Raw genomic sequence first — 132399 nt, forward strand, 5'->3', positions numbered from 1 at the left:
TGGTCTTTTATGTGTGTACGTCCGCATGGTAAGGCCATGATCAAAAGCAACTTGGAGAGGAAAGAGGTTTATTTTGCTTACACTTTCACATCCCAGTGCATCAAGGGAAATGAAGGCAGGAACTGAAACAAGGACCCAGTGCAATCAGCTTTATTCTACTTTTTTTTTTTGAACTTTATTTATTGTACAAATTTTGGAGTTAATGTATTTATGATTTTCTAAGTCTTTGACTTGTTGGGCTTTTCTTTTGATTTCAGAGCTGAGGAAAGAACCCAGGGCCTTGCGCTTGCTGAGCTAAATACCCAACCTCATCATTGGGCTTTTTTATTTGAAATCTTGTTTTTTAATGTAGGTACCCATTGCTATAAAGTACTTTCTTAGTAAATGTTTTGTTATGTCCTTTTTAAGTTTTGATATGTTGAGTGGTCATGAATTTCCTCAGATTCCCTTGACTTTGAGGGTCTTTCTTTCATTTTAATTTTTGAGGGGTAGCTGTCTTGCTTAAGGTTTCTATTGCTGTGAAGAAACACCATGACCACGATAACTCTTCTAAAGAAAAACATTTAATTGGGGCTAGCTTACAGTTTCAGATGTCTAGTCCATTATTATCACAATGGGACATGCAGGCAGACATGGTGCTGGCGAAGAAGCTAGGGGTTCTACATCTTGATCTATAGGCAACAGGAAGTGAATGTGTTACACTGAACATGGTATGAGCACAGGTGACCTCAAAGCTCACCCCCACAGTGACACACTTCCTTCAACAAAGCAACACCTGCTAATAGTGCCACTCCCTTATGGGGGCCATTTTCTTTCAAACCACCACTGTAGCTTTGCTGGCTATGACAACTTTAGATGGCTGTTACTTTCTTTGGGACTTGTTTCCTATCATCATCTTGTTGCCTTCTTGTCTGGAAGAAGTTTCTGCTAAAGGATCAAGTAGACTCTGTTGGAATTGCCTTTAAGTGTAACCTGGGACTCTTCTCTTGCAGATTTTACATGTCGAACTGTGATTTGACAAGTTTGGTAACAGCATGCTATGGGGAAGATCATTTCTGGCTGTTTGTACTTGGGGTTATATTTACATAAAAGCCTCCTGATTTTGGGTGCCTGAGTCATTCTCAAGAATAGAGAATTTTAGCCGGGCGATGGTGGCGCACGCCTTTAATCCCAGCACTCAGGAGGCAGAGGCAGGCAGATCTCTGTGAGTTCGAGACCAGCCTGGTCTACAGAGTTAGTTCCAGGACAGGCTCCAAAGCCACAGAGAAACCCTGTCTCGAAAAACCAAAAAAAAAAAAAAAAAAAAAGAATAGAGAATTTTCTGCTATTATTTCCTTAAATATGTTTGCTGTTTAACTTTATTTTGTTTTGTTTCTTGAGACAGGTCTGTTATGTAGACCAGTCTGGCCTCAAACTCACGGTCTTTAGTTTTTCAAGTACAGGGATTACAGGTGTGTACCACCACGCCCACCATCATTTATAGGTTTTCTATGTGCTTAATCTCTTCTCCTGAGTATCCTGACAATACAGGTGTTTAACATTTAACCATAAGCCAAAGCCCGTGAATTCTCTCTAGATTCTTTGTTTCCACTTTTTTCTTCTTTTGAAACAGGCTCTCACTATGGAGCCCGAGCTGATATGGGACGCACTTATGTAAACCATGCTGACCTCAAACTCAGAGCTCCATCTGCCTTTGGCTTTTTAGGGCTGAGATTAAAGGGTGTGCCACTATGACCAGCTGTTTCTACTTTTTTTAATTAGTTTTTCAAACACTTCAAAGAATTATAGAATATGGTATTTAAATAACCTTTAGGATTCTGTTCACGCGAGACACGATTGATTGCTCCTGGCAGCACTGATCTATTCCTGAGACAATGTTGATTGTTTTCTCTTTGTCAAAACTGGTCTTTGGGCAAAGAACTGCTTCTGCCTCGACTACTGACAAAATGCATGATATCCAGACTGGACAAGCAAGATACAAGCAAAAAGACTTCCAAACCTTCCCAAGACAGGGTAAGATGTTTTTTTAAAATTTTCTTGCCTCTAAAAATGGTCTGTCAGATACTCCAGGCTTTAGCTAAAGTTGATTGCCTCAACTTTGCAAATGAGGCTTTGAGTGATTGCCCAGATAGCCAGTTGTCTCTGCCGTTTCTTGTACCTTTTGGAAGTTGCTTGATTGCACGTCCTGCTTACTCAAGTAGTAGTATTTCCCTTCTCAGGTCTTTGATGGGGTTAAAGACTAGATAGTCATAGTTACTTTCCTCTCATTACTTTGCCAAGTCATTTTTAATATAAGACTTAGACTCCTTAGGGTAACTATCGAAACATATTTCTTGTTTGATGCTGTTCATGCTGGTTGTAATTCTAATTTTTATATATGTTTTTGCCTCTTCTTTTTCCTTGGACAATACTTGATATCTGTTCTTATTGTATATAGATTTGTATTAGACTTAGAACTCTCTTATTTAGACAAAAGGGGGAGGTGCTGTGAGAACTTCTTCAGCCAATAGCTTTTAAGTTACTGGCCAACTTTGGGCATGGTCTCATGCGTTAAAAATAAGGACAAAAAGCGTGTGCAGCTCTCTTGGCTGCTAGATTTGGTTCCAGTTCCCAGTACATTCAGAGGACTTCAGATTGCTACTATTTCTGTAGGCTTATCCCCTAATAAATAAACCTTTGTTATGTTATACTAAAAAAAAAATCTTTGAGCTGAAGTGTGGAGACATGTGAGCTGAGTATGTCACATCCACTCCCAAGGAAAGTTTCTCACTGGACCGTGTAGTACAAGACAGGGCAGCAGCCCAGAGGTGGGACATTGTTTTAGCTACCTCAACATGCCCTTGTGAGTGTGCATCCATAGAAGCAAAATTTCCCTCTCCTTGTTACTGACACCCACACCCTGAATGAAAAGAGGTTCGAGACCAGCACTAGTGACTGACAGTTCTGAATTTACATGGCTTCTCATCTCAGAGGGGAAGTGTGTTGATCTCGCTATCCTTTTCTTTTCCCTTGATAAAGTCGAGGTCTTTCTTGAGCTTGCATTTCTGGAGGTGCAGAGATAGCAGCAACACCGACTGGGGCTTTTATAAAGGCAGCATTGTAGATAGCATCATGATGGCAAGAGCACAAAGGGGAAACTGTCATCGTTTGGTAAGACAAGAAGCCAGAGAGGATTCCCTCCCTTCCTCCCTCCCTTCTTCCCCCCTTCCTTCCTCTCTCCCTTCTCCCCCCCTTCCCTCCCCCCCAAAAAAACAGGGTTTCTCTGTGTAGCCCTGGCTGTCCTGGAACTCACTAAGTAGACCAGGCTATCCTGAAACTCAGAGATCTGCCTGCCTCTCCCTCCCAAATGATGGGATCAAAGGTGAGTGCCACCGCTGCCCAACAGGGTCTCCCTTTTGACCTTTCCCTTCCCCTGTATTTTGCATCACCTCCCCCTACAGTGTAAGTGCTCAATGACATTTTATCACAGTCACTTCACTGAGCCAAGTGTAGTTCTCAGGGAGACTAAGTACTGAGCTAGTACCATAGAACATGTGTGTGCAACATCCCAGAAATTGTATATGCAGTAGTTTTGATATTCCTTTTCAAGAAGACTCCTCACTACAGCTCATGGTAGTTTTACTGGGGCAATGATATGAAATCCTCTTCCAAAGCAAGGGTACTAAGTAGATTTCAGGTTTATCTAGTTACACAAGCCTACAAGAGTTGCAAAACTTTGCAGTAGCCAGTATTGTAAGCAACCTTGCTGGCAGTTCATTGGAAATATTTTTTTTAACCTCTCTTAATCCACCAGAGGGGCAGCAGATGCCTGGATATTTCTCTTACTATACTGTTGTCCCAAGATCCCAAATCTTTGAAGGTTCCAGCTTCTGTTCTGCTGATTACAGTGATCATCATCACCCATCTCAAAATGGAGCTATATACCTGTTGCTTTTGTTTTTCTTTACAATAGAGCAAGTGAGTGCTTCTACTCAGCTGTTGCATTCAATCTAAGTCATGGATCTGTCATACAAATGTTACCAAGCCAAGGTAACATACAAGGTGAGAGCCAAGTATTTGAAATGGAAGGACGTTTGTGAAAGGGTACCTATCTTTGACTCTTGCTGTAGTCGTGGTATGGGGCTGGATGACTCTAAAGGGTAGATTCCTACTCTTCTTATACTACATACTCAATAAATGGTAAATATATAAAGGAATGTATGAATGCCTCACTAGTGATTAATACTTATTATTATACTCCCATTTTTAAATGTCTAGGAAACATTTTAAGTGATCTCTCTTCAGAACTATGTAACGTAGTTAGCTGGAAGGAAACGTAAAGAGATACCCATGCTTCGACATTGAAAAATTACAGGTTGAAAAACATGATTACTCTAATGTCACACTGAAGTATACAGTGTATACTCCTAGTTACTAGTATATTACCCAATCTAATGCATCATAGGACAAAGAACTTTCTCATCACTACTAACATGGATGATTTTCATATCCTGAATATGACAAGAGTAGTCTTATTTAGTGTTATAACCTAGGGGAGCTTTAAAAGTAAAGCTTATTATAGGCTCTTTCATAGAGGAGAAAAAAACATGAAACATTCAGTGACTTGTCACAGATCTTCAGCTAGAGAATCAACACTCCGAGGACCTGGAGCCCCAAATGCAGGCCACATCCCCTGTTATACTGAAGGACACAGCTGTACTTGAAGCTGATTTGGTTTTAACATATTGACATGGCATATAACCCTCCAACTGGGGGCAACAGGAAATGTTTATTTATGCACAAGTACATGGGGAAATCAATCTCCATTCGGCTTTTAAAAAATTCGTTACAAATAAAAAAATGTTGTTAAATACATTCATCCTTTATGCACAAAATACATTCTTTACACTTTTACTCTCATTATGAATTACTTCTTAATAATAAGAACTTAAACTACAACAGTCAGTAAGTTTGGCAATTTGATCATCTTTTTTCCAAGAAGGAAAATCCAAATGTTGAGATAGTTGATTAATAAAAAACCATACATTTCAGATGCTCCTTCATTGATCGATCCAACAAGGTTTAATGAATGCCCTCTCCAGTATGCTTGGCAGCCGTCTTTAAAGGAAAGCTGAGCACTTTGAAATTCTCAGTGATGACAATGTAATTTTTACAAAGTCTGAAGGAGTCCTCATGAAATTGGTAACCATATCAAAATGACACCCTCTCAGAAAGATTCTTACAAATATACCTGACAGCTAGGCATTTCTCAGGGATCCAGTTGACCAATTTAACAAAGATTGTAACTTTCATCCCCCAAGCAGGGCTTTAAGAGGTTCGATTTAAATAAAGACAAATGGCTTAATTGGTTAGTCTAATTATGCATGAGATCTGTAAGAAACAATATGACCATGTACAAAAATTACATAAATGTTCTAGCAGAATTACTTATACTAAACAGAAAGTAGAAACAATCTAAATGTCCAAAATGTGATTAATTCACAATTAAAATAATAAACACATACATACACGCACATACACACACATATACAAACATACATACAATGGAATACTACTTAGCCATAAAAAGAATATACTGACTATGCTACAACACAGATGAGCCTCGAAAACCTTAACAGAAGTCAGGCACAAGAGGCCACACGTTGTATGGTTACATTATATGCAAGGCAAGTCCATAGAGAAGGAAAGCAGATAGACTGTTGCCAGATGCTGGGGGAGGAGGAGGTTTGGCTGCTATGGGATACAGAAGCTTTTGGAAAGGATGTATTCTGACCTTAGACAGTAGTGACAATGTACATATAGTGAGCACACTGAGAACACTGAATTTTATACTTCACTGTGTGTGAAGTGTGTGAATTTTTAATAGATAGAATTAAACTTTAAAATGTTTTGTTGGGTTCCTGGTTCCTCTTTGTCCCCTTTTTGAAACTTGGATTGAATTTTTTTTATAAACCTTCTTTTTACACAATGTATTTAACTAACTGTACTTGGGTTACCAGTGGCTTATATTTCTAATGGCCTTTTTGTTAAGTAAAAATAATACATGGACACAAAATATATATTGTACTATTAATATCTGCTCATTGACATTTAAAACCAAGAACTATGCTTATGTTAAAGTAGATTATTAGGATTTATATAGTGATATATTTATATATATGGAGTTTACTGAGATCCTATGCATAAAACCAATAACCATATATTAGGAATCAAGTTCATAAAATTCACTGGTCAACCTGTTTGCTGAAACTGTATATGTAAAATATCTGCGTTTTAATGGAGAGATAAGAAAATGGAGAAAATCGAGGATTTTCTAAGCCTTTACAAAGCAGCTCCTGTAACTATTTTAACTAGCTGCTAAGATTCCCCAGAATTAAATATTTTGCATTTTATTTCATCCCTATGCTAAAAGTCATGCAATAAAGTGTGTGCAATAATATACAGGGCATTCTTTTCTCAAATTCTTAGTTCTTTATTGAAATTTTTAGCAGAATTTTTTTCTTTTCTGAAAATAGCAATTTTACTCATGCACTAGTTAAGACAGTTTTGTGTGTCTTGTTTACACACCATCAAGGGAGCTCTAACCATCTGGTATGTCTAGACGGACATTCCAGTGAGTAGAAGTTAGAAACCAGCATTCCAATCATTTGAAATCTTTTATATCGGGAACCTGAAAATCCCAAGCAATCCTTAAAGGATAAAATTACTTTAAAAAACTTCATTTAGTAAATCAACTGACATTCATTGTCAAGTAGTCTACAAGGAAGTTCCGTTAGCATTCTGTAATTGTATAGAACATGAGAATATTTATTCCTAATGATTACATTCCAGAAGCAGTATGCTTAGCAGCTGTTTTTCAGAGGGCTTAATCAAGTTTATTATTATTATTATGTGATACAGGCATAACTGTGTAATCTTAAACAAAAGCTATGTGTCATTCACCACCTAACGAATTATTCTAACCAAATGATTCTTTTCTTACTCTGTATATGAATTTTTGCTCTTTTGGGAGATTAGTACCCCAATTTTTCTTTCAAAATGTAGCACACACATAGAAAGGGGAAAAAAGACATTTTGGAGTATTGGTAACACATTCATTAAGTCATATATGGAATTAAGTTCTAAAAGCAGATCACGTAACTGGGATTTGTGATTTCATTTTTTGTTTGTTTTGTTTTGTTTTATTTTTCAAGACAGGGTTTCTCTGCGTAACAGCACTAGCTGTCCTGGAACTCGCTCTGTAGACCAGGCTGGCCTCAAACTCACAGAGATCCATCTGCCTCTGCCTCACGAGTGCTGGGATTAAAGGTGTGCACCACCACTGCCCAGCTGTGATTCCAGTCTTACCTACAGATGGAAGGAAGAGCCGCACAGCCAGAATTACTCTCACTTGGTCATCCATTATACATTACTATTAAAGGGAGAACTGCAGGGATAATTGAAGAGCTAAGCAACGACATAGTTATCTAAATCTGATCCGAGTAAGAAACTAAGAGTTGATCAACAACTACCCTGATGTTCGCCAAGGGGATGACAACAACCACCTTAACAGGCTTTTATGACTTAGTTTTCAACAATAAACAAAGGCAGGAATAGACAGAATGTGACCCCTTAAAGATAACAACCAGCCGGGATCAAGAGGAGGTTTGCATTGCACTGTGAGGTATTTCAGTTCCAAGAGAGATTTCCTGATAATAAGGAATTTACAACCCTGGAATCGGCTGTTGAGACTGAATGTCTCTCAAGATGTATGTAAAGAAACAAAGTGAATCAGAGATTTCCTTGTAGAGATGGAATTCTTTGTCACAGACTGCCCCAACCCATTTCTTTTTTTTTTTTTAATTTTTTTTTTTTTTTTTTTTTGGGTTTTTAAAGACAGGGTTTCTCTGTGGTTTTGGAGCCTGTCCTGGAAATAGCTCTTGTAGACCAAGTTGGTCTCGAACTCACAGAGATCCGCCTGCCTCTGCCTCCCAAGTGCTGGGATTAAAGGCGTGCGCCACCACCACCTGGCCCCAAACCATTTCTTAAAACCTTGCGATGGAGTCTCCCTTTGTGGCCTTTGCTCCCAACTCAACTTCCCAAGTACCTGGGACTAAGGTCACTGTGTCACTGTCCCTACTTACAAAGTCTAATCTAGGTAGAGAAAAGACAAAACAGAACAAAAACAAACAAACAAAAACCCTAATATTTGAGTTCTTCCTGTTTGCTGAGCAACATATTTTTAATGTCGCTAATCTAATTTCAGAGTATTTCTAACAGGTCCAGCTCATAAATGAGAAAACTCCTGTTCAAGCTTTGCCTACAGCCTCCACTAACCTTACTATTGCAGGGCTGCGCACCGCTAACCTAGAAGTGTTCCACTTCTGTACCTCTCCCTACATCACCCTCTAGAGTTGCCACTGACCAGGAACGCGGCTCAACATCTGCCATTCTGCTTCAAACCAGTGGGAAAGGTTAAAAAAAAAAAAATTAACTTACACACCTGATGAAGCCAAATTCAAGTATGTTTCTCCCCGTACTGATTCACACACAATGGTTTCCTTTTGCAAAGACTAAGGAGGAGGCACCTGTCAGACTGCAAAGGGTGCAAGCTATTTTACAAACAGGATTTTATACATTTTAATCAGCAAAAAACTGCTTTTAGTTTATTTTCCAGTTAAAGGCCTGTTTTGTTAGTTTGCACGTGAAGCAGATTAGCCTTCGCCCTTTCAACCTCACTTTTCCCAGAATCAAGGAAACCTCTCAGATGTCACTGGAGACTTCCTCGAGCAGATCTTAGGGGTGGATTTCTACCAGGGGCCTCCTGCCCTCCTCATGGAGCACTGGTCTACTGGAGGACTCTGGGACGGAAGATCCTCCTCTGCTAGAACACGTACAAAATCCTGAGGAGGATGCACTGTTTATTAAGCCAAATGAGATGGATAGTTCCCATGATTCCACATACCTCCAGCCTAAATGATGATCTGCTTCCATTTTTAACACAGAAACCACTTTGTTCCAACAGTGGCTGATAAGGCATTTCTAGTTTAGGACTTAATGGCAGATCAGTCTCTCGGCCTAAGGACATACAGCCAACTTTTCCCCTAAAGGACAGTGCATTTGTGACAGAAAAAAAAAAAAAAAAAAAAAAAAAAAAAAAAAGCCTTTGCTTTTTTTTAATATTGGTTCAACATATTTGAGCATAAAAAAATTTACAATTTAGATATTTGAGTTAATAAAGCATCTGGGTGAAGCCTCAGTCAACAATGTCGGTCATCTCCACATTTTCTTTACACACTTTGTATCTACCCTTTGCTTGACAGAAAGACAGCCACTACCAGAGGGTTCCAATTTTTTGAGAAATTCTCCCTGACACAGAGCCCAGTCTGTGGCTCTCTGGCTTCTGTGTGGTGGACTTCATTCTTCCTCTTTGAACTGTGAAGTTATAAATTTACTCCTCTCTCTATGCCACAGCCTATTTTAAAAAATCCTTCAAATAATGTCAATTATCTTAAATGTTAAATTCATTTAAACAGCTATCCCTCCATTTGTTTTTAATTTCAAAGATCACCAAGCTAGCCACGGTGGCTCACATCTATACTCCCGTAAGACTGAGGCAAGAGAGTGAGTGCTAAGCCAGCCTTGAACTACATTGTGATTTCTATGCCAGCCTGATTTCTGGAGCTGTAGACTGAGATCTGGTCTTAAAAAAAAAATAGACAAAAGGTAAAAAGCAGTGCCTCCCAGGAGTAATTGTAGCACGAACATCCTGAGATTTAGGAAGGAGATGAAACGCCAGCTCCATTATCCAATATTAATGACTGATTGCCTTGTGTACAGTAAGGAAAGGCAACTGTTCCTTCCAAATAGAGACAGACTCATTCCACAGGAACAGAAAGTCCAGAGAAGAAAATATATCTTCGTTTACTGTTAACAGTAATTGCTGTGTGGAATGCATTTGTCGGAAGGAGGAGATATGAAACGTACCTATCAAGACGGTGGTTTAGGGAAGAAAGCAAAACACGGCATTTAAAAATTCTTAAAACATCCAAACCTACTTCTTCCAGAAGCTAACAGGAAAGTGATCCTTCTGTATGTACGGCCACGTGACGCACAACACTCTGTAGGACTAAGACTTAGAAACTTTCCCCATCTTTAAGGCCACTGGTACGATACATGGTGGGGGGAGGGCTCGTGGACAATATCAACCTGACTTACAAACTGATTTTTTTTTTTCAGAATTAGTCTAACTGAAAGTGGATGCTGTGGATAGCTCCAAGAGTAGACTGGCAAATCCTTGATCTAACACCGGAAGTCACTAGGGTCCTGCCAAGGTCTATTTCATGAAGAGAATATCGAGATTCTGCTTCCTCCCTCCATCAAGTCTCACTGTTTTGAATCACACTAGTCTCAGCATCCTGTCTTGCTCAGTGGTTTCTTAATAATTTCACAACCAGAGCTTGACATACTGTCATGCCAATACATTTATTTCATTTTTGGTTATTGTCTTATCACCTAGGGAAAGATGCTGACATCAAAAATGACAAGAATATGGGGGAGAAATGAAAGCCAGAAAAAAAGCCAATGATGTAAATGTAGACGTCTACACAAAAGATAATTGGCTCTATATAATTAAATATTAATGCCATCTAACAGATCTAATGAAAGAATACAAAGGAGCACAGCTTTGAGTACGGGAGAGAGAAACCACTAAGTTCTTTGAGAATATGGTATATGCAAAGCCGAGCCAGAAAACTGGATGATGCCGTAGATCTTTTCTAAGCTTGGCTCTAGATCCTGAACATGTGTTTTCATTGAAAGCTACGAAATATTGCTGTATATTTAATAATTCTATTAAAAGAAGAAAAAAGATCATATCACAAATGGAAATAAGAGATGGTCTTGTCAGGATAAGACAAACTACATTACAATAAGACAAATCTTGGGTTTTTTTCCACTATTAAATAATTTTGTGTACAAGGGGCTTATCTGAGCAGATATTTCCCTGCCAATAAGAATTATTAGGCAAAATTATATTTATGTCCTGCCCTAGATTAAGATGATTTTTTTTCAGTTACCACTTTAAAGACCTTCATTTAAACAAACAAAAAACATCTTGGCAATGAATCATTTATTCAACTGGTATTTATTGCACCTATAATATTTTCAAGGATTGTTCTCAAATTTGAGATACATCGCTAGACGAATATCCAAAAGGCCTGATCTGAAATTCACAGAACTGTGGAACGTAAGGGCCCAGCTTTTCAGGTGTCCCCACTAATGGGCCAAGAATTGATGACTGTGATCTGCTGAAAGCCTGCTTAACCGGGAGGGCCAGAAGGGGGCGCTGTAAGTCTGAGAAATAAACGAATGAGAATACCATAACTTAAGCGTGACCAGTTCCAGGTCCTCCGGAACTAAATTAGTCCACTCTGACAAAGCCTTAAAGTTCACCAAGCATCGTTACTTTTAACGCTGCTGTGAACCAAGGCTGAGCCATCACATGCTGAGGAGATCAGCGGTAAAGAGAAGTAATAAATCTAAATTTAGGGACATTCTCTCACAGTAGAAAGATAAATTCTTCTGAAAGCTTGATTAGTTTATCTTTTGATGCCTTTGGTTGCTGGCTTCATAGAGAAGTCATGGTAATTAAAAATGATTTTGATTTTTCAATTAAAAGTGATTTTTTTTTCTCTTTCTTGAATCCAGGACAGGCAGTTAGAACTTTTTAGGAAGCCTCTCTCTTTCTTATAGAATCAGGAAACACATAGTGAGCCAATCACGATAGCAAGGACGGGTGGTAACACCCACGGTTCCAGGTGAAGGAGACTGAACATGATGGAGTCGCTAGAGGGACGCCAGAAACGTGTTAACAATATCCTCCTGCGCTGACTACTGCTTTATAAGTCAGCTTCCCAAGAGCGACGCCTCAGGTCCAAGACCGTCACCATCAATACCAACAGCGGAACTACACGTCACATCCTCCCTCAGTGATTCATCCCTCAGCTATGCTATACGGCAAGCCACAGAAACACCTGCCGGCACCCATGGCGTACAGGTTTAATTAAGGTCGCAATCCACATTCATGAGCGTGAACAACTCGGAAGGTACGGAACCATGGCACTGGAGATCAGGACCTCATTCAGCAGCACTTCCTCCAACGTGAGACCTGTCTTGAAGTTGGCTAAGTAAAGGCATTAGACCTCCATCTGAACTGGAGATCTGCAGTGACACGTGCATACCAGGATGGGAAGGAAGGAGAGCAATAAGGTGAGACCAGGGAAAGACAAGACAAAGGGAAAAGAATGAATGGCCATGAATCTGAGATCAGATACATTTATATGATAAATGACACCTCAGCCTGCTTCCTAAGCAGGCCTTTCCTAAGCTCACTGAAGATACAAAAACAGTTTGCAAAACTTTTCATCTGTTGCTATCCTCACTTGTCATACTACAAAGGTCTATAAAATCCCAGGCCTTGGTCTCTCCAAGGATAGTTCCAGAAAGGATAAGGTGGGACTTGTTATCCAGGACTGTGCTCTGTCTGGAAGCCTGCTCTGCAGTCAGTCCATATTCCACAGTATTTTGGTCATGTCTGCTCTGTTTTCTCATCTGCTCAGAATGTCTCATAACTCATCTTTTTTTTTATTACAATGTCATCACCCATTGTGTTTTTCCCCATTTTTTTTTCAGACTCTGATTACCTTCAAGGGCAGGAAAAGTGTGACAGAATATAACAAAGTTAAGAAATTCCCAGGAGAATACGGAAAAATAAACCCATCCTAGCAAACATGGTAACGAGGCTTTGAGAAAGACTGCTGATTCGTGGGTTTTCCCCGTTTTCTTTTTATTTGTAGGTAATACATTTAAGGGTATCAATATAGTAAAACGTTTGGTCTGTGAAATACCATAATGATTAGCACCAAAAGGAGTCATGGAGCTTGTATATGTTATTATAAACAATAATTTTTACTGTTGGCCATGAGATGAGTTTTCGTTTTTACATCCCAAAGGTTTTGAAAGTGCTTGTGGACCGAAGAAACAACACTTTTCAAAATCTCCATGGGGTTATCAGTAAGGACCACAGAGACAGTACTTGGCCTTTCCAGTTTTGGTTTACCTGGTAGACAAGAAAACCATGGGCACCAGATTACCACTGAATCTAAAGAACAGCCCCACATGTACCCGCTGACACACAGGAGGGATTCCCACAGTACGTGATCCCCTGCACTGTGTTCAGGAATGCATTTTTACTTGCTTTTTTAAAAATAAAAGCAACATGCTCTGCAGATCATGGAGCGCTTAGTGCAATTTTCTCCTTGCTCCAATGCCAGACTGCAAAAGGCTGGAACCGTTATGTGTTCTGCTGATGATGCTGGCCTGCAGTCAAGGCCCTTGGCCTGCATGCTTTGTAAGCTCTGGAGCCTACAGGAGTCAGAAGGTCCAAGAGCGGGAGCCACTGTCATTGCCAGACTCCCTAGCAACACACGGCCCACCAAGGCAACTACTGATTCCCTTTGATTCTCCTTGCCTCAGCCTTTAGTTGAAATTACAACAAGTCAAATAGCTGATGCTTTTGCCCTCTCCGGGTAAGGGTGAAGATACATTGTTCACCAGTGTGTTCTGTCTTGCTTCACTGATGAGCCGGCATGCTAAGTCAAGGAAGAGTTTCTCCACGTTATCGGATTCCTTGGCTGAAGTCTCCAGGTAATACATGTCCTGAGCTTCTGAGAATTCCTCTGCCCTCTGCTGGGAGACCTCTCTCCTTTCAGCCAGGTCAATCTTGTTGCCTAGAACGATGGTAAATTAGAGAAAGAATCGTCACTGGACTGTGTAGGCGGAGAAGCATCAAGATTCAATTCCAGACCTGAAGTCAATGGGCAGATTACACAGATGGGCAGGCAAAGAAAAGCAAATGTGTCCATGATCACAGGAATGTTCATTCTAACATACCAGCGCCATTTGTAAGGACGAAGACTGGAAACAACCCACATCACTTGTATGAAGTACAATGTATGCACACAAGTATTCAACCCAGTAAAGAAAAGAAGCCAGGGGCTGGAGAGATGGCTCACAGGTTAAGAGCATTGCCTGCTCTTCCAAAGGTCCTGAGTTCAATTCAATACAATATTCTGTCTGCAGGCCAGAAGAGGGCACCAGACCTCATTACAGATGGTTGTGAGCCACCATGTGGTTGCCGGGAACTGAACTCAGGACCTTTGGAAGGGTAGGCCATGCTCTTAACCACTGAGCCATCTCTCCAGCCCCCTCTTTTCTTATTTTTTAAGAAAATAATAAACCAAGATTGTAATTTAAAAGACAAAGGCTAGGCTACAGCCCGGGTGGTGGTGGCACATGTCTTTAATCCCAGCACTCCAGAGAAGAACAGGAGAGGAGCTCTGTGAGTTCAAGACCAGCCTGGTCTACAAAGCGAGCTCTGAAACAGCCAGAGCTGTTACACAGAGAAACTCTGTCTTAAAAAAACAAAACAAAAAAAGACAATGGTTGCCCAGAAAGACAAAAGGTAAAGAGCATAGGGACAGAAACCAGACCTCTCTGAACATATTCTGCCTTACAGATTTGACTTTAGAAGCTTACATTTTACATAATAAACAATACAATTATGTAATTAGCACAAAATTAAAACTTAAATCAATTTGTAAGTATTAAACATTTTTGTCATATAGAGAGACATGGGTATAGACAATTATTTCAAGTAAATTGAAAACATGACTTAACCCTGCGTCCTTAGGTGTTTAAGGGCAAAAAGGATTTGAAGAACAAAGTCTTGGGTTCATTCAGTAATCATCTTGTAAAGGCAGAGCTGGTATTGAGATGAGGAGGCTCTTGTGTATGTATTACGGGATAAAACAAGTCATTAATTATGCTGACGTCACTTGGCACTGGTATTTTTGACAAGAGAAAGATGAAATAAGGGTATGAGATTAATGATGCTAAGTAAAAAATTTGCAGTTTTAAATTATAGATCTAAGTAGCTGTATGAATAATTCATGGTATATTTTATATTTTTATCTTTTAAAAGTTTCCTACACCGTTTTCTAGGCAGGCTGACAAGAGTCAACTACGCTACCTGGTAACACTGCCTAAAAGAGCCAATTGATAAGTTCCTCTGTGCGTGGATTAAAAGCACCAGTAGAATGCCATAACATTGGAGGTTCCTGACTGTTGATTCCCCATTGAAAAAAAAACTCCCATAAGTTATGTTCTTGGAGCCGCTCCTATGGGACACAGAGGCCAGTGCATCTCTTGTACCTGTGACAGATGGACTTTGTCTCCTCATTCCTGGGTTGTCCAGGCCTGCCAAGAGGACTGTGACACCTAATGCCAACCTGCCACTGAGTCAGATGAGCTGTCCTGAATCTCCCTAAGTGAACATGACTTCATACGTGGTTTAAGATTGTCCTGTGAATCAGAATACAACTTGCTGAACCTAATAAGACAACACAATTCACCATATTCATGCACACATGTCGCTTCCAATGCCGAAAAGTTTAGAAATGGTGACCTACAAGTAAGGAGAACCCAATACTGAGGCTGGGGCTTCTAATTAGACAGACATACCACCTCTTAAAGACACGGTCACTTCTAGGTCTGGGGCATGAAATGATATGCCTGAGAATTTGCCTTATGTCACATCAGAGAGCAGGGAAATTATCTCAGACTCCTGGAGTTACATCAAAAGGATTTGGGAGCTTATTTGAAGATGCCTCCTGTGTCAATGAGGGAACAATGGGAAGCTGGGTGGTAATTTTTTACTTTTACACCAGCAGTATCCACCATCTGGTAACACTTTCACCTACACTGATAGGAAAACGAGCAATATTTTTGTTTATTTTTCTAAATTATCACCATGGGATAGAACTTACTTCATGTCCTCCTTGGTTGTACAACTGAATGATGATTATATAACTCGGGTAACCATATAGCATGTTCTCGGAAGGTACCAGCACATAAGCGTTATGTGAGCATACATTGTATGATGCACTCCAATCAATCCCCTTCCTGATTAGCCTTTACTTACCCACTAGCACAGTGATGACCTTATTGCTAGCATACTGTTCTATCTCTCGCAACCACTCAGGAAGGCAACGGAAGGATTCCTCACAGGTGATGTCATAGGTAAGGATCAAGGCATTGGCGCTTCGGTAATAACTTTGGGTAATTGAACGAAATCTCTCTTGACCTGCAGTGTCCCAGATCTGTAACTGTAGAGGCATAAGACAGGGATCAGCTTGGCAGAGCAGAAAACAAAAGAGCTTTAAAATTGCGTTGCTATAGCTCAGAAATGGGAACATCGCCCAAACAATTTCATCCTTGTGTTCTGCCCTGAAAACATTTATTCTTTTTGCAGTGAAGTGTTTCTGGTCCAGGGAAGGGGCATATTCTCTTTCCTATTTTTGTTTGTTTGTTTAATTTAATGTTAACAGAGGTTTCTGTCCCTCCCAATATTGCAGTCGTTCAGTCCCAAATAAACACACAGAGGTCTACATTAATTATAAACTGATTGGCCTATTAGCTCAGGCTTTCTTATTCACTAATTCTTACATCTTACAGTAACCCATAATTCTTGTCTGTGTTAGCCACATAACTTGGTACGTTTTAGCAGTGAGGCATTCTCATCTTGCATCCTCTGTGTTGGGGTGACAACTGCAGACTGAGCCTTTCTTCCCAGAATTCTCCTATTCTGGTGGCCCCGCCTCTACTTCCTGCCTGGCTACTGGCCAATCAGCATTTTATGAAACCAGTACAACTGACAAACCTTTACAGGGTACATGACCATTGTCCCACAGCACACTTGTGTTACAATAGGGCATGATAAGTCATCTACTATTTCTAAACATAGCAAACTGGTGGTTAATAAGAAAGAAAGGAAAACATTTCCCAAATCTTTTCCCTCAACCTCCCTGCACAGATCACACAACAAATGAGACCTGTTCTCCAGACACAACCCTAGATATAAAGCAGAGTGTTTAGGGAGACAAAATATCACCATCAGCTTCCCTCCTAACTATAAATCCCATGGGTCATAGGTAAATTAACCTCTTTACTATTTCCTCAGGTAAGGCCTTCTAGAACCTTCTGCTATCATCATGTCCCTTGCAATACTTCATATCATTTTTTTTCATAGAACTGACATATCTTCAACAAGTATTTGAAATAGTTTGTCTAATGCCTGTCTGGCCTACTTGATTTACAGCTTCATAATAGGAGGAGGCAGGACCTTTACTCATCAAATACAGTATGCCTGAGACAGAAGGCAGATGCTGTCGTTCTGAACTGATGATCTCGGGTGTTCCTGATCCCTTCCCAGTGAGGTAGGCAGGCTAATAAAAATTGTTTCTTCCACCCAGGTACCCACAAAGCTGGGACTCAGACTCCAGGTCTTCTATTCCCAGTTGAGAACTCAGCTGAGCACACCCTGTTGCTTTTGTCATTGCACACTCATTTAAATGTACATCTGCAACCAGCAGTCCCTTGGTGTCACCCTGGCCCCATAGCAGTTTTGCTGAAGACTCTAAGTAGTGACCGATAGCTCCTGCCGCAAGTGAGTGCACACATTATTCTTTGATTGGAAGCTGCGGCAACTCTTTGATGATATAAACCAAGTCTGTGTGTGCTAAATGCAAACGTACACGTGACTGTTTGCGCTGGAACAAAAGCTATTTCTGTTCTCTGCCTCAGAGTAGGATCATGGTCCCCTTTTACCAAGATGTGCCTTAGCATAGCAGACTATTGTTTTAAAGCCCGATTCAGCCTCTAAATCACTTTTGACCAGATTTAGATACTGTCGATCATGAGAAAACACTGTGTTCATGATAGGAACATCTTGGGAACTGCTTTAAGCATCAAAATATTTACCAAAATAGGGATTACATGGCCTTGCCAAGATACATGCCACCTTCTCATGGAAGACTGCCTGTGCCTCGCCTGACAGCTGATGATTAAGGATGTTTATCTTCCATCGTCTATCGCTCAAATTAGTTTCATCACATTTCTCTATAATCCGCCGTCTCCCTTCATCCTTTGCAGAGCACTAGATATAGCATGACTAAAACACAATCACTGCTCTAAGAGAGATCACGGTCCACAAAGAACCCAAATCCACCACGGATTAGCAGCGTCTTCTCAAAGAGGAACCAGAGTGTCTCCAAATGTCAGCCTACCATCTGTCAGTGTGTCACCCACACGGCACTCACGGGCTTCCTCGCCACGCTCACCTACACAGCACAGGGCTACAACGCTGTTCACCTGTCCTCCCACTGTACCGCTACTGCCTGCCCGTGACAGCAGCGTCCTGTCATGGGGTTGCTAGGCTGTCCTCTTGAGTAGATTATGTTCTTGGAGGATCAACGATATCTCTTTGCCTTCGCATCTTAGTTTTCTTCCTAACGTGGTACATCGTGGGCACAATCGAATGATGGTTAACGAGATGAACACAGGATTGCAGAACCACAAAGGAGGAATTGCTTAGCTATTCTTAGATGATTAGTGGGGTTTGAAAGAGCTGAGACAAAATGTTATTGGAGCTAGATATCAGTAAGTCCCAAGAGTCAGTGATGCTTCTCCTACCAGGCTGCTCCGCACAATGCATCTACTATAACACGAGATGGGCAGACAGATTACCAAAAGAATGAACATTTATACCTAAGTTCATGAATCTCCTATCTGTGTAACCTAGGTGTGGTTCAAGATAAAACAACCTCTTAGGTGGCTGTGGTGCAGTGCAGGCCTTTAGTACCTGCACTCGAGAAGCAGAGGCAGACAGATCTCTGTGAGTTCAAGGACAGCCTGTTCTATAGAGCTAGCCAGGGCTACACAAAGAATTCCTATGTTGGGGGTTGGGGGAGGCTGACCTCTTCTAATCAGTCTAAGGTTAAATACGTTTTTATTTATTACTCATTAGCTTGTGATAGGCTGAAAAATCAAAGCATAAGATTGAATAGCATCATTCTACAGCTTTTTCCTTCTCCACAGTCTTTTATGTTTATATCTTATTTTACATGTTGGGTTACAAATAAATCACAGGCAGCTTAAACTGGATCGGCCAGCTCCCTTTTCCTATGAAATGCTAGAAATCTTAAGAGGTCTTAATGGCAACAACTGAGCTGTGAATATAAAGATGAGTAAGTTGAAAACCCCTGCTCTTTGGGAACCTGTGGTCTTGTGGTGGAATCCAATGCCAAAAAAAAAAAAAAAGTAAATAAATATATGGAACTTTAGCCATGTAATAAGCACTGAAAAATAAGGTCAGGGCTAGCAAAATGGCTCAGTGGGGAAGGGCCAAGTTTGATGCCCACACTCCACACGGTAGAAAGAGAGAACTCTTATGAGGTGTTCTTTGGCCTTCACAAGTAAGCTGTGCTCATGTGCACTCACATACACACAGAGAAACAAAAATAAATATTTAAATTATTGTTTCCAAAAACAGAACAAATGGAATGCCAAAGCGTGGAACGCATGGATGGAAAAGAGCCTATTCTGTAACCACGGGACCATCCCTTTCTTTCTCCTTGCTCTTGGCCCAAGCCTGGTACACGGTAGGCACTAACATTTCAGGTTAAAAAAAAAAAAAAAGACTTCACAAGTACATATGCAGATGGGAACTCCTATGTAGGAGGGAAACACATGCAAAGGTGGCCATCCTTTCCTGACTCCTCAGGCTGGCAACTACCTCCTCTAGAATAAAAGAAAACTATGCCAGTGTCTCTTCAGCCTGCCCCTGTCTCCTTCCAGTCCCCACACCCTTCTCCTCCTCTTCATTTTAAATACTTTCTCTTGCCTTCTGGTTGACATGAATGTAGATTTTTTACAACCAGTGTCCCATATTTCTGATCCCTATTATACTTGATATAGCTGTCTCTATGGTAAGGACCCATTGAAAAGAGTCAAGACATAAGGAGATAAAGGTTCCTGTCTCTCATCAGGAGCCTCATCTCAGCCCTTACTTGCGATGGTATTCATGACCTGATGGAAGAATGCCAGGGAGCTTCTCTGACCCTTCCCAAGGCACTCATAGGATGTGAAGTAACGATCGACTGGGAGAAGGGTGCAAATAACACAAACCAAATGTGGGATGCTTAGGCCGAGACTTAGGTACCAACTCTAGTACCACTACCCATCATGCTGCAGATGACGGGGATCGTCCCATGGGATCTGACTCTGAAGACCTGACCAGGAAGTTTCAACAACTGAATGGCCATATTATACATCAGCAAACTACCTCCTTTCGTGTGTGTGCGTGCGTGCGTGTGTGTGTGTGTGTGTGTGTGTGTAGGCACATGTGCAGGTGAGTATAGGTGCCTGTAAGTGTAAGCTAGAAGAAAGGATCAGACAGTCATGAGCAGCCCTACATGCTGGAGACCAAACTCAGGTCACATACGAAAGCAGTATGCACTCAACCTCTAAGCCTTCTCTGGGACCTTCACTCCACCTTTCTTCCATCACCTCCTTCTCTTGCTGCAAGGTGATGAGCCTACTGCGCCTCCATTCCTCTCTTAGCTCTCAGGAGACCCCATGGAACTAGAAGGGTGCTAGCATGCAAGGCTTAGAGCCTGCTTGTCTCCCATCCAGGCTACAGCCATGGTTAAGTAAATTAATTAACTGGTTCACCAGCTGAGACAGTGTGCCTGAGCTAATGGGAGCTCACCAACTCCATCCAGCTGGACTAGGACTGAACGAGCATGGGATCAAACTGGTGACCCTCTGAATGTGGCTGACAATTGGGGCAGACTGAGGAGCCAATGATAATGGCACTGGGATTTGTCTCTACTGCATGTGCTGGCTTTTGGGAATCCTATTCTCTTTGGATGCACACCTTCCTAAGCCTGGAGAGAGGGGGGAGGGCCTTGGACTTCCCCACAGGGCAGGGTACCCAGCCCTCTCTTAGGACTGGAGGGGTGGAGGAAGAATGTATGGGGGAGCGGGAGGGAAATGGGAGGAGGGGAGGAAGTAGAAATTTTGATTGGCATTATTTATAAAGTAATTTTAAAAAAAAGAAAAAAGTAACCTCTGAAGCTTGTGTACTAAGGACAACATCATCCACTTCCCAGAGATCATACTAAGAATTAAAGTAACAATGGCAACATATGTAAAGGCATCTATCAGAGACACTGACTCAGGATACATACTCAAAGCACATACTGCCTCCTGTTTCTGGACATACTATAGTTCTTCTAAGTACCAAACCATCTAGAAGCCACCAAGTGGAAGACAGAGGTCAAAGGTCCTCTCTTGGACCTCTAGAGACTGGAAGTAAAGACAGAGTGGGAGGAAGGATGACTTTCATAAGCAAGTCATGTGACTGAATCACCTACACTGCTACAAGGAAACGAGGGCGTCAGGAGGCAAACAGAAGAGAACAATATTGATCCAGCTTTGAAATCCAAAAAGAAATTCCTACTCTGTCTTCACATCACTTCTGACACGACAGGAAAACGTGCTTTCCCCACTGTCTGCATCAGGATAAACGTATCCTCCCTAAACTTCTTCAGGGTATTTTCTTTCTTTTCTCTTGAGGTTGGTCCTCAGTAACCTAGGCTGGCCCCCAACTTGCTTGTTAAGAATGACCTTGAAAGTGGTGGTGGTGCACGCCTTTAATCCCAGCACTCGGGAGGCAGAGGCAGGCGGATCTCTGTGAGTTGAGACCAGCCTGGTCTACAAGAGCTAGTTCCAGGACAGGCTCCAAAGCTACAGAGAAACCCTGTCTCGAAAAACCAAAAAAAAAAAAAAAAAAACAAAAAAAAAAACTTGAATTTGCAATGGCCCCACCCACTCCTAGGTGGGCTGACAGGTCTGCCCTACCATGCCTAGACTGGTGGTTCACTCCAAGGCTTCCTGCATGCTAGGGAAGTACTCTTGCCAGCTGAGCTCCACCCCAGTGGATTCATTGCAACCTAGGATTGAATGAAGCGGTTTAATAAATGTCATGAAACTGCCTGTGCTTCCTCCCCTAAACTCTTAGAGAACACGTCAAAGGTTTATTAGAAATTTAGCTTCTTACCTTTACTTTTTCACCATTAATCTCCACTGTTTTAATCATAAAATCGACTCCAATTGTGGCTCCTTGACCTGGGGGGAAAAGACCCTAAGGAAGAAACAACGGCAGTGAAATTTAAGCACAGCTTCCAACTCAGTGGACTCTCCTCACCGCCCACCCCGTCCTCCGACTGAGGTAACTGGTATTAGAGTACTCTGCTTGGTGTCCTGTTTGGAGGGGAAGGAAGGAGGGGACAGGAGGATGGCAGGAGTAACGCTGGCAGGAGCAAACACAGGCTTTGCCAGCTATACGTCTCAAGACCATAAGCACGTCACTGGGTCCCTCTGGATCTGCAGGAGAGGACTGAACTGAATAATTTCTAAGGGACCTTTCAGGAAAACGACACCGTCAAGCAAACTCTAAAAAAAAGCCCTAAGAAACAAACCTTTCTCTGTGGAAAATCTGTGGGCGTGTCCTCCTTACAGAAGCAAGAAAGACTGCTAAAGTTAGGTGGATGTAAAACCAGCTGGAGTTTCCAGTGTCTCTGAGTGACAGCTGTCTGAACTCCAGATGCTGCTTGGCTTTTGACTTTTGATTTCATCAGACCGAGACTTACTGAACACATGGGCTCCTGTCTGAGGTCATTCCGCAAGGGAAAAACCTTGACATTTCCAGCAACTGTGAGCCCTGAAGCGGTCTGGGTTGCCCAATCTGTCACTCCAGTTTTCCACAGACAGACAGATGGCAGTGAAGGGGGGCTGGGAGCTCACCAGCTGGCTACGTGCAATGGGAAGGCCTGGTTAGTGAAGGTAGGCGCGGGGATCGAGACTAGCACCTGGCCACCGCTCTTCCTATGCGGTTACCTTAAGCCTCAGAAGAGCTCATCTCAATGTTCCCAAGGCGCCTGTCACAAAATCATGTCATATACATGAGGATCCAGAAAGGGGCATCCTTTGGATTTTTCAGTGGGGAAGAAAATCAACTTCAGAATGATTTTTTTTTTAATTTTACTAATTTCTATATAAAAACAAACTTGTAAACCTTGACCAGTGATTCTCAAGAGGCCAACCCTGGGGGGACTTGCACTTGGATTCTACGAGAGAGAATCAAATCAGAAAGCATATTCAGTTACGTTCAGGTTCGTCTCTGCCCTCAGCTCATCCCTACTTAAGAGACTTAGACAAGCAGGTCGTTTGGTTATAAACCCAAAGGCTTCACTGTGTTGTCTGGATGAGAATGGGCACAAGCAGGAAAGTTGAGGTTTAATCGGTATTGGACTCAGTTTAATGCCCAGATTCATTCGTTTCCACCTTTAGGTGATTATCAACTACAGATCTACTTTTTCAAACCCAGTCTATTTTTGATACTGCACACTGAAAACAAAACCACCTGTCCCTTTCGTATGAGGAAGCAAGATGAGGTGAGGGAGAAGCCCTGGGCACCATGCTCCCTCGGCCGATTTAGAAAACCTTTGGCTACAAACTTGATGGCGCTTTCGAAGGGTGCCGTGAGAGCCTGCTGCCCAGAGGTCAGCACTGGGCCCAGTCACCCATCCAGAGATGCTCACTGGGAGACAGGTGAGACCAACAAACCCAACCCCGGATTCCAGACTCCCCTACCTGAGTGAATCGTCGGACTAGGCACGTCTTCCCCACTCCAGCGTTGCCAATTAAAACAATCTTGAAGAGGAAATCATAATCTTCCATACTCATTTACACGGCTGCAAGCAAACACAGGAAACAGTGAGCAGGGCCCGGCTGACGTCCCCGGGAACTCAGGCTGCACCAACCCCTAGCGCTCTGACTCATGTGAAGAGCAGCTGAAAGCTCCCCTCTGGTGACGCTGCCAGCGAAAGAGGAACATAGGTGTTTGGTCCCAGGCGGACTTCATTCTCCCGAGGTACCTCCAGCTGCAGGAGGCAGATGACACGCATCGCCCTTCCACCTGGTAACCTTTAACCCTCCAAGCTGTCGGGTTATAGGTCTTCAAGCGATAAACTGTGTGTTTTCTTTTTGTGTGGAAAGCCAGGCTAGCCAGGAGGGCAGACAAGCCGGGAGAGAGGAGAGCCGTCCAGAGATGAAGACAGCTAGTAGGCTGTGCATGAAGAAAACGACAGCTGCCAGGAGACTACATGAAAGGAAGAAATTATAAAAGGCCCCTCACTCTCACACAAGTCCTAGGATCTTGGGGCCAAAACCCTTTCCCGGCTCTCCCATTTCTGTCTCCTACCACCCACACCGGTGCTAAATGACCTCCAACGGCGCCTGTCTTCCAATCTCATCAAGCTGTGCTGAATCCTCTCCGAGTCCCTCAAAGACCAGCACAGCCTCTCGTTTTCTCTGAATCTCGCTGGTCTCCCTCAAGAGGCTGGTGAAAACAAAGTGAGGACTGCTTACCATTCCTCCGTGCCAGAACTTCACCCGCCATGCGTATTCATTTCGTCAAGTGCCTGCCTTATGCTTGAAGAAAGGGACAATGCCTTTCAGCTCTATTTCCTAGCCCTGGAACAGAGTCTCACTTAGTAAATGTCTACTCTGTAGACAGAAAGACTTATTAATGGGCATACCGCTTAGCTGTGGGCATCTGCTTCTCTGATTGTGCTAAGAATATTACCATTGTGTAACTTAGAGGATCACCAAGATTAAAACCAAACACAAAACTAAAAGTCTCGCACAGACCTTGGTACCCACCAAGCCCGATATTATGGAGCCAATCAATCTGAGCTCCTCACGTGCCGTCTGCCCCAAGGCCAACAAGAAAATGTGTAAATACCAACTAGGAAGTAGAGGAACAATCTCACACTCAGGAGGCAGAGGCTAGAGGAGGTTTGAATTTGAAGCCAAACCGGGCTATGTAGGGAGACTGGGTCGCAAGCAACAAACAAAAGTTAAGGAATAACTCTAGCTAACTGCTGAAGATCATTGTGTCTCCGGCAGAACAGGACAAACTGTAGTGGCATTTCACTTGTATTTTAATAAATAAAACTTGCATGAGGATCAGAGAGTAAAACAGCCCCACTGGGATTAAAGGCATGCACCTCCCGGTTTCTATGTCAACTAGTGTGGCTACTGGGATTAAAGGTGTGTTACCACTGCCTGGTCTATAAGGCTGACCAGTGGAGGGAGAAGAGAAAGACAGCGAGTCAAAGAGAGAGGGGTTCTTAGCAGGCTGAGGGGAGGAAGCATCAGGCTTACTCATACCAGGAGACCTCAATCTCAGCGACAAAGGATTGCAGGTGGAGAATCCCACGTGATGAACCTGCCAAGTAGGGGGATTTGTATGTGGATTTCAGCAGTCCTTGAAAGATGCCTGACAAACAAACAGGCAGACAGACTCCCAGGGTTCTGTCTCATATCCCTGGAACTGTGGAGGAAAACCACTTCTCTGTGCAAGAATCTGAGCCCGCGAACAGTGACTCCACCGCCTATATGCCTTGCACTATACTTAACCTTTTTTTCTGTTTCCTCATTTTCAATAGTCCATGAGGCTAATGTCGATTAATGCTGAATGTAACTTGAGCAAGCTGAGGTTGACAGAAACCAAGGTTAGCTCCAATTCCTAACAGCCAGATTTCAAGCTCAAAGGGCATTAGTGATCAAAGAAATTCTAACTGTAAAAACCAAAGAGACCAAGGTTCAAATCCTGGCTGTTGAATTTTCTCAGCCTGTGTCTTTGGGCAAATGATTTGTCTTGCCCACTAACAAAAAGGAGCTCATAGCACTTATATCACCGAATTACGATGGCTGACAAGATCAGAAGTCTTGAGGACAGTATTTGGTCTTGGTAAAGCCCACTCCTTAAGATGGTTCACAAGTCTCCCACAGTCTACTTTCCGTCTCTGTGGCGAGTCACATCTCACCACCTCCTCACAACCCTCACAAGGTGCACTGGTTTTCCCCAGCTCCCAAACACCACAGCTCTGCTTTGCGCCTCACCCCTTTCTGCAGAGAGACCTCCCCTGGCCGAGCTAGCTTTCGCTTCTGCTTTAGAGCTCAGCTAAGCATCACATCCTTTAGAGCGTTTCTCTGACCCGAGAGGGGGCCCACTCCCACAATGCCTTCTTCCTCTTAGACACCATAATTTCCTTAACTCTGTGTATCTGTCCACACTCCACCACCATCCCTCGGCATCACAGTGCAGCTTAAACACAAGAACTCACAACGTGTGTATACTGTGTCTGGCTAAACCACGACCCTGAAGTTAGCACCACCATCACCATCTTCTCCATCATTTTCATCATCTCACCATATTAATTATTGAACCTCACAACAGTCCTATGAGGCACTGTTGACATTTTTAACTTGACAGTTAAAGGTGTGGAGGTACAAGAAAAGCTAAGTAAGAAAAATATCACAACGTATCCCTAGATTTAGTTTTCTATTCAACTGAAACTTGATAAGGGCCTTAAAATATTCCTTTATTGGGGTAGAGAATGGGAAGGAAGGAGGGAAGGGAAACTGGTTGAGATGTAAAATAAGTAAATAAATTTTAAAAATATTCTTTTATCTCCATCTACTGTTCCTGGTGACACCTGTGCTGATATGATGATTTTTTAAGACAAATATAGTATTTCTTTATGAATAATTTTTTCTCTGAAAATATTTGAGAATGTCATTTTTCTTTGATGGCCCTCAGTACGGCAATTTAATGTATTCTTAGTTTGGAAATTTTTTTAATAAAATAGGTTTCCAACTCATAAAAAGAAAGCACTGAGCTCCTACAGTTTATAACTGGAGGATCTGAGAGTCTAATTCCAAGTCGGCTCTGTTGTCAACAGTGACTTTCACCAGGCTGGTGCACGGGAGGGGCTCCAGGAAGATGTGACGGACTGAACAAAGCGGTGTGGGCCCTTTCGACGCGGGTCTTACCTTTTCTATCCCCTCTCTCATTTCAGATTCAAACCTTTCCTTATCACATCGTGCTACCTAGAGCAGACTCGGGGAGATGGTATGCCAGTTCAAAACCTGCTGTGAAGACTGAAAAGAAGGAACCACATCGGTAACCCCAGACCACGGGAGGTGAAGGCAGGAAGACCAGCAAACGCAAGGCCAACCTGCTCTACACTAGGAATCCCAGGCTAGCTAGCCAGGGTGACAAACTCTGCCTCGGACACAGACTTAAAAAGTGAAAAGAAACCTCAGTTCCGAGCACAAGAACCTGTGTGGACCAGGACTCGTCCCTTTCCAGTCAGATGCTGGAATTGTGGGACGGGACTGCATCCTTTTCCTGTGCATAGACGCCTGGCACACTTTTATTCTAACTTATGACAGATATCAAAGAAACAAAACAAGAAATTGTGGGGGAAAAATGTCCAGAGGAAGGTTATCAATGTCTAAATTATACCTTTGATACGAGGGAAAGGGAGAGGACCAATTACAATCAGCCTGGGTTTGTGGGATTACCACCTGGACCAAATTACAAAACAAAAGATATTCTTTCTATAAGAAATTAACTTTAACGTTTTGTTGAATGTTTCTGAGTATCTCTCTTTGGGTCCAGAGAACCTCACATGCGGACTACATGTTCTTCCACTGAGCTACGCTCCAACCCTGAACGTTTTCTTAAGGGAACCTCGGGGATAAACAAGTTTGGTCTCACTCAGTACAGCGGCAGGCCGTGTGTGATTAAGCCAGGCTGTGTGTGGTTAAGCCAGGCTGTGCACTCCAGGTTACAAGCCCAGGTGAGGGCTCCACTTCCAAGAACACATTACATCTCTAGGGAAGTCCTTCTGTTTGGGCCATAAAGTAACCAGCCCAGGGGTTGCCAGTCACTGTGATGATGGATATCCCAGGAGGGGGGACCCCAGAAACAGATTAGCCCCACTCCAGAGTGACGGTAACAATCGTACCTTGTCTACAGAGCAAGTGTGCTGCAGGACGTGCTACTGACCAAGCATATTATAAGAATTCCCATTCTGCTAACAACAATAATAATAGCTGGCACTTGAGGCTTATTGTGTCCTGGGCCTTCTCCTCCATGTACTGACACAGGAGCTTCACAACAACGCTATGATGCGGGTACGCTTATCACCTATGAGCCGTTGTGACTCAAAACAGAATACTGCCACCTCCAGTCTTGTGATTGACAGAGTGGCTGTCTGAAGTTCAGGTCAATGGTCGCCATGCCCTTGAACATAGTGGTTTAGAAAGCCCTTGCCGCTAAAGCATCAAACCCGTACTGATGGTCTGCACATGGACTCCAGGCCTTCCGCTGCTCTTCACCCTGCCCCCCTCCCCCAGCACTCTCTCTCTCTCTCTCTCTCTCTCTCTCTCTCTCTCTCTCTCGGAGCTAGACTTAGATCCCCTCAAATACCACTCCCGTAACTCATTTGCCATCCACCCACATAGCTAAGTACCAGGCATGGGGGTGGGGGGGAGATGATGGGGAATAAACAGGAACACTGAGGTGGACAAGTAAAGTCCCAAACGCTGTGATTAGCACAGTAGTTCTAAGCAAATGGGTACGCCTGTGAGAACCAAAAAGGAAAAGAAAATAGAAGAGGAAAAAGAGGAAGGAACTGTTTAAAGGTATACAGGAAATGAAATTGAGTATGTTCTTAAAGGCTTTAAAAAAGTCATCCAGAGTAACAGACTTGGCAACACGTGCCTTTTTAAAGCATCCTTTAGAACCCTATGTTCACCATTATATCCATAGTTTCCCCGGGCCCTTTGGGGCTCAGTACAACAGATAGGCTCAGAAGCCATGTCCCCTCCTCTCTGTTCCGAACCCCAGCTGTCCCCAGAACTATTGAGAGGACTTGTCTTTGCTCAAAAACTGTGTTCTTCAGACCACCATGGTAGATCCACGTGACCCAGCACTTGAGGTGCTGAGGCAGGAGGTACACCAAGAGTTCCAGGCCAACACAGGCTACACAGTGAGACTCTGTCTCCAAACAAATGGAAGAGGGGGAGGAAGGAATGGAGGGAGAGAGGTTAGAAAAAAGAGAGAAGGAGAGGAAGGGAAGAAGGCGAGAATGTGGGTCACACCTACTAGAACCTAGCACTGGGGGGCGGGTGTCAAGAGCCATCCTGGGCTCCATAGCTTAGGGCTACCCTGAGCTACAGTGTCGCAAAGAAGAGGAGGAGGAAGGGGAAAGAGGAAGAGGAAAGAAGAGAGGAAGGGAGGGAGAGAGGGAGGGAGGGAGGGAGGGAGGGAGGGAGGGAGGGGAAAAAAAAAAGAAAACTGTCTCAGGCCATCTTCTCTTCCCAGGGCCTCCCCTTAGTCTGTAAACCAGGAGGCTGGTGAATACGCACCAAATCCATTTCCAAAAAGCACGTCTCATCCAGGTAATGAAGTTGAGAGCCGTATAAAGTTTCCTAACCCAGAAAATTGAGATGATACTAAATTCCCTATCGTCGAGTTGCAGAGCAGTAAATAAAATATGGCCATGTGCCCCTCTGAATATATAATAATCAAATGTGTTTGTGTCAATTCTCCTGACAAGTGCAGACACTACAGACAAAAAAGGGAAAGGAACTTAGCTATAATCTCTTTCTTCTGGGCACAACTCATTCACATTTTTATACGCACTTTTTGAATCTTTCAATTTGCATAGCCTTATGTGTTTGTTTCATTGTCAAATTGTGGATTTAAAAAGCAAGTGTAGCACAGCATTACTAACGGGCTCTGGGGCTGCTGGTATTTTCTATCTGAACTCATGGTCTACATGGAAATGGCCACCAGACACCTTCCACACCGGCTCAGTGTCCCGGCTACTCAAGACAAGAGACAGTGTGTGCTGAGGTGGCCTCAGTGACGCCATCAAGAAATATTCAGTGGTGTCACCCAACCCAGGAGCTTTAGATATCCTGACATAAGCAAGAAAAAAAGACAATAAACAACCAACATTGTTTAACCTTAGATTTACTAAACATGACATCCTCATATATGTCATCCTCATATAAACCTATAAACATCCCCTGCCACTGGGGTACCACGAAACATTAGGATGGTCAGTGCTGTTCTATAGAATTTGAAATCAGGACTTTCAGGTAGGGTTGCCACATAGAAGAAAAGAGAATGCAGCAGAGAGCCAGGACAGAACTTAAATTTCAATTTCAGATATTAATAAGTATGTTTTATTATTTTCACACATATAATCGAATGTATGCCTCCCAACAAATACTGTGAGACACATAGAAAAACTTCCTTGTGTGTGTGGTGACAGGAATGGGCCCTGCACATACCAAGCAGAGCTACTTATGCATAGGAACAATGTTTTGAATATAAGTGTGGCCTGGATGTTATATGGGACATAGTTACACCAAAAATGTTGTTTATCTGAAACTCAAAAGTGACTGAGTATCCTTTAATTTTACTACCCAGGAAAGTGTGAATGGTCAGGTCATGCTAGAAACAAGCCTGTTTCTCCCACCCAGAAGCTGTGGAAGAGATGAACAGGGCGTGACAGACAAGAAATCTCTGGCAGATCCACAAGAACCAAATACTGAATAGTGACGGCAACCAATAGAATTTCAAACTAGTATTACTAGGTTGGAGTTCTTCAGAATCAGGATGAGAGTCTAGCAGAGATCAAACTGGTTACCCAGCTCTGCAGGTAAGGTCATCTCCCCTCAACAGCCCCTGAGCAGTGAGGATGTTCCTCCAACCCCAGCCCTCTGGTGTCGGTCGGGTGAAGGCTGTGCAGGTTCATCACTCTGCTGCCCTTAGGGACAAGGACGGACAGTGCTTCAACAACTCCCTCTTCTTTGCTCAACCTGCTACTATGCCCAATGAGTGTATATTAAACTGAAAGCTTTTGATCCATCTTTCCCTCCAACAAGGGGCTGTCCCAGGGAGCTCATTATTGCTAATTACAAGGATGCAATTACTAACCATTACTATCATCAGTGCTGCAATCTCGCCTGCTTTACATCAGATGCTAATTTCGTGTTATTGCAAGTTAATGATTCTCCTTGGCCATCCATGTCACACGCCCACCTGGGCTGGGTTACTCCTCTTGCATCAGGATATAAAGCCCAACATTTTGTTACATAGCCCTTTACAGGCTATAAATATCTCAACATGTGATCTAATGGAGCCCTCTGACAACTTCATGATCTAGACTGCATCGCTCATCAGGTTAGGAAACCAGAGGTTAGATAATGGTGTGACTCAAAGTGAGTCACACCAGTGAGTCACAAGGTAACTTCAGCCCTGGAGACTTTGTTTTGCCAAATACAATATGTTTTCTCGGGTTTCTGGGAATTTAGATCATGATCTTCACGCACTGTATCAGGAGCGGGGCTAAATTTTTCCATGCAGAATTTTATTTCATCTTTTCTGCAGCCCATTAGATAGGTATTGCTATTCCCAAAATGAAGATAGGAAACTGAAGCTTCTCGAGGTTAATCTGTTAAAAATCAAAGAGCTGGGAGATGGCCCAGTGGTTAAGATTACTTTCTGCTCTTCAAGAGAACAAAGATAGGTTCTCAGAATCTACCTGCTGGGGTGGCAGGTCAGGGGGAGCCTGGACACAAAGACACAGAACACATACCTATAATTCCAGCTCCAGGGATCCAATGCCCACTTCCGGTCTCTGCAGGCACCTGCACATACTTGGCATACCTTCACACACACACACACACACACACACACACACACACACACATTTTTAACATCTTAAAATCATATAGTTAATGCGTAAAAGGGCACCTACATTCATTCAATCCAGGTCTTAGCTGTGCGTGCTGGTGCATTCTGGTTCCAGCACTCTAGGGGCTAGATAGACAGAGAGTTACAAGTCCAGGGCCAGATTGGTTACATATTATATTTGTGACGGTGGTTATATGAACAAACAAAAAGTCCATTTGCACAGAAATGGTTATATAGTGCACAGCAATCAGACATTAGTGAACCACACAACTTCAGACATCTTTCTGCAAATTTTATTAAATAAAGCAAGGGAAAGAAGAGGAAGCAGTATATGAAAAGGGGGTAGGGGATAGAGTTCTACATCTGTAAATGCCATAAAACATTTCTGGAATGCTATGAAACAAACTGGCAACAGCATTTGGCCCCGGAGAGGCTGTTAGAGTTAGCTTTCTCTAGACAAGAACATAATCGCCAACTCTCAAATTAGATCCTCTTCTCTTCCATGAAGGCTCCAGAGACACAAGGAGAGCGAGATAGCTTTTCTCATACATTGAGAGATGATCCTTTAAAGTAACTGCTTGGAGGCTGGGGCTTTAGCCCAGTTGGTGGAGTGCTTGCCTACATTCAGGAAGTCCTGGGTTCAATCCCTGTCGTGGCTAATCTTGGTTGTCAGCCTGACTGCATGGAATCAACTAGAATACAAGGTGCTGGGCACTCCTTGCTCAGTTATTGGAAACAGGAAGACTCACCCTAATGTCGACAGCCCCTTCTGGTGGCAGCTGAGTTAAGAGGATATGAAAGAGTCTTGCTTTGTGTCTGCTTACCTTGGCTCTCACTGGCAAGTCCGCCTATCCTGCTGGCAGGACACTTCGCTGTTATCAGAACCTACTTCATCGGACTCCGACATCACTGAAAATCAAGAGCTCTCCAGGAATCTTCCAGGCCCTCAGTGCCAGACTGGTACTGCTGATACATCCAGCTAATGGACTAAGCCACTACCAGACCCTCGGGAGTCTACCAGTTCAGCCACTGTTGGACTACCTGGATCACATCCTGTCAGCCAATCTAATAAGTCCCCTTTTGATACTGATAAGGCTAGAGAGGTGTCTCAGTGGTTAAAAGCACCGGATGCTCTTCCAGAGGACCCTAGTTCAATTCCCAGCATCCACATGGTGTCTCACAACCATCCATAACTCCAGGAGAGCCAACACCCTGTTTTAGCTTCCAAGAGCACTGGGCACATGTATGTACTGCTCCTTTGCAGAACCTTGGCTAATATAGTCCCCCAAAACTGCATAAAACTTTTTTTTTGCATAAAACTTTTAATCACAACACTTAAGAGGTGAAAGCAGGAGTATCAGAAGTTCAAGATCATCCTCAGCTAGGATAAGAGTCAGCTGAGGACACATGATTAACTTTCACCAAAAGTGGGGCAGGAGTATCAAGGCAACACAGCTTGTCACCACGTCGGATGACTAGAGTTTGCCCCACGGGGTAAAAGGAGAAAACAAACCTACAAGCTGTCCTCTGGTATCCACATGCATGCTACGGCGTGCACACACATACACATGCATGCCACGGCATGCACACACATACACATGCATGCCACGGCGTGCACACACATACACATGCATGCCACAGCACGCACACACATACAAACGCATGACAACAATCTGAAAAACAACCTGAGAAACAGTTCGCTAAGAATACTTCTCGTACAAACATGAGGACCCGAGTTCATACACCAACACGTGTAAAAAGACAGATCTGCCACACGTGCCTGAAACCACGGCATTGTGGCGGGAGAGACAGGAGGCTTACTGGCCACCAGACTAGCCACCAGTACAATGAGAGACTGTCTCAGAGGAAAGGGCTGGTGGCCCCATGTCTCTCTCTAACATCCACACAGGCAAACACGGACAGGCACACCACAAACACCCAACTCCTTTCTTTGTCTGCCCTGCCCTCTCCCTTCCTGGGACCAGGCTGTAAGGAGGAAATGGTGTCCACCTCACCTCTGGAGCTGCCCTTTCCAGCACGTGGGGCACATCACAGCTGTCTCTGTTAAACCTTGCTAAAGGACAGCAGCCTCTAAAAGAAGGATTTGGGTTTTTTTTTTTTTGGTTTTGTTTTTCTTTTTTTTTAGACTAATATCTCTCGAAAGCAAGCCTCTACTCTCTGAAAGCCAAAGCCAAGAACAAACACGATTTTTGACACTAACAAAAGCAAAGCTCAGCCGGGCAGTGGTGGCGCACGCCTTTAATCCCAGCACTCGGGAGGCAGAGGCAGGCGGATCTCTGTGAGTTCGAGACCAGCCTGGTCTACAAGAGCTAGTTCCAGGACAGGTTCCAAAACCACAGAGAAACCCTGTCTCGAAAAACCAAAAAAANAAAAAAACAAAAAAAAAAAAAAAAAAAAAAAAAAGCAAAGCTCTCACATGTTTGTATAGTTTAGGAATTAATCTGGCCGCACTCTGCCAAGGCATCTTCACCAAGAAGCAGGAGGAACAGCACTGGGCAGCAAGTAATGACTCTCCTCGGGCGAGGCTACACCTAAGGGATGTTACAATGGTCCCCTGACTCTAAACCAGAGCTGCTGCCCTACCAATAAGATCTCCAAATAAAAGTCCCTACCAGGCAAGGCCAGGGCAGCTGGCTGCTGTGGATCCGTGCTTTGGATCTGAAGTGGAATGAGTTCTAATGTAGACCTCAGAACACAGGGCTGGGGATGTAGCTTAGAAGACAGAGTGCTTACCTAACACACACTAAAGAAAACCTGGGTTCGATACCCAGGCATGGTGGCAATCACATCTGTAAACCCAGGACTTAAGGGATGAAGACAGAAGAATCAGAAGTTCAAAAGCAATCTCTTATATATAGCAAGTTTGAAGCCAGCATAGCTTATATGGAGATCCTGCCTTTAAAAAAAAAGAAAAAAATTAAAGCCTAATAAAAAATGAAAATAAAGCAGGCCTAAGGTCTCCACAACAAATTTTCAAAATTCCAGACAAAATATCTTCTTCACATGCTGTATTTTATACTCTTATTTCTTAGAAACAGGAAATAAATTTGAAGTCAAGCAGGTAAGAAAGGTAAAAAATTACTCAAATTACTCCACAAAATTGCATTTGATCGGCATTAAAGCCAGCAAACCTCTGACTGCTTCTCAGTGCGCCTTCCCCTGCACAGTGACAGACTGAAGGGGCACCACACTGGGACTCCATTTCCACCAAGAGAGGGAGCGCTGGGCAGAGCCAGAGTCCTTGAGCCCCCGAGTGGCTAACTCAGGCAGAACTCGTTTCGTGCCATCTGGGGGCAGGTGTTTGAGGAGATTTTTCATACACCTGCAAATCCTAGCATTTTGCTTCCTGGGGAAGAGAGAGAAACAGCCCTCCTGCTCGTTAATCTTCGCTGAGGTGGGAGCTTCTGTCTGCAAAACATGTTTGCTGAACAGCTCTAAAAAAGGTCCTTCCAGCCCCAACTTGCTGCTTCCGGCGTCTGTACAGGCAGGCGCCCTCCTGTCCTCCATTTTCAAGCACAACACTATTGTCAGTCTGGGGTTGGCCCGGCAGTTCTCGGCTTTGGGCTCTCTAAAGTGAGGCCTGCCTCTAATCTTTTCGCTGCAGAAGCCTCCCTGGGCCCGGCTGGACAGGAAGGGCATCCTTATCTACCTCTTCAGTCTCCTACCTCAACCCCCATCTCCCGCTGCCACACCCTCTCTCCCACCCACATCCACCCCCACCTCTGCACAGCTAATCGTACAGCCTTAGGTCAGAGCTGGTCTCCAGAATGGGTTCAAGCACTTCCCTTGGTGTTCCTACATCCCAGAGGCCAGAGACCCACCAAAGACAGATGCGTCTCTTCCCTGCTGGAAGACTGTACGTCAGGCTGACCCCTGTTCTCAGCTGTTTAGATCCCCTTTCTACTGGATGCAGGAGCAGCATTAAAAAAAGAAGTGCTTCCGATGCTCTCAGAGACAAATGGATGAGGACAAACACGGGGATTCCAAGTCTGTCTCCCAAGCACCTCTATTCGCCCAGCACCTAGATGCTTTATACACTGGCCCATTCCATCTGTAGAACAGTCCTCTGGGGAAGGATTTATTAAACACCGTCACTACCAACAAATTTAAGAGCTGGAGTGGATAAAGAAAATATAACGCATGCACAATGCGTAAGCTTTAGTCCAGCATGAAGAAGAATAAAAAGTAATGACATTTGCGGGAAAATGAAGCGAACTGGAGGTGATCGATCATGTTAGGCAAAATAAGCCAGACTCAGACAATACTGCATGCTTCCTCTCATGTGCAGAACCTGCATTACACGTGTGTACACATATGTACACGCATGTGACATGCAGAAGATGGCTAGTGGGAGGGACAGAAGAAGATAGCAGGAGTGAATGTGGTCCAATAAACGTCATCGTCAAGCCCACCACTTCATACAATAAACATATACATTTTTCTATTATTTTGTGTAAGAGAGAGAGAGACAGAATGCACAGGTGGGGGTCAGCCACAACACGTGTGTGGGTCAGAGGACAGCTCCTGGGAGCCAGTTCTTGCCTTCCACCACTGAGGCAGGCGTCCCTCTTGTTTCTGCATTCTGAACTGCATACTTCCGGCTCTCTAGCTGGAGAGCTTGAGGGCATTCCCATCTCTACCTCCCAGCTTTCCACAGGAGTACTGGGGTCATACATGCAAACCACACCTGGCTTTTCACGCAGGTTCCAGGGAACAGAGGCAGGTCGTTGGGCTTGCGACAATAGCACTTTCACCCACGAAGCCATCTCCCTGGTACTGTAGGGGAAAAAAATTAAGTGTCTACATCTGTAGAGCACTTCTACATTGCTAAGTGCTTTTTTTGTGTGCATTAATTTATGTGTATCCTGGCAAATTCCTATGGAAGACGTGGGGTACAAATTCTCCCCTAACACACACACACACAGAGAGAGAGAGAGAGAGAGAGAGAGAGAGAGAGAGAGAGAGAGAGAGAGAGAGAGAGAGAGAGAGCTTGCCCCAAGCCATATGTCACCTGCAGATTTTCTGTCAGAAATCTATCTTGAACACCCCCTCTGCTCCACCCTTGTCCCTCCTACACCATTGTGGCTCAGGCCTTCAATAGCTCGCCTGCAGCAGTCTACAATAGACTTCTAGCCCGGCTCCCTACTGCCTGTCTACCAAGTATTTTTGCTCCAAGGACCTACGAATTCTCAGCCTTACAGACAGGTTGAGTTTAAATTCCTTAGGTGAATACAAGAAGACTCTTAAAGACTCACCCACACGTCCATCTCTCCAACCCCCACAGAACTCAAGCCACCACCACACAGGTTTGCCTTGAATACCTGCTGCGCTTTGCCCATTCATCCTTCCAAGCTTAGCCCAGCCTTCCTCTTGCTGAAGGGCTCCTTCATCTTCCCAGATGAAGCTCCCAAGACCTGTGGATGTGGTCTCTTTCTCCCTCCCCTAGCCATTGTAAGACAGAGCCCTGTCATCCAGCACACTGTAAATAGCATCCATTGTCCTTAGACTCCGAATTTCTCAAACTAGAATTCAGTTCAGGAAATAAGCTCAACTCGGAAGTGCCTTTCCAGGAATTCTAGACTTCAAGACATTAAGTTAATCAAGAAGCCCAGCATAGAGCTGCAGGACACAGTCACAGGTCTGTGTGAAAGACAGTGAGGGATAAAGGTCACCAAGAGATGAAATCTGAGGAAAATCCCGAGTAAAACAAATAAACAAATTCTGGGAATTTTACCCCAGGAACAAGATGTCTAGGAACCAAAGGCAAAAGTCCAAACCTCGTTTAAGATAAATAGCTAAATAATTGACCACTGGCATTTAACCTAGAGATGACAAGGCTGATACCCAAGCATCAACAAATGAGGAACAAGGAACACAGTTCCCCATACCACACTGTCGATATTCATCAAAGGCCTCTGCAAGGTTCCCCCTCCTCTGACCCTGCAATTCTGCTTCTAGGAATGTTGCCAAGAAATGATTCCAAGATATGCACAAGGAAACATTGATAAGAAAGTTCATTCCAGGATCTGTGGGCCTAGGTCCTTATGAAGGAGGGGCGAATAAACTTATCTCCTACGTTACACAAGCAGGTACACTTTCAGGGAGCCCATGACAGGATGTGTGATGCTTAATATTGACAGGGCCTAGAAGCCAAGCCTCTGGCCAGGACTGGGAGCATCTAGAGTCCTTGACTGAGGTGGGAAGACCCACCTCAACGACTTGACCGAATCAAAAGGAAAGCAGAGTACTAGCTTCCGCTGCAGAGGCTACGTGACTGTGGTCTCCAGTGCCTGTCGCTGAGACTCCCCCACTGTGATGGACTGTACCCTCAAACTGTGAGCCAAAATAGATCCTCCATGAGCTTTATGTCACTTCTGTCAAGTGTTACATCAGAACAACAAGACAAGTAGCAATAGGTGAAGGAAATGCATGCTTGGGAAAAACCAAATTTTTAAAATGTTTACCTCAGAGTGGTGGTAATAGGGAGTTAAGCAGGCATTATCAGGCTTGGAGGCCATTGAAGAGAGACTTCCCCTTCACTGTGGGCTTTGGACCCCATCTCCCACCTTCCCGGGGAACTCTAAAAAAGGAACTACCACATCTTTCCCTGTTTAAGATTTAAATTATGATACGAACAGGTAAAGGTTTCAGGGCTTTGCTAAAGTCCACTAAAGGAAAGTCCCAGTCAAAAGAACAGAACATTAAGTTCTGCCTCTGGCCTTTGATGGAAAAATGGGATCCTGATCCGCTCTAGAGATGAAAACATTACATACTATCTTCTCCTCCCTTAAGAGTTAACCTAGTCAGGCTTGTCAATCACCTGCTCAGGAAAGGACTCCCTTGGAAAGCGGATTCATCTGAGGACGAGCTCAGGAGAGGGGAGGAATAATTATCCTCCTAGTGAGGTCATGCACTTCTCCTGCCCACAGCACCCGCCCTCTGAGCAGCCACTCCAGTCTCTCCCTAGCAGCTCCGTGTGAGCCTGTCTGCCTTCTGAGTTCTGACTTCTTTTTCTTCTGGATACTGGCCAGAGCCTTTTGTGGTTTCCCCGACACTCTGGGCTTTCCCCACTTTTTCTGAAGTTCCCTCCCCAGTTCTGTCATGTAGCTGCTTACCACGACCTCCACAGCTGAACAAATGCCATTCTCAAACCCAGACTCAAATTTCTCTCATCTTCTTCTCCATCTCCCTCCTCCCGGCAGCTGCCAAGATTTACAGCTTGCCTACCCTGTTTTTTTTTTTTTCCTCCTTTCAAACTGTAATAAAATTGTCCTTTATCCTTTCTTAGTCCATTTTTTTCCAAGACAAGGTTTTTCTATGTAAACAAGGCTGGCCTCGAGCTCACAGAGATCCCCCTGCCTCAGCCTCCTGAATGAATGCTGAGATTAAAGGCGTGCGCCACCACTGCCCACACTGAGTCTATTTCTAAACTAATTCATTACCAATAAACATTAGGAACCCAGAAGGGAACCCTGGTTTCCCTGGTAACAGTAAGATTAGGAATAACTTACTCTTTTGTTTACGCATTTACATATTCCCCCTGTTTTCTTCAATAGACGACTCTAATAAGCAGGACTTGTTTAGAAAGGGTGGGCAGTTATCAAAGTATCATGGGACTCAACGGTGGTAAAAGAGCCGCAGGTGGGTTCACAAGGACAAAGCTCGCGACCATTCATTCACATCCAGACGGCTCTCTAGGACACTGGCTAACCAAAGCCACAGAAGGCAGGGGGTTCCGTGCCGGGAGTTCACTTTAAGGGAAGAACTGAACAAATGGAAAATGTTAACCGAACAAAACAACGCTCATTCGAGTAAAGAACTGGCAAGCAACACACATGTCCACAGAGGGGGACTCCATGCAGAACACACGCCATACTACGCACGGAGCCGTCAGCAATGCCAGTTATGAAAACTATGCCGAAACATGAAACAATGTGAGCACGAGGAAACAAACGCACAGAGCTGCATTGTCAGGGCCGCAGTTATGCATGTGAGTGAGAGCATTCTGAAATAAACGGGCTCTGTACTAGAATTAGGGGATTCCCGGCATGTTGTGGTTTAAATTTCATCTTCTTATAAACACCAAGGCACGCGTTTCTAATGTTAAGAAACAGGAAAATAAATTGACCACAGGCGTACCATCACTGCCGGCATACAGCACGTCCCTCCATCTCTTTTTCCTCTCTGGTGGCACTCACCTTCGGTACCATCACTTGGGAGGCAAAGGCTGATGAAGTGCTTGCTCTGTGAGTTCGGGGCCAGCCTACTTTACACAAAGAGTTCCATCCAGCCAGGGTTACATAGTGAGACTGTCTGGGAGAATGAATAAATAAATCACAGCAGGGAGCTGGAGAGAGCTCAGCAGTGAAAAGCACACACTGCTCTTGCAGAGGGCCTGACTGGAACTTGACTTGGCTCCCATTACCCACATCAAGTGGCTGACAACTGCCTGTAACTCCAGCTCCTGGAGATACGACACCCTCTTCTGGCCTCCAAAGGCACACATATAGTGTACACATCCATACATATAGATAAAAATAAACTAAATCTCTCAAAATACACATATATAAATAATCCAAAATAATGTCAATTTTTAAAAGATATTACGCAAAATTATTTCAATTGTTAAAAAAACAGGGAACATAACACATATCCTAAATGAAAACATTTCGGTGATTTGTTTCAAGGTCTATAAAGAGACATCAGATAATGTCCGTTTTTAAGCAAAGAACAATAAGTATGCCACTGTGACAGAACAGAGAGATGGCTGCTCAATGTGTCTAGCACCGAAGATGGCCTCTCGTCGATACTGGTAAAGTCAGAGTGAAGACGCACCGGTACTAAGTGTGGGGTATCTGGAGAGCAGAAGGCATTTACAAGACTCTGCAAGCAGAAAGAGTGGCATTCTATGTTCAGATCAGAAAGGGCTTGAAGGGAACAGATCCAATCTGTCGTTTGTCCAGAACATTGAACCTCCTGTACATGGCTCACATCCTTCTTCTGTTCTTCCCCTGCTCCGACCTTCACTGGGGCCAAACTCCTCTGCAGACAGCAGCTGCAGAGGCTTCTCCTCCCCCGCCTCCCCCACCTTTCCTCTGCATACAGTCCATGCTCTGCTCTGGGTCCTAGTGAGAGGGCGCTGGGTGCAGATGCCACAGAGCGGATCTATTTCTGCAGAAGTGTGAACCTTTTGTGCTTCCGAACAATGGGTGCCCACAACAGAAACCTTCCATTCATCAACGGTATTGCCTGTCTGCCTCTGACACTGCCCTCTGCTTTTATGGAAGAAAGCTGTTTCTCTGGACTGGTTGAGATGTAGTATGTCACCAACAGAGCAGCGTCCCTTGTGGTCAAGGAGGCACGGAACTTGGCATTTGCCTTTAGAAACCAGCCCTGTACGAGATGCAATGTGACTCCAGCACAACCTGCTAATGAACCAAGCCAATCCGTCATTGCAACCTGCAAATCTTCCTTAGGGCTCCCCGCTGCCTTCACCAAGTCATCTGGACGGGGAGATGCAGAGCTCTGATTGAGAGAGAATTCAAACTGCTTAAGTCACGAGCCCATCTCTGTCATGAGTTAGGTGGCCTTGGGCAAATTTCCTAACCTCTTGGTGGCTATTCTTTTATTATTCCCCCACTTCCGTGTGTGTGTGTGTGTGTGTGTGTGTGTGTGTGTGTGTGTGTGTGTATACATGTGTGCATGCATGTGTGGGTGGGTACACTCACCTATGCATGCATATATGGAGGTCAGATGTTGAGTTCAGATGTCTTCCTCTGTCATTTTCCACCTTATTTTTTGAGACAAGGACATAAACTGATCAACATCAAAAAAATTATTTACTTATATGTGTTATGTGGACATGATTATGTACCAATATGTTATGTTTCTGCAAATGGGTGCAGGTCCCTGCAGAACACAGTAGACAGCATTCAACTCCCAGTAACTGAAGTTACTGGTGGCTGTGAACCACTCAATGTGGGTGCTAGGAACAGAATTCCAGTCCTCTGAAAGAGCAGCCATCTCTTGCTCAGAGAGATGCTGAGCCATCACTCCAAAACCCCGATTAACACTTGAAAAAGATTTCCTGGGTCCCTAGAAGAGAGGGCATTGTGATAATATGTACAAGTACAAACAATAAGAAAAAAATTAAGGAGGCTACTCATACAGCCCAACAGAAAGATAATGTGGTCTGGAGGAGTAGAGGGGCTAAGCCGAGGGTTTTGAAGACAAGATAGAATTTGCTGGAAGATTGGGTGAGGATGGAAAAGAAAGAAGAACCTTGAAAAGTAAGGCTAGATATTTTGGTTTGAGTGTGTGTGTGGAAGGAGTTAAGTGCGGCCACTTATTGAAGCCAGAAGACTGGAGAACACAAGTCTGACTGATGGGGAGGCAAGTCTCAAGTTCCAACTAGACTGTGAAGCAGAAGGTCATTAGCAAAGGGTCGTTGTTTGTTATTTAGGGTTACTGGATTAGGAGGGGATAACTGTGAAGTAAGGAAGTAGAGAAGACGGGGTTATTTTGGAACAGAAGGGGGTGGGGCAGGCTCAGGATGCACTCTGACAGATCCTCAGAGAGGCGGAATGACGCTCAGAAAAGCAGAGTGGCAAAAGCCACGGTGATTCTTTTCAGAAGCTGGGGAGAGCTTAGTCAGTGAAACGCTTGCCGTGGAACAGCAGGGCCTGGGTCTGAGTCTCAAGAAGCCAGACATGGCGACTACCCGTGCTTTCAATCCCAGCACTGGAGAAGCAGATTCTCAGAGGCTGGTGACCAGACCATCGACTTGGTGGGCTCCCATAAGAGACTCTCTCACAAACTAAGGAGAAGGGGCTGGAGAGATGGCTCAGCAGTTAAGGGTACTTGCTGTCCTTGCGGAGAGGCCCAGCTTCGATTCCCAGCACCCACGTGTTATGCACATGAAGTCATGTAGGCAAACACACATACAAATAAGAAGATAAAAATAAGATGTGACTGAGGAGGACACAGATGTTGACCTCAAACCTTTACAGACATGCATTCATATCGACACAAACACATGTGCACCCATCCACAAAAGGGGCACAAAAATCAATCAATCACTCAATATGTTCTTGCATTCAAACATGCACACATAACTAAAAGAAGTAGCCTGAGATAAGACACGAACGCTACTGGGTAACAGAGACAAGGACGGTTCTGGAGGAAGAGTGGGAGGCGATTAGGATGAGGACAAAGAGTGAAGCCAAACCTACGGCAATTTAGAAGTTGATATTAGAAATGAGATGTAGAACGTTAGAGCTGTGATAGGGCTAGCATATCAACATCCTTTTAATTAAGAAAGGAATTTACTTTGGAAGAGTTTAAGAGATAAAATTAGGCCCAGTGGTGATGGTGCACGCCTTTAATCCTAGAACTCAGGAGGCAGAAACAGGGAGATAATCAAGTTCCAGGATAGCTAGGGGTACACAGAAAAACCCTGTTGCGAAAGAGAGAGAGAGAGAGAGAGAGAGAGAGAGAGAGAGAGAGAGAGAGAGAGAGAGAGAGAATTAGAATCAGAAAAGTGGAAAAGTTCTTAGGAACTCCCAGGAGTTGACTTATTCTTGGCTGAGAAACACAAGAGCGTGGTTACTTAGTACTGAGAATTCTCTGCATCAGAGTAGATTTAATGAGTGGAAAGGAAGGACATGACATAGCGCTAAATTGCAAAGGCCCTTACAGTAAAACTTAAAAGTCAGCAATGTCCCTCAAGGTTAAAAATAAACGAAACTAAACCGGTCTACAGAGGAGCCAGGTTCGTTCTAACCCCCCACGGCATCTTCTTGAGGCCACACCCTCACCATCATCTCCACTACACACAGCGGGTTGGTTCTCTGGAAAGATGCCTAGCCCAGGCTCTGTAGAGAACCACAACAAAGCTAAAGAATCTTCAGCAAAGCTGAGCAGGCCAATGAAAGCATCCGTTCCCTTCTTGCATCCCAGCAAGCAAGCTCTGTTCTTCATTACAGACTGAATTTGCTTCCAAATGTCACTGATGTTTGCAATATAATATGTCAGTGGCTCCACTAACTGTGGGACCCTCAGTGGTTGTTGCCTTTTTATGTTCAGAGTACGGTTGTTAAGACAATGGAAACACAGAAAACTTACGTTTCAAGGTTACCAGGAAAGCCAAGAAATTAACTCTCCAGTGCTTAAGGAAGCATCAGAAAGACTTTTGAAGGCCAGTGTACCTTCCAGAAGACTAGGATGGAAATGAAAGCACGCAACAGCTGGGAATTGGTCTTTGCTAGTTTTCTTAGGTTGCAAGTGGCCACATGTCCTATGAAGTGGCTTTTCAGACCTGACCAGCTTGTCCCATGGCTGCACAATGCCACTCTGCCTAGTTGCATCATTCCATAGCTTACCATTGCCTGTTCCAGTCTATTCCTGATTTCAGGAATGAAGAGTCATCCCCTACAGAGTCCTCCTGGTCTCTCCTTCTCTGAAGTTTCATGAGACCAGGTTATATGAACCACACATCTTTAGCTCTTGATCATATCAAATCTTTTTTTTTTTTTTTTTTTTTTTTTTTGAGACAGGGTTTCTCTGTAGCTTTGGTGCCTGTACTGGAACTAGCTCTTGTAGACCAGGCTCGCCTCGAACTCCCAGAGATCCGCCTGCCTCTGCCTGATCATATCAAATCTTAAAACTGTTCTCTGATTCAAGCATCAAAGTGGGCAGAAGAGTGTTTTAGGAAATCTAAGACACTTACTGGCCACTGTTAACAGGAGTGGGGGCCTGGTAGTTGATTCAGACGGAGTTGGGTTGGAATTGCAGCTCTGTCCCTCTTAGTAGCTGAAGAGTCCTGAGCCAGTCACTCTCCAAGGCTTGGCTCCTCCATCTAGAAGGTGGAAATAGTTACCTATCTCAAGGCCTGCTGTGAAAGTTGAATGGGATGCTGGTAAAACACCCACCATGGTACCTGGTGCATAGCAAGTGCTCCATAAACATTAACTCTCTTGGCCCCAACGACTTGGTAAATGCCAGTTTCTCCTATAAAAAGTTCAGGAAGACGGATCATACTCTATGTGTTGTATTAGGCTGTCCATAGTCGCAAGCACACAGCTTAACACATTTGTAGGACACTAACTAAGCATTTTTTAGTCTGATCTCATGTAAGAATGAGGGTTGTAGATTTGCCTTATATCAAACCAGTTAACGCAGACAGATATAAATAGGGTTGGAGAGTCAAATAGTCTACGTTGAGGCAAGATTGAAAAGAAAATGTAACAGAACTGCATCTAACTTTAAATATTCCCAAAACTGTATAAAAACTCAGGAAAGAATTCTCTTTCTCCCCTCCACTAACAAACCTTGCACACACAGACCCAGAGGACAGAAGAGAACAGGGTCAAAGCCGGGAAGACTGGGAGGAGATGAACAAAGAGCGCTGAGTGGAGACATTTGAATCCCGGGACATCTGCATGGAAAATCAAAGCTCAGCTGTTTTAACGCCAGAATCCTCTGGAAGGACAGGACACAGACCCTTCTCCTCCTAGACAGTGGATAGGATGCCAAGGAAGGACACAAGGGACTGCTGCTCAAGGCCTTGCATCTCCAGCTTCCTCCTCACTGACCAAACTCTGGAGTCCTAGTCACTCGGTAGCATCTCTACAAAGGTCTAGCATTTGCTCCAAGTGACTCTGGGGAAGAGGAGTCAAGGCTAGAGAGGCAACAAAAATGCCCATAACTGATGCTGGGAGCGTCTGAGCAAAGAGAACACGGTGCTACCTCTCTGTTATTCATCAGGATTTCCCTCAGTGGGAAGGCAGCCATGTCTCAGCCTGGAAGTACCCAGAGAGGCAGAGTAGGAAACACAACACTGTGGCTGCTGAAGATGCAAGGTATAGGCTCTCCTACTCCTCCTCTTGTGCACTACACTGCCAGGTAGAATCTCACTCTGCAAAGAGAGTGGCAGCAGCCACGGAAATCCTGAAGACACTGACATCAGTGGGTCCTCACACAGAACCCACAGCAATCTCTCTACAGCTAGACCCTGAGCTAGTAATTTGTACCAATGTTAAGACTTCCCTGGCCACATTTTTAAATAGCTTTATTGAAATAGAATTCATGTACCACACAATTGATCCTCCAAAGCATACAATTCAACATTTTAAAAGTATATTACAGTCAATTTTAGGACACTTTCCTCTCCCTCAAAGAAACTCTATCAACATTTGCAGCCACTCTGCATTCCCCATTCTCCAGTTCTAATCTATTTTCAGTCTGCATCAGTTTGTCTAGTCCACACAGCTTGTAGAAATGAAATCATATTCTATACGGTCTTTACTCTGTTCACTTACTATAATGTCAAGATCTTGACCAGCTTCCTGCCACCCCCCTGACTTTCCCATCCTGTTGACAGAGGCTTCTGTCCCGCCCAGTCCCACAGCCATTCAATCCCAAAGAAACACACAGAGGCCTACATTAATTATAAACTAACTGGTTGGCCTATTAGCTCAGGCTTCTTATTAACTCTTATATCTTACATTAACCCATAATTCTTGTCTGTGTTAGCTACATGGCTTGCTACCTTTTATCAGTAAGGCATTCTCATCTTGCTTCTTCCCCATCTGAGTGACAGCTGCAGACTGAGCCTTTTCTCTTCCCAGAATTCTCCTGTTCTGGTTACCCTGGCTATACTTCCTGTCTGGCTACTGACCAATCAGCCTTTTATTAAACCAATACAATTGACAAATCTTTACAGGGGGATAAGACCCACATCACCACCCTACCACCAAAAACAGCTATTAATCCAGACCAACACATCTAAGGAATCACATTCAGAGTGACAACCTGAGAAAAGTAACCTGAAAAAAATGTATAGCTAGATACTACATGGAAAGCAAGGAAGAATACCACTAATGTCCTTATTAAAATAATTGAATAAAATGGCTTAGAGATGGCTGGAGGGGTGGCTTAGGAGTTAAGAGTGCTTGCTGCTCTTGCAGAGGACCTGGGTTTGGTTCCCAATACCCATACAGTGGCTCACAATTATGCATAACTTTAGTTCTGAGGGATCTAATGCCCTCTTGTGGCCTCTGTGGGCACCAGCCACACACAGGCGCACATACAGACATGCAGGCAAAACACTCACACACATTAAAAGTGTAAAAACCCTGTATCCCTAAAACAAAAACAGTACAGTTTAAGAGAAAAAAAAAACTGAGGGCAAAGAGAGTTCATAGAAATTAACAACATAGTAGCAGAATTTTCCATAACTCAATAAAAGTAATAAAAAATAAACATGAGAAAATCCACAAAGCAAACATCAAAAGCTACAGCTGTGGGAAACAGAAGAGGGGAGTTATGAGCACTCTGGCAGACTGGTATAATAGGCATACAGTTGAATAAAATAAACTCAAGAAAGAGAGAAGAGAAAAGTGAAAGAAATATCATAACAATGTCATTCACTGAAACGGCAAAGAACGAGAGGATTCAGATTGCCATGTTGAAATGTTTCAGCTCACCAACCGCTGTGACGACTATAGGAAATTTCAGAAAACGTCAGACAAAGCAAAGATTCCTTCTGTCAGCTGTCATCCGGGGAAAAAGCAAACAGGCTCTCTACAAAGAATGAGAAATCAGAACCCTCACGCTTCTTTCTCCACAGCAGCAAGAAGACGAAGCAGTACCTTTCAAAGGCAAAGAAAAATGACTTCCAACACACGCTGCAATATCTAGGTGTAATGGTTCATCCTCAGTGTCAGTGTGGCTGGCTTTCGAATCACCATGGAAACACACCTCTGGGATGTCTATAAGGGTATTTCCAGAAAGGTTGAACTGAAGATGGAAGACCCACCCTGAATGTGGGCACCACCATCGACTGAGCTGTGATTCCAGGCTGACTACAAAGAAAGCTGGTGGGCACCAGTATCTGTTTCCCTCTGCCGTCTGACCATGGGCACAGTGGCCGGGCTCCTGGGACCCCGTGCCTTCCCTCTTCATGAGAAACTGTACCCTCAGATTGTAAGCCACAACAAATCCTCTCTACCTTAGGTCACCTTTGTCGGGTTTGTCCCCACAGTGGCTAGAGAAGCAGCTAACACACAAGGCAAAGCATAGGTCCAGTCTAGGAGCAGAACACAAGCACGGTCAAGCACACAGAACTATAGACAGTCCCGTTCCATTTGCTTCTTAAAAAACGCCCCAAGGAGATCCTTCACCAAGTAACATACAGGTTTCAGCACGGGAGGGCCACAGTATGACTACCACACACAGAAGTCAACCCGATAGGAAAACAGTCATGGTCCAGACATGTTGAAGATGGTCATGACCAACTACTCCACTACCGCTAAACATTTTTTGTGTCATGGTTCTGTTTTATAGGTATGACTATTAAATTTCAAACACAAAAGGAGGTCCCTCCTATTCCCACGATCCAGATTCAACAACCGTCAAGAACTCAGCACACTGACTACATGTATCACATTTATTTTTGCTCAAACTTTCTTTAATCCCACTGCACAGCGCTTCATCTTTATGTATCTCAAAGTCCATTTTTATATCGCCTCTTCTCAAAATACTATATCACTCCTAAAGATATCAGTAACTCATATTCATCGCCTAACAGTCCTTGATAAAATTTCCCCCAACATCTTTAAAATAAAAATGCCTTTTTACATATGGTGAGTTGAACTGTGTCCCACCTTCCAAAACTCATATTGAAGGAGGAACCAAATCCTAAACCCTCAGAATATAACTATAATTGGGTCAGGGATTTTTGTTTGTTTGTTTTTCGAGACACAGTTTCTCTGTGTCCTGGCTGTTCTGGAACTCACTTTGTAGACCAAGCTGGCCTCAAACTCATAGAGATCCACCTGTCTCTGCCTCCTGAGTGCTGGGATTAAAGGCGTGCACCACCACCACCTGGCTTGTGCTACCATACCCAGCGGGGTCAGGGATTTTAAAGAATAGTTAAAATAGCCCCACTCTGATTGGTATCGGTACAGGACATAGAAATAGGGGTATTTGCAGAAGAATAGCGCAATGAGAAAGTTTTCTGAGGAAGTTAGCCTATGAGCGCCCTCTCCTTGGTCATCCTACTTTCAGAACTGAGGGGAAAGCCACCCCCAAGCTGTGGTATTTTGTGTATCAGTCCCAGCAAATGAATACATCGTCTATCCCAAACCAAAGCAAGATCCACATCTTCCGTCAGTTACATTTATTCTTTTAGATGGGGTCTCACTATTCAATTCACCATTGCATTCCTCAGTTCAAGTAACCTTTCTGCCTCAGCCTCCCAGGTACCTGGAGTTACAGATGGGAACTACTGGGTCCAGCTCTGGCTATAATTCTAAGTCATCACTGTCTTTTTTATTAATAATGTCATTAACTTGTTCCAGAAGCCAATAGAAAGTCCTATAACAGAATCCCTACCATAGAATGTCCTACAAGACACCCAGCAAAATGTCATATAGTCTGAACTTACGTCTTTGCTTGCTTAGTGTGTCGTGCAACCCGTCATCTTTCCCCTTGTTTCCAGCAAACCTAAGCCCCAGGGCTTGACTGGCTTAGGAGTCAACTGTGAGGTCAGGACAGTCCCTGGGCGCCCCTGCATAGTTTTCTTAACCTAACAAAGACTGCACAGGGAAACTTGGCCCGGTTGTTCTCTGCTCTTTACCCTACTTCCTAGGAGCTGGAGGAAGGCCAGGGAGACTAGGAAGAAACAGAACCAGCCCCTCTGCAGCCACATGAAAACCTTCTGATCCCCAACAGAGGAGAACCCTATATCCCTCTCACAGGCTCTCAGTGTCTCCCACTTTCTTCCTCCTTGGAACCCTTCATAACCCTGGGCAAGATAAAAGCCAGACTGACCCAGGGTTTACATCCATTAGGTTTGTGCTTGCTTCTGTTTTTAAAAAACAAAACCACAGGGCTAGAGAGATGGCTCAGTGGTTAAGAGCACTGGCTGTTCTTCCATAGGATCTGGGTTCAATTCCCAGCACCTACATGGCCGCTTATAACTGCCTGTAACTCTACCTCCAGAGGTAGACATACATGCAGACAAAATATCAATGCACATAAAGTAAAAATAAATAAATTATTTTTAAAAAAACAGCGTAGATTTAAGTAATGCAAAAATGACTGTTTAAAACACAAAGAAAAGTAAGGGAACGGTGAGTACAAAAGTCAGGAGAATCACCGGAGTTGTCTTTGGGAGGAACAGCTGTTTCTAGGGAATCAACAACTTCAATTTAATTAACTGAATTATGGACTTTTAATCTTACAGCTTAAAGCACTCCTTGGTTTGTGCTGTTTCAGGTTCACTGCAGCTAGGACACGGGGCTTCCAGATAGAGTTACAATGAGAAAGGCTAGAAATGGAGTTTACGTGAAGGCAGATGAGCACCTCAGGGATGCTCTTTGGGGGATCTCATGGGGGGTGATATTTATTCCCAACATCAGCTAGGATGGCTTTCTCACAATCTACCCGTCAAGAACGATTAAAGAAAAATCTTTCCTTCTGCTAAGATACCTAGCGGTGAAATATCTGACATCTTAAGCTTCTCCCTGGGAAACCCAATAATACGGCTTGATATATTTTCCCCATAAGAAGACTTCCAGCTCGCCCCAGGGAATTCGTTTGCCTCAGATTTGTAAATGACATAAAGCTGGAAAGGGAGGCAGAACAAATGCCTCAGATGACAGAACCGGGATACAGCTCGGGGAGGGGAGTGACAGGTCAAATCTAGCCCAATTACAACAACATCTACCGTTCGCTGAGAACATAGGATCTGCCAAGAGCTTTATATAATTTGTCCCTTTTAATCCTCAGAAGCACACTGCAAAGTCCAGGCTGGGACTGTAACTGGTACAAGGTCACAGAGCAAGTTAACTGCAGAATCTCAAGTCACCCGGCTTCTCGGGTGCAGGTTTTACTCTCAAGTGAGATTCCCTCAGCAACCAGAAACTAATATTTTAAAAAGACTGTCGCCCTCAAAGAATGGGCCCCACCCTGGCCCAGACCCCCCCCCTCCCCCGGGCACACAAAGGTATTGGCACCTTCAAAGAGTGAGCAGGTCAAGCTGGTTCCGTTAACGAGGACCTCCATTTGCCCTCAAGAGCTGGCTGTAAGCCACCCATCCCCATGTCTGCCTTCTTGTGTGTATCTGAAATTTGGCAGATTCAAGCTTTGCAGTTTAGTGGTCCTCCACAATGAACCCTGAGCAAAAGCCCTCGGCCAGGCTGTTTCCCACCTTCGATTGTCTCTCCTCCTGGGGCCACTGGTATTTGAGGGGTGTGGAGCTAACAGAACAGCACACGCAGCTACAGCCCAGCCATAGCCAGTGGAGCAATCTCCAAAGACAGCCCAAGAATTTTAATGAAAACCAGAAAACCCCTGGCTGCCAAGCAGGACTGCAGTCCAAGCCCAAACGCCCCTCCCTCTGCAGCTAAGAATCCCTGAGCCAGCTTCCTCCCCAAGTGGAGAGAGAGAGAGAGAGAAAAATCCATCCTGCATTCAGGACTGTCCTTCACAGCAGCTGCTTGCTGGGGTTATTTAGGTTAGAGAAAGGCCCACGCTGACTGCAACAGCACCCAGGACCCTGAGACGCACAGGGTGTGGCTGCAGTAGGTCTGTGCGCCAACAGATTATGAAACACTTTTATTTTTTTTTTCAAAAAGGCTCCTCTTTCCTTCTGCCAAAGCTGCCTGCCTGCCTGCCTGCCCACAGCTGCATAGCATACAAAGCTAGTAGAGAATCTTAACAAGCTTAAAGGGAAGGGACCGGATTTTCATCAACTTGAAAAGCAGAGGGAAAAGAAATGAGCTTCCAGAGCGCGTAGGGTTGTCAGGGGCGCCGAGCCGATCGCCGCTTTGTGTTCCCTAGGAGGCGGGAACTGTAAATTGCCCTGTGCTGGAAAAGAAGAGGCTGGGTAACTTCTTCAAGGTACCAGATAGGGACCACGATTGAAGTTCAGTATGAGTAAAACGCACCACAAATACAAACTAAAGGGCTTGCTATGCAACTTGCTTAGTAGACTGCTCGCCTCGGATGCGTTATATCCTGGGGAGGATCCTTAACATCACATAAGCCAGGCATGGTGGCACATGCCTGTAATCCTGTCACTTGGGTAGAGGCCAGCCTACATAACATGAGAGAGAGAGAGAGAGAGAGAGAGAGAGAGAGAGAGAGAGAGAGAGAGAGAGAGAGAGAGAGAGAATACAAACCCCTAGCGTGCTGGTTCACACCTGTAACGCCAACGTTGGAAAGCTGAGGGAGGAAGACTGCCGTGACCTTGAGACCAGCCCGAATTGCAGACCTGGCAGAGCTACGGGTGAGCCCCTGTCTCAAAACAAAATTGTAGTGTATGTGTTGTAGAAGCCATGGGTGTGATCCTCAGCAGTGAGAAGAATCGAACTCAACACCCTGAGCCGCCTCCTAATAGACAGAAGGGGTGGGGCATGTTCACGAGCTTCACACTGGCTATGCGCATGGCACTGAGCTAAACTCTTCTAGAACAACGAGATGAGCTCAGAGTCCCTTCTATCCCTCATTTCACCATGGAGAGACTAAGGCTTTGACGTTAACTGGCACCAGGATTTTAACCCTAGGCTATTTAGTTCCCACCTTAAACACACTAGCAGCCTAGAAATAGCTCGGGCCAGCATGCCAAGCAAGCAAGTCAGTCTCACGGAGACTGCTCCTTCCCCATAGTAAATCCATATTCTAGGCTTGCCTTTAGTACTCGCTGGTACCCTTTAGCCGAACCACAGAGCCACCGGCTCTGGAAAGACTGATCACTAAACCCTTACCTTCTCAAGTACATGGGCTCTGCTGCCTGAGTGTGCAGAAGAGGAGGCTGGCACCATTAGTCAAAGCCCCCCATGCATGAGAAACAGACAGCTCCCTCCTGCACACTGCTCCACCGACCCACACAACCTTACGGCAGCCTCTACCCAACCACACACAGGCTCATTTTGTATTCTTACCAGGAGACCATGTTGCCTCTACCTAGAGCAATGTGATTTCCCAAGAGAAAGGACTGTCTAGACAGAGCATCCCAATCCATCTTGATGAGAACGGAGCTACACGTTGCCCAGTTTGCTCACACAGATCTCAGGGTCTGTGTTCCGTGCTCCAGCCAAAGCTCTGTACTTGATATTTCTGGGTGGTCATACCAAGCATCACTTGGTCCAACAGCTCATGCCCTGAACTAGGACTGTCTTCCAAGCCAGGTAGATGTCTCTTGAGGAGGGGGTATCACAGGAATACGACAAACTCGCTTACGAGCGATGCATACACAGGCACACCACCCACAGTTCCGTGAAGCAGGCTGAAACTTGAAAGAACTCTTCAATGAACAGACAATAAGGCTTCATGATGGCTTTGAGGTAGAGTAAGCACACCTATGCCAAGCAGCTGGTGTCTTAACCTTGTGAATATTCTGTGAGGCAGAAGGGATTGCTATTAGGCAGAGGCAGCAACTGAAGCCCAGGTAATATAATTTACCTTTAGGTAATTTAGGTAATATAATTTACCTAAAGTCATACAGGAAGGGTTAAAGCTCAAATCTGACTTTTATTTTTAGTTTGTTTATTTCATCGGGTTTTGTTATTGTTGTTTTGTCTCAGTTTTTTTTTTTTGTTTTGTTTTGTTTTGTTTTGTTTGGGTTGGTTGGAATTTGGTTTGGGTGGTTTTTTTTGTTTGTTCGTTTGTTTGTTTGGTTTTTGTTTTTATTTGGTTTGGTTTTGCTTTACTTTGGTTTAGGGTTTTTTTTTTTTTTTTTGGTGACAGGATCTTGTGAAGCCTATGCTGTCCTAGAACTTGTTACGTAACCAAGACCAGCCTTGAACTCACAATCATCCTGACTTTACCTCCCAAAAGTTGGGATTACAGGAATGCCACCCCCACTCATTTCTCCTTGTATGATTCAAGCTGGCCTTGAACTCGGGATCTTCTTGCCTCCGTTCCCTGCGTGCTGGAATTACTGACGTGCACTGCCACACCTAGCTTCAACCATGTTTCTAATTTGACTTCAGCACCCTTTTATTCTGGCATGAGAGGAGAATCAAGGCAAGAGAGCTGAAAGATGAGGAGTCAGCCACTTAGGTAGAGGTGGACAGAGGGCTAGGAAATGCATGGACTAACTGCAGGGAGACGCTGAGCACAGAGAAGGTAGATGGGTCAGAGGAGGCGGAGCATGTTAACCATGACAAGTGGTTTGATCGTGTTCTAAGGGCGACAGGAAATAAAAGACAAGCTTACTGGGGGAAATGACGTGGCAGGATTCCTGCTCTAAAAAGATAATGCTGAGCCGAGACACTCAGTAAAACACTTGCTTTGCAAGCACAAGAACCTGAATTTGATCCCCAGCATCGGGGGGGGGGGGGGGGGGTTGGCAGTAAGATCATTGGAGTGCATTGCTGGACTTGATACTGTCTAAAACAAAACCACATATAGGGACTATGGAACACCCTGCTGATCGCATCATTATAAAATCATTATTGTGGATGCTGTCTTTAAAAATAAATTGAAGGACTATCAGGGCAGGGGAACTGGCTCAGCATGTTAAAGTACTTGCCACTAAGCCTGACAACCTGAGTTCTATCCCCAGAGAGCACGGAAGGAGGGAGGGAGGGAGGGAGGGAGGGAGGGAGGGAGGGAGGGAGGGAGGTTGGAGAAGAGCTGGGCATAGTACCTCACACCTGTAATCCCTGTACTTGGGAGGCTGGCAGACAGAGGAGCGTTAGGAGGACCACGCCAGCCTGAGCTACAGGCAAAGACCCTAGACGAAATCAGCAGTGGAGAGAGGACAGTTCGGGATGCTAGACCAAAGCTTGGTTCTGATACATCCTAGTAAGAACCGTGACAGCTAACACCTGTCATATGGACACCATACTCATGCCAGATGCGTGCTGTATGAATTGTAACTGAATTCTTTCTGTCACCAAAGAGTATCCACTATTGTTATCCCTGTTTAAAAAGTAATGAGTTGAAAGGCCACATAACTAGTGATTGTGCAAATCATGAAAAAGCAAATTTTAAAAATGTCAACAGAACCTGAAAAGACAATAAAAAGCTCTATGTAGATAATTTGTGGTGGGGGAAAGCAACCAACTACTGAATTCAATATCTCAATTCACTGGCTAAACATTTAGTTTAATATTTCTTGAACACACAAGTGAATAGTTGACTAAATGATTCTCAACAAATAAATTGAATTCCTGTCAGGCCGAGCATCAAGAAACTAGCATAAAGAGAATTCATGGCCCAGTGAGGTGGCTTAAGGAGTAAATTCACCTGCCTCACAAGCTTGATGACCTCAGTTTCATCCCCAGAACTCACTCCTGAAAGTTGTCAACATGTGCACCATGACACACATGAGCCCCATGTATACTGCATTCCAAAAGTTTTTTTAATAAGGTTTTTGTGTGCTGGGGATTATCTACCACCAAGATATTCTTCAGCTTCAAGACATAAAGATTTCTCTCTCTCTCTCTCTCTCTCTCTCTCTCTCTCTCTCTCTCTCTCTCTCTCTGTGTGTGTGTGTGTGTGTGTGTGTGAGAGAGAGAGAGAGAGAGAGAGAGAGAGAGAGAGAGGGAGATATAGATTATGAGGTATAGACTGTTTGTGAGCTACATCATCTGGGTGCTGGCAATCAAACTCTGACCAAGGTCCTCGAAAAGAGCAATAAGTACTCTTAACATCTCTCCTGCCACTCAACAAACAAAGTCGAGTGGGTGGGGAAGTGGGGATGGGTCTAGGAAGCGCTGGAGGATGAAGACGAACAAAAGACACTGGAAGAAATTCTCAAAGCACTAATAAAATATTGAAACTCTATGTTACCATTGTCAGGTGAGTAACGCATTCCAAGTACATAAGAAGTAGGTGGAAAAAGAAAGACACTGCAGGACCCTGTGCATTTAATGAGCTGGCCGCATTTATCTGTCAGAACTAAAGAAATTATGCTGCAAGACTATTTGTTTTAGGCACTATTTGGCATGGGAAAAAAAATCCATGTCGGATTTTTCTTGCAGAATTCCTTAGTTCTCTGGCACACAGACCCCAGGATGCCTCAGAATAGAGTCTGAAACCACAGCTTGAAAATGACTATGCAAAAGGTAAATCCTCCACCACACGCAGAGAGAACTTTGGCTGCCCACACAAACCTCATCGGGTTCAGAGGCACCAGCCGGTTGTCGTGCCTTCAGGGAACTTTTGATGCACAACAGAGTTCTAGCGCACACACTCGCTTTTCTAAGTGTTCAGAGGGCACGGGGCACAGTGGTGCAGACCTGTCATCCGAGCGGGACGCCTGCAAGTTTAAAGCCAGTCTAGTCTATGGAGTGAGATCTCATCAAAATAAGTAAATGTCAGACACACAGTAAAGACAACGGCAGAGCTTTCCAAACCCGTGTCTACACGCTAACCTTTTTGGCTTCATGAAAAGACTAGACAGCAGAAGACTTGGACATGGGTCTGAGTTCCTACTTCCTTGTCATCAGGAGTATCAGTCATTGGAAGAAATATAAACTTGTTGGCCCGCTTATCTACATATAGCTATTAAGTAAGCTCTACATGTGAAGGGCAGTAGGTGACATGGTCTCTGCCCATGGGGGGCGGGGGGTACAAGGCAACAGAGAAGCAGAGGCAGAGCGCACACAAGTACTTAGCAAAATTGGAGTAAATTTTAGTTTCTAAGCCCAGGCAGCCGTCGGACCTGAGCCTGAATCCCCACTCCACCACTTACCAGGTGCGTTATCTTTGGCAATTTTAACTTAATCTCTTCCGATTTAACTTCCTCAGCTACAATCCAGGAATGGAAAACCACACCAATCATATTGAGATACTGCTGGAATTTAAATAGATAACGTGTATCTCTCTGCAAGCTACAGTGAATGCTAGATAAATCTTGACTGTGGTTATTAATTAAATGATTCTGACCCTGGAGCGCCACACATCATTCCTAAGCCTCACACTCTTCAACTGTCGCACGAACGGTGGCCGCTTAGTGATCCTAAGATTCCATCCACGTCCACGATATCGCAGTCTCGCTCGCGTGGCTTCAAGGTGTCTCCACCTCGCTGCTCAGATAAGCTGGGACTAAAAAGCAACTGTAAACCACTGTTCTCCAGCAACGGCCTTGATCTCTTTTTGTTTTGGTTCCTTTAACCTCATTATCTACACGTGCACACTTGAGACGTACCCTCAAAGAAACAAGCAGCTGCCGGAGAAGCTAAGCACCTATGGAGGAGTGACTTCTCCAACTTAAGTGTGGGAGGAAGGAGTGCTTAAATCCCCACCACTGACTCACAGCTGAGATTTTCTTGTCCTTAATTTTGCATCCTCGATCCTAAACAGAGTACCTGGATGTGGGGTAGACACACAATAAGATACCAGCTAAGAGTCACAGTCTCTCTGGCTATGTTTGCAAAGTTAACTCAGCACAGGCTCCTCTACGGTAAGTCCACAATCCCACTCTGTTAGGAACTAGCTCTGTGACCTTGGGGAAGGATTGGAGGCAGGGACAGTCTTCTCACTCTTTGGTAAAATAGAGAGAGAAATCTATTTGATCAGGGCGCAAACTACAGCTTGTGGGTGGGCCGTAAGTCTCAGCCTCCACACCTAGCTTGGAATGGCATTTTACATTTGCAAAAACTTATAAAGACACCATAGACATTGGACACCATATGTGTCCCCCAGAGCCCATTATATTTACTTTCTGGCCTTTTACAGAAAAAGCTTGCTAAGCCCTGGATTCAATCAACTGAGTCCCCTTAAAACCCTGACAAATCAACACGGTGAATTCTACCATGTTTCCTTACATCACAGTCTGATTCTGACCTTCCACACAGACTGTTGCTGAGTCAGAATGATACTGGAGACACAAGAGAAGTCCAGCTGCTATTTGTTTAATTCGCTGAGTGGTCCCTGAGGCAACAACCCCAAGAATTAAATCCCCCTCCAAGACAGTAAGGTGGGCCAATGTGAACAGAAAGATTCCTGATAAAGGCCTGCGGGGATGCCAAATGAGAGGGACAAACCCAGAGAGCCACTGACATCACAGAAAACAAAGGCAACAGTGAGGACCCAGAGCTCAGACAACCGGGATCAAGACTCAACCTTGTTCCATCAAATAAGAAACATACACAGGCATCCGGGAACAGCCTGCTTCAGGCAAATAACAAAGCTTGCAGGAACACCGATCGAGTGAACAAACCACCCTAACAGGCACGGAGCAGAGGGAATAAATCTTATCTATAACAAAGCACACAAAATAACGGAGCCCACAACATTGCTTCCATCTCCCCCGCTCCCACTGTCGTTAAGAATACATAACGCCAAAGCAAAGAATTCAGCCATTTACGTCAGGGCAGCAAGCCAAGGGAAGCCTAGGATATATGATCCCATTAACACTAATGGAAGTGTGAGCAAGGTAAAAGAGGAAATAAAGCTCCCTGCCCCGCCTCGAACTGCATGCCGCTTTCCAGAATAAACAGCCGGCAATTATTCTTTTAATATGCTGCTCTCTGCGCACTGATAAATCACCGCGCAGCATAAAATTTTTTGCTGGTTTCAAAAAGCGGCTTATTCTCTTTCTCCTCCTCTGTTTGTAAACTTACAAGTTCTGAAGAAGGCGAGGGGTGCTCTTCCCCCCTCCCCCAAATCAAGCTTCTCGTTCTCCAAGTACATTACGCCACCACCACTGTCAAATGGCTTTCTAGTAATCACAGAGTCGGTGATTAGAACACCCTCCTCCATTTCCGCTTTCCTCTACAGAAGCTCCTTGTGTGGCTGGAGAGGCTGCTCAGCGGTTCAAATCCCTAACTGCTCTTGCAGAGGACCAGGGGTTCGATTCTCAACGCTAACATGGTGGTTCACAACCACCCGTAATTCCTGTTCCAGGGGATCCAAGGCCTTCTTATGACTTCTGTAAGCATCAGGCATGCATGTAGTACACACACATACACACACACAAAAAAAAAAAATTAAAGTATTCTTTAAAAAGAAACTCCTCAAAGGGCTCCTCTCAAAGAGGAGCAGAGAAGTCTCATCTCCCTCAAGGGCCCTGTGCCCAAATACAAGGCAGATCCACACGCCTTAACCCTGCCCTCTCTCTCCTAACCACCACAGCTGCCAAGTATCCTATTCTGGACATGCTGGCCTGAAATTTTTAAAAACAAAATCCTGGCTCTCTCAGTGATCCTGTCCAGTCTCTTCCTAAGCCAGAAGAGAGATAGATGAAATTTACTTTTTGTTTCTGACTCATGGGGTAAGCATGTTCTAATAGTCAGAACACAAAGGTCGGACATTGGCCCTCTCTGGGAACCTCTTTCTGACCCTCCATCAAACATCTTATCTCCCAAAGTTTTATTTTTATTTTCTTTGTGGTTTCTGTCAAAGGGGTCCAACCTCATCTGACATTCTTGCTTAGGGAATGAGGATCCTACACTCCGAGCCCTGGAGTCTGGCTCTGTGAGGAGTTGTCGCTGATCCCTGATCTCATTCCAAATAGCATCACTCACATGTTCTCCGAAGAGCATTCCCTACGGCTGCGACAGAGCACACGTGAGTTCTGCACATGGCCCTTCCTGGATGCTCACTCATGCCTTCTGCCTGCTGGCATATGTGATGTACAGACTCATTTGGGGCCAGAAAAAAGAAGCAGTTAAAAACAATCTTGTATGTGCCTGTTTATGTTCATGCATATGTGTATATGAGTATACATACATGTTTGTGTACATGTGTGCCCGAGGTTGCTATTGGGTGTGCCTTCTTCGATTGTTCTCCATCTTATTGTTTGAGAAAGTTTGTGCTAGGTAGTTTTATGTCGACTTGAAACAAGTTAAAGTCATCTGAGAAGAGGAATTCCCAATAATGAATGAAAATGCCTTCATAAGATCCTTAAGGAAAGCCTGTATAGGATTTTCTTAATTAGTGATTGATAGAGACGGGCCCATCGCATTGTGGGTAGTGCTATCCCTTAACTGCAGGTTCTGGGTTTTGTAAGACAGCAAGTAGAGCTAGGGGCTCAAACCTTTAATCCCAGCACTTGGGAGGCAGAGGTAGGTGGATCTCTGAATTTGAGGCCAGCCTAGTCTACAGAGTGAGTTCCAGGGCATCCAGGACTACACAGAGAAAACCCTGTCTCAAAATGAATGAATGAATATAAAAAATAAAAGAAAGCAGCAGGCTGAGCAAGGCAGAAGGAGAAAGACAATCAACAGCACTCATCCAAGGCCTCTGCATCAGCTCCTGACTCCAGGTCCTTGCCCTGTTTGAGTTCCTATCCCAACTTCCTTCATGATGAGTAAAATGTGGAAATATAAGTCAAATCAACATTTTCTCCCCAACTTGCTTTTTGTCATCACAGCAATCGAAGCTCTAACTAGGTGAGGGTCTCTCACTGAACTTGGATCATACCACTTAAGCTAGACTGGCAGGCCAGAAAGACCCAGGGATCCTCTTGCCTCTGTCTCCCCAGTACCCAGATTACCTTTTTGTTTGTTTGTTTTTTGTTATTGTTGTTTTTCAAGACAGGGTTTTCTGTAGCTTTCAAGCCAGTCCTGGAAATAGCTCTTGTAGGCCAGGCTGGCCTCGAACTCACAGAGATCCACCTGCCTCTGCCTCCCGAGTGCTGGGATTAAAGGCATGTGCCACCATCGGCTGCCTCAAGTCGCCTTCTTACGTGGGTACAGGGGATATGGATTCAGGGGCTTATGTCTGTTTGGCAAACACTCAACCTTCTTTTTTCCCCCCACATTTTAATACAGCTTCATTGACATATAATTCAAAAATACCAATTTTTGATATATTCACAAGATAACACTTAACCTTCTAAGCCATCTTGCCAGCCACACAAAATCCTTTTAATGGAATTAAATATTTCTTCTATTCAAATGCGGACTGCCTCCACAATAAGATAAATCTGATTCTTTATCTCTATAAAAGAGTCACTAGCATTCGTACAAAGAAAGGAGGCACGTGCGCCTCTTGAACATGGAAGTCAACAGGAAGACTGGGGGGATTCAAACAAGCTTTGGAGAACACTGCAACCTCCTTAGCACTATCTCTGGAAATAATTCCATAGTAACAGTCAGAGCAGACTTCCTCGTCTCATCTTCATGAGGCACAACCATGCTAACAGTAAACATCATGCAACCACCCTCCCTCTTCCATTCCTGACTGGCCTGGCCTGCTTGGAAGGCTCCGGCTCTCTGTAGGCAAACAGTAGGAACTATCACCTTCTTCAGCTCATTTCTTTATGGATTGGTGCCTGCACAGGCAACCTGATTACCTCAGGACTGTCCCTGGGGGATAAGGACCCATCTTATTCCTTCTGGGGTCCTTAATGACCAACAGACAGCCTGACACACGGCTGGAGCTTCGAATAGTCAGGTGAAAGTGGGGGAGAGAAGATTAGTGAATGCTACAACTTTGAATGAATGAATGTAATTTATGCCCAGGCAATGCTGAAGCATGCATGGGCAGCCCGTATATGGTGGTTCTGTTTAACTTGTCCATATTGGGTCTCATGGTCTAAGTTGATGAGAATGACTGAGCAGGTCCCTTCCTCAAGAGAGCGCCAGATCTCATTACAGATGGTTCTGAGCCACTATGTGGTTACTGGAAATTGAACTCAGGGCCTTTGGATGAGCACGCCGTGCTCTTAAACGCTGAGCCATCTCTCCAGCCCTATGGTTTAGATGCCATCACTCTAAAGTCCACATATCAGATCCTTAGTCCCAGGCTAAGAGGGGACCACACAGCCAGATACAGCTTTCCGTGAGTTCTGGCCTGCATAGTGACTTCCAGGACAGCCAGAGCTACATAGTGAGACCCAGTCATGAAAAACAAAAACAAAAGAGCTTGACCCTGATGCCAGTGTCTCCTTTGCCCTCTGCTCACCATGTGCTCCCTCCTTGCTCTCTCATCTGTCATCGGCCTTGGGACCCTAGCAAGAGCAAGAGTCCGGGCCCTGCTTTTGGGCTTTCACTCTCTAGAACGCCAACCGGCACGAAGCTTTTCCTTTATCATTCACCCAGCACAAGTTTTTGTTAACCAGGAACAAACAAACAAACAAGAAACTAACACTGTCAAGCTAAGAAGAAGAGAAACACGGGGACGGGAGAGATGACTCAGTGGTTAAAAGCACAGGCTGTTCTTCCAGATGACTCGGGTGTGAATGTCTAGCCCTCAGTGCCTCACAACTATTTGTAACTCCAGTTCCAGAGGACCTGACACCTCTTCCCAGGCTCCACAGCCTCCATCCTATATGATGCATGCACACCAATATGCAGGCCAGACACCCATACGCATAACATGCAAAGAAAAAGTTTATTTAAAAGATGAGAAAGAGTAAGAGTGCGCCTAGGCAGTTGAACGCTAACAGACTGTTACCTGGTGCACAAACACTTTGTGCAGACAGACCAATGGGAAAACATGAACTGAGCAGCGGTACCAAGGGCTGAGAGTATAGAGCTTTGTTGTAGGGTAAATGCCATCTTCTACCATCTTCTTACATTTTGACAACTTGGAAATGATACATTCCACAATTGATGGCATCTTCACTTGGTGCCACCCTGCATTCAAACCTGCTTTTGTCTTTTCTTCTCAGGTAAATATAAAACAGGAGTTCATGTTGGAAGCCACGGTGTCCACAGACTCAGTGAAGTAAACTCCCTTGGCGTGGCTTTGGTAAGGGAGGTTGGAAAGGCGACTAGAACGTTGCACTTACTTTTTCACAAGAATAGAAGAATAGGGAGAAAACGGACCTGATTCGTGGTTTGCTTATTTATCTTTTCTCATGATGATTCTCTCTAAAAGCAAAGTGGGGTTCCCACCCGATAAATGGATGCTAAATTACCTCATCTTTCTAGTGGCCGAGGATCGGCCAATCGATGGTCACATGATCCAAACTAGACCAATCATTACTCTTTGAGATATTCTACCAAGTCACAATCATTCTTTTCTCACAACAACAGTGAGACTTAAAGGAACTGGAAAGATAAATTGCACCCAATTTTCTCCAGGTCCATACATAAAGAGGGGAAGTCAGTGACGGTGACTCCTGCCACACAAGAGAGAAACAAAGGCAAGGGACAGAATCTTGACAATCTGGAGAGCCCAGTGTAGCTTAGGGGCACAACCAACTAATTTTTTTCCCTTCCTAGACAAAGAAAACATGTGTTTGAGCATTCTTTCCTGTTCACTGGGACCACATACTGATTATAGTTGGAATGATGAAAACACAAGAATGATAACTCTCCCACCCCATTGCTCATTTCCACAAGGGATCATCCCAAATCTGCATTCAAAATAGAAAACTCAAAATTTGGAGAGGACACAAGAAAGAAGGAGCCTGGCCTCCTGGAACTTCTAAGGCAGCCTAATCAGAACAACTGGGTTGACCTAGTTAACAGAAAGCACTACATTTGGGGGCCATCCAGCAGCTGACTGCCCTAATACCTCCTGGTCTCAGCTGATGTCTGATAGTTGTGTAATGCCTCAGCTTCCTTCCTAAAGGTTCCCTCTTTGCTCAAGTGAGAGTTGGGTTTCTTTTGCTTATAATTTAAGAGTTTTAACAGCCAGGACGAATATAAAGAGCAACCATCTAAAACACCAGGGAGATAAAAATATGTGACAACCCCCAGGTGTCTAGGTAACACCTAAACATTTCCTCAGAACACAGATTTCCTCAGAATGTTCTCAAATGCTTGAAAGAGCTCAAAATCATTTCTTCACTTAAGATGTAACTTTTCACAGTAAAACCAATCATGAAACAGCAGCTGATTTATGCACACATCATAAGAAAGGCATTAAATAAGTTAAGTGGAGTGACATTTCCAACAAACTGAAGACAACGTACAAAGACCCTTATTCCTACTGCCAGGGACTACTAGATTTAAGTTCACACGCCATAGCAAACTGTTCTTTTCTTTACCCCCTTCATCCTAGAAATGCATATGAAGTTGGAACAGCCCTGACTTGGGGTTTCCCTATTGCTATGCCCTCAGGAACTATCATCTAGAATTCTAGCATGCATGGTAACGCTCACTAACCATAAGTAACTTCTGCTGCTGTTCCAGAACTTACTAGGAGAGAGAGCAAGACACAACTCCAAGAATTTGACTCATGAGGCTGGGGTAAACAATATCGTTTGGGTGAGTCTAGGAACCCAAGCAGTGCTTGCAAAGATGCGTATTCAAGAGTCACCAAAGCATTATAAACCAGTAAATGAGGTGACAAATATACAGGACAGTGATGCTAGAAAGCCACATTGGCCAATGACAGTTGTCAGGACTTGGGCCAGTGATGATGAAATTAAGTATGTATGCTGTGCAGTTTCTGTAAGTAAATCTGTACTGGAGCCAGTAGAGGCCAGAAGAGGGTACTGGATCCCTTGGGACTTGAGTTACAAATAGTTTTGAGCTGCCTGATGTGGGTGCTAGGAACTGAACCTGGGTCCTTGGCAAGAGCAGCAAGTGCTCTTACCGGCTGAGCCAGCTCTCCAGCCCCCGTGTTATACTCTTCTTTCACATCCACGGGTTTAGTTTCTTTTCCCCACAGTCCTATAAGGTAGGTGTTGATCCTCTCACTTTACAGATGGAGAAACTGAGGCTCACAGAGGTTATGGCTTGATCAAGGCCATAACAGCTAGCGAGAGACTGTGCAGCAATTCAAGGCCAAATTGTCAAAATTTGTTTGTCTTCTACTCAATGATTCTTCAGGGTCTTAAATGTCGTGTTTCTCGAGGAAGTGTGCTGACACACGAGCTCCCTTTCATCCAGAGCCTAGGAGAGCAATGATAGTCACGTGGTCTCAACTGTTACACATCACCCTCCTGGTCTGTGGGGTTATTTCTTCAAAACATTCTGCTATCCAAAACTGGGTCTAGTGTCCCTCCTGTGTTCCCAGGTCCTGCATATGCACCAATGTTGGCACTCTGACCAAACTGTCCATGTGTCTCTTTTGCTAGCCTAAAACCGCCTTCCAGGAAAAGTCCCGCCAAATCTCCACTGCTAGTATCTACTGTAGCTGGTAGGATAGTCAATATTAGTGTTTGGTTAAGGAATTAGTGGTGATGGGGCACAAACATAGCATCCTTCACCATATGACAGACATGGATCAGTGATACCAAGAGAAACTATAAACAATCTGGCCCAATACAGATCATCTGTTCATTGATGTGGGACCCGAGTCTCAAAGATGTCAATTAACTCATCCAAGGTACCCTCAAAAGTATCAAGAAGATGACAAGTGATGGCCGTGACCTGCCGTTGTGACTGAGTTCAAAGACAGCCATTGCCTCACATTTAGCTCAGAGAGGGGCCGTGTGATTTACCGGATCCATGGGCTCCAGGTATCATTTTGTTTCTGCCACCTACCAGTCATATGATTTCCAGCAGGTTCCTTCATCTGAGTCATAATTTCTGCATCGTTATCTGGGCTATTAATAACTCCCAAGTTGTTGGGGTTATTAAATCTGCCAACATACATAGAGTGCCTAGCAAAGCACAGCACTATGTGCTAAACAAGCGTTTACTGAATGAATCATGAGTCCCTGTTCAGCACAACACAACTTCACAAGCCTGGTTCAGGCTTTGCTGCTAAGTCTCTGCCAACATGGAAGGTGGCAAGGTTACCTGTAATTATAGAGTCATATTAACTGGAGACTGGGTCCTTGGTAGAATCAGATCTTAAAGCTGTTCTTTAACTTCACCTCTTGCAACCCTACTCACAGTTCCCTTCATCCAAGTTGCCCTCCCCACTGTCCTCATGTCACACAGAAATTATCCATCCTCTATTGCCTAGCCAGACTTACCCTGTCATCGAGTATAATGGCTTGAATGAGAAATGTCCCCCAAATATTTGACCGCATAGTCCCCAGCTGGAGGTATTGTTTGGAGACATTTAGGAGGTACAGCCTTCAGGAGGAACTACATCACAGGGGTGGGCCTTGAGAGTTTAAAACCTCACACCACTCATAGTTCACTCTCTGCTTCAAGCTTGTAGTAAGGAATGTGTGCTCCCAGCTTTTTGTTCCAGCTGCCCATTGATATCCTGTCCCTGCCATTAGGGCTATAACCTTCTGCTACCCTAAGCCAAATGAAACTCTTTCTTCTGTAAGTTGCCTTGGTTATGGTGTTCTAGCACAGGAGCAGAAAAAAATAACTAATACATATGGAGTAGGACGGAATCTCTAATGCTTGTGACCTCATCAGTCCGTCCTTGTCTCAAGGGTCACTCTCCACTACAGTAAAGAGTCCTACAGTCTGAACGTCTATGTCCCCACCAAAATTCACATTGAAACTGCAGGTTAAACACAGACAGTGTTAAGAGTCTTAATGACTGATTAGACCACGCGTCCTATGCTCTCATAAATGCATTAGTGACCTAGAAAAGTACTTACATGGCCTGGAGAGATAGCACGGTAATTAGGAGCTCTTAATTGCTCTTGCAGAGGACCTGAATTCAGTCTCCAGCACCCATGCCAGGCAGCTCACTATCTCCTGTGACTCCAGCTCTAGGGGATCTGACACTGTCTTCTGGCATCTTTGAAATACTGACACATAGAAGCCCAACAGGCAAACACACACTCACACACACACGCGCACACGCACACAACTTAAAAAAAAATATATTTTTTTTTTACCCGAAGAGTAAGTTCACCCTCTTGGCATATGAAAACACAGAAATATGTATCATCTGGGAGATAGAAGAAGCTACCAGCAGACGCCTTCCAGCACCTTACGTTGCTCCCAACCTGAAGTGCCCTTAGAAATAAACTTGTATTGGCGGGTGTGGTGGCACACGTGTGTAATCCCAGCACTTGGAGGCTGAGAGGGAAGGAATGCCACAAGTTCAGAACAATATGGGTTACATAGTGAGTTCTAGGCCATCCTGAGCAAGACCCTTTCCCAAAAAACAAATAATAATGATAACTTTTTTTTTTTTTTTTTTTTTTTTTGTAGACAGGGTTTCGGCATCTCCTCCTGGCTGTCCTGGAACTAGCTCTTGTAGACCAGGCTGGCCTCAACTCACAGAGATCCGCCTGCCTCTACCTCTCCAGTGCTGGGATTAAAGGTGTGTGCTACCACCATCAGGCTAGTAGCCAGTACTCTTAACTTTTGAGTCATCTCTCCATTCCCTTTATAAATATTTTAATCAGGTTTATTTGAGGGTCTTTGTTTTTGTTTGGGCGCATGAACCAAATCTGTTTTAAATTTATTATGTGTATTTATTAAATATAATTGACTGTTTGGTGTGTGGTGTGTGTGTGTGTGTGTGTGTGTGTGTGTGTGTGCGTGCGCGGATGTATTACATACATTTATGCCATGGTGCACATTTTGAGATTAGAGGGCAATTTGTGGGAGTAGGTTCTCTTCTACCACATAGTACCTGGGGATGAGTGGCTGAGCAGCAGCAAGTTCACTTACCCTCTGAGCCAGCTCACCAAAATCTAATCATTCATGTATTGAGACTTGAAGAAGAAAGATGAAAATGAAACAATTATTTCAGATAGACATATTTCTTTCAGGCTTTCTCGAAAGCTTTGTTCCTTAACCCCCCCCCCCCCCCAATTCATCTAGGAAAGAGGAATTTCTTCTGAGCTTTACTACCTGAATTTTCTGGACTAGTGGCATCCTTCCCAAAGTTAACTCTTAGAAAGCAAAATTATTGAATCTTGACCAGAAAAGCTTATTCAGCTTTCTTTAGTCTGCCAAAACAACTAAAATTTGGCATAGCTAATTAAAATTGCTCTCTAAGACAAAATCAGAAACCTATGTGTTTGGGGGGGAAAGAGCAAAGGAAGAGAGAAGATTCAGAAATGCTAGGGCTGGCCCCAAAGTGGCCCAAATGGCAAAGGGGACATTACCCACAACTTTCCTGGGACAATCAGAGTGCCACATAAAACGAACACTAGTCTAAGACGACTTCGTCTTACAGTGGCCACTAATGTGACTTGGTGCATGTACTTTCCTAAGACTCCAAGTCCATGGCTTTATAAATAAAGGCGGATTTCTGTCAGACCATGAGTCCATATTTATTTATTTATTTATTTATTTATTTATTTATTTATTTATTAATGATTGAGTGAATAAATTTTATTTGACACTGGATCTCACTATATAGCCCTAGCTAGCCTGGACCTTGATATGTAGACCAGGCTGGCATCAAATTCAGAGCCCCAGGATGCCTCTGCCCCCCGAGTGCTAGGATTAAAGGTGTGCACCACTATTCTTGACATGAGTTCCAACTCTGGTTCAAAACAATACTGTTACCATATACCATAGGTAAACTTCTTTCAAGATTTATTTTTAATTATGTGTGTGTGTGTTTGTGTAAGAATGTATATATATATATATATGTGTGTGTGTGTGTGTATATATATATACATATACATATATATCAGAGTGCATGCAGAGGTCAGAGGCATTAGAGCCTCCAGAGCCAAAGACTGTTGTTGTCTAGCACATGTCTTGGGACCAAACATGGATCCTTTTCTTTTAACTGCTGACCCATCCCTCCAGACCCAAACTCATGTTCACTTTAATCTGACTCCCAAATCAAGTCTAAGAACTACCACTAGCCTTGTTTACTGGAGGATGCCCAAACCTACCTGGTCCCAGGCGCCATCCTGAGACTTGAGCCCGGTTTAGTCCTCCCAACCACAGTAAACTCTAAGGAGTTATGGCATATCCCTTCCCTCCAATTTTATCCTTTTATCGCAAATTAATTACAATCTTACCAAAAAACTTAAAGTCAGTTTCTAAGAATTTACATATTAGCCTTCACCCAAATTACTCAAATACTAATAATGTTTTACCACGTTTTCCTTATCATTCTCTCTGCTATAGATACCGCTTTATCTCTAGATATGCAGTATTTCATATTCCCATGGTATAGTTATCAAAATCAGGAAATTAATATTGACCCTAAATCTAATCCAGTTTCAACCCTTGATTGAGTTTACTCGCTGTACAAATAGCACTCGTGATGGCGATATGAATTATATCAATAGACAAAAGAGAAAATTTTCTTTGATGCAGGAACTAATCCAGGACCATGTGCGGATTTAGTTTCTATTTGTCCCTCAGTATCTTTTAATGTAGATGTGTCCCTGCCTTTCACGCTCCGCCTCATTCTGTGAGGCGGGCCTTTCGCTGACCCCGAAGCCTAGTCGATAATAAAAAGTGCTGCAGCACGGATGCAGGCTGTGACCTATGAACTCTGAAAATGCCATGTTAATGGGATAAGTTGTTCATACAAGAGCACACATGGTATAAGTCCATGCATGTTAAATGACTGAAATAGGTAAGCTTATACAGACAGGAAGTAGAATGGGCGTTGCCTTAAGCTGGGCGGTCGGGTGTGAAAAACAGCAAATGACTGCCAACAGGCATGAAGCTTCTTTTGGAGGAGACTAAAAAAATGCTAAAGTTGACTGTGGTAAAGATTAAACAACTTGATCGACATACTAAGAAACATTAAGTTGTAATGTTACATGGGCAACGCGTGTGCCATATGTGAAGTACATATCAACAGAGCTCCTTTTCAAATCAATACTGTACGCCTGGTATGGTAGCACCAGCCTGCAAAATCCCAGCACTTCCTACCAGTAACCATAGTACTTTTTCATAGTCTTCCAGAGTTCCTTTGTGCAAATTCAAAATATCCTTAAGCCTCACAAAATATATTTCACACTTCCTTCTGCCACTTAATACATATTCTCGGGGAACACCTAACTCTCGTTTGTAGCTTCATCGCTTTTCCCTCATCTAAACTTGTCCAGTCCCCTGCTGTTGCACACTTCCCGGCATTTTCTGCCACCGAGATGCTGCAATGACTGCACTCTCTTCTTTATGTTGGTTTCAACACGTGACATTCGGATCCCAGCCAGGATGAGTGGAGTACTAGGGACCACGGTGGAGTCAGAAGAGTATCTACAACCCGACTCTCCTGGTAACTGGCTCTGACCAGGATCACACGGCAAGTTACTTGTGGCTTCTCAGACTTAGTTTCCCTGCTTTTATGAGAACCTTATCTACTTTATCACAAGCTTTTGAGAATAAATAAGATAGGCTCTCACAAGTTACATCTGAGACAATTTGAGTATCAGAAAGCACAGGACTGGAGAAAGAGACTGATAATGGATACAATACATTGGAGGGAAAGAAGCTGAGTATGAGTGATGTTTTTTTTTTTAAATGGCAGGGAGGGGTTGGAAGCTAACTGAACATATGATAAATATAGAATGAGGGAATTCAGAAAATATCAGATGAAAGTTGTTGAGAAACAGGATACCCACATACCCTCAAGATATCCGCCACATACAGGTCACCTAAATATGATGCCCTTTCGGTGAGAAGGCCTGGCCTTTCCTCCTTAACCACAGGCTCAAACCTCACATTACCAGTGATCTGACAAACTGACCTGCACGTCCCTAAGATGCAAGGGGGTGGGAATGCAGTGTCACTGATGGAAAATTCCAACCACAAATCCTTAGCCCAAGCTTAATAATGAAAAACATGATCAGGAGATCCCAATGCCAGCCAACAGAATAACAAACTTAAGACTTTCAAAGATAACACCAGGACAAGAAGACATATTATGCTACACTAAAAATAAACAACCAAAGTATAGGATTATTTTGTATGAATCATACCTGATTCAATTTCGGCTCAAACATGTTTTTTTTTTTTTAAAGAAAAAAACTTTTATTGGGAATGGCTCTGCTGCTGCTGCTGCTGCTGCTGCTGCTGCTGCTGCTGCTGCTGCTGCTGCTGCTGCTGCTGCTGCGCAAGCGTGAGGACACAAGTTCAAATCCTCAGCACTCACGTGTTTAAAAGCTGGGCTTAGCCAGGTGTATCGGTGCATGCCTTTAATCCTAGCTTTTGGTGGGCAGAGGCAGGTGGATCTCTGAGTTTGAGACCAGCCTGATCTACAGAGCAAATTCCAGGATAGCCAAGGCCACACAAAGAAACCCTGTCGCAATAGATTGGATGGATAGATAGATAGATAGATAGATAGATAGATAGATAGATAGATAAAACAAATAAATGAAAATAAAAAGAGTGGGTCAGAGACACATGCAGAAAGGCCGGGTGATGGTGACACTCGCCTTTAATCCCAGCATTCGGGAGGCAGAGACACATGAATCTCTGGGAGTTCGAGGCCAGCCTGGTCTACAGATCCAGTTCCAGGACGGCCAAGGTAAAACCCTGTCTTAGGGAAGAAAAAGTCATCATGAACACCAGTTGTATAAGGCTTAGTGCTAGATAATTAAAATATATTCTCTGGGCTAGAGAGCTGGCCCGGTGGCCAAGAGTATTGTTATTCTCACAGAAGACTCAGGTTAAGTTCCTGGAATCTACATGTGGTTCATAACCCTCTGTAACTTGTTACAGGAAACCGGATGTCCTCTGCCAGCGTCTGAGGGCACTAAACACACACACACACTTATACACATAAAATAAAATAAATCAATAAATATCAAAACCCTCTCATTTAACTCTCACAACAATCTTACTACGGAACAGGCTTAAAGACGAGAAGTCCTCTAAAGGAGAACACACACGATAAGAGAAAATGCAGAGATGTACATATGAACTCTAGCACACGAACACACACATTAACATGTGATATCACAGGTCCTGTCTTCCTGATGACCCCCAAGGGACGCTTGTGTTATAAATTTAGTCCCCAACACTGAAAAAATAATCCCAAGGAACTTTTTGATAGAATAATCTTGAGGAAGCCTCTAGTTTTCAAAGCTTCTAGTTTCAAAATTTTCCATGGGAAAGAACCTGAAAACAAGTCATCTGTGGGTCACATAAAAATCTCTCTTCACAACTGGGCGGTGATGGCACACACCTTTAATCCCAGCACTTTGGAGGCAGAGGCAGGCAGATATCTGTGAGTTCGAAACCAGCCTAGTCTATAAGAACTAGTTCCAGAACAGGCTCCAAAGCAACACAGAGAAATCCTGTCTCAAAATCAAAACAAAAAAAAAAATCCCTCTTCATTTGGCAATGTTCATTTGGAGAACAGCCACAATTCCACCACAAACAAGAAGATACAGAAATTATTTCCTAGGTAGTTATAACATTGTGGTGTTTATTTGTCTTTTCCCCTTCTGTGCAATAAAATAAGAAGGGGAAGATACATCACAGAAATTTTCATGCAGTTAAATACAGAAAAATATTGCCAATAGTTCACTCAATTGTATTTATTTTGTGCATATGTAACTTTGCTTATTTGTAAAATTCAAAAAGCCCATTGATTTAGGGACTATTATGGCCATTAGAATGATTTTTGAGAAATTAACTTGAATTTGGGAAGTTGAGTCCTGAAAGAAACCAGAACTGAAATACTTCTGAATTTCCCTAAAACTTAGCCACAAAACATCTCAAAAGCTATATAGGTCTCAGAAAATGGTCTGCTAACAGCATTTACATTTGGCATCTCATTATTCCTGATTGCATCTTTCAATATGCTGAAATCTTTCTTTATTTAGAAAGCATCCTCAGGGACCCAGTTTGGTCCATCCAGTTAATGAACGTGCAGAGCCCATGCTAATGCAAGACCTGGGAACCTTCTCCCTAGAGTTGTTCCTTGCCTTCATCTCTAGAGCCAAAGGCTGTGTGAGCCACACTGTTATTTCCCCAGTGCCCAAGAATGATGCCTCCTGGTGGGGGGGGGGGGGCTGTGCTGTCCTAGCCCTCCAGATACCCATGTGTCTTTTCCTCTTCAATGAAATTCTTTTTTTTTTAAGATTTATTTATTTATTTATTAAAATATACAATATTCTGCTTGTATGTATCCCTGCGGGCCAGAAGAGGGCACTAGATTTCATTACAGATGGTTATGAGCCACCATGTGGTTGCTGGGAACTGAACTCAGGACCTCTAGAAGAGAAGCCAGCGCTCTTATCCTCTGAGCCATCTCTCCAGCCCCAGAGAAATTCTTGAAAGCAAACATCCTTTTACTTGATGATGCACTCCTAGCATGGAGTACATACATCTGAACATCAGTATCCTGTAGTGAGATAAACCCATTTTGTAAAAGAGAAAACTAAACCTTGAAAATGAATAAATATGCCATTCCCAACATCATACATTAATAAGTAAGTAGTATGCCAGCCTGGCCTCATCAGAGCTCTCTTCCCTAGACTACCATGCCACACCCCTCCACGAGCGATAGGAGGACTAAAGCAAAGATCTTAGATGTGTCCCAGGAACCTGGACTTCAACAAAACCCGCAGCCCCCACCTTCTTGAACAAACACATCCAATCAGCTGTCTCTTTCTCCATAAAAGTCACCTGGATTGCTTAAAATGAAAAATGCAAGCCGTATTCTACTTTTTCTTCCTGTTCTCACATCTAGTCAAACAACTCATTCATGCGATTATAATGTTCAAACCTACGTGTCTCTCTAGTCTCCACCACGAGTCAAGCATCATCATCCATCACCAAGACTTCAGAGGTACCAGCTACTCAATCTCCAGATTCAACTTGGTCAAACTTTCATCCAGTTTCTTCTCTGCCTTTTAAAAATGTTCATTATTTATTACTGCTGTGTGTGTGTGCGCGCACACAGCCTTGAGCTCTCGAGCATCTTCTTATACAATAGCACACATGGACATCAGAGGACATCTTTCGGGAGTCAGTCTTCTCTTTCCTCCATGGGTTTGAGGGAATTACTCAGGTCCTCAGGCATATATAGCAAGTGCTTTTTACCCACGGAGCCATCCTCTTAACCCTACGGTGTATTAAATACAATTTCATACATGGCATTCATCTAGCTAGTTAAAGCACTTCCTAAATTCCCATTACCCTGAGGATGAAGACCAAAATCACCTTGTCATTCAAAACTGCCCAGGCTCCAGCCTCTCCCATCTCTTCCAGCTCCTTCATTCTACTCCCTGTCTCTTACTCTTCTCTTTGTGTGCTGAACATGCTGTTCCTCTGCCTGCCAAAAAACCTATTTGCCCTACTCTAAGCAACTCCCATTATTACTTCCTGACCACTCAGATCCCTTTTTAAATGCCACTTCCCACAGGAAACTAGCCCAGGTTGCTCCAGAAGAGCAACAGTCATATTGGGAACTCCCATTCCATCTCCAATTCAATCACCAGGAAGAATGGTACATCTCTCCTGGAACAGTTCGGGGCAGGGGTAACATCTCTTCATTGATGGACCTTGGTGCTTATCACACAATACATGCTCATTTGATCTTTGCTGTCAGATTAAGTTCCAGGCTTTATCATGGAGGGTTTTAACAACAGGCCAAGCAAACCAAGAAGCAAGCGCTGGTTTCCCTTTGCAGATCTACATCCTGAGGCAGAAAGAAATTTCCAGCTCTTGAAAGTCATAGGACAGCAGGGATAGAGCCAAATCAAATCCTCCATTCATCTCATTTCTCGTCCCTAGGTCACTAAAACCCCCAGTGGGGGGGGGGGCATGGCAGGAGAAGGGAATTAGTAATGCAAGGTGGTACAAAATAAGTCCCACCCACCTGTCACAAAGGCTGACTTCAAATGGACGTGGGACTTTGCGTGCCTGAAGAAACACGACCGTTAAGTAAAGAGACACAGCTGCCACCACACCCAGCTCCCGGGGAGAGCAGCAGAAAACAACAAACTTCTCTCCTCCACAAAGAAGACAAAATGGCAGGAACTGCAACTACCTTCGGAAACCCAAATGCAGGTTTGCTACTCACACCGTCACTAGCGGCGTGCTAAGGGACAGGCTCTCTTCCCACTGTTCACTGGAACAGGGATAAGAAACAAAAAGCCTACATGAATCAGAAACTACTTAAGACTACTTCCTTTGGGAATCATGTATGAATTATCTGTGTGAAGCCTTAAAAGAAATTGTTAAGCCATGGGCACTTCTTAGCAGGTGCCACGGAAAGGGAAGATACAAGAGCTCCATAGCTGCATGTCCTTGTCCACATGCTCCTGGGGCCAGGGTTATGTCCGTCAGGAAAACCCCAACCCCCAGCCCGGGATCAGGCTCGTTGCTGTCATCCTTGCAAGCACAGATTCCAAGAAAAAGAAGCCTCAGGACCTCTTCAAAGAGGGCTCTGAATAACGTGACACAGAGCCTACTTCCTCTAACCCCAGGGTTCCTTGGGGGGTGGGGAGTGGAAAGAGTGTTAGAAAAAAGAGATGTGCTACTCTCCTGGCCCGGGGGAGATCCTGAAACAGAGGGAAAACCAGCATGCATTGCAAATAGACTGGGAAAGAAATGGGATTTGAAGAGATGTGAGCGGGGTAGGGAGAGAAAGAAAGGCGCAGAAGGGAAGGGCAGGATGTCACCACAAAGATGTTGGAAGAGGCAACAGACTGGTGATCTTTTCCCAAATCCAAAAGCTGCTCGAGCATGCCAATAAACCACTCTACTTAGAAAGCCCGTACAATGGACAGTCCTTTCCATGAATGGAACACGCAACATTTTACAAGTCACCCAGCTGCAACTTTGGAGACCTGAGCATCTAAATTAAAAATGAATAAAAGTAGTTCAAAGAAGCTAAAGGAATGACACCACCCCGCCCGCCCCCCTCCCAGCCCCAAAGCCTGACTCAGCTGTGGAAAGCTTTAGCATTTTGGAGTTAAGCAAATACTCTGGCATTTCTCCTTCTTTTGACATTCCTAAAGGGGGTGTGGTTGACCCTAAGCCCATTCATTTCCAAGGTTGTATATCTCTCAGCTAAGACTGGCCCCATCTGTTTTGGAGCCAGCCAGCTGTTTATCTCAAAGGAACATATTTATTGCAGTGTCCAAGCCTGTAACTCTTAGAAGAGGAAAGCCAGCATCATACAAGCCAGAATGTGGCCTGCCTTCTTAAATGTGTCAGTTCGCTGAAAAACAAAAAGCACACTCGCACGGTCCCTGGTTGCCCTGGTCAGGCTCCCTGTTCTTGGATACCTTTCAGGTATGGCCAGTAAAGGGTGACAGTACGTCTAACTTTTCCTTTCCCTAAAGTGTTAAAAAGAAAAAAAAAGTACCCAGGTTTTCCGATTCCGTCTACAAACCGTTAAGTGTGAGTGGCGACTGAGCCTCGGAAAACGGCAGCTCGCTACAGTACCATCGTCAGTGGCGAGAGCCTATCGCGATGTAATTTAAAACACTCACACAAGCACAAATCTATCAGCTCCACTTCCAAACAATCCTGAATCCCGCAGTCGAAAAAATGGGAGGGAAAAAAAAAACTTAACAAAAATGCTGCTTCTAGCAGCCTAAGAAAAACCTTCCCTAGACACGTGAAATATTTCTGACTGGCACGGAGTGCACCATTAGAGGACACTGTCACCTCAAATCAGCAGGAAAAAAAAGCGAGACAAACGACACAGACATGCAAACATAAAATAAAGCCCTATGAAACTTAAGCGACTCAAGAGAAGCGTGCTCATCTTTAAAAAAAAAAAAAAAACAGTGTATGCTACTCCAAGACACACAAATGTCCTAAAGAAGTATGACCACCTTAAATCACTGTCTCCATTTTTCCCACACACATCACCATTTCCCACTCAAACCTCAGCACAGGGGCCGGGGAATGACAGGACTGCAGTCCGCCACCTTTGCCCTCCTCATGGTTTCCAAGTGCACTTCCCAACATCCTTGCCAGCCCAGCCCCCTCTCCCAGCCTCAAAAAGGTTAAAGGGAGGCGAGGAAATTGGCAGGCACCAGTCCTCTGGCGGGGGCAGGTTGCTGGAGTTGTTCTTTGCAGTGACCCAAATTGCACAGAGCGATTTAGCTCTGAGCAGCGCCAGTGAGAACCTCCCGAATCCATAGCCCCATTCCCGGCCCCATCTTCCAAAAGAAAGCCTTGAGCATTAAGCGGGAGGAATAACTTGGGAGAACGATTTGAATAAATCACTTCAACTCACCTGGTTTGGGATTTTTCTCCCCACCCCAGGCATAAACAGAAATGATATGCGACTGAGTCACGCACGTAAGGGAAGGTGCTGCGGTGTCCTAAGTCCAAGGACTGGAGTCAGTCCCTGCCCTGGTCCTGCTGCTACTCAGGGCTCAGCTGGAGCGAGCGGCAATAGCGAGCCCAGCAGCAGCAACAGCAGCAGCAGCAGCAGTAGGGGGGGTGGGGGGTGGATAGACCGTAGCACAATGAATGCAGTGGGGTTTTGCAATGACATCATCCCTCTGTCCGAGCGGCCCCAATAGCCATGCTCCAGAGCTGTGCATTCTGGGACCTGTAGTCCTCTGAAGTCCGTGAGGGACGCAGAGGCTACAGCCGGAACTACAATGCCCAGGATGCCTCGGTCGGAGCACCCAGACTGAGAGAGACCGGACCGGCCGCCATGTTGAAGCTCGGGAGCTGCTGCGGGCTGAGGCTTCGGGGGCTCGTGGAGCTGAGAGGCGGCGTGGTGAGAATGGTGAGGCAGAGGACGTGGGGGTTGATAGCCTCGAGCACTGGCTGGGACTGGATGAAGACTCCGCTGGGGATGGACAGGGCTGTCGGGCCGGAGATGGCCTCGCGAGTCGGCGTGAGCCTCCACCAGCCGGGCTTGCACAGGGCCTCATGCCTTTCCCTCAGCTTTTTTTACCGGGAGACCCAGGGAGCCGCTTCACTTCCGGGCATGGAAGACCCCTTAGACCGCGTAGCGGGACAGTCTGGGCGGAAGGGGTCTTTGTTGTGCTACGGGACGACGGGCCTCGCGCCTCTGAGAAGAGACGCCCTCTTGCACCCGACGATTGGAGCAAAACCTAGATTGATTTTTTTTTTGTCGTCTTGCCAATTTTTCCCCTCATTTCCCCCATGCCCTTTTCCTCAGATGTGACCACCCCCACCACATACACACACACACACACACACACACACACACACACACACACACACACACCGAATCGTCATCCCGTAATGATTTTCAAAGGGCTTTAGAGAAGTCGTTGGTAGATAACTGAGCGCGAAGGATCGTATTTTTGGCCCTAATGAGAAGAAAGGAGCTACCAAAAGAAGTTAGCGTCAAATCTTTCTTAACCCACCCGCGAAAGTGAGCAGTCTTACTCAGGACTAATGCTGAGTGAAATATGCTAAAATACGTAGGCTATTCGGTGTTGGTAACCATGGATACCTATCTTGCCTTTTTTTTTGTTTGCTTATACTAACAAAATTATGCAAAATAATGTATTTCGTTGTGACGTACTCACACAGATAACGTTAGTTAGCGTGTTAACCATCCCCTTCCCTTGCCCACTTGGTACCCACCGTGTATTCAGTGTCTGGCGTATTCCAAACATAAGATTACTTCAAGAACTTTTGAAGCCTTTTGCTCAGCATCCCAAATTATCTGTTTTTCCAGTTGCATAACTAAAGCAGTACTGTGTGCTTGTTTTTCAGATTCTGAAGTTGACTGTGGAAAGATGACAAATTTACTTCGTATATACAGAGAGTCTCTAAAAAGTTAAAAATGCAGATAAGCATAATTTGTGTTGCTTGTTCTCCCTCTCTTTCGCTTTTACTTTGAAAACCGGGTTTTGTGCAGGAGACGTAACTCAGTGATGAGAACTCACCTAGCATACTCAAGGCCCTGGATTGGATCCCCAGGTTTGTTTACATCAGTGAAAGTACACACTATGCCTCTGTTAGAAGTTAATAAAAATTCAGCTGGTCAATAGATCTTCCTTTCAAAAGACCAAGCAGACTGGTTTTTAAATGGACAAAACACAATAGGAGTCAAAGGCATCTGCAAATGGTGGCCATTAAAAACAGTTTGCAAAGATCCAGCTTACGTTCTGTTGTGAGAAGAAGCCAGGGGCGTGGCAAAAGCCATTGTTCCACAAGTTCAACAAGGTAAAAACCTCAAACACTGCTGGTCTGCCCATAATGGTGGTAAGTACTAGAAAGGAAACAGTGTTTACCATTTTTTCTGCCCCTAGATTCAACTGTAGGGTTTAGGCAAATGAATCTTTGTTTTAAAAGACATTTATATGAGCGATATAATCTTAGTTCGGGTTACTGTTGAAGACTGATTTATTGAAGAAAAATCACAGATTGTTTGGAAATACTGTGAAAATGGAACCAGTATATAATGTAGTGGCTTCTATAATTTGTCATGTCATTGAGTGCTTTGAAGTGTTTTAGCTTTATAGATAATGGATATTTAACCATAAATGTGGGGGGGGGGGAAGAAAAACGGTGTATTTTAGAAAGACTCTACAAGTTAAGTCTTAACAGTCACGGGAAAAAAAAATTCTATATTCTTTAGAAACTTAAGAAAAACATTTTACCGGGAAGTACATCTTTCAGACCTCCTCTTTGATTAAGGTAAACGTTTGCCACAGTGTACATTTCCAGAAGTGGACACAGATGGGCACGCCATTTGGATTTAGTTATCGTGGGTTTGGATTTTGTTTGTTTGTTTGTTTGGAAAAATCTTTTAGTTCATTTCAGATAAGAAAACCAACTTTTCATGATTTAGACATTCTTACTTTGCATTGACAACCGTTAGGAAATAAGTCTCAGGTTAGTAGTACCGTAGCTGTTGTGTTTATAACCCTTTGGCATAGGTTTTGCTACTGGATTTCCATATGGCTTAAGGTAAATGCAGCAAATGTCTCAGGGTCAAAATTTAAAGTCTAGCTGGGTAATGATGGTGCACGCCTCTGATACCAACATCAGAGTGGCAGCGGCAGGTGGTGAGTTCAAAGCCACCCTGGTCTACTGAGTGAGTTCCAGGACAGCCAGGGCTGCACAAGGCTACCTTGTCTCTAAAAACCAAAAAAAAAAAAAAAAAGTATAATGACTTCAAGTTAATTTTACTTAACGACTGCCTATCTTATCTTATTTCTCAGATTTTAACAGGTCTGGACAATTGAAGGGGCACTATAGAACATGTGTTTGCAAGAATATATGCTAAAAAACTATGTGTTCATGAACATAGCCATTTCAGGAAATTTAGGTATGCAGAATGTTGTGCTGTAATCAATTATGTAAGTAGGTATGTGTTCATAGGTCTTCATTGGAGATGCTCTCTGTGTGAACTTGCTGTAAAGAGTAATCCTCTAAATTGTATCTCTTTTATAAACAGCTTTATTGAAATGAAATTCACATACGCAGTTTACCTATTTAAAGGGTGTAGTCCAGTGGGTTTTAGTTTGCTCAGAGTTCCAGCCATCAACACACTTAGACAAGAAAACTGTACAAAACCATGAGGAAATCGGTGTGGAAGGATTTGGGCTATACAAAGCTTACTATTGTAAGTAAAGTTGACATACAGAACTTCTCAGTTGCACTACTACAAGTAAATAGCATGTTTCTTGTGTGGAATAAGTGGGCTTTACTAGACTGTTGTGGAGTATAACACTGTCATGGTTGTTAGTCATTAAGAGTGATGCACTGTTTACATTGATGATTGCTTTTTCTGCCTGATTATCACACTGGGCGTTACTTGAGTCCCATGAGAGTTCCATTTTCGGTGTTCATGTTTGTGTATTTGTTTTGTTATTTGATTTTTGTTTGGTTTGGATTTTTGTTTGCTTTTGCTTTTCAAGGAGTAGTCTCTTGTCTAACAGCTGTGGCTGTTCTTGAACTTGCTTTGTGGACCAGGCTGGCCTTGAACTCAGAGACATCCACCTGCCTCTGCTTCCTGAGTGCTGGAATTAAAGGTCTCTGCCACCACCGCCCAGCATTTGTGTCTTTCTAAAATTCTGCTTTCTTTTTATCTGTTTCTTGCTGCTTTTGAGATAAATTCTAAACATTTTTATTTTCAGGTGGCATTGTTTCCCGTGAAGGCTTACTAAATTTTGTTCTTTTTCGTATAAACTGAGTTAACAATGTAGTGAAAAGTCATCAAATTTTAGGCTTTAAGGAATGAAATGTGGAATAGAGAAAAGTAGATGCCAAATAAAGATACGAGGTTTGAATCTGAAAAAAAAAATAGTGGTAGGGACAGGCAGAATTAAAAGAGTTTCTTTAAGATGTTAGAAGCAACAACCTTATTTATTTTTAAAAGGTTTATACGTGCCAGGCGGTGGTGGCGCACGCCTTTAATCTCAGCACTCGGGAGGCAGAGGCAGGTGGATCTCTGTGAGTTCGAGACCAGCCTGGTCTACAGAGCTAGTTCCAGGACAGGCTCCAAAACCACAGAGAAACCCTGTCTCGAAAAAAAAACAAAAAAAGGTTTATACGTATGGGTGTTTTGCCTTCGTGTATGTGCTTGGTACCCATGGAGGTCAGAAGAAGGCGTCAGATTCCCCTTGGAACTAGAGTTATAGGTGGTTTTTCGCCACCATGTGAGTGTTGGGAACTGAAACTGATCCTCTGCAAAAGTAGCAAGTGCTTTTAACCACCGAACTTTCTCTATCTCACAACCTATTCAACCCTGTCTTAGAACCCTCCTAATCATTGCACAGTCATCACTTGCTGAAGAAATTTGAGGACATTTAACTTCCACTCTGCTGAGAGACCCAGCCAAGAAGACAAAGGAGAGGCGCTCTGAAATACTCTTGCAATAATTTTCTGTAATACTCAACATCTGGCTATGGGGCCTCATGGTACTAGCCTCTAATCCCAGTGCCTTTGAGGTAGAAACAGGGAAACTGACTTGGAGCCCAGCCTGGACTGAATAGGGAATTCTGAGTCACCTTGAGTTACATGGTGAATCCCTGTCAAACCATAGAAAAGATTTTCATTGAATTATTTTTCTTTTCATAATTACCATTTTCAGGTCTTGACTGCTTATATAACGTGTGCATTTGGGGGGTGGGGAGTTGTTTTTCCAAGCAGGGTTTCTCCTGGAACTAGCTCTTGTATACCTGGCTGACCTCAAACTCATAGAGATCTGCCTGCCTCTGCCTCCCAAGTGCTGGGATTACAGGTGTGCGCCCCCACCACCTGGCAACTTTTGTGCATTTTTTTTATGATATACAAAAAGCAAGATGATGCAAGCAGTGACCGTGAAGCTTAGTATTGAGTGGTTCCATCCTAAAGGGTGGTGTTTGCTCTTCATGAGTGTATTGTTAATGTACACCAGCCCCAACTGGGATCCTTAGAACCACTATTGGAGAAAGCACTACATGCGTGGTGAATGGGACTGTTCTCTGCGCACCTGTCAATGTCTTATCAGCAGGAGAAATCCATGATGATTGGATTCATTAGATTGCTTACGTGGGAAATGTGTGGTTGTGCAGATAAGAAAAATGCAAAAGGAGAAAAGCAACTGACAGGCAGTATAGGCCTCTGTAGATTTCTTAAATCTATCTCTGACATTTATTAAATTTCACATTGCCTGAAGTCATTCCATTGCTTAGCCTTTTCCTAGAAATTTAATTGAAAGGATAAATGAAAATGAAAAAAAAATACTGTTTGATATAATGAAAAACTTTTAAAAGTAGGAAAGGAAGTTATTCATTACAAAGTCCTGACATGGTAGTCCATCCAGTATGTCCAAATGTAGGTCTATTTGTCCTCACGAGGTCTGTACCTTCTAGTCTGGGTATAACTTGGGTTGTTTCTCAGTAAAGACAATATGGCTGCAGGTTAAATTGTGCTTTAAATAACATGTTTTGAACTACAGAAAAGTTGCAAAGTCATCTAGGTTGACTCCCCAAATCTGAATTTTATGTTCAGACTACTATCTGTTCCTGGCAGTTTTAAGACTGAATCCACCAATCTGCTAATACTTAATCTGTTGGGAGTGAGGGAGACACATTAATAAATGTGACTTGCTTTGAATCTGGAAACCTATGTTCAATGAGCCACTTGGTACCTCACCACGACCTCTTTCATTTTTCACAGACCTGAATCGCTGTGTAGCTCTGGTTGTCCTGGAACTGTCTATGTAAACTAGGCTGGCCCCAAACTCACAGAGATCTATCTTGGCACCATTTTTTCAGCTAAGCTAATTATGGTACCTAATTCATACCTGTGCACTGGTGTAGAACATATTTCAAAGAACTTAAGTAGAAATAAGTTCTTTTGACTGGGTGGTGGCACATGCCTTTAATCCCAATGCACAGGAGGCAGCACAGGTGATATCTGTGAGTTTTGAGGACAGCCTGGTCTACAGAGTTCCAGAACAGAATCCAGAGCTACAGAGAAACCCTGTCTCAAAAAAACTTACCCTCTCCCCCCCCAAAAAATAGTTTTGATGTTTTGAGACTTGGTCTTTCTGTAACCCTGATTGTTATGGAACTTACTGTGTAGATCAGCCTGGCCTCAAACTCAGAGATCTTATCTCTGCTTCCCTAGTGCTAGAGCTAAAGGCATGTACCACCAAGCCTTGCATAAAAATGAGTTCCTAGTGGCTGTCATAGTTGAGGAAAGTAAATGACAGGATTGGCTTAAAAAGCATTTGACACGTGGGAAACATTGGAGATAGTAAAATATGTATGCTCTTTGAGGTCAAACTACAGTTTGTCAAATCGTCAAATCATTTCTACAGCTGTACGTCATGGTGGTGGGTAAGTATGCCTATGAGCACCATTTGTCAGCAGAAAGCTGGTTTTGTTATTTGGTGGAATTTCACCATAGAAAGACAAATCTCAGTTCCATACGGTGTTGGTTTGTTCATGCTGGGCTTTTATTTGTACAAAAATTATATGCCTACTTCATTGAGTTTTCTAGTGAAGAATATAGTCCAACCACATAAGCAAATGTAGCTTAGATATGAAGGGTATATAATTAGGAAATTTTAAATTATGTTTAATTCTTGTATTACTAGAACAGGTATTGAGTAAGAAGCAGCTCTGTAATATTATTGATACTTAAAAGTATTAGTTTTTGGTGGACAGGGTTGAACCATTTGTAAGTTTTTGACTAACAGAGTACAAGGGTGACCTGTGTCCCTCTTAGTCATGAGATAGCCTGTTTCAGAGTCAGGGATCCCTTTTTAAATCTGCAACAGTCCATAGCTCTCTTCAATACAAAAACCTTTTAAATGCATAAGGTACAGTTCATTGAATTAGGAAGAAAGTAATCAAAAATCTTCAAATGTTAATCTTTTTTTGTTTTTCGAGACAGGGTTTCTCTGTGGCTTTGGAGCCTGTCTTGGAACTAGCTCTTGTAGACCAGGCTGGTCTTGAACTTTCAGAGATCCACCTGCCTCTGCCTCCCAAGTGCTGGGATTAAAGGCGTGTGCCACCATCGCCCGGCTCAAATGTTAATCTTTACAAAGAAATACGTTTTATGAGCTCCAAGATACTTAGCAATGCTTCAACCAATATCCAGCAGACGTATTTCAGTCCTTAGGCAGTTATTATAAGGTATCACTTTAATTGGGATAGTCATGATTACTGCTAATACTGTAATTTGTTTACATTTTTTTATATAATAAAAAGTACAAATAAGGTATGGTGACTCATGCCTTTAATCCCATCAGTCAGGAGGCAGAGGCAGGAGAATATTCTAGAGGCCAGCCTAGTCTATAAAGTAAGTTCCAGGACAGCCAGGGCTATTACACAGAGAAATCCTGTCTTGAAAAAAAATAGTGCAAATAAAAAACCATGCGCTGAAATTTACCAAACTGTACATGTGAACTCTATACACTTAGTAATTTTTTTTTAAGAATTTAGTATGTTTTTATTTCCTCTCCTACCAGGTTGTATTCATATATGCAATACCTAGCATATCCAAGGCTGGGGTAGTAGGAGAGACATGAGCCTGAGCTATATAGGCCTTATCTGAAGTACATTATAAGATCTCATCCAATATAATTCAAAATGCTCATAAAATTAATTAAGGGACTGGAGAGATGACTTAGTAAAGAACAATGGCTGCTCTTCCAGAGAACCCAGATTCAGTTCCCTGCACCCACATGGGGGTTCACTGTGGCTGTATATGACATAATGTACAAATACAATGCACATAGTAAAAAAATCTTTTTAAAAATATGCATGAATTTAAGAAATCTTTGTTGGAATAATCCATTTGTTTCTTACAGATTCAGTACAAGTGTCTGGAGAATGTGAGCTTGGCTGTATCTAGTGCACCTGAAGAACTTAGTAACACAAGTAATAGAAGAGCAATATTAGAGAATGTTAAATCCAAGGAGCATCATGGAAACCATACGTAGGATTATTCTGCTCAGTAAGTAAGCACTGGAGTTGTTCCTAATTTGAGACTGTCTTAGCATTCTAAGGTTACATTCTCAACAAAAATAAAATAGTGACATCATACGTATTTAGGTATCTTTTTTATTAACTTGTTACAGGAATTAACCATAGTTTTGAAGTTTAAGCTCAAATCCAGGCCATCCAGGTGACTGAGCAGGTAAACCGAACTTGAGTTTGAGCCCCAAAACCCAAAGGGGAGCTCCTGAAAGCTGTCTTCTGACCTTGTGTCTGCCAGCCTGAACTTCCGCACATACACATTATACACTTAACAATTTTTTTAGAAGTCTACAGAGTTCCAGGACAGGCTCCAAAGCTACACAGAGAAACCCTGTCTCGAAAAACGAAACAAGAACAAGTCTGCCTGGCCATAGAGAAGGTGAGACTACAGCTGGTTGGTTCAACCTAAGGTCCACTGCATAGGAACTCCTGCTCAAGAGGAGCAGAATGAAAGTTACATTCTTGAGTGTTTCAACTCGGCACATATCCCAAAGAGGTGCAGCAACCATTGTCAACAGACTTGGTGACAAGAGTTCTGTTTAAAGCACACCACCTGTGTGATTTCATAAACTTACCAGGCCTTGGGAAATTTGAGTTCAGAGCTGATTTGTAGATCCCAAGATTGTGTCTCAGAAAGCAAATCCTTCTGGCTGGGATTAAAGGTATGTATCATTCCTTGCTTAAAACTGCATATATATGTAGAGTTTAAATGTATTTAAATACTTAAGTTGCAATAATTTTCTCTATTTTTGCCTTCACAGTGTAATCATCCTTCAACTCCAAGGAAAGTAGTTCCAAGTTTTGGAAGTTTGTACTTAATGCCTCACAAATCAACAGTTCTTAATTCTTCCACACAAATGTTTTCACATGCTTGTCCAGAAGAAAATGCAGTTTAGGCAGAAACATTCTTTAGACAAAGAAAATAATAATGATAAAGGCAAAGAATGATTCCCCACTCTTTGATCCACATAGGGAGCCCTAGACCAGTGTCAAATTGGTGTTTGAAGAAGATAGAATATCATTCAACAAGAAAATTGAGCAACTGACAGTAAAAAGACTGATAGTACTTACTGTAAGTGATCCTTAGTAACAAGCACTGATTGCTATGATGCCCGGTGCCGGGGTGGGTGGGCACATTATAATACATACATGGACACTTCCTTTCTGACCTCAAAGATATTGAATGCTGCATTGTTACTGATCCTAATTACATATGATAAAAGACTTATATTTCCCTTTCAGAACATATGGTACTGAAAATACAAAAGATATGTCACATTTTCAGAATAACTTCTGGAGCAAAAGTCTTAAATTGTAGCCCAGGTTAGCCTCAAACTTGGCCATCCATCTGCATTTGCTAGTACTTTTTTAAAAAATAGTTTACTTTTTATGTATATGGAGGATGCCAGAATTCTCCCAGGAATTTAAGGTACTTGAAGTACCCAAAATTTAAGGTACTATGAGACCCAAACTCCAGCCCACTGCTAGAACTGCATTCACTCTTACCCAGTGGACCATCTTGCCAGCTTGAGATCCTACTTTTTATTTTTTACTTTTAGTTCATTCCATCTATATGGTACTACCTTTTTTTCCTTCTTGAGCCCACTTCCACGCAGTCTTTATGACAGATCTCAATTTGCCCAGATTATTTAGAATCTTGTTTCAGCCTTGCAGGAGATGGAATTACAGGCTGCCATACCATTTTAAAAATACTTAGGTGGCAGTACCTGGGAGGAAGATGCGGTGGCTCTCTAAATTCAAGGCCAGCTTCATCTACACGGAGAGTCCCAAAACAGCCAGAGCTGCATAACCTTAAAACAATTTTTTAAAAATCTAGGAACAAAGCCAGGCAGCGGTGGTGCACACCTTTAATCCCAGCACTTAGGAGGCAGAAGCAGGCAGATCTCTGAGTTCGAAACCAGTCTGGTCAACAAGAGCTAGTTCCAGGACAGGCTCCAAAGATACAGAGAAACCCTGTCTCAAAAAAAAAAACACTTGGCCAGGAAATTGTAGTCTGCTAATTGGAAACTAATAGAGGTAGAAAGATTACTTTGAAGATGTATAAAGCCCTCTACAAAAACTGATTGCAATAGCAAAGCAGTTTTGCTTTCTAGCCCCTTTTTCTTTCGCTATAGCATGACTTGTTCACACACTAGCAAGCTGCATGTAGCAGACAGATAGTGTTGAAACACGAATAAGCCCTGCGAGGCAAGTACAGAGTTGTGTAGTTGTTTAATGCACATGTTAAATTACAGAACTGATAGGTTGCTTAATTTTTTTAATTTTTGGCTTATCACATTTTACAATTTGTGAGATTTTTGTGCGAGAGCTTTTTGAGACCAGGAAATGTTATATATTTCTGTCTTTTGGGCGGGATGGGAGACTCAATCCCTGATTCCCAGTGTGACAGAACTAGCTTACAACAAGGACAAGTAGGATTAGGAGGTTGAGATACAGGCATTAGCATTATTGAGATCAGTTAAGAGCATGTGCTCTTGCAGAGATCCCAGTGCCTATATCCAATGTCTCATAACTGCCTGTAATTACAGTTCCAGAAGACCTGACACCCTCTTGCTTCCATGAGCCTCTGCATGCATGTAATACACACGTACTCAGGTGTAAACAAAACTAAATATGTGTTATGTTTGTCATCTACTGAGTACCATGACTCTAAAAATACAGTAACAAGTATATCTTATAAAGATAGGCCTGCAAAATATCTCTAGAAAGAGTAAATGGAAAGGAGTTCTGCTCTCAATTGGTATTTATGTTTTTAAAGCTGAATGCCTGTGTTCCCGGTCCCCACAGAGGTCAAAAAAGGTTGGTAGATTCCCTGGAACTGGAGTTCTGGATGGTTGTAAGCACCCAAATGAGTGCTGGGAAATGAAACCGAGGAGTAGCATGTCCTCTTAACCTATCCCCCAATATCAATTTTGTTTTCTTTGAGACGGTTTCTTTGTCCTAGCTGTCCTGGAACTCTGTTTTTAGACTAGTCTGTCCTTGAACTCACAGAGATCTACCTGCTTCTGCCTCCTGAGTTCTGGGATTAAGGACGTGTACCACCACCGCTTGGCTAATTTTAATTTTGTTTTTATGGCAGGGTTTCTCTGTAGCTTTGGAGTCAGCCCTGGAACTAACTCTTATAGGCCAGTCTGGCTTTGAACTCATAAGAGATCTGCCTGCCTCTGCCTCCTGAATGCTGGGGTTAAAGCATGCATCACCACTGCCCAGCTCCAGCCTTAAAATTTTTTAATGAGGGCTGGGGGGATAGTGTAATGATACCATGCATATGTGCAAGGCTCTGGGTTTGATCTTCAAAATGTTACATCCATTGGCTGGCCTTTAACTCAGATCTACCTGCTTTAGTTTCTTGCATACTGGAATTAAAGCATATGCCACCCAGTCTAATAAGGTTTTCCATTATAGCCCAGCAATATGAAAGAATAGAAGTATCTGCAGTCCTTAATTCTACCATTAATGTTCAACTAATTGTGTAAGTAGAGGGTTCTATGATCAAATTCCACATAACCTTTCCCTCTGCCCTCTTGTCTACTTACATTTGGGAACTTGGGGCTGTAGCTGGTAGTTGGTAGTGTTTGCCTCATATGCACAAAGCCCTGCATTTTGTCTAACCACTGCAATAAATCATACCTGTAACTCTAACAGGACATAAAGACAGGCAAATCGCCTGTCTCTTTCCCTTCTCCCCACTTCCTCCACCTCTGTTTCTCTCTCTATGCTCTTCCCCCTTCTCCCCTTTCCCCTTCCCTTCCATAACCCACTAAATACCCACTTTTCTGCCAAAAAAAAAAAAGCAAATCAGAAGTTCAAAGTCTTCCTCACCTACTTATTGAATTCAGAAGCCAGCCTGAAATCCTGTTGTTCTTGTTGCTGCTTTAAAAAAAAAAAAAAAAAAGGCAGGGGCTGGAGAGATGGCTCAGAGGTGAAGAGCATTGCCTGCTCTTCCAAAGGTCCTGAGTTCAATTCCCAGCAACGACATGGTGGCTCACAACCATCTGTAATGGGGTCTGGTGTCTTCTGGCCCGCAGACATACACACAGACAACACTGTATACATAATAAATATTTTAAAAAAACTGCAGTGGAATGCATCTGGAAACTAAACCATTTTACATTCCCTTCAGAGCTCAATATGTTTTTTGTGCCAAGTGGTTGTGGCACACGCCTTTAATCCCAGCACTCAGGAGGCAGAGGCCAGCAGATCTCTGGGAGTTCGAGGTCAGCCAGGTCCGCAAGAGCTAGTTCCAGGACAGGCTCCAGAGCCACAGAGAATCCCTGTCTCAAAAAAAAAAAAAAAGTTTTTTCAGGAAATATTCTTTGGGTATCCACTAGGTGTCATATAACACAAAGACACCAAGATAAGCAGGTATCCAGTAAGAACCTAAGAGCCTTGCAAAAATAAAAATAGTTATGTAGGTCAAAAGAAAGTTGTATAAGTGCTATACTGTCAGTGGTAGAACAACTAATTTTATACTGTGATCAATATCAAACCAAATGCATGCTGGGCTAAGTTATATAAAAAGGCTTAAAGACAAGTCAGCCTGGTGATGGTGGTGCACGCATTTAGGCAGAGGCAGGTGGATCTCTGAGTTCAAGGCCAGCCTGGTCTACAAAGTGAGTTCCAAGACAACCAGAGCTAAACAGTGAAGTGACTTGATAGTGCTGTGAGTAGGAAGCTGAGAATAATAAACTCAAGTGTCCATGCAGGATGCTGGGAGTAAAACCTACACTTTTTCCTTATTTGGTCCAGTTTTCCTTGCTTAGGAGCTTGAGGCTCTACCCACTCTACTATATTAAATTTTAGTCTTAATTCTCATCTCTTTCCTAGGTCTTGCTACTAATTTGTCCATCCCCTTGTTCATACCAACTTTAACCTTGAATAGATTTTCTGCTTCCAGGGAAATACAAAGGAAAATTTCCAAAGACATCTCCCCAGTAAGCTCCCATCAGTAATGAAATCTCTACCTCTGTAAAGTTACACAGAGCAGTGCTGCACTGTGGCCGTCCCTGAACAAACTGAGGAGCACCGATGGACGATGGAACTCCCTGTTTTGTTTTGTTTGTTGACAAGGTTTCACCCTCTTGTTAATAACGTTCTGTTAATTTTCACAAAGTACAAGTTAGGAAAACACCACCACACTGAAGGTCTGGAGCAGCATCCACAAAAGTCTCATGTGTCAGCCTATAATTTTTATAGTAAAAATCACTTTTTTCAAAAAAAAAAAACATTTAAACATTCCATGTATGTTTATCCATTTTTATTTTCTTAACATAGCATTTCATTAAACAAGTTTCCTTACCATCAACTATTAGATCAATGATCATATTGACTATGATCATTTCCACTGGTTTGCAGGAGGCTCTTCCACTAATATCTCCCATGGCTCCCACTGCAATAATTTTTTTAGTATTTATTTATTTATTATGTATACAATGTTCTGTCTGTGTGTATGTCTGCAGGCCAGAAGAGGGCACCAGACCTCATTACAGATGGTTGTGAGCCATCATGTGTTTGCTGGGAATTGAATTCAGGACCTTTGGAAAAGCAGGCAATGCTCTTAACCACTGAGCTATCTCTCTAGGCCTGCAACAATTTTTTTTATCAGATTTAGTTCACTTCAGCCTAAAAATCACCTCTTTTGCTTGACCACCCTGAAGCATATCTTCTAATTTTTTAACATCTGGTTCTACTTGGTCTGTACCCAATTCTTTTTGCTATTCTGTGTATTTTCCATGAGCTGCAATTTTTAAGGAACTTCTTAAGAACATCAGGAATCGCCGAGCAATGGTGGCGCACGCCTTTAATCCCAACACTCGGGAGGCAGAGGCAGGTGGATCTCTGTGAGTTCGAGACCAGCCTGGTTTACAGAGCTAGTGCCAGGACAGGCTCCAAAGCCACAGAAAAACCCTGTCTCGAAAAACCAAAAAAAAAAAAAAAATCAGGAATCTTTGTGTATAATATTGTTAACCTCTTGTGTATAATATGCTATGCAGCCAATCCCACTAGGGCAGCAGTCTTCAACAAACTCACCATGACAGTGTCTAGAAACCACAGAACCTCAGCCCACTGAATTGTGGTTTTGTCGTTTTGTTTTTTTTTTTTATTTTGAGATAGGGTCTCCCTATATAGCCAGAGGTGCCCTGGAGCTCACTATGAGACCAGCTGGTTTCAAACAGAGATTGGCCTGCCTCTGCCTCTTGAGTGCTAGGATTAAATGTGTGTGCCACCATGCCCAACATTATTTTTTATTTTTTTGGATTTTTCGAGACAGGTTTCTCCGTAGCTTTTGGTTCCTGTCCTGGAACTAGCTCTTGTAAACCAGGCTGGCCTCGAACTCACAGAGATCCGCCTGGTTCTGCCTCCCGAGTGCTGGGATTAAAGGCGTGCGCCACCACCACCCGGCCCCAACATTATTTCTTATTTTAACAGTATATCTTTTGGGGTTAAAGCAATAGCTTCTATGGGCACACAGGACACAGTATATCCTATGTATGTATGTATAAGCACACTGTACTATTGCTACTCATCAGCAACTTTATAATTTAAGCTTTGGGGAACTACAGGATTTAAGAGAGGCGAAGGATATATGTGCTGGGTTAGAATCTGTTAGGTACAGAATGGCAGTCAAGGGATTTAGGAAGATAATAAGGCCTGGCTGTAGGACAGCACGTGGGAATATGTTTTTGCATTGTGTTTTGAGTAATATTAGATGCCCAGATCTCAGAGGAGGAACAAAAAGAGACGAGCCCTAAAGAAGATTAGTGTCCAAATCTGTGCAGACCCATCTTCCAGTGCTGACTCTGGCAGTAACTTCTTTTTTGTGTTTGTTTGATTTTTGAAACCATTATCCTCTTGTCTCAGTTTTTAAATGTCTTTAAAAGTATCAGTTTTGGGGCTGGAGAAATGGCTCAGAGGTTAAGAGCATTGCCTGCTCTTCCAAAGGTCCTGAGTTCAATTCCCAGCAACCACATGGTGGCTCACAACCACCTGTAATGAGATCTGATGCCCTCTGGCATGCAAGTATATACAGGCAGAATGTTGTATTCATGAATAAATAAATAAATAAACCTTAAAAAAAAGTATCAGTTTTGCTGGGCAATAGTCGTACGTGGCTTTAATCCCAGCATTTAGGAAGCAAAGGCAGGTGAATCTCTGAGTTTGAGGTCAGTCTGGTCTTCAGAGTGAGTTCCAGGATAGCCAGGGCTCTCCAGAGGAACTCTGTCTCGAAAAAAATAATGTTTGGTTTGTCTTGGTTTTGATACAAAGTCTTTCTAATGTTGGTTTCAAATTCATGATCTTTCTGCTTCCGTTCCCAAATGTGCTGTTGTAGGCATATGCCACCAAGCCTGACTTGTTAGAGACATCTATAGATTAGATCAAGGAAATTCTATGATAATCTTCTCTTCAAATTGCCTGTAGTTAGATCTTAACAACTGACCTAAGATGAATTTAAGTAGGTGCGGTTCTCTGACCCCTCAGTCTCATTTCCAGAGTCTGTGAATTCTGCGGGACCTACAGATTGCCAGTGTTCCTCCTACAATATGAATTCTGTGGGACCCACAGCTTGCCAATGTTCCTCCTACAGTCTTGAGTTCTATGACACCTACAGCTTACCAGTGTTCTTCCTGTTTGAAGGAATTGTTCTTCTGATTTGATTTTTTTCTTAATTTTTATTTTTCAGTCCTTATTTATTTAGTACTTTTTTGTACCAGACATTGAGCTTTTAACCTACATTGTTAAAGGATTTTTATAGTTTGCCATAGATTATGGGTGTACAAACATGGAGATTGCACTAAGCCTCCTCTCACATCCTGGATAACATAGTCTTGACAGTAAAGACTCATTTCAATGATTATTACAAGAAGCCCTTAAAGAAGGGAAGGAGAAGAAAGGATGTGGTGACATTAAATTGGTATGTGAAAATAACATTTGAGGTCCACCATGTACTAAATACTTTATACTTGGTGTGCTTATATCTTATTGTTTGAGATATGCTCTGTGTAACCCTGGCTGGCCTGGACTTGTTATATAGACCAGGCTGGCCTTGAGTTTAAGGGATCAGCCTGCCTTTGCTAGAAGTAAAGGCCATTATGCCTCAGGGTACATGGCGTAGTCTTTCTGTCATTGAGATAAATAGATTTAACAAAAGTAGCCTGCATTATATAGAAAACAACAAAATTTTAAAAACAAACATACTATAAAATCACTTGAATGTCTTTTCCAGTATAAAATTTGAAACTAGACATTTTTGTTTTCACTTTGTATCGTTAGACAAAACCTCAGCAGTTGGCTACAGGTCACAAGTCTCCTGAGACAGACCTTGAACTTGTAGCCCTACTGCTTCAGACTTTTTTTTTTTTTTTTTTTTGGTTTTTTGAGACAGGGTTTCTCTGTGGTTTTGGAGCCTGTCCTGGAACTAGCTCTTGTAGACCAGGCTGGTCTCGAACTCACAGAGATCCGCCTGCCTCTGCCTCCCGAGTGCTGGGATTAAAGGCGTGCGCCACCACCGCCCGGCTGCTTCAGACTCTTGAGAGGCTAAAATTACTGGCCTATGTCACCAGGTCCAGCTCAGTCACTAGAATGGTTTAGAATGTTTGTTTCTTTGACCTCCCCTTTAAGGACAAAGACAGTGTGGTGCCTCTGCATGGTATTGGAAGAGTCAGGATTTTTCTAGGATCCTGAGATAGTAGTACTTTTTAAAGAAGTTTAAACATATGAAGAAATAGGGTTCACTACAGTGTGTGTGATTGATCTTTGTTCTAGTTTATCCCTGCCCTTCCCTGCCCCCTCCATCCTCCCTGCCCCTTCAGGCTAGTTTCCTCCCTCCTAAAATAACTCCATCTTCTGCTTTCATATCTTATACAGTCTATACCATGCCACGATATTGTTACTCCCACACTTAAGATCTGTGTACCCTCCGTGGTCTCTTAAGCATTTCCTTTTGTTTAAGACATGATCTCATGTAGTCCAGGCTGGCCTCAAGCTCACTATGTAGCTGAGGTAGTTTTTGATCCTTCTGCCCTCCTCACAAGTATTGGGATTACAAGTACCACGATGCCAGGCTGAATTCTTTTTTTCTCCCACTATTTTAAAATGTTATGTGTAAAAGTGTTTTGCCTCGGTGTATGGATGTATATTACATGCATGCCTGGTGCCCATGGAAGTCAGATGAGGACATCAGATCCTCTGGAATGAAGTTACAGATGGTTATTAGCCTCTTTCTGTTGGTGTTGTGAAACAACCAAGGTCCTCTGAAGAGAACAAGTGTTTTCAACTGCTGGGCTACCTTCCTAACTCCTCAGGCTGTAGCTCTCAATGATACGGGTGCACAAAGCTCTTAAGGATTTTACAAAAGTTTTGGATCCATCCAAGATATTACTCCTGCTCCCATACATATATAGAAAGGGAATTGGCCAAATCCTGGACACTACATCTATGTACAAATGCTTGTAGCTCTTCTGGGATGCAGTAAGGTGCATGACTCAGGTTAAAACTCAGCCCTGGAAGTGTATGAGTATCCACATAGCCTGGAGGGAGTCCCATCCATCTGCATGATACTGTTAAATGCTGCCACACCTTAGTGGTACTCTGTGAACTTGAGAAGACATACACCAGGCATCCTGATGGTTCACTGAAAGGCATGCTGTGTTTTTCTCCTATAAATAGAAAATTTATCCATTTTGTGTTTAGATTCATGAAAGTGTGCTATAACCAAATGGTTGGTATTACTTTCTTTCAACTTTTGCAGTACACAGTATGCAGTCTTAAAGAAATGAGGATCGCCCACATAGAAAACATATTTTGGACTTTGTAATAAGTGGTTACTCTCGTTTACTATCACTCTCCCCTCTAAAATTCACTTGGAATCCTTTAGGTCAGCCCCTCTGAAATTTTCTTGGATAAACAATGATGACAAAAAAACAATTGTCTTGCCTCATACTGGATAACAATGACATGTAGAACAAGTAGTCTCTTTGGAATACGGCATAGCCCACTAAGTGGCGAGGGTCAGTCTGGTTAAAGAATAGTGGCACACATACGCCATGTTTTCTCATCCCTGTTTGATAATCCTCTTGTCAAGGAATCTTCAAGAAATACCTCCTGTCATTTAACCAGAGCAGCTGTCTTATCTGCTTACTGAAGCTCCAGAAGCACCTTCTACCTGAGAGCAAGCCTGCCAGTCAAGTAGGTTTAGGATGGAAGGGAATGCAAAATATTTACTGTTCTCAAAGTATAGAACAGGAAATGATTCGTGTTCTATACACTTAATAGGTGCCAAGGCCTTGTAATTATATCAGCTTCTGGAGATGAACAATAGACTTTCATTCACACTCGCTAGGTTGCACAGTGTAGCTAATATGTGAATGCTTAACTGTGCATGGAGTCACTGTCCCAAGGGGCCTTTCCTGCATTTCCCATTTGTTTCCTCTCATCTGATCTTTCTTAACAGCCCAGAAGAGTCTTAATATTGTCACCCCAACTTGTTAATAAGAAAACTAAAGCCGGACGGTGGTCGCGCACGCCTTTAATCCCAGCACTTGGGAGGCAGAGGCAGGCGGATCTCTGTGAGTTCGAGACCAGCCTGGTCTACAAGAGCTAGTTCCAGGACAGGCTCCAAAACCACAGAGAAACCTGTCTCGGAAAACCAAAAAAAAAAAAAAAAAAAAAAAAAAGAAAGATAAAGAAAACTAAAATGCAAAGCTATTAGACAATTTACAAAACAACATTGCAAAGCTGGGACTTTGACCCCTGGCTGATTTTAATCCACTTCAACTTCCTCCTCAAAACTACTGGCATTGCCGTCAATCATCATTTGTAAGTGTGGCTGGCAATTTTGGTAAACAGGGAAGCATACAGGGGAATCACTGCTGTGAGACGTGGTGCCTTCCATGTTGGGAGGACTCTTGTAAGATCAGGCTGGAAGGATATGGCAGACTGAGGAAGGTGGAGGTGGTTTAGTCAGACCTGTTTAGGAGCTGATTACATCTGAGCCTCTGGCTCTTTTTGCCTGCCAGCTGACTCAGAGCTGGCAGATGGGCCAGTGCCTGGGCAGGTTGATTTCATAGCCTTATACTTCAAAGGATCTGATTCCTGGCACTTCTGTACACTGCTTTCCAAAGAGCACAGCCTTGTGGAAGAGGTAACGCTAGAGTCTCCTGGAACAAAAGCCCTAGGCAGTGTTTGCTCAGAGTTCAAATGTATGTGGTTTATTTGGGGTTAGTCAATAAAAACCACAGGTCCAGCTCTAAGCAGGTTTAACATTGGTCACTTGAACCTTTAATGTGGTGCAGGCAAGAAGTTTGTAAGTCCAGGTGTCAAAACGTCCTGGGTCCCAAGTGTCTTCAGCATCTAATTATTGGTAAATTACTAGGACTTGGTTTTCTTATGTGTGACATTTACATTTTTGTTTATTTATTTGGGCAGGATCTTGCTATATAGTTGGCTGGCATAAATGCACTATATGAAACAAGCTGGCCTTAAACTTGGAATGACCCTCCTGTGTCATACATTTGCTTTGGGTTTTGGTGGCCATGGTTTGGTTTTTTGTTTGTTTGATTTTGGTTGGGGGTGTTCCATTGCACATATGTGGTAAGAGAAGACAACAGGAATCATTTCTGTTCTTCCACTATGTGGGGCCCAGTAATCAAACTCAGGTTGTCAGACTTGGGGAAAGAACCTTTATCTGCAGGACCTTCGCGCTGGTCTGCCCACAGTGGTGTGTGCAGGGAGAAGTCAGGAAGATCTTTCCAGTTTTCCCTGGCACAGTGAAAGGAAAAGATCAGAGGGAGGCCTTTCTAGGCATTCTCACAGGAACATTTAGATCTAGCATTATGATAATTGCAGCAAATTTTATAGTTCCCGACCAAGAAACTGTCTCCAAGGAGATCAGTTTATAGTGGAACTAATATATACATCATGAATCTGCATCAGAGTCATCTGTACTTCCTTGGGCTTAAAAACTAACCCTGATGTTGGTATAGCAACCAACTCTTATTTCATGGTTACTCGGTACCGAGTCCTACTGTGTTCACAGACTAGAATCCTCAGCTGGTGAATGGTAGAGTCTTTTTCTAAGTCAATAATTTCAAATTAATTTTAATATACACCCACAATGTGTGTAAGGTACACTTCAAGTTATAGACACTATTGTAAGTAATATATTATGAAATGAAGGCAAACCTTTAAATGGGTAGGATGAAACTGAAATTATTTTATTTCAGGGAAAATGTCTACTTACACTGGGCAAAGGGGAGATCTTCGCTGGGAAAGTGATTGCTATGCAGCATAAGGACCCGAGTTTCAGTCACCAGAAACTGTGTTAAAGAGTCAGACACATTTGTAGGGAGGGGAGGCAGTCCTGAGTAAATGTGTATTGTTAACATAGGCCCCACTTTGTCAAGGATCCCATAGCCTCGGACTCAGGGAAATGACAAAGCCTTCCTCTGCTCAATGTGTGCATGTTGATAGTGTGTGCAGAGAATGTTCACTATGGCTTTCTTGTCCCCACCCCAACTCTTGGATATTTACAACCTGAAGAGATATTTACAACCATAGAGACTGCCCCTACCTAGAGTAGCTACACTGGTCCCCTTAATCCAGCTGTATACCACAACACTGCCTCCTTGTTCGACTGCAGGCAGCAACTCTTCCTCTCTGCTCAACTTTATACAGTAAAGTTTCTCCATCCTAGAGCCCAGTCTACCTGATCCCAGCTTTTTGTTCACGTGTCCATCTGTCCGTCTCTTCATTTTCTCCTCCACTGCCAGTCAGATTGAATCCCTGGGAACTGTGCATAGATGTGACACACAGTGCAGGGGAGACAGAGCTAGCCAGCCAGCTTTGTCTGTTGGTGAGCCCCAGCCACTGAAAGATACCCCCACAAAAAGGTGAATGGCACCCACACCTGTGCCCAAATGCATCGTAGAGAGGAGCTCACTGTGAGTTCAAGGCCAGCCTGGGATATATAATACCAGATCATCCAGGACTACATAACTGTCTTAAAAATGATAAATAGGAAAAAAAAAAGCCGGACGGTGGGTGGCGCCCACCTTTAGTCCCAGCACTCAGGAGAGGCAGGTAGATCTCTGTGAGTTCAAGGCCAGCCTGGTCTACAGAGTGAGTTGTAGGACAGCCAGGGCTACACAAAGACCCTGTCTCAAAAAAAAAAAAAAAAAAAAAAAAAAAAAAAAAAGACAAGTACAGATGAAGTGATATCTCAGTGGCTAAGAGCACTTGTTGCTCTTCTAAAGGACCCGCACTGGCTCCTCACTCCCACATTGAGCAATTACTGTACTTTAGCTCCAGGAAATCTGATACCTTGTTCTGGCCTCTGGGTACACATACATAGACACATGCACATTAAAATAAAATAAATAAATACTCAGTTCTGATATTTCTTTTCTTTTTTCTTTCTTTTTTTTCGAGACAAGGTTTCTCTGTAGTTTTAACATTTATTTATTTACTTTATATGTATACAATATTCTGTCTGTGTGTATGCCTGCAGGCCAGAAGAGGGCACCAGACCTCATTACAGATGGTTGTGAGCCACCATGTGGTTGCTGGGAATTGAACTCAGGACCTTTGGAAGAGCAGGCAATGCTCTTAACCACTGAGTCATCTCTCCAGCCCCTTCTCTGTAGTTTTAGATCCTGGCCTGGAACTAGCTCTTGTAGACCACGCTGGCCTCAACTCACAGAGATCCACCTGCCTCTGCCTCCCAAGTGCTAGGATTAAGGCATGCTCCACCTCCACCTGGCCAGTTCTGATATTTCTGATTCTACATACCATCTTCAATTTATACAGGTTTTTTGAGGAAAGCACTCATTTAAAAATGGTTGTTAATTTTATGAGATTTTATTGTTTTTTTAAGTCTAAATCTCTTACAAAATTGAGATATATTACCAGATGCTAAAGATGGAAAAAAAACTCCATTTATAATTTTTTACATCTCTTTATGTGTCTCTTTCTCTCTCTCTCTTACAGTGTGTATGTGTGTAGATCAGAGGACAGCTTTCATGAGTTGATTCTTTCCACCATGTGAGTTTCTCAGATCTAAACCTCCATTTGTGTTGATGTCAAATATAAGGATCGAGGGAGCATTCCAGTGAGATGGTCAAGCATGTCTGTAATCCCAACTCTTTGGGAGATTGAGGTAGGAGGCTAGAAAATTCCAGGCCAGTCTGAGTGACTTTGCAAGACCATCTTTAAAAAAGAAAATTTTTAAGCACACTGATAATGTAGCTGGGTGGCAGAGTGCTTGCTTGGCATGCATGAGATTCTAGGTTCACCTGCCCAGCACTGCAAAAGAACAGACTAGCAAAGCTGCTACAGAGGATGCCAACCTCAATCCAAGTGAACAGAAGCTCATTCCTTGTTGCTTAAATAACAGACATAAGTGGAAGTTGCATTTTTTTTTTGAGACAGGGTTTCTCTGTGTAGCTTTGGAGCCTGTCCTGGAACTGAGTCTTGTAGATCAGGCTGGCCTCCAACTCACAGAAATCTGCCTGCCTCTGCCTCCCAAGTGCTGGGATTAAAGGCGTGCGTCACCACTGTCCGGCTCTACAATTCTTACCACAACTCACTGGCTTGTCTTGTGCACTCCTCATAGAGATCAGTGGTTTAAGCCTCAGGACCTGCAGCTGATACCTTTCACAATAACAGGTCCAGATTCTTTTACTGATGGCAAATGATAAGGGTATAGTATGATTTATTAAGCAATCAAAAAATGCCACTCTCCTTATAAAAGCAAAATCTGCATTTTCCAGGTACTTAAAAAACATACCCTTAGATTTATGGCCATTCTGCTATTTACTAGACATGCAAATTTGGGGAAATAACCTCCTGGAACGTGATTTTTGTGTCTGAAGTGAAAATAATTGGTATTATAACTAACTCACTGAGGGATGTAACATGATAAAAAAAACTGAACCCTTGTTCCAAGTGCAATGATGTTGAGTTAAACTCTGAAAAGCATCCTTTTAATCTCCAATATACTGCAGGTGCACATCACCCCCCATCCCAGGTGTTGCTTCTATCTCCTGCCTACTCTTTCTCATAAGGAGTAGCTGCTCCCTGAAGTCTATCTTTTATAGATTAACTCTACACTAAAGTCAGCTAGGCATACATAAGCCCTCCCTTCCTGAGCATGTCCTAGTCTCAAGTTATAGGAGGAGGTCACACCTGGAAGGGCACTCACTAGAAGCCCTGACCACAACAAAAGCCAAACACAAGTCACTTTAATGAACAGAAACTTTGATCATTTACTTATGCCGTCTTTAGATACAGTGGAGAGGACCCTCTCTCCACCTTCTGTGAAGTAGATAAGAAGTCCAGAGCCCAGAAGCAGCTCCTTTTTAAAACACTGGAGAACTAAGGCACCCACCAGTCTGGAACACATGTATCTCCCCTTGGAAAGTCATCAAAGTTTCTCCCTGGAGGCAAGGATGGTTGTTGGAAGGCAAGCGCCTGCCCTCTCTGCCTTGCAGCCTTGTTGCTAATAAAGCCCTTTCTCTGTACTCCGCCTCTCCTCATCCTGAGACTGGGTGGCAGCCAACAAAACCTTCTGTGGTTATAATGCTAGTGTGTAGAGGCTGAGTGGTTAGTCAAAACATTTTCCCTTTCCTCCTGACCACACAGAAGGGCTGCTTACCTGGGTTCTCCTGCAGGTAGGCCAGCTGCATTGCTGATTCTGTTTCTTAGTGTGGAAGCAGACATGATCAACAGAACTGGCCCATGCACGAACCATGCTCTGTTCTCTGTGTTCACACTTCTGACATGGGACTCAGCAGAGCCCTTGGGTGTATGCCCTCTCCTCTGCTAACCTCCAGCCCAGTCTGGACTGTGGTGTGACTTTTTTTTTTCAGACAGTTGCATTTTCACATCTTAAGAAAATAAGGCAAGGCAAAAAAAGATAGAAAATGAATTTTACAGGATTTGCTTCATAAATTGGCAGTTATTCGAGACAAACAAAACCTCTCCTCACTTACCTGTGAAACTGAAATAATGCGCTTTTCTCCCATCTTGGAAGACTAAATGAACAAAACATAGAAAGCCTTCAGCACAGCACCTAATATTTGCTAGGCATCACTATTGAGAGGTTACTTCACCAAAAATAATCCTGCAGGCAATACAAGCAAAGTGTCCCCAGGGGTGGGCAGGGAAGCATAAAACCAGACTTGTCACAGTCCCCTTTCTGGGACTTTCATGGTATTCTTTCAGTGATATCCTATCCCTGCCCAACTTTTGAGAGCAGAAAGACACTCCCACCCCGGCAAGAACTGAGGCATTTTGGTTCAAAGCATGTGACTCACAGAGCCCCATTGTATATGGGTATCTCCTTTCTTATACGATCATTGAGTGTTTTTATGGCATTTCATGTGTGTGGTTGGTTTGCCTGCATGTGTGTCTGTGTACCCTGTGTGCCTGATGTCTGAGGTGGTCATAAGAGGGTGATGAACCCTAGGGCTTGAGTTACAGACAGTGTTAAGCTACCACATGGGTGCTGGGAATCAAAACCAGGTTAGAAGAGCAGCCAATATTGATCATGACATATTTCATATCATATTTCTTATGCACAGATATTCTGAGATTCACTAGGGTCCTTTAAGTACACCATCTGGCCTGTACTGGTTTTCCTCCCAGGAAAGTGCCATGGCCTTCCAACTCTATAACTTCATTCAGAGTTACATAATTCTAGTTTAGTACTTCTCTCCCCCACTCCTTTAAACATTCCAAGATAGGGTTACAAGGCCACCACTTTACCAAATGAGCTATCTGTTCCACACCATCCATCCAATAGACATTTATTATGCAACCAGTATGTGCTAGATCCTAAGTGTTTAGAAGCAAGAAAGACACAATAAACCTTCCCTCATGAAGCTTACATTTTATGATAGTAGACAGATAAATACACATAGCAAAAACAAAGTTCTTGAGAAATAGCAGAAATAAAGAAGAAAATATATAAAAGTGTAATTGAGCTGGGTACGGTGGCATGCCTGTATAGTTCTAGTACTCGGGAGGCTGAGGAGCAGGAACATAAGTTCAAAACCTGCCTGGGCTACAGAATGAGATCCTATCTCAGAAAAGAAAGAAAGAAAGAAAGAAAGAAAGAAAGAAAGAAAGAAAGAAAGAAAGAAAGAAAGAAGCCTAAATCAAAAAGGGTAAATAACTAAAGCGAGCCAGATTAGGCCTTTCCTCGGAAACATTTAGACTGAACCCCAAGGATAAGAATGAGTCATTAATAATAATAATAAGTTATACATAATTATATTTATTATTTTTGTTTTTCAAGACAGGGTTTCTCTATAGCTTTGGGACTTGTTCTAGAACTAACTCTTGTAGACTAGGCTGTCCTCGAACTTTGTGGTAGTGGTTTTTCAGACAAGGCTTCTTCATATAGTCTTGGCTGTAGATCAGGCCGACCTCAAACTGAGAGATCCTTTGCCTCCTGAGTGCTGAGATTAAAGTTGTGCAGCACCAGGCCCGGACAAGAATGAATCATTTATAGGAAGAGTCCTAAAAATACTTACTTAATAGAGCAAAAAGCATCTACAAACCCAAAGCCAGAACCCCTACACCGAAGCCCTCACCAAAGTTTCTAAGCCTGGAAGTTGGAGAAGAGTTTGCTATGACCAGAGAATTAAAAGGAGTATGAGATGAGAGCAGAAAGGCTAGAAGCATGGACTGCTGATTTCACTCTATAAGTCATTAGTCACGCAGCAAACATGGATTGAAGGCTTCGTGTGTGCAGGTGCTATTCTAAACACTCGCCATGCAGCGACGACATACAAATACCTTCCTTTTGAAAGTTATATTCTAGGGAAGGAAAAGGCAAGCAGATCTCTGGATTTTCTAGATTAGCTTGCTCTACATAGCACGTTTCAAGCCAGCCAGAGCTATGTAGAGAAACCCTGTCATAAAATAAATAAAATGTTATATTTTAGAGAGAGTAATGGGCAACAAGCCAAAATGTAAATAGAGAATATTTTAAATTAATGTTTGTATTAGTCAGGGTCTCTAGAGGAACAAAATTGATACGATACACACACACACACACACACACAGAGGGTTTATTAGAATGGTTTCTAGCTCTGTGGTCTAGCTAGTCCAATGATGGCTGTCAATCAACAAGAAGACGAATATCCAGTAGTTGTTCAGTCCTCAAGGCTGGATGTCTCAACTGGTCAGCTTGTCTTTCTGAAGAAGTAGGCTCTAATAAAAGTGAAGAAATTAACTTGCCATCAGAAGCAAGCAGGCAAAAAGCAAAAACTTCCTTCTTCCATGTCCTTTATATAAGCTGACACCAGAAGGTATGGCCCAGATTTAAGGTGGATCTTCTTACTCAAAAGATCTGAATTTAGTATGGTCTCTCCACTTCCAATGACTCAATGAAGAAAAATTCCTCATAGGTATGTCCAGCTGCTTGGTTTTTAGTTAATTCTAGATGTAGACAAGTTGATGACCAAGAAGAACCATCACAATGGTAAAGACAATGAAAACTAATTAGGAAGCTTCGGGTAGTGTAAGAGTGGTCAGGGGCTAAACTGATGGCTCAGCAGTTAATAGTACATGCTGTTCTTACAGAGACCCACGTATAGTTCCCAGCACCCATGCCGTGTAGCTCCCAGGTGCTTTTAACTCCATCCAGTTCTAGTAGATTTGATGTTGCTGGCCTTCTGGCATCCACAGAAACATGAACATACCCCCCCACACACACACAATTTAAAATTTAGGGGAAAAAGGGTAGTCAGATAAACCTTACTGAAAAAAATACTTTTTTTTTTCGAGACAGGGTTTCTCTGTGTAGCCCTGGCTGTTCTAAATGGAACTCACTCTGTAGAGCAGGATGGTCTTGAACTCACAGAGATCTGCTTGCCTCTGCCTCCCAAGTGCTGGAATTAAAAGAGTGTGCCACCACTGCCCAACTGAAAAAAAATACATTTATGCAAAATTTTGAGTTACTCAGGGACAGAACCTCAAGCCACCACTCCAAACATGGAGGGGTCAAGAAGAGCCAGAGAAAAGCATTTGTCTGGTGAGAGGACAGAGCACATGCCCTAAGGCAGTGACGGAAATCAAACTTGTGCCTGTTGGGTAAGTTCTCCCTCCACTGCTGAGCCACGAATTCCCAGACCCTAAGCACATGACCTACAAGCTGAAGAAAGGGTCAGGGAAGAGAGGTGAGCAGAACAAGCTGTCACTAGCCAGGGGCTGGGATTGGAGTCACTCGTGTGATGTCACTGGAGACCTACGATGTGCACAGCAGTGTCAACGGGTTAGCCCAGAGGAACAGGATTTTAAATGGGAAGTAGCTTCAGGACAAGTCAGCTCAACAGTTCATTTGGAGGCAGAGGCAGACAGACTTCCATAAGTTCAAGGCCAGCCGGGTCTACAAGGCAAGTTCTAGGGTAGGCAGCTCTACATAGTAAGACCTTGTCTATAATTTGTTAATTAAAAAAATAAACAAATGTCCAGACTTACAGGAGAGTTGACAAGTGTGACAGTGCTAACATGCCCTGCATTTATACCAGTGTTGACCCTGACCTCCTTTGTCTTCTCTAGACAGGGGATACTCTTTTCAGTACCCTTCTTTTCCTACCTCCCTTCCGTCTTTTCTTTTCTATTCCTCTTTCCCTCCCACCCTCCCTCCCTCCCCTTCTCTCTCCCTTCTTTCTTTTCTTCCCTCTTTCCGTCCTTCCTTTCTTTCTTCCTTACTTTCACAGTGTCTCCCTGTAGCCCAGGTTAGGCATTAACTCTATGTAACTCTGAGTTGCCTCAAACTTATATTCTCCTGCCTCAGTCATCATTGTGTCTTCCATGCCCTACTTTAACCTTTCATCAGATTGAAAAGTAGAATACATGCACAGAAAAGTCCCAAACCCAGTAAAAGTGCCCATTACTACCACCTCATCACCCTGATGCCTTCGCCTCTCGGGGTGGGAGAGTGGCTCATGGCTAGTTTATAGAACTCCCTGGCTTCTACCCCAGAACCACATGGAAAACAAAACTGGTGGGCTGGGGAGATGCTTGAGAGGTATAAGAATGTTCTTAAGTACTGTTCTTCCAGGACCCAAGCTTAGTTTTCTGTGAGTTGATTTTGGATCACAACTACCAAGTCAATTCTCTTTTTGTCTGTAATATATTTTGTGTTATTTCCTGGATTGTTCCCCAGAAAGGCAATGATATCATCTGTAAACAAAATATAACTTGTATCTTCTTTCCTGCGTGTGTGTGTATAAATGTGTAGAGATGTGGGTGCATATGAATGTTTGCAGGTTATCAATAGTTTTGCTGTTGTTTTGTTTTTTGAGACAGAGTTTCTTTGTCTAACAGCCCTGGTTGTCCTGAAACTCACTCTGTAAACCAGGCTGGTCTCAAGCTCACACAGATCTGCCTGCCTCTGCCTTCCAGTGCTGTGATTAAAGGTGTGTTCCACCACCGCCTGGCATCAGTGGGGTTCGTGAAAACTGTTCACCTTATTTTTTTGTTGTTGTTGTTTTTTTTTGTTTTGTTTTTCGAGACCGGGTTTCTCTGTGGCTTTCGAGCCTGTCCTGGAACTAGCTCTGTAGACCAGGCTGGTCTCGAACTCACAGAGATCCGCCTGCCTCTGCCTCCCAAGTGCTGGGATTAAAGGCATGCGCCACCACCACCCGGATTCACCTTATATTTTTTTCTTGAACCCAGAGCTCACCAATTTGGTCTAGCTGGCAAACTTGCCCTAGGGGTTCCCTATTTCTGTGCTGGAGTGCTAGGATTCTAGGCAGGGTGCCACTTCTGCCTAAGATCTGCGTGGGTGCTGGGGATCTGAACTCCAGGGCTCACAATTGCCCAGTAAGTGCTTTATCCATTGAGTGAGTTCCCTAGCCCTCCTTTCCTATCTTTTTGTTCCTGTTATTTCTTTCCACTAAGACATTTTAAGATGTTTTAAGCAGGAGAAATAACTGAGCTGATTACACTATTAAACCACTACATTGGCTGCAAAGTAGAATGAAGACACCTTTTAGAAGATCAGTCATAATCCAGTTCACTTCAAGATCCAGTCCACTTGGGCTAAGAGAATAGCAGCAGATGGGAGGAAAAGGGCAGACTGGAGCTATGTTTTGGGGGGATGTGGTAAGACGTGATCAGATATTATGCTGAAGATTCGCAGATGTCTCAGGTGGGTCTCCTCCAACTGTGTCCGTTCTCGGGTTTGCTTCAACCCTAACCACTTCCAGTAGCAGAGAATGCCTGCCTCCCAGGAGAGCCTATTTGATTTATCCAGCCCATTGCCAAAACCTTGCTCTTTGTCAGTAGCTGTGAGAGACCTTAAGAAAGAAATGTGGCTGACCAAGATGCACTCCCTTCTCTGGAGAAGCTGAGAGAAGGGACAGCTATAGAGTCTCTTCCTGGAGACTCTGTCCTCTAGTCTTTGTCTGAGTTCTCATACAGAGCGAGGCTGCTCTCCTCAGGAATTTGCAGATGTGAGCAGTCTTGGGGCATCCCCTCTTCTGCTTTGCTCTTTGGATCTAACAGCGAATTCTTTCTCTCTCTTAGCTAATCTGGCATAAAATTCTCTCTCGTTGTCTCCCTCCCTCTCTCCTGTTCTTGCCCCACCTCTCTTTTTAAACTCAAGGGCTCCTCATAGTTCAAGCTCCCCTCAAACTCATATTCCTCCTGGCTCTGCCTCCAGAATGCAAGCATCACTACACTGGATTCAGTTTCCTTCTTTATTAGAGTTCATATTTGACAAACGTGAAATATGTGTTATTTGTTGACAGTGTCTCCTTGTAGCCCAGGCTGGCTTCAGGCTTGTTATGTAGCAAAGGCTGGCTTTCAACTCCCGATCCAAATATTCCATTTATGGTTGTGAGCTACTACACCCAGTTTATTTTTCTAGAGTTGTTATGTCATTTCCACACTTTTACTTTGAAAGCCAACACCTGGGGAATACATGCTTGTTTATTTATAGTTAGCTATTCTTGCTAATATTTACATTTGGCCCTAGTGATTTTTTTTAAAACTGTCTTCTTTAGGGATTTTGGTATATCAAGTGTCTAATTAGCTTTGGGAACAAAATACTAAGCAGCCATGCAACCAATTACCTTGCTGGGATCAGCAAACACTAACTGGTTACAACGCAGGTATTTATTTAGTCACAGAAAATGCCAAAGATAAAAAATAACAACCCATATGGAAAGAAACTGTCTAGTTGATGACTATTAAGAGTAAAATATAAACAAACAGGATTTGCTAGAGACAGATAACGAGACAGAGTCACACATGCAACTGTAACATCAGTCGCGAATAATCAGGCTGTCTTCTTTCAACAGCTCAGGACTCTGTCAGAGTTATTTAATTATGTGTCCACAGTCCCCATCCTATTTAACAGTCAATATATTTAAGGAAGATGCTAGATTCTCAGAGAGGCATTTTGGAGTAGCATTTGAATATGTCTATTTTTACAGTGTCCGAAGTCTTAATGCAATTTGGCATATTTCCCCAAATGAGTTGCAGGCAACAACAGGAGAAAAGAGAAGAGCATAGGGATTGCTTTGTGTTCGTAAAGAGAGTGACTCCAGCCAGTCTTGAATGGGGACAGCTGTGAGTTATACTGGGTCCTCCTGAGTGATCAGACTCACACTAAACTGACGACACGGCGAGGTCCCTGATGCCCTGCAAGTGCTGTGGGCCATTTGCTTCCCTGTGTGATGCAAGACACTTTTTTTTTCCTTCTTAAATGTCTTAAGCTCAGGTAGCTTAAACCAGGGCAAAGAACATTCATTTTGCTCTTGCATAAGTCAGACTTTGAATTCTGATATGAATGAGTCTGAGAAATCTAGTGCTTTTCTTATTTTGTCATCTTCATGATAAGTTTTTCCATATTAAAATGGATTATAATGGTTTGCTAGTAAGACTGCTGTGAAATTAAGTACATTGTGCATACATTTATATATGTTCATTAGTTCAATGTTCATATGTATATATAACTAACATAAAACCCTTCCTAGTAGATGCTTAGTAATGTCAGAGACCAAATTCCCTGCCTACATAAGATGTCTTTCTCTTCTTCAATCTGACATTTATTGGGTCATTATCAAGTTAGTTCAGACTAGTCTTGAACCGGCCTCACACGTACTATTTTTCAAAGTAACAGAACAATGATTAGGCAGAATCTAACAGATCTCCTCGATGGCATCTCAGTCTGGCATCTGAAAACAGTCCTACAGGACAGCAGACTCCTGCAGGACAGCAAACTCTCTTACAGAAGCACAATGATGATGGCCAAGAATTTTATATCACTTCTTTAGAAGCCATAGAGACATGAGCCCAGGCTACTTGCCTTGAAAGTAACTTGGTAGTAAAGATGAGGTGTGGCTCGGCAACAGAGCACTTGTCCAGCCTTATGCTGTGAAACATACTTTGTGATCAGTGTATAATTGTGTTGGTAACGCCTTTTTCTGCCATTGTTAAGACAGGATTGGTGGCACACACCTTTAATGCCCAGCACTCAGGAGGTGGAGGCAGGCAGACCTCTGTGAGTTCAACGCCAGTCTGGTCTAATAAGTGAGTTCCAGGACACCCAGGGCTACACAGAGAAACCTTGTCTTGAAAAACAAAGCGAAACAAAAAGAGGATCTCACTGCTATCCCTAGATGGAACTTGCTATCTAGACCAGGCTTGCCTGGAAATCATAGAAGTCTGCCAGCCTCTGCCTCCTGAGGATTAAAGGGTACAAAACCATGCCCAGCTTTCTTCCTTGCTTAAATAGCTCTTTAATTTTTTTTTACTTTATTTTACATATGTGTTTTGCTTTCACACATGTATGTGTACCATGTTGTTCCTGGTGTGTGGTGAAGTCAGAAGAAGGCACAGGGTTCTCTGGTTGTGAGTCGCTGTGTAGGTGCTAGGAACTGAAGCTGAGGCCTCTGTGAGAACTGCAAGTATCCTTAACTGTTTGTCCACCTCTCTAGCCCCTTGGAACACTTCTGTAGAACACTTCTTGAAGGTGGTCACTCTTCACCCTTCTGTCAGCCATGATGACCAGCACGTGGTAAATCCATGGCGAAAGTTTATTTTCCCAAAAGAAAAGAACGTAGTGTGTTTTATAGCTGTTGAGTCATCTAAGTAAGCACATTAGCAAACTTTCCCTGGCTTTCATGAGATGGCTTCTCTGGTAAAGGGCTCTGCTGCCAAGCCTAAGTCTCTGAGTTTGATCCCCAGTGGATGGTGGAAGAAGAGAACTGAGTCCAACAAGTTGTCTTTTGACCTCTACTCGTAGGCCATGGCACACCTGTGCTGTCTCCTTCCCCAGATATGTAAATCAGCATAATTAATTAAAAAACTACTCGACACGATGAAACCCGATGGCCTTTCCTTCTTCCTTTCGTATAGTAGGAGGATTTAGATATGAAGACAGGTGACAGAGCACTAAGGTTGTAGGAAACTGGTCAAGGAACTCACCCTTTATTTATGCTAGCCAGGAAGAGAAGTTTGTTGAGTATCCCGCAAAAGGGCAAGAGACTGGGTAGGAACAAGAAGACTGCCTTGGAACTTACCTTATTTTCTTTAAGAAATCATATATTTGAAATGCAAATGCTACAACTGCCATCTTTTCCAAGGCATAGACCATCTGATTTCATGAAGCCAAGTAATTTTTTAATTTAGTTTTTAATTAGCATGAAATAACAGGTTTCTTATGGCATTTTCATACATTCTCAGTTCTGTTGATTCTCCCACAACCTGTTCCTCTCCTGTTTCCCTGTACACCCACCCCCCAGTCCATGTCTCTCCTTATACCCCTCTTCCCTAGCTTTCTCTCTTATCCTATGCATTCCATTGCTCTCCCACCTCTCTACCCTTAAGGCATCTTTCCCTCCTCTCCAGGTCCTCTTTCCACATCCCTGACCTCTGCTCACGGTTCACTCCCCCATAAAGAGCACATGAAAGTTGGGAGCTAGGATCTGCATATGAGAGAGAACACGCCAAGCAACCTAAGAAGCAAAAATCGGGACAGTGGTGATTTCCACAGAATTTAGTTCAGTTTCTGGTGTCGTCTGGTTTTACAGTGCACAAGAGAACAATTCCAAGCATTTTACAAACACCTGCCCCTGATACAGCTAGCACGGGTGAGTGTGGGACTGCCGTACAGCCCACCCTGTGAAACTCTTCCTTCTTATTCCATTCGAACTGCTCAGGGTGGAAGTTGCTCAGCCTCCAACCTCTCAGCTGTGTTGCTTCTGGAAAACTCCCACAATGCATCAGAAAAGCTCCTGTCCACAGGTTCCCGTGAGAGGTGCAAACATTGCACTCACAAAGCCTCCGGCATTTGGGAAAACTGGAATTTAGCTCTCTCTAGAACAGCCAGCATCTCCTAAGAGGCATTTGTTTGGTTAGTTTTTGTTTTTGTTTTTTTGAGAAAGAATGCTCCTTATGTAATCGAGGATGACTTTGAATTCCTGGTTTTCTTGCCTCCACGTCCCGCCACATTTAGCCTAAAAAGCCATTTTAAAAATTATGTATTATTGGGTAATTTCATATATAAATACAATGTATTTAGAGCATATTCTCCCTGACTCTACCCTCCTCTGCCTCCTGGACCACATCCATCTTTCTCCCCACTTCGTGTCGTTTTACTTGTTTTTTTTTTTTTTTTTTAAACTCACTGAGTGCAATTAATATTGCCTGTATGTTCATTGGTGTGGGCCATCCACCAATGAGCCACTCCTATGGGCCATATGCTGAACAAAATGGACTCTTTCCCTCGGCAGTCACCTGTAATATCTCCTTGGTTAAATGTGCGGTCTCATGAGGCCCTCTCCCACATGAGTTGGAAGTGTTGGCTGGCTTGACTGTGGGCAGGTCCTGGGAAAGCAGCTCCAGCCGCTTTAGTTCATGAGTGCACTGCCGGTGCTATATCCAGATAACGCTTCTTTTGACGTGGTCCTCTTTGACTTTGACTCTTACAATCTGTCTGGACCTTCTGCAATATCCCCTGAGCCCTGGTGGGGTGTGTTGATAAAGGTATCACCTAGTCTCTGAATTTAAAAGGTATTTTTTGAAGCTAATAAGAGGTTTTCAAAAAAGCTCTTAAAACAATATTTAAGTCTCAATCTTTTGTACACGTTGGCCTGGAATTCGCTATAAGGTCCATGATAGTCTCAAACTCTAAGTGTTAGGATTAGAGTTGTGCACCATGGCAGGTGGCTATTTTCTTGAATCTATAAAACAGAAAATATCCACTGCTAGGCACACCTTCAATCCTAGCATTTGGGAGGCAGCCACAAGTAGATCCCTTTGAGGCTAGCCAGGACTACATAGCAAGTTCCAGGAAGCTAGAGCTACTCAAGGAAACCTTGTCTCCAAAAGAAAAGGAAAGATACCCAAGGGTTGAAACAGCTCACTTGGTAAAGTTCTCGTCTAACATACGCAAAGCACAAGCTAGCTTCCCTGCCTGACATGATTTGTAATCAGGCATAGTGGGACAAGCTGTTGTCGTCACAGCATTCTGGAGGTGGAGGTGGAGGCAAGAGGATCAGAAGTTCAAGGTCATTCTCAGTCCATAGTGGGTGTGCTGATAGCCTATTATACAAGAAACAGTGTCTCTAAAAGAAAAGTGGAAAGGAGGGAAGGAAGATGGGAGAGAGGAATCTATGAGAATTTCCATAATTTCTCCAAACACAAGAACAAGGGAAACGTGAGGTCTGACAACTGGGATGTAAACCCTGGACTCAGCTACTAACAGCATCATCCCTTCCTCAGCATCACTGGGCCGAGTGGAAAGGCGCTACCTGGAAGCCGCAGATTGGAGAGCAGACAAACTGGAGCTTGAGGCCAGGCTGTGCCAACAATACTGGTCATGTGACCTGGAGGAAATTACTTAACTTCTTTAAGGCTCTGTGTCCTCATTTTGCAACACTGTGGTGAAAATCTAATAAGCAGCAGCTGCAGCAGCCGCGCTCTGGGAGGCCAGCAGGTGCAAACAGTGCTGTCCAGGCTGCCTGTTCCACAGAGGGAGTTAAGGAATATTCGCTCCTTTCCTCCCTCCTCCCTCCTCCCTCCTCCCTTTCAGATCCAGCCAAAAGCTGCCTCCCTTTCTCCCCCCCTCAGTGTTGTTCCCAAAGGTGATCAAGGTCTATTTTTAGCCATAAAAATAAAAACAAAAATGAGTGAAAAGCCAAGCGGGAATATGCAGTGAAAAATGGATTGAAATTTCAATTTCCTTCAAGGGAAAGTTTAATTGTTCTGTTAGATCAAATGTCCCATGTTGCTCAGTGAACAAAATTTCACGCTTTAACGTTGGAAAGGGTTTACTTAAGAATATTGTGAAATGGTTTTAAGACAAAATAGTAAAGGCCCAGAGAAATGGTGCAGTGGGTAAAGTTGCTTTTCACCAAACCTGACCGCCTGAGTTTGGTCCTGGGAGTTCATATGGTGGAAGAGAATCAATTTCTGCAGGTTATCTTTTGATCTTCATGTGTGTGTGGAGAATGAATACATACAAATTTGCTTTTTTTTTTGTTGCTGTTTTGTGATTTTGTTTTGTTTTGTTTCTTCTTTCGGTTCAATGTAGTCCTGGCTGTCCTGGAACTTACTCTATAGACCAGAACGGCCTCAAACTCAGAAATCCTCCTGCCTCTTTTTCTCAAGTGCTGGGATTAAAGGCTTGCTCCATCCTGTCTGGCTACATAAATGATTTTAAAATTTAAAAAGAAAATCAGTTATTATCAAACTGCTTCTCTAAATATTTTTTATATATTCTTTATGAAGACACTACAGATTAATAGTTGAGCACACAGATATAACCCGGACCAACTAAGGTTAAAGTCTAAACTGTCACTTCTTTTCCCTGTGGGCTTGGGCAATTTGCTAATCAGTCTTAGCTGTAGCATACTCATCCGTATCATGTTTTATAATCTCATGAGGCTGCTATTATCGCTATCATTTCACAGACAAGGAAAGAAGTCATAGATGACAAAGGTAAGACTATCTAACACATTGCCAGGCACATATTAAAAGATGAAAATACTGAGCTTAGGGAAATTAGTAGCCCCCTGTTTGCAGAGCAAGAGTACTGACCGTCTTGCAGGCACTGTGTGTGGAAAGATGAAGTCAGAATGACTTATTGTTTGTCTACTGTGTGTCTGAAGAGCACAGCCAGAGTGCCCACACAGCAGAGCTGTCGCTGTAGGTGCTCAGTAGATATTTGTCAATCAAATGAGTAGAGGCTATGAAGAACACCAGGAATCCTGTCCTGAATCTTCCCAGTCAGAAGCAGAGATAGTTCCCATGCCTACCCAGTCTCTCTAAATTCCTTGGTACTTCCTTCTTCATCTGACAGCTTCAGGAAAGTCATTGCAGGGCCCGCCTTACTGAGAGGTGAGAAAAAACAAAAACCTCTTCGCATCCCTTGAGCTGCTATCCCTGCAAATTTCAAAGTTCAAAAAGCCAGGCCATTCGCATCTAGTTGAGATGGTGGTAGACTGTTCGTGAAAAGTGTCAGCCACTACACTGCTTGGGATGAGCAGTCTCACTGCAGCGTTAGAAAAGAACATGAAGTCAGAATGAATTAATAACTAAACTTGGGAAAATCCGTATTTTTAACAGTCATGTCTTTTTTTTTTCAATAAATGTGTGTGAGGATAAGCTGAATCAATGCAGCGCCCTTCACATTTTTCTTTATTTTTTATTTATTTTTAGTTGTTGAAAAAAAATTTCCGCCTCCTCCCCATTTCCCATTTCCCTCCCCTTCCTCCCACACATTGCCCCCTCCCCCCAAACAGTCATGTCTTGATCTTAAGCAGAAATAGAAACTTGTGTTTAAAAGTTAATTTTCAGGGTCGGAGAGATGGCTCAGCAGTGAAGAGGTTGTTCTTTCAGAGGACTTGGGTTTGATTCTCAGCATCCACATGGTGGCTTGCAATCATCTGTAACTCGAGTTCCAGGGGTTCTAACACCCTCTTCTGGCCTCTGAGAGAACCAGACATAAAAAATGGTACACAATTATACATACAAGCAAAACATTCATACATGTTAATATAACATATATGATATAATAAAATAACATATAATAAAATAATGTAACATAAAATAATATAACATGTAATAATAAAACATAGTGCATCTTTTTTGTAAAGGTTAATTTAGAGTATTCATGGTCAAGAAGTAAAACCAATCCCAATGTCAGAGTTGATTAGAGAGTTATAATGATGCTACTCCCATCTAAAACATTTCAAATAATCAATGGGAGAAAGGAGGAAAAAACAGCAAAAACAAACTTTACTTATAATATGATATGATGGGCCAAGTGGTGATGGCACACCCTTTTAGTGCCAGCACTCAGGAGGCAGAGCCAGGTGGATTTCTGAGTTTAAGGCCAGCCTGATCTACAGAGTGAGTTCCAGGACCACCAGGCTACAGAGAAAATTTATATCAATAAAACAAACAAGAAGCTGGGCAGTAGTGGCGCACACCTTTAATCCCAGCACTTGGAAGGCAGAGCAGGAGATTCTCTGTGAGTTTGAGGCTAGCCTGGTCTACAAGAGCTAGTTCCAGGACAGGTTCCAAAGCCACAGAGACACCCTGTCTCAAAAAACCAAAAGAAAAGAAAAGAAAAACAAACAAAACAAAAAAAAGAAAGAAAGGAACAAAGGAAAGAAGGGGGAAGGGAGAGAAGAGGAAGAAAGGAAGGAAGGAAGGAAGGAAGGAAGGAAGGAAGGAAGGAAGGAAGGAAGGAAGGAAGGAAGGAAAAAAAGCTACAATGTAATTTAACACTTGTATGCAAGTAATGAATAAATTTGTTTTAGGTGAAAGTATACTTTGCATTCACTGTGACTCCTGCAACAAGAGCAAATCATCTGAAGGTTTAGGATTTGGTTTAGAGACAGACAATTCAAGGCTAGAATGCTAACATTCCTTTAAGACTTATGTATAGCTTATGTGTGTGTGTGTTTTACCTGCATATCTGTCTGTTCACCATGCGCATGCTTGGTGTGTGCAAGGAGGGGCCATGGTGGTGCTGGGCATCCAACCTAGGTCTTCTGCAAGAACAGCCAATGTTCAGCAATGAGCTAACTCTTCAGCCTTGAGAATGCTAACACTCCAATCTATTCCATTACTGGTATATGAGACGGAGCAGGTGACCCACAAAACTATGTATTGACACACACTCACATACCTATGGTTCTAGGGCTGATTAGATGGTTGCTATAAATTACTTGTCACAATGATGCATGTGTTCAGTAAATAATCATTTTTATTTATTTTATTTTATTTATTTATTTTTTTTGTGTGTGTGTGTGTGTGGCTGGAGAGACAGCCATGGGTGCTGGGAAACGAACTCTTATATTTTTGGTTGTGAGACCAGCCTTTAACGGCTGAGGAGTAAATAATTTTTATGACCAGAAAAAGGTGGCAGAACTTAGAGGCCACACCTCTTGACAATAGTTTCTTGAATCCAAGAGTTCCCAGATGATCCAATAAAATCAGAATGTTATTGGTATGTTTTATTGTATGTTTACAACAAATTGTTTAAAAGGCAAATAGTATTGAATTGGAGAACGAATACTTTAGGATTAGGAAAACATAAGCCCCAAGTCCTGCTCTGAACACTTTTAGGTATGTGAACTTGAACTAATAGTGATTTATTGTTTTTGAGACTTGGGCTTCCTGTCTGAAAATAACTCCTGAGATTTTTTTAAACAGTGCTTATAAATTATTGGCATGCTCTTAAAAACAATAATGGGTCCTTTAGTCTCTGGCCTTGTAACAATCTTGTACTGGTAAAAGAGCTCTAAGCTGAGGGGCCCGGCTTCCCATCACCTCCCCAACACACACAGTGGATGTCCGCTGCTGTGCTCTGGGAGGTTCTCTCCAGGGTCCACCAGCAGGAACCTTCTCCTGTCTTCCATCCTGATCCCCCATCTCACTTGTGCTCTCTTGACTGACAGAAGATTTCCGTCGACTATGGAGGTTAGGAACTTGAAGGAGAGAGGACTAAAGAAAACACAATCCTGCTCAGCATTTTGTTGTTGGAAGATACTGTACTTCTAACCTCGCCTCAAGCAGATAGTCGACTTGTTTCACAACAGCCATTCACAGCGGCTCTGAGGTATCCAGAGAGAACGTTGGAGTGATTCGAGGATTGGCCCAACCCCCTGGCATTTAATTAATGTGTGGTCTTCCACTGATTGCTACTTCCCTTGAACTATGGATGCTACTTGAAGCTGACCAAAGTCATTAATACAGAAACACCTTTCCTTTTACTTCTTTCCTTTCTTTTCCTCCCCCAAGCCTGAGTCCTCAATTTATTTCATTTTGTAATCTCCAAACAAAGATGAATTAATATTGTGAGGGTGGGGGAAATGGTGTTTGGTGAAAAGTGAAATTGTGAAAACCTATAAAGATGGAAACGTAAGTCCACAAGGAATGGGCAGTTCACATACCAATTCACAAAGCAACATGAACTGCGCTCAAGTTGGCTTCCACCCTTGTTGGGCAGGCTGTATTTGGCATCACGTATGCTGTTGGTAGAAGCTCCATAATTACCCATAAGACGTCAATGTAAGAAGGCCATTTTACTTCTTCCCTAGAACGCTCTATATGGAAGAGAAATGACCTTCAATATACTTTCAAGAATCTGCCAAGACCAGTCAGTAATGCTGCAATGCCCTGAGGTGCCCCACAGTGCTAAGCAGTCTGTGGATTTGAGAGCCCTGGGTCCCCTGTGATGACTTGCCTTTCTTTGAAACTCAGGGATGCAAACAGCCATGGGTTAGCTGAGGCCGGGTCTCTATCCTGCCATTGTGCTCCTAACTTGGAATAATGACATCATTCTATGGGGTTTCCTTATTCTTCCTGTAGTTGTGATTTTTCTCTTGTACTTGAGGTTCCCATGGTCCAGTAAGTGGCCAAAGAGCTGTAAGGAGATGTGCAGGGTGTGCCCGTGCTATTGCTAATGCTGGGGAAAGCAGCTTATGGTGACAGCAGTTACCTCTCCACACCCAGTAGGCATGCTCTGTCAGGGCCTTCGTGAGTGACATTCTGAATGTTCCAGAGGTTCACCTTGGACTTATCTCTGTAGCCAAGTGATGCCTGAAATACTGCTGGCTGGCTTTGAAGTCAAGGTTGCACACAACTGCCTGTGGGCAGTCTCTCTGGCTGTGTCTGGCAGACTGTGCCATCTTGGACCACACTATAAACATGGTACAACAAACAGCTGCAGTGGCTGTGTGGTGTTGATTCAGTTTTCAGGAGACTCTGGCTACTGCGCTCTAATTCCTCGGGTACACGCCACACCTCCACATACCCTAGGTCTAAATAGTCTAAAGTATTGAAGTAATATTTGTCAATACAACATTGGCCAATCCCAACCAAGAAATGAATGGTATCTGTGTCTGCACTTTTCTGTGTCAGAGAGCCTGGAATTCCAGCCCATGGTTCAGCTGTGCATCATCTTCCCTGCTGTGAAAGGTGGCCTGCCTCGTCATGTGACTTTTCCTGGAGAGACTGAAGAGACCACAGGCTATTTCACCCAAGTCTCACTTGGTGAACCCGTGAGTTTATGGGCTTCTTTACAGGGCCATGGCTGACTCACAGACAGCTACATCCCTGAAAAGCGTCTTCCAGGGATGGGTGATGAACGCTCCAGCTTTGGAGTCTCCTCTCTAACTGGCAGACAGCTCAGCTGACCTGAGAGTCTGCACTGCTCAGCGATTGTTTACCACTAATATATAGCCTCAGGGGAGGGGCCTTGTGAGACCTGTAACTCTCTGAGCTTCCTGAGTCTTCGAAGTTTTGGGAATCCTGTGGGCCTCCTTTGTCCCTCCAGGAAGGAAGCTTTCAATTTGAAGGAAATCACTGCAGAGTGGCGCTAATGTGCGCTCATGTGAGAGGTGGCGCATCCATTTGGAGCCTCTTTTCAGTGCCTGCTTACCTCCCCAGCTGTGGACAACATCTGCAGACGCCCCATCTGAGCTTCAGAACCCCACTTGCAGCTCCCGATTGGGTTCCATGGCCTGAGTCATGCTGTTCCCCCACCCCAACACACACACTCCTCCAGAGGTCATCTACTCCTCCTCTTCTTGTGATTTCCAACACCGCCTTCATCGGGGCACCTAGTGCCAAGACCTGAGTCCAGCACACAGTGGCTCCCACACCACACTTACCAGCTGGCTTAGAGGAATTACGTTCAGACTCATTATAAGTTCCCGGCAGGACATCCCCAAAGTATCTAGTTGGGGCCAGGTGTTGTAACATTCACCATTGATACTAGGGCCCCTGCAGATCTATGAGCTTGAGGCCAGCCTGGTCTACATATTGAGTCCCAGGCCAACCAGGGCTACATGGTGAGACCCTGTCTGGAAAATCAAAACAAACAGCCAAGTTGATTAATCCATTTATACCGTGTTTCTCGTCTCTTCTTGCTTTATTGGTAACTTCTCTTCTTTGGGAAGTTGACATTTCCTGCTGGTTTTCCCTTCCCAACTATTGGCAATCCTATACAGGAACAATATCACTTTTATGTAGAGCTGTTTTTAATAATAATTTAAAGTATCAACAGAGGCCTAATCATCCCTCTGACACTTTTCCCAGTTGAAAACCTATAATTTTCTAGGACTCTCAGAAGAAACCCCATTTACAGTAAAAAAAAAAAAAAAAAAAAAAAAAAAATTCACCCCCTTGTGAAGCCTTTGTGACACGATTTTTACCTCATCTGACTGAAATCCTTTCAGAGGCACTGCCACAGTCATCCCATAATTCATTGCTCAACAGACATTCCATAATCCATTGCTTTTGAAGATGAGGAAAAAGCCTGGCAGTGGTGGCGCAAGCATTTAATCCCAGCACTCGGGAGGCAGAGGCAGGCAGATCTCTGTGAGTTCAAGGCCAGCCTGGTCTACAAGAGCTAGTTCCAGGACTGACTCCAAAGCAGCACAGAGAAACCCTGTCTCAAATAAATAAATAAATAAATATGAGGAAAATAGCCAGGGTGGCACACACCTTTAATCCCAGCACTCAGGAGGCAGAGGCAGGAAGATCTCTGTGAGTTCAAGGTCAGCCTGGTCTACAAAGAGAGTGCCAGAACAGACAGAGCCGTTACACAGAGAAATCCTGTGTAACACAGAGAAATCAAAAACAAAACAAAACAAAACAAAAAGATGGGAGAAAGAGGAGAAATTTTTTTTATCTCTTTCATATATAATTTGAAAGCCACTAAAATTTTATACATGGATAATGCTAAGATACTCAAACATGGCTGTCTTTGAGAAGCCCACATCCTCTCTCTCTCTAATAATCTCCACACTTAAATAGGCATTTAAAAATCTCTTCTCAGTAAACTTTAACTGTACTCCACACTGGCTTACCCTGAAATCCTTCTCATGGCAAAGAAGATCCCTGGTCTGGAGCTTGAGAGATGGCTCAGTGAGTAAGAGCTGGTACTGCCCTGGCAGGGAACCCAAGTTTGACACCCAGCACCTACATTGGGCAGCTCATGGTTGCTCCAAGGATCTGATGCTTCTGATCTCCTTGGGCACGCAGACATGGGAACAGGCACATGTGCACATGCTTGTGTGCACGCATGCGTGCACACACGTGCACACACACAACTACTACAACTACTAATAGTAATAAATCTGAGAGAGGAGAGAGAACGAGCGAGCATGTGAGCACGAGTCCTGGTTTTCAGTAACTAGAGGTCACTGAATAGCATTCCTTGGGCCACTACCAGCCGTTGCCCAGGGCAGCAGTTCCGCTTGCTGCTGCTGACCGCACCAAAGCTTTTTCATTGTTTATATGAAATTCAAATGCAGCTGAGCGTCTGTGTTTGTTTTGGCAACTCCAGTCACAGGGTCTCACCCTAAGTACTAAGTTGGACGCCGAGCTGGGAGGTCATCATTTACCAGAATTCTGCCTTTTAAGGCTCTGTGCTCATTAATTGATTCATCCCAAAGCATTCCTGAGGAGAAAGAAAGAAGCATTTTCTCCCATCCGACACAAGCTTTGGCTCAGAGTCCTGTGCTAGGGAAGAAGCACCACGGCCCCGGGGTTCCGGCTTGATGTTGAGTGTTCTTCATCTGTTCAGGTCCAGGGTGTTGCTCTCTCCTCTTAACTCAGGGACAGATTGCGGACATCCCCTTGAAACCAGAGCATCGGACGCTAGCCTTAGGTTTCCTCCTTCCTGTCATGTCCTTCTTAATATCAGGCTGTCCTTGGAAGGCCCCTCCAGCTGCCACAGAAACAGAAGCCTTACATACTCTGCAAGCAACCTCTTTCTTCGGTCTGCCCCTTAGCGCAGAAGGTTGAAAAGCCTGGATTTGTGGCAGTTCTTCCGTATTTTCCTTACAGGAAGATTTCTTGGACCTGCCTCCTCCTGTCCATTTCTCCAGCCAGCTGTGCCAATTAAATCTGTCATCATCTGGGGCCTGGATTGCAGCATCCTGGTCCTTTCAGGTCCTTGCATTTGTGCAATGCCTAGCAAACCTATGGTTATGCAGCATTCTTTTCCCAACTGGGATTTTTCTGGGAACCAGTTGCAATGAAGCTGCATTTCCTGTTGGACAAACCGATGCCAGCTTCGCAGCCCCACTCTCAAGGCCCCAGAGCCCATTGTCTTTCTCCTGCCTGACTGCCTATCACAAACCCATGTTCTCAAACTTCCATGGGAGTCTCCGAACCTCCTTGCTGTTTCTATGTGCATAGGCCTGTCATCACATCTGCCTTGAATACACCAACCCCTTCCCTCTTCTGGGAACCCCCAGCCTTCCTCTTCCAAATCCAGTCAGTAGACGAGATAATCGCCAATCTTGGAATGGAGCAGCTTTGTCCAAGGGAAGATCTCAAAAGAAAAACGAAAGAAAATCCAGGAGGTTGGCTTAGTAAGAGTGAAAAACTTCGTATCAAACTACAATATAAACAAATGGATGAAAAAAAGTACAGCATGTAATAGGTAAAGTTAATATTCGTTTTAAAATGTATTACATTTGCCTTGTGTGTGAGTATGTATGCATGTGTGAGAGAGAAAGACAAAGAGAGAGACTGTGTGTGTGTGTGTGTGTGTGTGTGTGTGTAGGTCAGAAGACAGCTGTCAGGGGTGGCTGTCTCCTTTCACTGTGTACATTCCAGGGATTGAACTCAAGTTCCCAAGCATGGTCACAAGCTTCCTTACCTGCTGAGCCATCTCTCTGGCACCAAAATTAAAATTCTAATAATTTGTAAATTAATAAAAAAAAGGGTATCTCAAAAGAAAATGATGATCAGAGACACTTCTTAGAGGAGACCGCACCATGCTCTGGGCTGTGTCTTTCTTTATCTTATTCCGTATATGTGGAGAGAAGGCTCCGTGGCTAAGAACAATTACTGCTTGTGCAGGGCATCTGGGTTTGGTGCCCAGCACCCACACCAGACAGCTCAGAGCCTCCGGTAACTCCAGTTCTAGGGTATCTGACACCCTCTGGTCTCTGTAGGCACCTGTACAAATGACGTGCATAAACTCATGCAGGAACGCACACATACATAAAAATAATAAGAAAAATAAAGTAAGAATAAAATAAATAAGAAACCTTTTAAAAAGTCTTAAGCATGTATCTTTACTAAAACTCCAGTTCTGTCTCATACTGACTAGTCCTGAAATTATCTGAAAGAAGGAGGGAGAGGATGGTAGACATCACCCTGTGATACAAAGTAGAAAGGGCCGAGATCATAGCAAATACTAAAGCCTTCATAGCAGAGCAAATGTAAATTTAAACTTTTACCTTTCCCTTGAGTGAACGGGGATTCTCTAGAGGGAAGATGGGAGTACAAGCATGGGAATTTTTAGGCATGGGTTTTAGCTTGGACTTCTTTAACTCTGGACTCAGAGATGGTTCAGTAGACAAAGCGCCTGCTCAGAACATGTAAAGTCAGGTGGGCATCTGTAATCCCAGCAGAGATGGGATCCCAGGGCAAGCTGGCTGCGGGACTAGCTGAGCTGAGAGCTTCTGGTTCAGTGAGAGAGCCGGGCTCAGTAAATAAAGTGGAGGGAAGTCAAGGAGGACACCACAGGGTCAAGTTCAGGCCTCTCCAAGCATGTGCACATATGGGCACCTGCGTGCACACATGAGCCAACATGCATGGGAACATGAAGGCACATATATACACAAAGAAATTAAAAATATCAAAATAACATATGCTTACAAGTCTTACTACTTTCCTGTAAGTTACCAATTACTTAATAATTGTACAATAAATATGTACTCTTTCTGGAATGGCAAGCATATGCAAATACTTTTAAAAACCATATAACAATGAACAGAAATGTGGAGGGAATAAAAATGCACTGTATTTATTTACCTAATTATTTGGGGGTTTTGAGACAGGGCCTCACTATGTAGCTCGGGCTGGCCTGGAACTCACTATACACACTGGGCCTTAGCCGCCTGAGTACTGGAACTGTATGCGCCACTGGGCCCAGCTGCAAAGTGAGTTTTATTATTCCGGTAGCTCAGGCTTAGGGATCTCTAGCCGCCCCTAACTAAGCCGTGATTAACTTTTCAAGCGTGGAATCCTCCCCTCAGGAAGTTAAGATTAAAAAAGGAAAAAAAGCATTCAGTGCGCTGCTACAGCACTCGACACTTTGTAAACACTCAAAAGATTGCTTGTTGTTATTCTCGGACGACATATGGTTTTGTTTTTCTGTCGTAGTAGGTAAAATGTCTGATAGATAGTTTTGACTTTTATAAAATCTACACATCAAATGTTCTTCACTCCTTCCTCCTCGTTCCCTCTGTTTCCCATCTGCCCGAGCTACGTGTTTGCTCCTCCTGAGTTTACCCTGTTTCTTATGGACCAGCCATTCCTACATACTTCAGATAGAAGGTTTTTCCGAAAGCCATCTTAGCAGCCTCCCTAAGGGTCCCCAGCAAACAGTGCCTCCTGTCTTCTCACGCTTGCACCCTGCTGGTTCAGCATCAGGAATCGGCCTATCCTTGGGTCTAGCCTGGGCTCCACTGCTCAGCTACCTTGCTCTCTCCTCCAGGCAGAGGCTGATTCTGTTTCTCAGATCACTTCCTGCATGCGTGTGCTCATCAGCTTTAGACTAAGTTTATGGTCTTTTCTAGTCAGCAAATATGTTCACTTCCTTTTCCCCACACTCCCTTCTTTTTTTCCATTCCTTTATCTCCCCCTGAAAAAGAATTCTTTTTTTTTCCCCCTCTGATATAACTTGTGTTTGCTTGGAAAAAGTAGACTCAGTGGCTCTTGTATACATGATCCAAAGGCACAATACTGAATATACATCCTTTATCACCATGGAAACATACACTGAACACGTTATGATAGCTAAGAGGATAATAAAACAACAGCATGATGTAACTGTGAAACTAGTAGTCCTTCCCTCCCAGATCCCCATGATTACTAAGATACAGTTATGGGGTTTAGTGTTAGATCAGGTTTGAATTCTGTCTCTAACACTATATAGCATAAGTAATGTCCTTATCTGGGCCTTAGCACCAACATCTGCATTAGGATGATCACATCTGGATCACATGGTGGCAATGAAATGCCTGTAGAGTCTCTAAGTGTAGAATGGGTACATGGATGTTATCTCCCATAAAAGGAAGCATTATTTTCCCATCTTCCTTTTCCAAGGTACGTATGTTCTTAGAAGGCTTATCATCTACTGTGTAAACCTCCATTATACTTACAAAACAGTAAAGAATAAAAATTGATATGGCATGTTCTGTGCTAATAGAACTTATTAGAGATCATCTTATTTAACGTTTATGAGACACCATTGTGACCTGACCAATGTAGACTCTCACAGTTATCTAGACCCCAGGCCGTCTAGCACCAGCCTCTATGCTCACACCTCTGGATTGTGCTGTTCTTGTTCATGCCTTTCATATGGTGGGAACTCAACTTCCAGTCACACCTTAGACTACCGAGTAACATCGCACATTCCCGCCAAACTCCCTGTTCTGCTCTTCTGTAGGAGGGGGCTGCGTGTGGGTTCCCGGTTGCTCAGCCCGGAAATAAATTACATAGAAACTGTATTAATTAAATCACTGCTTGGCCCATTAGCTCTAGTTTCTTTCTTTCTTTCTTTCTTTCTTTCTTTCTTTCTTTCTTTCTTTCTTTCTTTCTTTCTCTCTCTCTTTCTCTCTTTCTTTCTCTTTCTTTCTTCCTTTCTTTCTTTTTTGGTGGTTTTTCTTTGTTTGTTTGTTTGTTTGTTTTTCAAGACAGGGTTTTTCTGTACCTTTCGAGCCTGTCCTGGACCTAGCTCTTGTAGACTAGGTTGGCCTTGAACTCACAGAGATCCGCTGCCTCTGCCTCCCGAGTGCTGGGATTAAAGGCATGTGCCACCACCACCCAGCCAGCTCTAGTTTCTTATTGGCTAACTCTTACGTATGAATTTAACCCATTTCTATTAATCTGTGTATCGCCACGTGACGGTGGCTCTCCAGCTAAAGTTCCGGCATGTCTGACTCTGGCAGAGGCTCCATAGCGTCTCTCTCTCCACCTTCCTTCTCCATTCAGTCCACTTTCCCCTGCATACCTAAGTTGTGCCCTATCAACAGGCCAAGGCAGTTTCTTTATTCATTCATGGTGATCACAGCACACAGAGGGGAGGGGACTCCCACATCACTCTTCCATCAGAACAGCTGGGTGCTTTCCACAGCCTGAACCTGGGTCATCTAGTGTGAAAAGGGATAGTAGAGAATTGAGGTACTTCTTAGGGACCAAGATTTGGTGTCCCTAAGGCCGGTGACTACAGTAACAAACACCTCAGGGTGTGATGAGAAAGACTGTCGTAAGAAGCCTGTTTTACACTGTGCAGCTTACTTGTAGAGAATATGTCAAGCCCATTTCAATATTTGTTTTGTCATTGAATTTTTATTATTTATAGGCCTTATGAATATTATTCATAGGTCTAATTTATGATAGAGCTACTGGGGCTCCTGAGTGCTCGATTTCCCAAGATCACACCGGAAGTGACTTAGGATTTGCGCTCCAGATGTTCAGTGTTGACAGCATTTCTATTGTCCTAGCCTAGCAGCGGCAGTTTCTGTGGGGCTGTGGTGGAAGCCTTCCCTTCACCGCTGACTACAAGCTCCTCACCTGAACTCATGGCTGCTGTGTGGACCAGGTGCCGTAGGATTCTGAACTATCTTTAGAAGCATGCAGGAGCTCCGTGTTCCTACTAATGAGGAACAGCAAGTCGGGCAACCAGTTTTTCCTAGCACACTTAGAGGATGTCTTCAGAACACCAGGTGAGGAGCTTGGACTCAAAGTCAAGCAAGCTAAGAGGCAGAGAACAGTTGGTTCTAGCTGGTCTTTGGCTCTAGCCATCAAAATTCATGATGTCCAAGATATTTCAAAACTTGGCATGCCCAGGGCTTTAGTAACTTTCAGTTCCAGTTATTAAGATAAAGGGAGCGTAGACAAGAGAGCAGAGGCAGGCGGGAAGGGAAGTCAGGATATTTATATTCTCTGCCTCTCCCCGTGGGGCTGCATCTTAATGGTGTAAGCAGTTCCTCAACCAAAGTCATAGTCAAAGTCATAGTCTCGCAGCCAATCCCTCTCACCTTGATTCTGAACCCCTTATCCCCATGTTCCTCTAGACCCTTTTTGGCAACATCATGGTAACTAGCCTTAGATTGTTGCCCTGCACCCGTGGAATTCTGACTGCGTGAGACTAGCTCATTTGAGCCAGGTGGTGGTGGCCCGCGCCTTTACTCCCAGCCAGCACTTGAGGGGCAGAGGCAGGTGGATCTCTGTGTTTGAGGCCAGCCTGTTCTACAGAGTAAACTCCAAAACAGGACTACACAGAGAAACCCCGTCTTGACCACCCTCCCCCCAGAGCTCCTGTGCAGACCCTTTCCTGTGTTCCCCACGGGACTTTCACTGTTACAGTTTCTACTAATCACTCTCCTTCTCTGAGAACAGTATGCTAATTACTCTCTGGGCTCCTTGCCGCCCACTCTGAAAAGAAACCAAACAATCCTCCCCACACCTGACAAAAACCTTATTTCCACATGGCCTCATATGGAGGCACGGCCCAGATAACTAAAGCTAGTACTTGTTTTTTCTTCTATCTGCTTAGTTTCATTTAATTTAATTCTATGGAGACCAGGTTTCATGTGCAGCCCCCTGCTTCAGTCTCCAAGCGCTGGGATTGCCAGCATGTGGCCATCTTACCTGTGACACCTTCTAACGGGCCTCCAACTCAGTCCAGTTATGTAGATGACAATGTGACTCCTGGAGTTTAGCAACGCCCCAGGGGCGTGAGAACAAAGGCCTCTGCCCGACAAGGGGGATGGAGGGGAGAGTTAGAGGGGGCTTGGGTATAAACTTGCCACAGTTGCCTCCTCAAGACTTCTCAAGACTTTGTTATGATTTTTTGAGATAGGGTTTCTTTGTGTAACAGCCCTGGCTGTCCTAGAACTCTCTTTGGAGACCAGGCTGGCCCCAAACTCAGAGATCCACCTGCCTCCGCCTCCTGAGTTCTGGAATTAAAGTCGTGTGCAACCAAGTCCAACTAAGACTTCTTTTCCATGGAAAATAAACTCTATGCTATAAATTTCTCTGTTACAGTAGATTTTTTTCTCTTACTGATCCCAAGTAAAGTATTTCCAGAATTGATTTTTTTATGTGGCACTAGATACCGACTTACACAATTCTTATCACCCCTAGTCTACTGTTTATGGCCTATTTCCTTCTGCTAGGCTCCTTCCGGGGAGGGATTTGCTAGTTTTATTGTATCTCCATCCCCTGGAACAGAGGTCACTCATATAATACAGTTCACTAATTCCTTGATAAATGAAGGGTTTCTGATCTACAAACTGTGCAAGTGGAATTTTATTACTGAAGAAGCTACACCAGGAAGTATAATTCTCATAGTCATCGCTTGTGTGCACTGAACACACTGAAGCCGTCTTGAGCGGTCCACTTCACGCCCCCCCCCCCCCCCCCCCCCCCCCCCCCCATGAGCTCTCCATTCAGCAGAGAGCAGTTTTTCTTAGGCTAGGGAGAAGGTGCGGTTGTTCCAGTGCTTGCTGGGGAAGCAGAGGACCTGAGCTCAGACTTCCCGAACCCACATTTCAGAAGTTGGGCAGCGGTGCGCTTTTGTGAGCCTAGTGATGATGAGATGGTAGGGAGCGGCAGGGGGGTCCCTGTGATGCCTTTTATCATAGGGACTTGCATGTTTCATTTAAAGCTGATACTTGTGACAAGGTTTTTTTCTTATGCCCTGAAAGGTTAACAATAAATTGCAATCCAACTCTGAGGTTTTCCTAGACTAGGAACCTGGGCTAAATGGTAACAACATATAAAAATCTTGTCATAGCTGGGCAGTGGTGACTCGGGAGGCAGAGGCAGGCGGATCTCTGTGAGTTCGAAGCCAGACTGGACTACAAGAGCTAGTTTTAGCCTTTCAAACTTGAGCCTTTAGTGTACGGGAAAGTGTGACAGTCAGTCACTTGGTTTTTCTCTGCTCCTTTGCATCTTGTGCTAATTTACTCCAGCAAACTAGAGAACGCAGAACTCAGCTGATGAAGAGAGTCACAGTTTCGTGAGAAAGTTGGAGAAAGGAGTTGGGGAGGGGACAACAATGACTTGAGTGTTTTCTTGGGCCTGTCTCATTGATTCTTTGTATTGTTTTCTTTGTTTCTATTTTGTTGATTTCAGCTCTCAATTTGATTATTTCCTGCCATTTAGTTCTCTTAGGTGAGTTTGCTTCTTTTTGTTCTAAAGTTTTCAAATGTTCTGTTAATTCACTAGTGTGGGATTTTTCCAGCTTCCTTATGTAGGCATTTAGTACTATGAACTTGTCTCTTAACACTGCTTTCATTGTGTCTCATTAATTTGGATATGTTGTATGGTCATTTTAATTGAATTTTAGGAAGTCTTTAATTTCCCCTTTTATTTCTTCCTTGACCATTGATGATTCAGGTGAGCATTGTTTAATTTCCATGTGTTTGTGAGTTTTCTGAAATTAGTATTGCTGTTGACTTCTAGTGTTAAAGCATGGTGATCTGATAAGGAACATTGGGTTATTCCATTTTTTTCTATTTGTTGAGGTTTGTTTTGTTACTGAGTATGTGGTCAATTTTTTTTTTTTTTTTTTTTTTTTTTTTTTTTTTTTTTTGGTTTTTTGAGACAGGGTTTCTCTGTGGCTTTGGAGCCTGTCCTGGAACTAGCTCTGTAGACCAGGTTGGTCTCGAACTCACAGAGATCCGCCTGCTTCTGCCTCCCGAGTGTATGTGGTCAATTTTTGAGAAGGTTCCATGAGGTGCTGAGAAGAAGGTATATTCTTTTCTGTTTGGATGGAATATTCTATAGATGTCTGTTAAATCCATTTGAGTCATAACATCTGTTAGTTCTTTTATTTCTCTGTTCATTTTTTTGTCTGATTGACATGTCCAGTGGTGAGCGGGGAATGTTGAAGCCTCCTACTGTTAGTGTGTGGGGTTTAATATAGTCTCTCTGAGGTCCCAGACTTGTACCTGGGCCCACCGAGATCTCTGGTTCCTGCCTATTCCTTTGGAAGAACCAGGTTCACTCATGCCCAGGCTGACAGAGATCCTGGCTCTGGCTTTGGGAGGTTTTAGACCCACCAACCAGGGTGTTGGCTTAGGTTTACTCCCTTGAAGGTCCCAGATTCACGTCCAGACCCTCAGCAGTCTCTGGGTCTGGCTCACTTGCTCAGCAGTTACTCCGCCTGTTCTGGTGGAGATCCTTGACTCTGGATCTGGTCACTAGCTTAATCCTGATCCACCCATGTCATAGGACTGGGTTTGCTCCTGGTGGAGCTTGTTCTCTCTGTGTCTTAGGTAACTGGTTCAGCTCCACTCTGGTTCCGGTGCAGGTCGCAGACTCTGAGTCAGGTCGTTGGCTCAGTCCTGGTCTGCCAGTGTCCCAGGACTGGGTTGGCTCCCAGGGCTGGATTTGCTCCTGGCTTCTGCTCCCGGTGGAGCTTGTTTCTTCTGTTTGTTTTTTATACAGCTCAGGAATTGTAGGGTTTCTTTTTCTTTTCTTTTTCTTGTTGTTTGTTTTTCGAGACAGGGTTTCTCGCTGTAGCTTTAGTGCCTGTCCTGGAACTCACTCTATAGACCAGGCTGGCCTCACACTCACAGAGATCCACCTGCCTCTGCCTCCCAAGTGCTGGGATTAAAGGCGTGTGCCACCATTGCTGGCTTTGTGGGGTTTTCAAACTAGTAAAATTTTGCTTTGCTGTTTAAGCCAACCAAGTCAACTAAAGCAGCCCTGAATTGAATCAGTCCAATTTATCCAGCTGCAAGTCTGCAATCACTCTCAAATTCTCAAACTTGAAAGCCCCACCAGCCATGGCACGGTGGGTGGTGTAATGTCTGGAGTTCTAGTCGCTGTCCATCTGAATGAAAATGTGCATGGCATACGTGGGAAACAGATGGCATGCAGGGTCCCTTTGCGACCACACACGGTCAGCTTTTTCATTTCCAGGTGGATGTCTTGGACCCTAGTTTTTCTGTAAGCACTATTAGAAGTCAAATACTTCCGGATGCTCTTCAGGTTCTCCACGGCTTCCTGTTCCTCTTCCATTCTTTGGTTCTAGTAAGCCAATATAACCCGGGTTCCGCCAATATCTGTGCCAAACCCTGGGAATGTTTGCTCTTTGCCATTTTTGCTCTTAATGGCAGAGCTGTCTCTCAGGCCCCTCGGTTACCTTTCTAACTTCTGAGATTTTTCTCTTTGCTATCCCCGTCTCTCCCTGCCTCCCTTTCTTCTTTCCTTCCAGATTCTTCCCTGTTGAAATTCTTTTTTTCCATTGATTTGTTCATCTCTTCCCAGATTGCATTAGCCTATTTGTTATGGCTTTTTAATATCCACCAGGCAGTGGTGGCACACGCCTTTAATCTCAGCACTCAGGAGGCAGAGACAGGTGGATTTCTGAGTTGGAGGTCAGCCAGGTCTACTGAGTGAAGTCCAGGAAAAAAACTAGAGCTGTTACCCAGACAAACCCTGTCTCGAAAAAGAAATCTTTGTATATTAATTTAACTTCTAAATTAATATCCTTATATGTTCATTTAACTTTTATCTACTATTATTGATTTTGTTTTTCTTCCAATTTGGGGTCACATTGCCTCTTTATGTCTTTTTTTTTTCTTTTTCTTTTTGTTGATTTTTTTTTTGAGACAGGGACTTTCTACAAAAGCTCTGGCTGTCCTGGAATTTACTTCATAGACCAGATTGGCCTCGCAGAGATTCACCTGCCTCTGCCTCCTGAGTGCTGGGATTAAAGGCATGTGCCACCACTGCCCTGCCCGGCATGTCTTTTTTTTTTTTTTTTTTTTTTTTTTTGGTTTTTTGAGACAGGGTTTCTCTGTGGCTTTGGAGCCTGTCCTGGAACTAGCTCTGTAGACCAGGCTGGTCTCGAACTCACAGAGATCCGCCTGCCTCTGCCTCCCGAGTGCTGGGATTAAAGGCGTGAGCCACCACCGCCCGGCATGTCTTCTTTTTTTAAGATTCGTTTTTTATTTGTGTGTATTATGTCTATCTCTGTATGTATATCTGCACTGTGTGTTGTATTATGTGTCTATCTCTGTATGTATATGTGCACCGTGTGTTGGTTCTACAGGAGGGCAGAAGAGGGTTTTGGATCCTCTGTAGCTGGAGTTATAGACAGTTGTAAGCTGCCTGACATAGGTCCTGGGAACCAAATTTGAGTCTTCCAGTTTAGCAGCAAGTGCTCTTAACTGCTGGGCCATCTCTCTAGTCCCTCATCATGTCTTTTAATATTTAGTTGATGGCTTCTAGACCTGTCTTAAACAGCCAATGAGACTGGCAACTTCCAGCCTCACATGGTCTGTCCTGTGACGGAACTTACCATTTAATTCAATTAGTGAACTTAGTTTGTCAAAGACAAGTGAATCTTAACCTTTGTTTCACCTGTGAACGCAAATGTTTTGAAGGATATTTCTGTGTATATTAGGGGTCTCTTCTGCCATCATGTTGAGGGATAGGTGCCCAAGATGCTGGCTTTGCCATGTGCCTAATCTTCAGTATTATGCTCCGCTATGGCAAAAATGCTACTGGTTGGGGCTGGAGCTGCGGCTCAGCTGGGAGAGCAATTGCTTAGTATGCGTGAGGCCCTGAGTTCCATCCCCAGCACCCCCAGAAAAACAGAACCAACCCTGCGAGTGGATCTTTCCATCTCCCATGATGACTGGATGTACACTGGGAAAGGCACCTTGGGCTGTCACACTTAACAGGCTCATGCAGCCTGGAGTCAGGGACAAGGCCTAGCTCACCCTGTCACCAACCCCTTGCTGCTGCTAGTGTCTTGTGTCTTTCTCCTTCCAATACTGCCTTAAAGGCCAAATACATACATGTTTATCCAACAGGGGGCTGATTTGCGACAATCTCTCTATTTTTACCAGTCCCATGAGACCACAGCTAATTCTCACTCCCATTCCCTTCGGCTGAATTTTTTCGGACAAGAGTTTATTTCATGGGGTGCAAATACCCAGGGGCATAACTGTGAGAATGTTTAGATCTGTGGTAGATTAAATCACAAGTGCTTCGGGAATTCTCTTTAGTGGGATTCTGTATTTTGTCCTTATCATATAATCTCCTAGTTAGAGGACCATTCTCCCCTCTTCCCAAATATTGACACGTTTGGCCTTGGAATTTGTTTTGGACAAAGATACATGGATCAAAGCAATACAAATGTCAGGTCAAGACCTGGAGGGCCATCTTATACTTCCACTTAAGTTTTGAACTCCCCTGACTCTTTATGAGAAAAACAAGTCCCACATAGCCACTGGTCCAAGGAGTATGAGGAAATCTGTGGGGCACACCTGAACCTAATCAGCAGCCTGGAGTTGAGCCCATCTGATTCTAGCCCAGCCCAGCAGAACCACTGCAACCCACAAACCCAGAGAAGAAGAAACGTTGGTTATAAAGCCCTGAGAGTTTGAAGTTTATTGATAAGCAGCAAAACCCGTTTCAAGCCCATGGTTACCATGAAAGTTTCTTTAAAAAGTTGATGCTGACTTGGCTCTATGGGTTCTGTAATTCTTCAGTGGACTGACTAGGTAGCTTGTCTCTCTACTGCCTGGTTGAAGTGGACATGTTTGAAGATTTACGTTTGCTTGGCTCCACAATTATCATCATTCCAATAAAAGGATTGAAAGTGATTCAGGCGGTGGTGGCACACACCTTTAATCCCTGCACCGGGGAGAGAGAGGCAGGAAAATCTGACTTTAAGGCCAGCCTGGTCTACAGAGCTAGTTCCAGAATGGCCAGGGCTCACAGAGAAACCCTGTCTTGAAAAACAAAACAAAACAAATATTTAAAGTGATCTCAATAATAAGGAGCTTTACATCTTATATACTTAACCCTAAGACAGTTTAATAAGAATAAAAGATTTTCCTTTGCCTTATACATTTCTGATGGTTAAAATTGCTTCTAAAGTAGCAATTTTTATCTCTGTGTAGAAAGGACCTATGTGAGCCGAGCGGTGGTGGTGTACGCCTTTAATCCCAGCACTTAGGAGACAGAGGCAGGCAGATCTCTGTGAGTTCAAGACCAGCCTGGTCTACAAGAGTTAGTCCTGGATGCTCACCTTACTAGACCTGGATGGAGGTGGATGGTCCTTGGACTTCCCACAGGGCAGGGAACCCTGATTGTTCTTTGGGCTGATGAGGGAGGAAGACTTGATTGGGGGAGGGGGGAAAGGGGAGGCGGCAGTGGGGAAGAGACAGAAATCTTTAATAAAAAAAAAAAAAGAGTTAGTCCCAGGACAGGCTCCAAA

General features: G+C 43.5%; 1 protein-coding gene, 1 long non-coding RNA gene and 1 pseudogene across 6 annotated transcripts; 1 reads left to right on the forward strand and 2 right to left on the reverse strand.

The window, feature by feature from the left end:
• Positions 1-12208: 12208 nt before the first annotated feature.
• Rab30 (RAB30, member RAS oncogene family) lies at positions 12209-76655 on the reverse strand. Of its 3 annotated transcripts, none has more exons than XM_050154592.1 (5): positions 76448-76655; positions 23596-23696; positions 22001-22084; positions 16022-16205; positions 12209-13769 (listed from the first exon to the last, which is right to left on the reverse strand). In XM_050154592.1, exons 2-5 carry the CDS (start codon positions 23686-23688, stop codon positions 13519-13521), a joined length of 612 nt encoding a protein of 203 aa, XP_050010549.1. In that variant the 5' UTR covers positions 23689-23696; positions 76448-76655; the 3' UTR covers positions 12209-13518. The 3 variants fall into 3 exon arrangements, with proteins under 3 accessions (XP_050010549.1, XP_050010551.1, XP_050010550.1); XM_050154594.1 differs by lacking the exon at positions 76448-76655 and adding an exon at positions 23880-23898 and having other exon boundaries at positions 12245-13769; XM_050154593.1 differs by lacking the exon at positions 76448-76655 and adding an exon at positions 23781-23867 and having other exon boundaries at positions 12245-13769.
• Positions 76656-76862: 207 nt separating this feature from the next.
• LOC126509021 (uncharacterized) lies at positions 76863-88968 on the forward strand. Of its 3 annotated transcripts, none has more exons than XR_007594028.1 (3): positions 76863-76951; positions 77917-85288; positions 85388-88968. It is a non-coding gene; the product is annotated as an uncharacterized lncRNA (long non-coding RNA). The 3 variants fall into 3 exon arrangements; XR_007594029.1 differs by having other exon boundaries at positions 76870-79774; positions 84458-85288; XR_007594027.1 differs by having other exon boundaries at positions 76870-85288.
• A 38910-nt stretch (positions 88969-127878) lies between these two features.
• The window catches only part of LOC126508943 (pantothenate kinase 1-like), a 25807-nt pseudogene continuing 21286 nt past the window's right edge, over positions 127879-132399 (reverse strand).

Source organism: Alexandromys fortis, unplaced genomic scaffold (genome assembly GCF_014885135.2).
Source record: "Alexandromys fortis isolate MF-2015 unplaced genomic scaffold, M_Fortis_MF-2015_v1.1 scaffold_77, whole genome shotgun sequence".
NCBI lineage: Eukaryota > Metazoa > Chordata > Mammalia > Rodentia > Cricetidae > Alexandromys > Alexandromys fortis.

Excerpts from the sequence above, each read along its gene's own strand:
- Rab30 (XM_050154592.1), bottom strand. The coding sequence starts at position 23,688 with ATGAGTATGGAAGATTATGATTTCCTCTTCAAGATTGTTTTAATTGGC. Across the intron at positions 22,085-23,595 it reads TAGTCCGACGATTCACTCAG|GGTCTTTTCCCCCCAGGTCA; the intron begins GTAGGGGAGTCT and ends TTTCTTCCTTAG. Across the intron at positions 13,770-16,021 it reads GGTCATCACTGTGCTAGTGG|GCAACAAGATTGACCTGGCT; the intron begins GTAAGTAAAGGC and ends CCATCGTTCTAG.